We start from the raw sequence: 121,408 nt of genomic DNA on the forward strand, positions 1-121,408 counted from the left end.
AAACTTAAGGCTAGAGAGAAAAAGCTTGCGAGAAAAGGACAATAAAGTCATGAATATGCTTTATGATTAGTTACGTGACTGAAGACTTTGTTTTATAGGTTTTATATTCAGAGAGGCGCGTGAATCGGGCTCTGAAAAATGGTTGCTATGGCGCTCATTAGAAAGGTTTAAGTCACTCTGCAGGCCTTCGAGAAATCTATGCTCGGAGTATCTTTACGTGATCAAATTATAAAATAGAAGATCTGCAAAAAAAGAAACAGTGTAGCTTACATAACTTAACTTTTTTTACATGAGATTAGTTCGCGCTTAATGGCATGATTCACGCTTTATGATAAGCAACGATGGTGGATGCAAGATGTAGGTAAGTTAGAGCTCGATTGTCCAGAAATCATCCCTATTTACTTCTACCTTGAAGGTAGTCAAGTTGTCATCGTTCATAAGAAACGTGGATAAAAAATATTTCGTGCTTGATTGAAGGTCACTTAAGGATACCATCGACACGGCATCTAGCGGGTGCCTACGAAATAAATATGTCTAACATTTTATCGTCTTTTTCTATGGTACCTATAAGAGAAAATGGGTAAACATAATATTTACAATGTGAGCGTGTTAAGCCGTACAGGGTAAGGCGTTATATCCTGGACTGTATTAAGCAAAGGTTCTGGAATGTGGCGACCTCGCACTGGATAGAGCATTCTTTTCGGATAGGCGATATGAAACGAACCCCAGGGTACTGTGTAGGGCAGGAAAACTGTAGTATTTAGAAACCGCTAAAAAGTCGCCAATTGTACATTACTGGAGATAACGTATACCATTCCAGGATATTTTTCGGAATAACGAAAATAAAGAAAAAACCTGACGCTGGGTAGCTATATAATAGAAGCGACCGTCAGCATCACTGAACTCTTACGGCAAATAAAATTCTGGAATCCATAGATCAACGGTAAAATGGCGGACTGAAATCCGCAAGGTCATAAGTTCGAACTTCACCGACGGGACTATGTACTTTACAGTCCACTTTAGAATAAATGATCTACCGATTATGTTTACGCTATAATTTAAGTAAAATTGATATTCTGGTTTGGTTCGCTTATGTTACCAAGGGACGACACGACAACGTCACGACCACTACAGCGACGGCGACTTTATTAGTTAGGTACTCGCGACTAAATCAAACGTATGAAGTACACGTACTTACGTACCCATAGCTATACAAAAATGTACGATAACTCACGCACTAAGTATCTATATATCTAAATCTTTAATTTATAGTGAATCTAAATCTTTAATTATATCTATTCAAAGCTTCGTAAAGTTAGACAATTATAACTACACTTACCATAAGAAGACGATAAACTATCCGTTCACATACTTAGTTTGAAATCATTAACGATACCAATTAAATAGATAGATAACTTTACCAATCACAACACTTTTCAAACCGTTAAATGTTTAAAAGTTCACTAATATACTATTTATTGTAGATGTTCACATAATGGGTCTATTAAAAACGTAATTTAATTACTTAACACTTTATACAACTACACTTTTTTTTGAAATCTAATCCAGTGCGGTTTAAAGTCTAGTTTTAGTTAATTCTAGATTTGAATTTCCCTCATGGCGGGAGAGGAGCGCGAGGCGGCACTCTCCCTCTGTCCGCTCCGAGCACTTTATCGCACTGAATGGTTGCAAAATCTGGTCTAGTGCTGTCGGAACGTTATCGATGTTTATTATTGTCTGCGAGATCTTCATTACGAGCTAGGACGCGCGCAATTCTAAGTAACTCACTTGTATTACACACGGGGCAAATTAAAGATAAATTTAGAACGAAATCACAGTCAATGGCTCAATGTACAAACCAACATTTAGGGCAGCCATTAATAAAGTTTCAACACTCTAAAGTTGCCAGCCTCTATTAGGAGTTGGCGCTAGAAGTAAACGAAAAATTCACGATAAACAAAACCAAACAAAGACCGCCAAAATATTTCATGATTTTTTCTTTACCTACCCAGACTTAATTGAGTGTATCAGGGTTTGCGTATACGTAATAAAGGAAAATCCATCTAATTTATCCCTCTTCTTTTATTTTAGATGTTTAAACTACAAAATCAAATATCTATATCTCTCTCTTTTCAAACTTTTGAGTTTTACATTCACAGGTGAACAAAAGTCTTACAATCAATCAAAAGCCTACTACAGGTGGACTTGAGACATCTCTTCACGGGAGGGTTTGCTCATAATCACCGCTGTGCAGGCGGTATTTGAAAATATTAATCATGAAGCAAAATAAGGATGAAATTTTAAGGCCTAGAAAAACCTTAAACACAACTTTACATGGCAATTGGCATCGTTAATGTGATACAACACGATATTGTTTCTTGCTGTACATAACCTTTTACCTGTAATACCTGTGTATTTAAATGTCGTCAGCAATCCTAAAAAATTTCCAAATCCATATCGAAATTGTCTTTTATATGTCGGTTATAAAAGAGTTGCAAAAGAGTTTTTTTATGTATGATAATTACAGAATATCGACAACTGCCTACGGGTTACCTTCTTACTTATCCACATCTCACTTGCAGAGAGGACGGCACTGGTTTCGTTGGCACATGCGCACATCGTGTTTTTCTTGATTCGAAACTTGAACGTCTTAACGTCTAGCCGAGCCTAATAAATCTAGCGAAGGGGGACTATTTGCGTTCTTCTTAACTGTTTTGTTAAGGAAAACACAGTAGTAATAGCTCCTGGTCGGCTAGTTCGTGTCTCATATCTATCATGACACTCATTTTCAACCAACTTGCACAAAAGGTTCTCAAATCTCAAATGGCTGCGCTAGGATTCCGAACCGTATAACGGGCATTACGGAGTCAATCTTCAACTTCAACTTTTCTGTTTTTGAAATATTTTAATATTTAGAAACATAATTGAAAATATGTAGGACTTGAAATATTCTAAAAGAATAGGAGCTGATTTTTTCAGGCAGAGGAGACGCGCACTTTTTTCTTAAGGGGCAAAAACTAGTTCAAAACCACAACTGAGTTTGGATTTTTAAATTTCTAATAATATGTTGGGATTGGCAGCAGAATCTCTTCCGGGGATTCTGACACCCCCTGCCCCGCCATTGCCATAAAAGCTGACCAGAGAAATAGCGGAGCTGCCGGAGCCTAGGGACTGATGTTCATGTTTTATTTCCCATAAAGTTATGCCAATACGCTTGGCATAACTTTATGGGTTCGTGATCTCAGTGCCAGTCGTTTCGAACCGATAACGCTGCTTCCCGTCATCCGTCAGTTTATTTTAGAAGTCGGTCTATCAGTCGGTCACCAGAGCCTAATTGGTAGATTGGTGGGTGCACGAGCAGGTGACATTGTTAATTTGGGAGGCCGACTCGTACTACCCTCCCCATAGGAAATATAGGTACGCGCACTAACTATCAAAACTAAAACTAAAAACACCCATCACGGACACGTGTGCTAGACTCATACGTGGATACCTACTTCAGCCATCTTCACATCACACACATCTTCTTTAACATTAAGATTGCATTGGCGGTTTCTTAGCCGAATAGTTTTCTCTATAATAATAGGTATACATATATCTCTATTCCAACATCCTTTCCATTTTGTCGATTCTCAACAAGGTAGATATTTCAATATCTACCTTGGATAGATAGGTACTTATTTAAATAGATCCTTCCGAATATTATATACATGGGTAGGTACTTCCCTTATCGAATAGATACAGAGTACTTGCGTGCCTCTTGGAAAGTTTTAATGTATTTCCAACTCTTACCGATTTAAATAACCTCGATCCTACTGGGTGTATCTACCTTCTCTTTGTATTATGTTCGAGGATGCCCGGAACTGTTTGGAGTTTTTGTTTCCCAGGTAAACGGAGGCCTAGCAAAGACCTATACTGCTGTCTGCTATGTACCCATAAAACCCGGTCATACCTATAGGCGAACTAATCGAAGACCTACAGTGCGCTTGTAGTAAGAAGCAATAGGACTTTGGAGGGTTTCGTGATACGCTGGAAATAATAGATCTCGCCAAGTAGTAGTAAAGCGTGACAGAGTTCGTCCGTTTGCCGTCCGTGGTCTTCATCATTAGTTTTACTGACCAAATTGTCCATATATTTCAAGAGTTTCTTCAATTTCAGGATCCCTTCTACAAATTTTTACCTGATGAAAACTGGGCCACATGTGAAGTATACCATTTCAAACCGAAAAATAACTTTTCAAAACGGTTTATATTTAAACCGCTTGAAATGACAGAGTTCTGAGCTAAAAAAATTGAGAACCTCTTCCTTTTTCGTGAGTCGGTTAAAAAAAAGCACCGTTAAAAAAATGTGCCTGACAATTCGTGCATTGTAAAAGTGGTGATTCTTCACGATTTAAAAAACCGATGTGCCCCTTTTTTTTGGATTGTGTGCAGCTGATTAACCCTAATGATTTTAACAGGGTAACGCGGGCTTGTTGGCGAGCCTCGGAATGGGGCTCTGCCAGGAAGAGTTTGAACCCTAGGGCTCGTAGTAGCGAAGGGATCGTCACCCTGAGGGCGCCTCATGTGAGGCCGAACCTGGGCTCAGGCGTCGATTGGAGTGAAAGGGTTACGGACGGTGATTAGTCCGCACGCTTCCGAGAACGCGGTGTGAATCCACGTCCGGATGACGTCAGAAGTCGGGGACCTCATCTTCGCCGGTGAAGACGCTGTGCAGAGGTTGATTGCGTGATCTGATAGGGAGCATTTTCAGTAGTAATCTGATCGTCAGGGTCGTATAGATGTGCCCCGCGGCTACAGATAGATACCTCAACTTATTAGTTATAATCGTACTGAAAGTGTACGTACAATATACAAACCGATATTGGATAGAAGCAGGCGTTAGGTACTTTGCAGAATTTCATGATACATTATGAAAATTAAGCTTAATTCGATATATTCCGCGAGAAGTAGGAGAATCTGTGTGGCGTAGAACTCAAATCAAATTTTACGCGAAACGTGTGTAGGGTACATTGCCAAATATCTGTTTGGTGTGAGAAATTATAAATTATACCACACAGATTCTCCTGCTTATCGCGGAGTAAGAGCAAATTAAGCTTAATTTTCATAGAAAACCTATGATGATACACACAGATGAGATGAGAGAATACTTCAACATATTTAAGCGACTGAGGTGTGGGAGAATAATATATGTTCTTGGAGCTTTAATACAAAATTAAAATATCTTCTATATACAGAATTCGACCGGTTTCAGTTTTATTATGAGTATAGATTGGGGTTCCTATCAAGAAATTGTTAATACCAGTTTGTAAATTGGCGATTCATGCGCGTGAATCGGGCTGTCAGTCCCGCGAGTAATCTCTTCTGAGTCGTTGTCGGAACTGCCGTTTCATCGTACTATTAGAATGAGAAAATAGAGAGTGCACCTATGCACTCACTTTTGCAGTATCAAATCTCTGAAGAATGACCACAGTGGCCGAAATTTGGTAGGGGTAGGTACAGCGTTATTGTTGAATTGTTTTAAACGACCAAACTTACATTCCTCAGGAGCGCTGAATATAATGCGAAAAATTTAACTCATGGAAAAACAAACAAACACTTACGTAGTATTTCTTCGGAATAAAAAGTAGGTAGGTACCGATCTTATGTCACACAATCAATAGCCTATAACAGTCCACAGCTGGACTTAAGGGCAGTGCCGGTTTAACCACGTAGCAAGAGTAGCAATTGTTATTATTTAAACACACTCATCTCTGACTGAGTGGTATGGTATTTGTTTGATGCCATAAAAAACGTGATCGTAACCTGGTAGTATCAGACAGACAGACGGACAGACTGGCAGACGGGCAGAAGGGCAGACGGGCAGAAGGGCAGACGGGCAGACAGACAAACGCGTGATCGCAGTAGATGATAGTACTTAGTAGTAACTAGCACAGAGGACGCAGCTGCCCATTCTTATCCCTTAGGGAAAAGGAAGGGATGCTGACAAATGTATTCCGATCTGCCGTCACCACATGCCCTGTCACTCCCGCAGGGTGATTATGAAGTAATCTCACGACATGCGTAAATCTCGCCATCTTTGCTGTCTAGTCACTTTTGTAATTTTTTTGCTAGACATACGTTTAACCGCATTGATCGCGAGACAAAAAAAACAGGTCAATCATTTGCACTGATTTTGAAATAAGAAATAAACATAATTTCGCATTACACATATCAAGAAATTATATCTGCAGCAGTCGACTTACGACCTACGCTTTGTTTTTCTTCAATAACAGTTTATTGTGTAGGAAGATGAGTATCTAGGTATCTAAGTAGATTAAGTGTGCAGTTCTGAGAATACCTTCATATCAATAAACCCACTCACATTTAGCTACTTTGATTCGATCCAAATGAAATATCTTGATGAATATAAACTAACTGCTGCAATATATTATTATCTAGTACTGTTAGCAATTAAATTATCACTTGCTTTAACGGTGAAGGAAAACATCGTGAGGAAACCAGATTGCCTGTGAGTCCTCCATAATGTTCTTAAAGGTGTGCGGAGTCCACCAATCCGTACTGGGTCAGTGGGGTGGACTACAGCGTTTACCTCTTCTATTTGTAAAAGACACGTGCCCTGTAGTGGGCCGATAATGGGTTGATATTAACTTGATGATTAGTGTGGCTCCCTAAGTTAGTCCTCATAAGGTAACTATTGTGTTATTAACATCATATCACTATAATCAACCCATAACCGGCCACGGGCCACGGGTCTCCTCTCAGGGTGAAAAGAGTTTAGGCCGCAATCACGCTGGTCAAGTGCAGATTGGTGGAATTCACAAACCTTTGAAAACTAAAAATCCTTCAACTTCAGGGCACTGCAGGACAACTAAAAGGCTGTGTAGACTCTTTAAATGTCATGAACGACGCAGTTAATTTCTGGGTGGGTCAAAAAAAAATTATAAAACATAGAGAATGGGAGGCGATATTCCTTTGCCGCCAAAGCTAGTTATATTTAATTAATTAAAATAAAAATGCACAATAACTCTGAAAATAACAGGTACAAGCGAAAGATCGAACGGCCGGTAGGTATCGACTGAGAGTTGGCAAGTAGGCTATATCCGCTCTTCTGATTTATTAGGTTTTTTTTTAGAATAAAGCTATCTAAAGGCATATATAATAGCTTTAATGTCCAAAAATATAACAGCACAAATAATGGGTGATTGAAATAAAACAATTGATAAATGACATACGAAAACTTTATTTTCATTATTACATATACAAAACATCTAAGTATTAATAAACTTAAACGAACTAGTTACCGCTCCATCCCAGTCAGACATCATTAACTTAATTATATAATTTCCATTTAATACCGTTTATTATAACTATAGTTCAGACTTACTTTGAAGTTAAACCAACCATACAACGGGAATATAAAAGGTGGAAATAGTTTATACAAAACCTAGTTCACATAAACTGACCTAACGTCGGTCAGTTTATGTGAACTAGGTTTTGTGTAACACAACAGAACGTAAAATGTTTTTTACTACAAACCGTTTTAAAAGTAATTTGCGATTAATTAGGATCCTTTTAGATTCAGTTGCAGCCAACCTAACATAACTTGTCTATGATTCTTGCCATAAGGTGTGGTAATGTGTGTTTGTATTATCATATTTTTAATTTTTTATATGGAATTAAGGTTGTTAAAAAAAACAGTTTATATTTTGTACATCTGTCAAGTGACATTTTACCTTAATATTACGCACCGTCAAATCGGTGTCGTAACTTTAGATAGCGCCTACCGTCGTTACATCTAAGACTTGGTGAAACGTTCTTTCTCTACGCATCGCCCAAATCATTGGGCATCCGATTTAAGTGTTTCCTAGGTTCAGTGAAAGCGTTTTAACTTCTACCTATTTAAGGCTTTTATGTCTTTATATTTAACGTTTACATCAGCTATGTATATCCAACGCTGGCGCATCTTTTTTGATCCAGTTTTATTACAATATTAGGTAAATTATAATGAATAGACAACTACCGTTGTTAAATTATCGTTTATTAAGCTTAGAAGACCGGTTGGCAACCAGTTAGAAAAACTACAGAATACGGTACCTATAATTTAGTCGTAATGATTACTGGTTGTGTCAAGTGATTATATCTTTTTCCTCCTCTTTTCAGGCGTGGTTTGGAAGAGAGCTTCGTCGGCCCGGATCAAACGGTTCACGGCGCGGCTCAACGATACATCTGCGAACAAAAAAATTGACTCACATAGCAACTATGCGTGGTATAAAGATAATCAAGTACCAAAATAATTGAACAGTTTTTTCGTGTTTCGTGTTTGAAAACTGTAAGGCCAAGGCAATGAAGGTTGGACGGCTAAAAAGAAAATGCAATTTTAGGCACTGTAGGTTTTGTTTTTTTGTTTATTTTTAGCGGAAACTTGATAAGTTTTTTTGCTTTATTGTCACAAAATATAGCAAATTTCAAAAATCAATAGATAGTGTCTGGCTTAATTTATATTTACACTTAATGCCGCAAGTGGTCAACAAACAAAGTCTGATCAACTACATGTTAGTTGATCAGACTTTGTTTGAGTCAGCCATTCTTCTTAAGTTCAATTTGTCGGCCGATTGGCGCAGTGAGCAGTGACCCTAATTTCTGAGTCTAAAGGCCGTGTGTTCGATTCCCACAACTGGATAACGTTTGTGTGATGAACATAAATGTTTTACAGTGCCCGGCTGTTAATCTGTATATTATAAGTAAGTATGTTTGCTATTCATAAATTATTCATCAGATATCTTAGTATCCATAAAACAAACTGGAACCTGGTTGGTGGAACTGGTTGCCTGGAAAAGATCGCTACTAAGCGATAAGGCCTCCTTTTGTAACCTACTTTTTAAGATTTCCTCTTGATGTGTCCTTTGTTTTTCTTTTCTTTTTGTGGTATACGAATAAAGTATATAAATAAAAAAAATAATAAACAAGCTACGCTTACTTTGGGGCTACACAGCGTGTGTATTAAAACAAAAAATATATACATACATATATTAAAAATTCAAAAAAATATTTATTAAAAATTCTACCTACCGGGAGTGGTGTTAGCTAGACGTCTCATACGCCTAGTGTTTCTGTCCTGGTCGCGGATTTTCTTTTCCATCTCAGCATTGGTAAGGGTCTCCAGGTGTGGGGCCCACTGCTCGGCATCAGACGGCTGACGGTATGGGGTCTGAAAATGAAAACAACAACTGTAAGACCCTATACTAACATTTTTATTACTGAGTTAAACATTAACAACTAAATAACTTACCTTATTAAAAAAAAATTAACTGTATAGATAAACATATTTGTTGTTCTTAAATCTTAATGTTCACATTTGATTAGTAGTTGATTAAAATATTTATAAACAAAAATAACATGGAATAATCCCAATAAAAACCAATATATCTTTAGCTGAAACACTCCTTTTTCATTTATTAGACTATACAGATGTCAACTGCACAGATCTGAATGAGGAGTTACTAAACAAGCTCGAGTGCAAAATGTGTGCATCAGATTTATACTTGGCCTAAGGAAATTTGACTATATCAGTAAACACCATACTCGTGGCTTCCTATTAGACTAAATTGTAAGTTCCGTCCTCTCTATTTACTATTGTATGAAATATGAAAGACAAATGTGTGCATCAGATTTATACTTGGCCTAAGGAAATTTGACTATATCAGTAAACACCATACTCGTGGCTTCCTATTAGACTAAATTGTAAGTTCCGTCCTCTCTATTTACTATTGTATGAAATATGAAAGACCGCTTCACCTTTTTTGGCGATTTGGATTGCAACATAACATTGCAGTCTTGTTCAGATCATAAGCTTCTATGTTTCCAAAGTCATTTAGAGAAAATGCTGTGCTGTTTTGCAATGCTCTTAAGATTGCTAAATATTTTAAAAAAGAATATATATATACATATATACGTTAATTAATGGCTGCCAGAAAAATAAATTCTGGTAGCCATTAATTAACGTATATATAATATATATGTACATATATATTATTCATGAGCGTATTCATATACACTAGCTGAACCCAGCGCCATCTGTCGAGCTAATTTGTGAATCTAAACCATCCAGGATACCGCCCAAACGCATACCGAAAAATTCATTCAAATCGGTCCAGCCGTTTAGGAGGAGTATAGTGACATACACACGCACACAAGAAATATATATATAAAGATATTAAACCTACTGTATACAAAAAAACATATAAAAAGTAGGTTTAATATGTTTATTTCAGTTAATTTTATATGTATATTGCGCCGATTATCTAGAATCCTATCCACATAGAATAACCTATGTACTAAATAAAACCGCCTTTGAAACCACTGCAGTGATGCCCCTGTGAATTGCCAAACTAATTCATTAGCAAAGGTAACTAATTGTCTCTAAACTGTTTAGTACTTATCCAATTCTGATAATGCAGTATTTTATATGGTAACTAAAAGTGGCGGTGCGTAGCAATTATATTTTATCAAACTAAAATACCTCAACAACCGGCAGAGGTGCTTCACTGAATGCATAAGTGCGCTGGTGCCAGCTCAGTTGTCCTCTCACACTATAAGCAATGCCTGTGACAAACTCTCCACCGAGACCTAGCTCAGCACAAAGTCTCATAGCAAACTGTTCCGGGTTGTTCTCTTTTTCTGCCATGTCCCATTCAACCTGCAATTGAAAAAATACATTATTTGATAGAAATAGGCGTCCATATTCCCTACTAATATTATAAATGTAAGTTTGTTTGTTACGCTTTCACGCTAAAACTACTTAACCAATCCTCATGAAAATTTGTACACATATTCTTAGAAGTGTTAGAAGTAATATAGGATTCTTTTTATCCCGACAATAACCTCGGTTCCTTTGGGAGAGGGGAAGGAGTGTTTGACGATTTTACACCATCACTCCGACAAATTATAACCAATTTAAATAATTATTTTTGTACCATAGGGGTTATAATATGTGTTTAATTTTGCCCAAACTGTGGTTGGAGATAGAGGACAGAACTCCTCAGTGGACAGCAGCAAACCCCTCATATAAGGCTTAGCAATACTGAATACTTGAAATTTTGTTTGATCTACAACTAAATTTAATGCCACATCAAAAACAAAATCAAACGCAGACGAAGTCGCGGGCAACAGCTAGTATAATATAATAATCTATATAAATAAAAGAAAGTTACACCATTTAAAACTCAAGAACAGCTGAAATTTTTATGATATTTGATTTTTTGCATTTCTCTTAGACCGGAATAGGATAATAACTGTTAAAATATAACATTTAAAAAAAAAAAGATCCGTGGTACGAATTTTAGTTTATCAGCCAGTTTAAAATTATAATCAATAAATTAGCTGTAATCTACAACAACCAACGTTAATAGAGTGAGGTCCATGGAACCTCACCTAATAACCAAATAAATGCGAAAATGTCTTGTAGGCAAATTAAATAATTTAAAAAGTTATAGATTTCAGCAGTCACGTAGTATGAAAACTGATATGAAGCGATATCAGTTTACATACAAGCTAACCAGAATATTGTCTAGTAAACATAGCAATAAAAATAATAAAAAAAAACAATGTAATAATCACCTGATCAACAAGAGATGTATTGCCAACATGTACATTCAACTTGATGATGACCCTCTGATCAGCCTGCTCCTCCAAGATGGCTGGTGGTTCACTGGGGTAACCTTCAATTTGCTGACGTATAGAAGTTGCTATAGCTGGTATGAAAGTGCTTGTATTTAGTTCAAGGTCATCACATAATACTTCGGCAAATTGCTCTGGTGTTATAATTGACTCTGAAATAGAAAGTAAATCTTTTATTAGTGTTTTTACATACACTTGGAGGTAATATCAATTTTATAAATTTAAAATGCATATAAAAAATTTCGGAACCGACAGGATTTAAACCTGCGACTCTCTGGCAATTGCGGCCTGAGCGCTTTCTCCAACTAAGCCACGGCTCTCCTACCGTCGAAATTAGTATATTTCTTTCACATCAGTCTTATAGCGACTGTAGCGTGAATGAGACACATTTGAAACAAGAGATGACACATTGCATTTTTATAATTTTTATTTGTTTTTACCTACACTTGGAGGAATTTTAAATTTTATACATTTAAAATGCATATAAAAAAATTCTGAAATATGCATATAAAAGAATCCTGTCGATTCCGAAAATTTTTATATGCATTTTAAATTTATAAAAAGTAAATCTTATTGACAGACTGTAACCAACTACCAGTTAGCTAAAAATTCAAAAATGGATAATTTAGATGCAAAATGCACCAGATTTCACTTGTGCATTGATTTTATTCTTCAATTAAAACATAAATATAAAGTTTGTTCATGTTAACTGTTTAATTTGCTAAATATAATTGACAAAATAATTTTATGCAATCTATTTACCATTCTTGTTCCATGTAAATGTATCTCTTAGTTTCTGACCCTCAATCTCCATATCTAATCTAATTGGAACGAGTATCTGTTTTTGTGATGCATTTTCAAGCATTGCTGTCATATCTGTATCGTCAAAGCAAAGAGGAAAAGTCCTCACCTAAAATGAAATGATTACATTAAAGTTTTTTAGAGTATAAATAATGCATAATTATGTCATAATGCAAATTTATATGTCTTCCCTAGTGGGTTAGTAGTGCTCGCGAAGAAAGACAGTATGAAGGTTCTTAAACTTACTGATGATGAATTCTGAACTAAAGTCAGTTGTAAACTTAGAAACCTTATTTAAATATTTATTTATAAGACCACTTCTAGATTACTATTAAACGTTACGTTAATTAAACTAGTACTATTAAACATGAAGTTCCAAAAAAAAAGTACTGAATGATTTGAATTGATGACGAATTGAATGAATGATGATTCAGTTATTTTAATAGGTGTTTACAAAACTTTGATTGCTAAAATCTACACCAGTTTTAGTAGTATGTAAATGAGTGTATGTTTTTGTATTTGTAATCTTTATGAATTCATACTACTGAACAATTTAGTAATAATTTGGCACCCATTAATTGCTTACTAGCTCTTGTAGGTGCTGCTTATACAATGGGAAAATTTCTTAATCCCAAAAAAATCGGGAATATATTGAAGTTGTGAGCATACACTGCCAATTTTTATAAAGTTAAAGTGAACCTTTTTATTATGGACCCTCGTCCTGCTAATAGGGGTGGCCTGTGGAACCGCATCTAAGTGGGATGAGTTTGGCATAACAGGCATCCATGATGGATTATGTGGCTTCTTGCTCTTGCCTTCTCTTGGAGTTGCCATCTCTTGACTGACAGATATAGCTTTGTATCTGGAAACATGCAGATTAAACCATTAGTAGCTATTTGCAACAAGCTAGCAGTGGTTAGCATTATGAACATAATTATTCAAACTCACAAAATTTACATATTACTATTAATATTATTGCACAACTCGTCAGTAATATTTCAAAAAAGTTATAGCTTCCAATGTTGATAAACTTATATTGAATAGTATCTGAAACATACTTCTCATCATTTCCTTCAATAATATCCTCTACTTCAGAAGCCTTCAGCAAAGACACAGAGCTGGTTAGAACATGGGGGCCCAGCCCATTGTCCACTAATCTTTTTCTCTCTTCATTAGTTAGAGTCCTCCTGGCCATGCCAGGATACTTCTTGTAGAGCGACCCACGGAACAGCCGCAGGTAATTACCAACCTTAATATCAACAGCTTGGTCAGTAAAAAGTATAAGTGGTAGTTACGTAACCAATGATTTAGAAGTAGAGTGGGGTGGCTTAGTTAAGTCAAAGTCAAAGTCAAAAATATTTTTATTCAAGTAGGCCCATAGGTGGCACTTTTGATGCGTACATAACAATTACACGGTAGTGAGATGATGGCGATAACCACATTCGTAAACTTAAAACTAAAGCTAAGAGGGTTCCAAACGCGTCCTAGTCTTAGAAGAAGCCCACAACAAACTTAGGTGGGAGTTTTTTTTTTGTTATCACCATCTCACAATGTCATTTTAAATTATTAGAAGAGCATCCTGGTTAGAGCAATAATTTACACCCAAGATTTTTTATCGATTATGTAGTCCTTTATACTATAATAGGACTTTTCTATAAGCTTACGTTTAATACAAACTTTGAACTTTTTAAGAGACATCTCCAAGATGTCAATTGGTAGTTTATTGTAAATTTTATGCAATTTGCTTTAAACGAATTATGAATTTTATGTAACCTAGTACATTCTTGTAAGTTTATTCTTACTTTTAATGTTAAAATTATTGCAGTCACATTTTTTCTTAAATTTAGAAATGTTTTTATGAACGTACATTAAATTTTCAAATATGTACTGACTATACACTGTCATTATTTTAAAATCCTTAAATTTATCCCTCAATGACTCTCTCGGACCCATTTTGTAGATCGAACGAACAGCCCTCTTCTGCAGCACGAAAATAGTGCTTAGTTGTAGTTAGGGTCATCATGAATGAATGAATACACTTTTATTGTACACCAAAGAAAAAAAAGTAGTTACAGAGATATAAATACATATCAAGAGAGTACAATTTGGTGGCCTTATCGCTACATAGCGATTTCTTCCAGGCAACCAATGGTGTAAAAGGAAAAAACATACAAAAGAGGTAGGTGCTGCAATAAATAATATTTACAAATATATAAATAAAATATATATAATATATATATATATATAACTATAATATATATATATATATATATATATATATATATATATATATATATATATATAACTATAATATATATATATATATATATAAATATATAACATATAAAATATACAAATAAAATATATAACATACATCCTCAATTTATATGAAATACATAGATAATTAAAATTACACACTTAAAATGATCCGCTTCAGCGATTATCATCATCATTATTATCCTATTAACGGCCCACTATGGGGCACAGGTCTCCTCTCAAAATAAGAAGGGTTTAGGCTGTAGTTCACCACACTGGCCAAGTGTGGATTGATAGTCTTCACATACCTTTATAAATAATTAAATAAATACATTACAACAACGCACACATCGCCATCTAGCCCCAAAGTAAGCATAGCTTGTGTTATGGGTACTAAGATGACTGTGAATATTTTTATAAATAATATACATGAATACTTAGAATATACATATAAACACCCAGACACTGAAAAACATTTATGCTCATCACACAAACATTTTCCCAAACATTTTCCAGTTGTGGGAATTGAACCCACAGCCTGGGACTCAACTGCGCCAATCTGCAGTCATCAACCTTTGAATAAATTATGAAGAACTCTTAGATCTGCAAGTTTCCTCACAATGTATTCATTCCCAATTAAGGCAAGTGATATATAATTTGGTTGGAGTGAAAAAAATAAATTGCAAAAGCTCAAATTCACATAATTATACCTAGTGATAATCATCATAATAGTTATTCAAACCCATGTTATCCATAGACAAACAAGGCATGATGATAACAAGTATCAATTATTAAAATAAATTACCAATGCTCCCAGATTAAGTATTTTATATAAGGAAATTTGCAGCATGAAACTTAGAAGCTATTCAGTATTCAGGGAAAAGAGAAAGTTAAGAAAGAGAAAACTTGAGCACATAACAAATTAACCATATCTAAATGCAAAGGATTCATCCAGAAGACAGAAGAAAATAAAGAGTAAATAAGAATGCTGCGCAAGTGCAGCTCTACATCAGGAAGCCTCATCAAATAAGTAGTGATAGCCTAGGAAGCGGTGATCGCCTAGTGAGTAAGGCTGGAGTTCCCCAGCACGCGCCACTGACTTTTCGGAGTTATGTGCGTTTTTAATGTAAGCAATTTAAACTATTGTCAGGAAACCTGCATGCCTAAGAGTTCTCCACAACGTTCTCAAGGGTGTGTGAAGTCAGCCAATCCGCACTTGGCCAGTGTGGTAGACTAAGGCCTAAACCCTTCCCTTCTGAGAGGAGAACCGTGCCCTGTAGTGGCCGATAATGGGTTGAGGATGATAAATGCGAAAAGAGATTAACGCTTCAACACTTGCCCTCTGGCCTTATATATTATAGTCCAAAGGGAAAACACTGAAAGTTTAGTTTACTTACCTCAGATCCAACACAGTAGAATTCACCACCCTCTTCAATTTGAAAACTTATCGGCTTATCGCCGTAAGTTCTTAGAGCCATTTTAGCGGTTAAATATCTTCAAGTTACACAAAATATAGACGCTAATTGCGCCGTGGTGAATTTAGCACCTTTTTATTTCAATTTAAGTTGTTGGTCAAATTAATCGGTACAGCATTGTTTAGACACTTATTGAGCTTTATCATAACATAAACCTTTCTCAATAAGATTATGACTATGCCAAATAGAAATATTAACAGTGTGGTATCCACATTTCAGAAGACGATTTAAATTTTCCATGAAAATAAGAACGAATTTACGAACACGGTACAGCGTCCAACGATACAACGACGTTTATACTTTTTAATTCGTTCAAAATAAATATGGCCATAACACAGACTAGAAGAAAATTAATCCAACTAATCAATGATAATATAAACACTGCATAGGGAATCAGACAACTTTTCAGTTTGAAAATTCTTAATAGGGCTTCAATATAACCAAAAAAAAATATTTTAAATTTTTAGTCTTGATAAATCTTTAAAATTACCACGTAAAAGGTATACCTTTAGAGGTATGAGTATTGAGACAAACCGCGAGAAGTCATTTGTGTGTGAATATATCGATCTAGTGAACAGATCAAATAAATATTGGAAATGGATCAAAAATCATATGGGTATGATTAGTACCGCATTATATAAATACTTGTTACTCCATATAAAATATTAATTATTGTAGCACGAAATAAGAAAAAATGGTTGAACTTGGCGAGGCGAAATAGCGAAGGATTGTCTGTAAATTCTCTGATTTACTTTGATGGAGATCATTTAGTTTTTAATTACCTTTCAACTCTTTTCCAGTTTTATTTAGATAAAAATAAAGTGGTAAGAACTCCATAAGTAATGTTCGCTTACACAAAGAAAAATATGATTATTCTAAAGTTTTATTTGTTGAAATTATAAATAAATATTATTGCACTAAAATATTAATTGTTCAAGTGGTTCATGTTACGAACTTTCTATTTATAAACATTTCAGATTTTTTTTTTAAATAAGTGTCCGGTTGTGTTTTCCATGAAGGTCAATGACTTCACGCGTCAAGTTAAGATGAATGCTTCTAGCTTGCATAGCCTAAGTAGTACTACTATTAGAGATTGATATAAAGAAACAATCAATATATAATTGTCTTTGTACTCTTGGGCTTCCCTAGGCTCATCACCATCACACATCACCATTCTGTAATCTGTAAATGAACGACAGAACATAGACATACTCATAACCATTGCCTATTCTATGGAGGGTAGAGGTAAGGAGAGTCATCTTATATGGGAGAAAAGTTGAAAAAGTGTCCAGTTGTATGCGCTAAATAACAGTTCAAAAATCCTCCACAATGGCGCTGGTGGATGCACAGGGTATGGTATGAATGTAGCAATCGTAGATGAATTGAAGTATGCCGAGTTAAAAAATTTAATGTCATTATCGACTAAAGTAGTTAATTATTGAGAATTTCAACAACTTACGTTGTACAAAATATTGTGGTAAATATAACCTTACTTCCTTGTTTATTTTTCAAGCCTACTCTAACAATATTTGGTTTGGCGCTTCTTTTAAGAGTTACCTTAATGCAAATGTGGCGCCATCCTAATTTAATACATTTTTACGACAATTTTTCATATACACAGATGATCCTCCTTACCTCTACCCTCCATAGCCTATTCGTAAAATCAAAGTTGAAGTCTTATAGGTATACAGTATGCTATGCTTTGACTTTCATTCTTAATACATTTGCATTCATTCCCATTCAGTCGATGGTAATTATTCAGATAGGCTGCTTGTCGCGTGCCGTAGTCGTTGATTATACGACAAGTGCGTAAAATTTACCATGTCTTCAAGATCAGGCAACTTTAAAAACCCCTTTTCTAGACCATGGATGACGGAAACTGGGGCAGCGGCCGCGGCAGGTGGCCCAGGATCAATAGGTTTGAAAGGAGTGGTTGCCGGCGGTATTACTGGTGGCATTGAAATTTGTATTACATTCCCAACCGAATACGTGAAAACACAACTTCAATTGGATGAAAAAGGTCAGTGTAACAATATTTGGATCCAACTTTCATTCATAAGCTGATAAATAAATAAGTTTAAAAAGAATAATAAATTTAAGTCCATGGCGATATTAAATTTATTTACCCATTTGTTTGACACGCTTGTTTGTTCAGAATAAACTCTCATGAGGATATTATATTTTCCAATTAGAATCATGTTTCACGAGTATAGTCTTCGAGGTCGAATTTGAAACGCTTACTGCCTGCTTATTAATTACATGTTGGTACCTATTTTAAGAATTGTTTAGTTAAATTTGATTTCCTTGTTCGATATTTCAATACGTAAGTGGAATGAGGTTAACCTATTTTAGCTATCAGTTTAAATTTATTATCTATGTTTAATTCCTATGTCTGTTTTGTATATGCCTTCAGCTGTGGCACACTCAATTCAAAATGTTTGTTTTAATGATTTGCAATGCTTCATTCACATACATATGTATGCCCAATTCTGCTTAAATTGTTGTCTGTCACCAAATGTTTGTCACAATGAGCAAGTCTTCAAATTCTTGTAAAGCTCAAGCATTTCTTATTGTAAACCTGTATAATAATTCAAATTGGAAACATCTGTCAAACCATGGACTTTGTACTTTGTTACTGATTTTTTAAATGTTTTAACTTAATACCTCATACCTCAGTAGATATGACTACATACATTTTAAAGAAAGCAACATAGTACTGACAAATTGGATGTAAAGTTAAAGTATTGCTTCTACTTTGCTGCTGAAAACTAGTCTATGCTTTCTTGAATCAAAATCACTCAACATTGAGATTGTAATTAATTAGATATTGAAAACAACGATAAATACAAGAACAAACATAAATTTTACAAAGTTTGTTGCAAACAATTTTGCTCAATGTCCCATAAAATGAAAGGGTTGATGTTTTGCTAACAACACCTAACCATCCAAGCACTGACGTAATATTCATATTATGTCAGTCATCCAAATATTAATTACCATGTGAATGTATAAAATCATGTGCAGAATTCACTATTCAGTATCAGCCTATCAGCAGGTCAGTACATTTGACTACCAGTGTGAAGCTACACTTGCAGCTAGCCTCAATGACAGCATAAAGTTTCAATTGAACTATACCTAATCTAAAAAAATCTGGTCCTTTTCAATCAGCTCTATTGTATGCTATGTTGTTAATAACATTCATTAGTAAGCACTTGTGAAACAAACTGGAATGGTATTAATCAATGAAATGACTACAATTAGATTCTCATTACAATAATTTATATTAAATAGGACTTTTAGGCTGTAAGAATAACATTTATTATTACTAAGTGACACCTATTTTTGTTATAAAAATTATATTTTTATAAACATTAGATTTTGGGGATATGAGACTAGAATATGACTAAACTGCAATATAACCGGAACTATTTTGCAGTTTAGTCATATTACTTATAAGCATTTTAGTTCACTTACACAACAATCCATGCCTACCATAACCATTGTATGTGTAACCCCATTTTTTTCACTATGAGATTATATTTTTCTCACTCGCTTGTTTCTCCTTTAGTGGGGTTAGTTCCCATCATAAAAGTCTCAGTTTAATAGCCTTTAAAACTACTAGCTATTTTGTAAGCAGGTTTATAAGTAAGAAATTTTTTGTCTGTGTGTAAGTTAAGTATTTTGAAGTTGATCATCCAATTTATAATACCCTGCATTAAAATACAAACAATAGTTATATTTTAGTTTGTATCCAGTAATAACTAAGCCGGTTATTTAAAAAGATTCTTTATCATGTATTACCATTAAACTCACTTGATAAAATTTATAAATCTACCTAAGTAATTATCCACTATGTGCAAAGTAAACACTTCTGTTATCACATATCTACCTACAATATTAAAAATGTTTACATGCCAACAGTGTCACAAAAATATTGCATCATAGCCATTGAGTTACCTGTACCTGTGCACAGTGTAACATAGCATCATGGTTTTTCACCAATAGATAAGCTTTTCACCAATTTTTTTTAACAGTGCACTGCTGGACCAAATGTCACTGACTGACTGACTGGCCGACCGACCGACCGACCGACTTATCCACCGACCGTCCGTCCGTCCGTCCGACCGACCGACCGACCGACCGACTGACGTTACTTGACGTGACATGACGTGACATAACGTGACTCACTGACTGACTGCCTCACTGACTGACTGACTGACTGACTGACTGACTGACTGACTGAGTCTTTAGACTCGGACGATATTTTAATAAAATCATTTCATATAATATGTCAAGGTCATCTTGAACGATCAATACAAGTTTAGTCGTATTTTAATTCTCGTCCAAATTATTATAATAAAATCGCCACTTAAGAAATTTAGCCACGATGTTCCAAATCATTTAGGTAATATAATTTAAGCGAAGGACTAAATAAACCATAATGAAAATTCTGCGTTTTGTTGGAAGTTCTACGGAACCCTCGGTACGGGAGACCGATTCACACTAGCTGATTTTCTTTTGGATTAAGACCCCTGTATAAAGTCCATATTATTACGATATGGAGTTCATTGAACTAAGATTAACTAATACTCTTGACCTAGAATGTAGGCAACTAATCGCTTACATACAAATATAAAACAAACTTCCTACTTAGGAATATAGATATGTAGGTACTTTATTTAACCTTTTTACTGAAAATTAAGTTTCTAAGATCCAATAAGAGCAGCGTGAAGAGTCAAACTTTTCCACCTCCCCCGTATGTGAAGAGACCTGTCCCAGCTGTGGACTTAAATATGCCGAGGATCATCATTATGAACTATGTAATATACATAGACAAACTATTAACGTCTTTTACTGAAAGGCCTCTTAAAATACATACATAAGTAGTAGGCATCGTATGCACAGGGTGTTTTGCCAAGGCATAAAGTAGGAAGAATGGAAAAATCCTCTATAATACGAATTATATAAAAAAAAAAACTAAGTTAGGCAGTGCCTTTGTGTTTTGTCGCATAAATGAAGAGCACACCACTGTTCGTCGGTATAAAATGATGATAATTATTGTAGTATCCATATCTACTTGTACTACCTATAGCATTGTGAACTAGGCCGTAGTTGCGCCACGACGTGAAGGTGTAAAAATGTCCCCTGTGCTGCTAAGGAACGCGACGGTGACTCGTCTGTTGGTTACTATCACTATCGTATCTTTATAGCTTGCTAACGCACTGAATCAGCGGTAAAGATCTAAACTCTAAATTGCACTCTCCTAAGAAACTGGCGATAATGATGGCATACATGGGTCACTAATGTGTCTGACATTGTTTGGACTAATCGCCACTTTTCTGATTCGGTCTCGTAGACACGTTGCTATTTTCACCGCCTGCTTAATATCCCTGGTAAATATAAACCACTTGGTTATCAAAGGGTTAGTTTTATGAACTACTACTACTACTATTGTAGTTACCTACGTTATGTTTGATTTCAGGTGGCACAAAAAAGTATTCGGGAATCTGGGACTGCGTAAGAACTACCGTCAAAGGACATGGTGTTTTGGGCTTATACAGAGGGCTAAGCGTATTGCTTTACGGGTCGATACCAAAATCCGCTGTTAGGTAAGTCGCTGGATGCCATACAACAATTATGTTATGGCATATTAATATAAAATAGAAAGTGTGTGGGTATGTTCCGTATAGGCTCCGAAACGGCAGGACCGATTTCAATGAAACTTTTAGGGAATCTCCGGATCTCTCTCCGGTAAAGTTTGGTGACGATCGGAGCAATCCTATTTTTGAACTGTCAAACTGTCAAATACAGCTTTTATTTACTATGATGATAGTCTATTGTTGGGTGTACATGGGTGTAGATAATGATCTTCACCCGCTCGAGAAGAGAATAGAAGCGAATGAATACGGAGAGAAATAAATGATTTAATATATTATGAGACTTAAATAAAAAAATTTAATGATGTAAGTTTATTGTTTAAATAAAATAAAGCAAAATCTAGACCGGCGAAGCGGGCTGGGTACGCTAGTGGCATATAAACTCAGGGCCGCATTTTTTGAGCGGTCGCACTTTATTTAGTATGCCAAAAAATTTTACACTCAAACTGTTGTGTTAGTGTTAAACTCTCTTTTTACCTGGACGAATTATTGACCTATAATAATAGCATTAGACAGGCTGTTGTCATTTTGTTTTTGTCCCCAATTCGGCGCTGCGTTTAGTGGCACGTATGTCGTGCCGCGGCCGAAGCCTCCCACTAGACTAGGCCATTCCCAAATTGTCTCTGCCGCAACCCTCACCGCCGCGACAGGGAGTTCAAAAAGGCTATCTTCGCGTTTGCATTTTTTTTTACTGGGGTATAAATATCAGTAAGTCGGCCAGTGTATTCCATCTTGATTTCATGACTATCATGAGGTTAACATTCACAAACATCGATTAGAGTTCAGCTAGTGGCGGTTATACTGATAAGGATTCAATGACATTGCGGACGATCGTTGGCCCAGATAATAAGAATACACTTTCGTGTATCTGAAAAGAGATGGCAATAATTCAAATAGGCATCGTACTGAGGAAACTAGCTATAGACATAAGTACGAGTATATAGCTTTATGAATCTAGCAACAACAAAAAAAATGGTTTTACACATTAGTATGACCAAAAAATATAGTTAATAAGTTACTAGTCACTGGTACTAGTTTTGCTGGGAGGGAAGATCATGTTTTTTAATATCTTTAAAATTAACTCGAAACGTGACATTATTCTTCACACGAAATATAATATGTTTATTTTATATTTCAAGTTCAATAAATTCAATTTAATTTTGAAATCTACACAGCTATCTACAGTAGTTAGTTATTTGCGGCAAAGTATTCAATTATATGAAAGGAATAATATCAAAATAAGTACTCGGTAAACAATACGTAACTATTTTATCTGTTTCCACTTTCGTGTTCTGGCGATTGGTATCCCGAATGCGATAAACGTCGGTATACCGATGATACGATAAACTATAAATACGTAACGAAAAACAACATCTTTGCATCTATAATAAAATATAATCGCTTCAGCATACAGAGTGGTTAAGAAACTATAAAAAGATCCTCGTTTAACTACAGAACCCTAAAATCAAACTTTATGTACAGGTTTTAATTGAATTTCGCACATTTCCCTAATCTTTTCGAAGAGTTTGTACCCATATATTTTTTGTCTCTGTTTCTACGAGAACGGGAATTATTTTCAGACTATGCCATAGCGTAGTACAGCGAGGTACCTACCTACTGCTAGTATTGTTTATTACGAGGTTATGAGGTGCTCGGAATAATATATTCATAAAAAAATATCATCATTAAGTAAAGGTGTATTATAAACTTTTCGCTATGAAGTCACTTTAATGACTCGACATAATATTTAATCACTAATGAGGACTAAAATAAATTATAATATTGCATTACGAAGGAAATAGTAAAATTCTTATAATATAGAAAAAGAGTGTTGCTTTATTCTTGACCTAAAAACATTAACATTTTTGTTAAGCGTGAAGGTTTAAGTGTTATTTATATCATAGTAAAATACGAATCGCTATATTTCTTTCTCATCGAGAACTATAGTGTGTTACATTTAGTGTCCCGTGGAATTTTCCGTAGTTATACAATTTCAAACAATCATAAGAGTAATTTGACCCCCTACTTTATATCTATGGCTTCGTAAGTTCGTACGTCTCGTGACTCGTAGGTATTCTTCCCTGCAAGGCTTATGTTTTTTTTTTATTGTGACGTGTTAACGCCTGAATAATATGCTTTCATCTGAAGATCAGTAACTATGCAGTTTGTAAGGAAGCCGTGCTGACCTGGAAGAGGCATGCCTCTTTATTAAACCGCGATACATCTTAACGGTTTCAAAGCGTCGTCGTACGAAACGCTAATGACCTTCACACATCATAATGTATAAGGAATAGAAATGAGCGATTTATGGAATGTTTGATTAAGTGTTTTTTTAAAGTGACGCGTCGACAAAGAGTGTAAGCGTTACACTTCTGACTAAAGAACTATGTCCAGTAGTGGACGTCCATTGGTAGAGATAATGACGATGATGCCGAACGAACCACTCTTCCTCTATATCCATTGCATCTCTCGACCATATTTCGATTTTTGTTGTATAGACTGAGTTGAAATACAATCAAAGTCCAGATTGTATCACATGTACTATTTATATAGCTACACCAGAGTAAGGAAAATGTAATTTTACCGCATTCGCCTTATTCCACCACTACCTACATAAACTACAAAACTTTAGTGAACGATGTTATTTTTGGCGCCGGCTAGTGACTATACTAAGAAAAGGAAAATTCCATATAAAATGTTTATTACCTACCGTGAACATTCGGCTAAACCTTTTTTTATACCTAATCAAAGAATGACTCTATCTCTACTTATAACATAAATGCAAAAGTTTGATGTGCTTTTACATTTAAACAGTGAACCTATTGTTCCGCAATTCGGTTTATTTATACATGCTGGAGATAGATATATTTTTTTTTTGTCAAAGAAACCGTTCCGTTCTGTTTATGATTGGCTCAGCAGCTTAACCAAGCTAAACCACCCTGGAACTCCGCAGAAAAAGTAACAACTGTCTTTAAAATGTATGGCGACCAAGATACAGACAGCCAGACGGAAAAACAAAACAAAACAAAACTAAAGTTTTGGCTTCAGTGTCGATTATAGAGGGCCCTCTAAAACCATTTTCACAAAACAGCCGCGGACGATTTGACAGGTATAGATAGACTAGAAGTTTGGTACGTCCATGCATAGGATACTTTTTAGTCCTTGAAAACTGTTCCCCGGGATTTGCAAATACCCATATGAACCGGCGGTTATTGTATTAATAGTTCAAAAACCAAACACTATACAATGACAATTTGTCTGATGTAAGGTATTATTTTCCATTCCAGATTTGGTGTATTCGAACAAGCAAAGCTATACATGATAACAGACAATGGTACACTAACGAACACTGGTAAACTGGCATGCGGTTTGGCAGCGGGAGTGGCTGAAGCGGTGTTCGCCGTGACGCCAATGGAAACCGTGAAGGTCAAGTTTATCAACGACATGCGTATGGAGAAACCTCGGTTTAAAGGGTTTTTCCATGGAGTAAGAACGATCGTTAGAGAAGAAGGTGAGAATTTGACTTCACAGAGAACATTATTGAAAACTCGCAGGCATCTTTCTTTACGATATTTTCCTTCATCGTTGAAGCAAGTAATGTTTTACATTAAAGTTAGAACGAACAAAACTAATCATCGGCCCCTTGGAAAGGAATGCTGAAACTCTTAACGTAATGTAAAATTCTTTAAATATAAGAACTCATTAAGACAGATGATATTATTATAAATACATTAACAACATTCTACATAAATTTATCCTCCTAAAATAATAAATGTGAGAGTGGATGTTTGTTACTCAATCACACAAAAACGGCTGAACGGATTTGGATGAAATTTGACATGCATGTCATGGAAAAGAACCCACATACCTTTTATTCTGATTCCTTAAGTACTTCCTGAAGGAAAATTGAAAATTCTTTACGAGCTAAGCCGCGGGTAGACAGTTTTGATATATCCGCGAAAACTTTAATCCACGCAAACGAAGTCGCGGCTATCAACTAGTATATCATATTTTACAAATCTACAGAACACAATGAAACTTGTAATTTCATATAATTGTATCAAAAGTAGATACGGAACTCTTTATTTATTTATTTATTATTTATGTACCATAAATTGAAAGCTTATCTCTATAAGAAATCTCTTCCAGCTACCCCAGGATGTGAATAAGATGATTTAATTGTGGTATAGGTCAAATAAAGGTACAATATATATACCCTTACATTAACTTGTCGTTTGTTCTGTCCGATCACCATGTTTATTTTGTCATGAGAAGTCTTAAAATGTGCGTTACTAAGATCAAGACATCGCAGACTAAACGAGTGTTGCCTCATCAATAGACAGATACGACCGTGCGACCTACATATTAAGTATTATTTAATTTCAGGCATCGGGGGAGTGTACAAGGGCGTAACTGCAACTATCATGAAGCAAGGCAGCAACCAAGCAATAAGGTTCTTTGTGGTAGAATCACTTCGGGATTGGTACAAAGGTGGCGACAGGGACAAGCCGGTGCCGAAGTACATCGTCGGATTGTTTGGTGGTGTTGCCGGTATGTTTTTATTTAACCTTGACTTCAATATATAACTGAGTTCATGAATATATGCACGTTATTATTTTGTTTCATGGATACTAATTGTAAAATTTTCAAATTTAAAAAAGGATTATATCTTTTGTGAGTTCTTTATTTTGATGATACTTGGTATGCGTTATATTTGTTTTCCACTTCTGGTCCGTTCCTAGAGGAAGTTATATATCGATGCTCAATTTAATCAACATCGATTGTGTATCTGATTGTTAACGCCCGAAGTCAATAATTCAATCTAATCTAAAATCTTTCTTTAAATAGTTGGTTAGAAGAGTGGAAAAAAGATTAATTCAATCAGCCATATGAAGAAATAGAATGAATGTGACTCTATTTGAATCAGATTTTAATTTCAGACGAAAGAGATTAAAATTAAAAAAAATATCGTTGTGACCTCTTACCTGGATAGAAAGTATTCTGTCTTTTCATCTACCTAAACACGAATAATAACAAAAATTAATCTAACATCTGACGTACCTAAATTGAAGCAACGTCTAAAACCGATATTTTTTTACGTTTGTTACTTAAGAAAATTTGTTTATTCCTTAGGTGCGGCCTCAGTCTTCGGCAACACACCAATAGACGTAGTCAAAACCCGTATGCAAGGTTTAGAAGCTGCCAAATACAAAAGCACTTGGGACTGCTTTATTAAGACCTGGAAACACGAAGGTCCTCTCGCTTTCTACAAAGGTACCGTACCACGGCTCAGCAGAGTAGTATTCGATGTTGCTATAACGTTCACTATTTACGATAGTATTATGGACGTATTTAACTACGTTTGGAAGTAAATTAGTGTTGCCGTGCCGCCTTTGTAAAAAAAAAAAACTACCATAGTGGTATAAAAAATGGAAATATATTATACCAGTTTTATAGTAAGAGTCGATCACTTTTTTACTGCCATACTTATTGACAACTGTATAATTGTAAACGCTTATGTTTTTTACTAGGAATACTATTCCGATTATATACAAGTACCATGAAGTTTTTCAGTGTTGCCATAGTTTTGTTAGGAATACTACCAGATAGATGTAAAAACTAGCGGTTTTATATATTTGTACTATTTTTTATAGCAGGCAATTGCATACCACTCATTGTCTACCACTACCTAATGCTATCTATCACTTGTAAAAAAAATAACACATCAATTGTAACAATACTTTTAAGTGGTCAACGGAAACTATTAGCTATATAAGTAAGCAAATTAAGCTTAATATCCTAAAGTTTTATCAAACTTTAAAGATAATATTTCGATTAATTAATAATCGAAGGTCTAACCTATAGTAGAGTGATATAAGTTCTTAATCTTTATGACATTTTGTTTTGTCATATTTCTGTATGGAGGAGGTCCTAGGAAGGTTCTTGTTAGGCTTACTTGTAGTCGAGTTTCTACGTGATGCCCTTGTAAGTATTGCTATCATATGAATTTCTACTATAATGGGAGAATTTAAAAAAAGGTATTTGTTAATAAGATGTTGGGCACCAATGGGTGAATTCAAGTTAAAATAGTTTTTAGAAAATGTTATGTACAAATACATGGGTGATAGTTAAAAATTCACATCATAGATATATTTTTATAGCACTTACATAGTATGTATGCTTATCTTTTTTTGTTATTATACTTAAAAGTTTTACATTTCTTATTTTAAGTATATTTATTGAGTTTTTGAATGGTTTACTTTTTTATAGCAGGGTCTGTGATTTTTTCTACAATTTTTATTCCATTTCAGATAGCATTTAATGTGTCGTTTACGTTTTGTTTTGATTCCGGAAATTCCATATTTTATTTTTATATATGCTAACTATAAACACGGTAAATGTTGACATGCATGATATAAATCTATCTTTATAAAAACATATTTTTTTATTATTTTTGTAACATTCTTTGTGTTATTTTATTTAAGTGATAATTTATTTACAAGTGAAGAATCTACAAAAAATTTTTGCGCTTTTTTATTAAGTCAGTATCTCTTTTGTAAATCATTTCACTAAAGTATATTTATTAAAAATTCATATTTATTCTTTTGTTGTAAGTTATAAACAGCAGCCTCGAAGTAATTAAGTCTTTTTGTTGTTTTAAGTTATCACCAAAAACTATAATTCTTATATTTAGTTTACACGTTAATGGCTTTTATTAATAAATTTGGCATAACGTAGGAATTGTTACCTCGTTAATTCACGTTTCACATTTAAAAGTTGTTGTCAGTTGAAATGGGCCAAAAAATTGCATAATAACTATTCCGACTTTATGCCATGTTTTATTAACTAACTAGGGCCTATAGGTATAGTACACATATATTTGTATACTATTTTAAGTTCTTTTTTTAATTCAATGACAAACTCTGACGAAATATTTAATGCAATAAACTAAATTGGAGTAATTGCTTAAATGATAAGCTGTTGTGCCGTGCTTGAAAGATCTTTGATCATTCCGAATAATATATTGTTCACTTTTGTGTTTCGTTTATGTTTCAATAATTTATTATAAAGATTTATTTAAATGTTTTTGGTTAAATAAATTTAGAATTCAAATTGTGTTTTATTAAATACTTACATACCTAAGTTTACGTACTTACTACTAATTCAGGGTAAAAAATATCTAAAAGCTCTCGGCCTGTAGTTGTTTACATTAAAACTTTTGTTCTACGCCTTTTTTAACTCTTTACTTTGAGATATATTCAATATTGAATATTCTTTTCTGCTAACGCATCGGTTGAAGAGTCACTACAAACAGACTGACTTTCAAAAGTGCTTATAAAATAGGCCTACTCGTAAATGATTATTGAATTTACATAGATTTTCTACTTGTTACTGTTCTGTATTGTAGCATCGGCAACAGAGCTCGAACGACGTGAATGTCTCTTGGTCACTTGTTAAAAATATACATATACGTGAATGTGTAAAATATTGTACAAGATAACTGTATATTGTTGGTGTCCTTGATAAATATATATAAATATAAACCAAGACAGGCCGAGAGCTTTGTTGCAGATTTTTTTCCGGTCATTACTTAGCATATCGTCGCGTAGCAAACAATCCTCTAAAGAAAAATTAGCATAGTTGTAGGAGATAGAATAAACAGCTCTCGCAGAATTTTATACAAAAATCGCATGATAAACCTGTATTTAATTGGTTTAACTTTATTATTAGATTTTTGCATAACATAGTAAGAGTTTTTATTTCTGTCCTGAAAATGTTTGTATATAAGTTGTACAGTATTGTCTACGATACTATTAATGTTGTACGACGAGATTATTTATGTTGTGCATAAAAAGATAAAAACAATATTATTTTATAACTTTTTAATATAACAAAGATATTATAAAAAAAACATTTACATAATATTTCACTATTCAATAGTATAATTTGTGATTGGGACTTCCTGAAGCGAACCAGCTTTCTGAAGCGAGTCTTTTTAATAACGGAGCTTACGTACTGAGCTTTACAGTTTTGGAATGTTCTACATAAACAATTATTGCACTTTAAGATAAAAAAGGAGGCCACAAGTGGAATAGCAATATGCCGAGGACAATGAGAAACATAAAACTATTGTAAAAAAACAATTAATATGGGTAATATTCATATTTCTCAAAACCCTTCCCCGGCACGCAGCGATGGTTCAAATTGTAATTGTCCACGATGTCTATTTCTTCGTCTGTCAAGTGAAATTCAAAGACATTCAAGTTCTCTTCAATTCGCGACTTCGTGAATGACTTCGGTATTACGGGAATCCCACGCTGGATCTAAAGAAATAATTAAAAACAAACATATTTCCATATCTACACAATACGTTCAATCGAACATATTGTGTAGATATGGCCTAGCTAGAAGCCCCTTGGGGGTTGTCAGCTAAAATATCCTGAATAAAATGTGACTCCGTTGAAATAAAAAAAATAGGTAGGCGCGTTTAGTAAATACATTTAGAGATGTATGTTATTATTCATTGTTCTTAGTTAGGTTCTTAGGTATTTAAAGAGAGAATATTAGCACCATCATATAGATAGTTACTCTTCGTTCACCATGGCACCGTCTGTGCTTTGTAACCACAAGTATAATAAAATTTCAGGATAATTTACCAAGTATCTCAAAGCTATCTGCGCTCGAGTTTTTCCATATTTCGTAGCAATTCCTCCTAATTTTGGATCTGTTTTTATGACGTCTATCCCGGCAAATTCTGGCCTGGCTTCCGATATAAGGCCCAATGGCGTATATGCCACAGGCAATACCGACAGCTGCTTGCAAAGATTTACCAGCTGATGCTGGGTTAGAGTTGGGTTTATCTGAAAATAAGTATTTGTAGATAAATAAAGAATATATTAACTTAGTTGCGTTAGTGCAAATCGGTAATTCCCCTGGTAAAGTACCTACTACCTATCGTTGAGGTTGAGGGGTAGGTGACCGAATTTAGTCATTCCCTCTAAAGTCTATATACTTTTATAAGAGTATGGATGTATGATGCTTATGAAAGAGATGTTGAAACTGAGTTGTAACTTAAGACCTCATCTTTTACTAATTGGCTCCAGCACGGCTAGCATCGGTAGGAGACATTTTTCGTCCCCGAGGAAAGGACAATTTTGTCACTTTTAAGTTTAACAAATTTTCCGAATTTTACTAATTCTCCGTGGCGCACGTGCTGAAATAATATCCAAATAATAAGTGTAGTAATAAACGGGGATAAAATTCTCCTATTCCCTGTTGCCGCGCCTTGACCAATGAACACGTAAATTAACAGGTGCGTTGGCAGGTCAATTATTCATACCTCAAATTGGTTGACAGCAGGTTTGATAACAGCCTTATTATGTACTTCTTGAATTTGTTTCTCATTAAAATTGGAAACTCCAATGGATTTCGCAAGGCCTAATTTAACGGCCTCCTCCATCCCTTTCCACGTTTCCAAATAGCTTATTGCCGTGTCTACGCCATTAGCCTGTATAATTTAAATTAGAAGTTTTGAGGTTTTTTTTTTCTTCATAATATAAGAAATAAACACATTATATTTTGCTATTTTCGTTGATTTACATACATTTACTGAAACGGGCCAATGTACTAAATACAAGTCAATGTAATCCAATTTCATTTTCCTTAGCGATTCCTTCAGAGTTTTGACTACAACATCTTGGGCATGGCAGTCGTTCCAAAGCTGAAATAGTTATATTATCTAAAAACGTTTTTATAAACGAGCTTTAAGCGAGGTTAAACTCCCCGAATCCAGTTTAATTAAAGCACAGATTTTATGTTCACCTCCAACCACAAACCATGAGATTATTCCATATAGTCCTATATCATCTGTATACCCTGTGCATACCCTCTATGCACGCAACTGCTATATTGAAAGTCGGGAGTTTTTAAAATTTTGTTTTAAAAAAAAAAGCCTTGTCATACATATAGGAGAGGATATTGTCATAAATATTTTGTAATATATGTGCATGTTTATTCCATGGTAGCCCCACAGGGCAACAAATGGGTGCGATGTTGAGTACGGGCTCCCCTTCTTCACGAAACGCCTAGCCAGCCGGATTTGCTTGCGCGCCGCTACACTCTAGGAGTATAAAATAGGTTGGCTCACAATATACTAAGTAATTACTGTATTATGTGCTCCAATTGTATACCAAATTTTAGCTCAGTCGTGTGCAAGCAAGTGTTTGGATAAGGAAAATGGATAAGCTACTTTAGAACCCAAAAGACAGAAAAATTAAGTACAATATACATGTACCTACTCTAAAAAGCAACATAAAATAAAGCTTTGAAAAACAGATATTCAAATCTTAGATTAAAATTTTGTAGTGTTTGTCAAAATTAAATTTACCGTTTACCTTATTAGTTATGAATAAATCTTCCCTTTTAACTACTCCTTCATTTATTTTGTTTGCTATTCCTTCGCCGACTTCTTCCTCATTTTTGTACGCTGCAGCTGTATCTATATGCCTGTAACCTAGCTCAATAGCCCATTCCACAGCTTGCCGGAACTGTCCGGGTTGTGACTTACGCTTAAACATTAATAAATTGATTAAAAGAAAATGGTAATACTTATTTCCATAAATTTTAGGGTCCCTTCGAATTAAAGTGTAATATGTTCACACTCGTTTTCTTGACAGTTAGGTAGGGTCTGAAATTCGCCACAGGGATAGCTTGCATTCATGTAAACTTCGATTACGGAATAAAAAAAGGCTCGATAGAAGCTGATCCGATCTGTGGCAGTGTTATCGAATTACAGGATTTTTCCAGCTCGCTAGTCATATAATCAAACTATTACAAATATTTAAAAGTTGATATACAGTATCTATACTTACCGCATAGGTGCCAAGTCCCACCATTGGCATTTCTTGGCCATTGTTAAGTGTAACGTTCTTTACTTTCATGTTAATTGGAGATGTATCTAAAAAGAAAACATAAGCTAATGTTTAAAAAAAATATTAGCCTACTTGGCAGTGATCTTAAAGCTGCCGGATTTTCGGTGTTTCTGCCAAAATGAAGAAATTGAATCTACAACTTTTAAGGAATAACAACCCTAGGAAGGTAATAAGTTTTTACATTATACTGGTTTATAAATCTACAAAATAGGCACCAAGAATTCTATCAATTTTGAATTTTGGATCACCTACTTAGTACTGGTAGTTTTGTAAAAAATATTAAGTACCGGCAAATAATTTCTGAATTCTTTGTAACGAAGTACTAAAAAACTGTTAGAGTTAATTATATGATAAACTTAAGTATTTTGGTAGGTGTAAGTAGGTACTTGGTGATTACTTACCCGACACTGTTCATTCAGAACTTCAAATGCTATACAGAGAGCGCCTTATTTTATGCGGTAATCTGCTAAGTACTTCAATAACTACTTACAGCTTTGGGTGTTTATGTGTTTCGTTATCATTAATTATTACTTATCAAATGAACGCATTCGCTATTAACACATAATTTAATGAAATTGTGTGGCTGATTCAAAAGTTAAGAATTGGCTAAGTGCGAATTAGGTTCGCTCCCAGGGTTCCGTAGGCACCTTGAAGGAAACGCTCTATTTCAGTTCAAAGTATTTATAGTTAGTTGGTAAGGCATAAATTTTGAATTTGAATTTTGAATTTTTGACTTTTTAACACAAAAACAAAGTTCTGGTGGCAGTTAATTAAGGTACTCTGCTCTTACCATCTGAGAAACAACACATTTAATAACAGGATACAGGTGAAAAAGGCTGCCATACACTTGCCGACAATTTATTAATAACGCCGAACCGAACAAACGACACACATGAAAGAGGGCATAACGCTTTATTCTTACGTGATATTTTATGCCAAAATAAACTAATTCCTTTAAAGCCGGCAACGTATCGGTGACTCCTCTGGTGCTGCAGATTTTCATGGGCGGCGGTGATCACTTAATATCAGTGACCCACTTGCTCGTTTGCTCACTATTATTTTTTTTTAATACCAGTGGTAAGTAACTTTGTTCCCAGAATAGATAGGTAACCTACCTAACTTCTGTTTGGGTTAGTACCTAAGTTTTTAAGCACATATTTTGACGTAGGATGAGGTACACGTACCAACAGCGGATTTCTAAACTTTCAACAAAAAGTTAGTTTGTGTCATCATTTTAGGGAGCCGAAGCACCTCAAGCAAATTAATGTGTAAGATATTCGATGCATTCCTTTCAATTCAATATCTTCATCTGTTTTGGTGATACGATGACGAAAACACACAAAACGAATAGTAAGGAAACGTATGGCTTCGGAGGATATTTATTCAAATTCAAATTCAAATAATTTATTTGCTTAAAACATTACAAAATATTATACATGTTTAGTCGCAGTCTACGACGTGCAAATCTTAATTTACTATAACATCACCACTCAATTGCAAATACCTATATCAAAAATATTTAGAGGTAAACAAAAGGACTAGTTTTGGACTTTTATGTGTGGTCATTTACACTGATTTAAGATTAAAATCTTGAAGTCAAAATCAGAGCTCCACATATATATAGCTAACATATAAATCAATTTGGTCAAACACTTAACTCTAGACTCTAGTGCGGTCAATATGTGTACAAAAATGTATATTCCGACTGTTTCTTTAAGGTTACCTTACTTAATTAATTAATACTATATAGGTTTGACTTACTATGTAAACCCCTTCGCCAAAATAAAGTTTTATCATTAACACAATACAGTGCAGAATCGTTACAAAACTGATAGTACGTAGATACTTAGTAACATAAATTTATAGCTAATAAAATTACTACTAGGTATTAACATATAATTTTTATGTGCTACCACACCTTCCCGACTACTTTTACGACTGAATTTTTTAAATCACTTACTTGCTCATATGCACAACATAGTATTTCAAGTCTAGAGGTCCTGTATTTAAGGTTGTAGCCGCGGTGTGCTGTGTGCTAATTTGACATTTAGGTTGCCATCTCAACCTCTTAGTAGATATTTTATACCATGCACTCAGTGCATGTATGCAGTACAGGCGGACACGGCAAAAGGAAGTGACTGGAGAGCGCGACTTACTACCAGTATGCCACTCCATTCTACATTCCTTAGGCTTAAAAAGTATTTATAAGTTAAAATTTTATACAAGTAATTACAATGCCCATTATTATTATTAAGTAAGTATTCTCTAGATAGCTGAATCACTAGTGCTAAAGAACATTACTATTAAGTTGTATACGCCGGTCCCAAGTTCTTTAATTATATAGAATTAAATACGAACGAAGAATCATTGGTCGATTTTGCTTGATGTGTTTCGATATGTGTAAGGAAAACTGACAGTATTCAGTTGGACGGCCAGTTGAATACTGCTGTACCGTAAACGCAATCCCCAACAAGCTACGTGTACACTTAGTTTTACAAGAGATATGGCAACATTTTGTGACCTGTGACAGTCAAATGACAATTGACAAATAAAAACATTCAATCTCATTTACAATGCATACGTTGTATGTTTTATTTATTTTTACACCTGTGTGGTGACTGGTGCTCATCATCTGGTGTCACCGAACGTGTTTGGAAATTGTATCACCAGCCAGCCATCCACCATCACCATGTCAGCACACGAAACGATGACAGATGATGCCTCGATTTCAGTTCTAAAATTTCTTAAAGAGAATATTCCAAAGAGCAACCATGGCAATATAAAAAGTGAATTAAAAACTGTTTTTTTATTCTCTAAGAAAAGAAGTAAAGGCCAGAAGATAAAGAAGAAAAAAAGAAAGTCTCGAATTCTGACGCGGAAAGAGAAGAAAGCTCTTGGTTTTTATGTTATTCCGAGAAACAGTGTTATGTATAATGAAGTGGTGCCTTTAAATGAAATCTGGTCTGATTATATCAGTGAAATGCTAGAGTTGGAAAAACTAACTCCAGACAGTGCTAGCAAGAGTTGGGAACAGTTTACACAAACAATATATAAATCTGATTTTCATGGCAGCATGTTACAGGTTGTGCGTTCAAAATGTCCAAGCTACGTTGGAAAGAAAGGTATCTGCATAATGGACACAAAAAACACCTTTAAAATTGTATCATTAGACAATAAAGTGACTACAATACCTAAAAAAGACAGTGTCTTTGAAATTTGTGTAAAGGCAACCAAAATAGTTATCTTTGGTAAACATTTGTGTGTGAGACCTGCTGAAAGGTCTACAAAGAAAGTGAAGAGCTATTTACACCCTGATCTATGAATAAAATGTTTAGTATGCATAATGTGACCATTTATTTCTTCCATCAAAACTGGACATCTGAATAATTATTTATAAAAATAAAACAATTTGTTATTTGAATGAACACTTTTATTCAATTGTTGAATGAACACTTTTATGCAATTGTTTTGTACTTGATAGCGGAACAAATTAGTTTCTAATGATTGTAAGATAGTACAATGAACACACCATTTGTATTAGTTTTAACTCTAAGAAATCACAATGGCTATCAACACTATACTGATTTTTAACTTGTCACTAATTAATTAGTGAAAAACTTATCAACTGCAACCACTATGTAAAAAAGTACTTAATTTAAAGGACCTAAATGCTGCATATCCTTATAATTTCACATAGTATTGTAGTAAAAATGTGTAAAAAGGACTAGATTATTAAGCAATTAGTTACTAGACATAGGACATAGTAAGTTCAAAATCCACAGGCTCCAGCCACTTGTTTATAGCAGCTCCCAGCAACTCGTTAAAACTATTTTTTCTCTAATGGTATTGGGTTAGTCAGTATGAACTGAATAAGGCAAGAGAAATAACACACCATTTTATTACTTCCTGATTCTACATTTATAGTCAGTATTGTTTGCCTGTTTAGTGTGTAGGTACACCAAAAACCAATCAGCGAAGACATACATACCCCAAGCAATCTAGCCTTCCAATATAATGCAAATTAGGAGTATGGGTTGAATGTAACTGCCATCTTCTTACAGGTAAGCCTGGTACCAACTTAGACTGCGTCACTCATTACTACGTGAAATTGCGATCAAGTTACTTATAACTTAAATTCAAATTTTATTACAGCAAGATAAATGTCCAGGAAAATATAACATCTGCTTTCAAAAAACAATTGCTGAACGCTAGAAATTTTCACTACATTATTTCACCATACGGTCAACCATTTTATTTATGGTTAATTTTATTAAACCCTCTGATATGTATGCTTTAGTGCAACACATAATTCTATCATATCCTGTAGGGATACATTTCAGGTGTTTCGAAAATTTGTGGAATAAAAAAATTATAATAATGAATTTTTTTATTTAAATCAGACATACACACTAGATTATATTTCTTGGTGTTTTGCAGCTACTGCTCATGACATGACAAAAATAAAAACGATTTGCTTAGACAACTAAGGTACAAAATATATGAATATTAATAGTACAACTTAGATACATGCAATGTTATCTGTACCATAAAATAGGTCATACCAACTAATTTGACAACCTCAAACTGATAAGAAGAAACATAGTGGTGTATAATAGTCAAGATAAGAAATGCATCCAGAAGAAGCAAATGCAGCTGTAAATGCTGTTGTTTTGTAGTAGAACAATTTGAAATTGCTACAAATAATAAAAAAAAATATTTTAGCTCAACAATAATGAAGTATTAATAAAATTTTAATAAATAAAGATCTTTACAATGTTTATTTAAGGAGTACACCGCTCCAAGAACCGCGGGTACAGACACACTTCACGGATATGGTATCTGTCAAGGAGCCAGCACAGGAACCTTTCCAGGCCGAGTCCATATCCGCCGTGAGGCACTGAACCAAATTTTCGTTGATCTGTATACCAGTAGTATGGAGTTGGGTCAATTTCTTCACGTTTGTATCCTGTAAATAATAAACTCATTAAAATGTTTACTGTATTAATGTATAATTTTTATGGGGTGTAATGTGCCAAAAAATGTGGAAATTCATTATTTAGAATATCAGAATACCAAAGGAATAAATAAAGTTTATTTAAATATCAGAAATAAAATATTTCTACATAATTAAGTAATTGGACATAATAAACATAATTAAATTTGGAATACAATTAGACATTCTTTAAAATAATTGTTTTATAATATAACCTAAAAAATAATCTTTTAATTAAGGAATAAATAAAATATTAGGTGCCAGAATCTCAGATTTTCAAACCCATAGGATATTAGGTTGCTGTGAATATCTTTGAGGAATATAATGTTGCAATAGCAACATTTTTATACTCTGAAGAATATTAATGAGAATGCCAATATTAAACTTACAACTTTGCTTCAACACATCATTGAATGCAAGATTAACGGCAAACGAAACCATGTTTCAAATACACAGCCACAGGGCAGCGGTTAATAAAGTTTAGTGGGCACTAGAAGAAAATTGGATACACAAATCCAGAACAAAAAGACATCAACACAAGAATAACTAGCATATCCTTTGAGTACAGCATAACCTGACCTTCTAAAAGTTCTTCATGGTCCCATATCCTCATGGATCCACCCACTATTTCTCCGACTCCCGGCATCAGTACATCCACAGACTCTGTAAGGCGCCGGTCCTCAGGACACCTCGGCATGTAAAATGACTTGATCTCTGCAGGAAACTTGCACAGCAGAATTGGCACCCCGATTGCGTCCGTCATCTTACGCTCGGGACCTTCAGGAATATCCTGAAAAGAAGCTTTTATATTGAATATACAACACGCAGAATTGGACATATCAGAATAGGAAGCTTTGGCGGCTTTGGTTGACACAAGTATCAACAGAAGATCCTACATCGCGCCATCGAAGGTTTCACATGTATACATAAATATAATATAAATATACAATGTGTAAATAAAAACCGAAATAATACTTCACAGGCTTTGGCACTCACTTTCACTTATCTGTGACATTGAAATAATGCAAATAGTTTTTGAGTTAACCACTGCCATAGTTTTTACTGTGAGAAATCAGATACAAGCCAAATAACATCACATGCAAAATTAAAATCAAGTGACTTCTGTCACTTAATTAGGTACACAACTTTAGAAAACCGTTTTGAAGTACTCTAATCATACTCTCAATGCTCGGGAACCATAAAAAATTTGAGAGAATTGTTTCCAGTTAGTATCACCCATTAAGTAAATTCTCTTTTAGCTATAGTTACTTTATGTTCCGCAGAATAGTAACCTAATAAATAATAATATATTGAATAAGCTCAAAAATAAAAGATTATATTATATAATAAAGTACTGTCCCAGTATTTTTACTTAATAAATAACGATTCAAAAGACTTAATTCGTAAATCAAAACTTACGTCTCCAAATTCATAGAAAGTTCCGTCATCTTTAGTGATGTTGTTCTCTCGCAAATACTCAATGGCCTCAATATAGGTCATGCGCTTAAATGGTTTCTGTGGTCGCTGTAATAAAAATGTTTCAATGTTATAACAAAGTGCATCCGTAAATATTACCTGAATAGCTTTATTAACGCCTTTATACATAAAACAATTTCTTAAAATACTTGCAGCTTTCTTTTAAAAGTGTTACCTTAAAGTTGGGGTTCAGTTCATACACAAGCTGGCCTTCAGCAGATGCTAAGACTCTGTCAACTACATCCACTACCATGTCCTCGATCCTTTCCAACAAATCCTCGAATGTGATAAAAGCAAATTCGCCTTCCACGTGGCTGTATCTGTTAATGTAGAAAATACCCACTTTGTCATATTTTATTTTGCAAAAAGGATGTCTGTACTAAAATAAAACGGTTTAAAAATGTGGGCAATTGGATGCAGAAATTAAGGTTACGAAGGCTTGGATTATTATACATTCGATCGATAACAACAAAACCTACAAGAACAAAGAATGCTTTTTATAGTTCCCTTAATATATATTACTTCATAAATCCTTATCCAATCACCAACACTAATTATAACATATTTTTCACTTTTCTTAATTTCTCAAAATTAAGATATTAATGGTGCCCACACAATACCTGCACACAAATCTCCCTTTTTACAATGTTTCATTGCCTTTTCCTCAGAAAAGGTAAGGAAATTAAAATTAAAGATTTACCTGAATGTGTGCAGGGAGCACACATTAAAGTTATGTTAAACTCGATATGTATCACCAAAAGCTAATAAAATAATCGAATAATCTAGCTGGTGACTAGGACTTAAAATAAGAAACAACTCACTCTGCAAGATGTCTCCTTGTTCGGGACTGCTCGGCGCGGTAGGACTGTGCGATGCAGTAGACATCTCCGAGCGCTGCCAGACATGTCTCGAGGTACAACTGAGAACTCTGGGTCAAGTATGCTTGTTCTCTGTTGAAAATTGAACCTTTATTTGAATTAACTATTCTTGATTTGAGGAATAAATATTACGTTTTGACAGCTTTTATATTGTATAAACTGTCAAATTTATTCTGTAGATCAGTAATTTACAGTTACTATTAAAATGTAACAGTAACTATATTTTGATTCTCGTCGTTGGTTGAATGTAGGTCATTGTTATTGTATCCAAAAAAAAACTTATTTTAATTTGTTTTTAATTATTAGATGCAAGCAGGCGTTTACTTTGCGGAATTCCATGAATCATGATATACCTACTACTATGAAAATTGAAAATAGTTTTCTATACTCAGCGAAAAACAGGAGAATCTGTGTGGTGTATAATTTATAATTTCTTCAATCTTTATTCTCCACACCAAACAGATCTTCGGCAATGTATTCTATACGCACGTTGCGCTCCGACACCGAAGCATTTCCAGAAGTGTGTTTTTATAAAGAATTTTTCAGTTTCCATTAATAATAAACGCGTTTTCGCGAGAGAAATTCAAACTTACTTTTTATCTTACTATGGAAAAATATACTATACCTGCAATTTCCTATCTAAGTTAGGTTTAATTATAAGTAAAATCTTACCCAAAGTAGTCAAACTTGAAGAGAGTTGATCCACCTTCGCACTGTGTCTGGACAAGTGTCGGCGGTTGGACTTCCGTGTAGTGGCGAGATGCGAAATGATCGCGGAATGCTTGAGTGACAACCGCACGCATCCTCAAAACTTTCGTTGTGTTCTCGCCACGAATCATTATGTGCCTGAAATACGTGAACAATTTGTATTTCTGAAAATCAGTTCCCAAAGTTATTTTCTAACCCACAATTTACAAATCATTAACGACATCAGTGGAAACAAGCGGGCCCAGGACCGTGAATTTTGGAACTCCCTACAAAAGACCCATGTGTCCAGCAGTGGACTTCAATCGGTCGAAGTGATGATGATGATGAACGACATCAGTTAACGATTAACTACTAAACGAGACTGCTAAGCTATCTGAAGAACCTGTAAAGCCAAGTGTGTCTATTTGTTACCTATCTATGTTTGGCACAACCGCTGCACGCGATCTTGATGCAATTCAGCAAAAAGATAGAAATCATGAAAAACAAATATTACCATTATATAGATACAGCTAACGAAAAAAACATGGAAGAATAACTAACTATAACTACTTGATTGCCGACTGGCGCAGTGGGCAGCCCGCAGCGACCCTGCTTTCTGAGTCCATGGCCGTGGGTTCGATTCCAGTGTTTTTCAGTGTCTGGGTGTTTATCTGTATATTATAAGTATTTATGTATATTATTCATAAAAATATTCATCAGTCATCTTAGTACTCATAACACAAGCTACGCTTACTTTGGGACTAGATGGCGATGTGTGTATTGTCGTAGTGTATTTATATTTATTAATTAATGCTCAAAAATAGCCCCTAACGAAAACAGTCTCGGTGGGAGAGGCTAAACAGATCTTGACATTTTGCATAGAAATAGCTTGCGACCTAAAGACGAAAAAAAATATTTTTTCCGTAGGAAACACGATATTTTTAAAAAAACAAACATTTCTTGGGCAAAATTTGTGCACATCTAGTACTTTACAATGTTACATTTCAAATCTTACCTGTTATCTAATTGGACGTCAGGAAGAGCGTCCTCGTTCAGAATGGCGTCAGCACCACCAGGTGGGGCCAATCCAACAAGTTCCCAATAATCTACGGTCAGCTCATGACCTCCTGGTGCCTTTGTGTTGAAAATAGGAAGGCAACTTGATTAGTTTACATACTCCTTAAAAATAAGGTTTAATTTTTACATTTAATGGTGGTTCATAACTTACGATTTTTCCTTCGGGCACAACTTCAAGTTTTCCATACAAAACCACTGAAGATTCTGTAGAAAGAACTAGAGCATTGTATGTTTGGCAGAGTACGCCGTGCAGAACACATTGGAGATAGCCTGTACCATCTCGTAATGTTAGGAAGGCTAGAGCTTTGCCTTGACGCCGCAACCTATGTACCCAACCACGTACGCATATTCTCTCGCCGCGATTTTCAGCAGCTTAAATATAGGAAAGCAAAGAAAGTTGAAATTGAGCTAGTGCCAACATAATAAGCAAAAAATTTATGTATTATAACAGTATTGTGTCAGGCTCGAATGCCTGCCCTTTCCTTACATTATCCAATTTGACTATCAAATTGGATAATGTAAGGAAAATTTCCATTTGCTTTTGTGACAAGTGTTTTTTTTTTTAAATGCAAATATTAAATGAAATAATGAAAGTGACTGATGCATTTTCATAAAACCCAATGAAAATGGGTCATTACCTGCAAATATTTTTATAGTCTTGGCTTTGGGTAAAGTGGGATCTTGTTCCAAGACTATCTTTTTTGCCTCATCCAAGTTTTGTACTCTCTTTTCATCTTTCACTTCTTCTGCCTTAGCTTTGTCCGCAGCTTTGTAGCTCTCCCTCAGCCAGATTTTTTGAATCTTCTTTAACTGTGATTTAGCAGCTGTGTCATATGTTTTTAGATCATCTTTAGAGTCAACATATATAGTCGGAAATGGTTCTTTTCCTGCATGCCGCATAGCTTGCAAAATAGTTTTAAATGGTTTTTCCATTGAACCATCTCCAGTCTCATCACTCCCATTTTTTTCAGATGTGTACAGCTCCTCTAAAGACAATATATAGATTTAATACATTAGTGTATGTGCCAAATATAATAATAGTACGTGCATTTTTTTTAGTTGTAACAATTGTTTAAATATTGCATAGAACTTGAGTTATAGCAGCAGATGTTACTTTGCAAATGTTTAAATTATAAAATGTCTGGTAATCATACTTTTCTAGGGGGTTAAGACATTCATTGCTTAGGTTCGTGGAGATCAAGAAAATTGGGGCAACGAAAAAGCAGATGAGCTAAGAATGGGCGGAAAAATCTAATTTTATGGACCTGACCTTGTTTACCCATTCCATGCAACATTACAAAAAGAGTGATAGAAAGCATCACAGAAAGAGAATCAAACACAAGGTGAAACAATTTGATGCAAAACAGGCATAGAAAATTGAAATTGTTTTTGAAGCATTCACCAAGAAGACCAAACAACTTATGACATAGAGCAGAACTAATATAGGACTGGTAGCAGGCCTAACCACAGTACATTGCCTGTTAAATAGACACCCATCAATAATGAAAATTGTAGAAGATCCATTCTTTCCAGAGTGTGGTGAGGTGGAAACCAGCTTTCACTTTATAGCTGAGTGCCCCATGTACGCACGGTAAAATGGGAACTAAAAGGTACAGATAGAATAAGTGAAGAAGACCTAGCAAACCTCGCCATAGGAGATACTGTTAGGTTCACCAAAGGGACTGGTAAAATCCATAGGCACAAAGGGGATGCTTTTGGGACACCAGCAAAACCTGTCTCAAACATGGGGATTAGGTCTACTCATTAAATATAATGGTTGCTTGATAATTGGTGAAATTTAGACTTTTATTTTTACTTTTAAAAACAATACCACAAATTATAAAAACTTTTCAAAAAAAGGTTATTGTTCCTTGTACTTAAATTATAGTAATTTAGTGCAATATATTTTAATATGTTAACTTATCGTTGGTTATTATTAATTATAACAATAAGGAAGGATTCACAAACACACATAATTACCTATTGAACAAAATCATTGATTATATAAAAATGCAAAAATTCAAGCCATTGGCGAGCCCTTTAATAAGGCAGAAACAGTAATTTCAAGACAGCTGCGATAATAGTACGCAAGCGTATTGCGGATTGCGTCAAGTATAAGTTCCCCTAAATTTACCACACAACTTTACTTAAATGTAACTGAATAATTATCTTCATTGTGCACACATATCATTTGATGACGTTACGTTTTCATCCTAAAGCTAATTTTCATAAAAATCATGTAAATTAATAAAGTATCCAAAAGACTATAGGTTAGTAAAAATTGTATACTCACCAATCGATAGTTTTTCGATGTCTGGCATTGTTAATTATAAATCAAATTATGATGAATACAAAAAATTACGCAAAACTTGATAGTTAAAATAATTTCGAGAGAAAAACGAGACAATTAGAGAGAAAAGACACGCCAACACTCAAGTTGACACGGACACGGGACAGCTCACAGCTGTAAATTTTGACATAACTACAAATGTCATTGATTTCATGCCATTTTGACACATGACATTAAATGGGTGCTGCCAAATTAAGTTTATCATTTCCTCAAAATGTAATTCCCCAAATTTGTATCTAATAATAATCAATTTAAAAAAGGCGGAAGTTCTCAACCCGATTCGTTTTTTTTTCTCTATTTATGTGCTCCTATTTTTTTTACTAGACATTCGTCTACCTCGAGATTTAATTTTAAGTGATTCTTTAAAATCATCATTAACGACATTTTTAAAAAGTCCCTTTATAATTGCATAAGTGCGCATACCTTAGTTGTTTTTTGGAGTCAATAAAAGACCTAAAAAATCTACCATCCGAATTATTCAGTACGGGCAGCTTGCCAAGTATAAAATGTGTTTTTTACTTGATTATCTGCACCCTGCATGATATACATTGAGTAAACGTAGTATTATAGTTCTTAGGTGCTTTGTTCAGTCGTATTTTATAAATGTATTTATTAGGTGTACTCACTATAAATTCGGCGATATTTTTTATTTAGGTCTCCCAGGGTATGCTGTGTGTTTCCCTGAACAGATGCTACGCAGTAAAACCAAATGTATAGAATGTAAAATTCGTTTTTCATAATAAAATAGGTATATATTACACAAATCAATTTATTTCACAACAGTACATTGGTATATCAAGAATATAATAATAGACATTGATTTAACTTCATTTTTCTTGACTTTCACTTTCTTTTTCCTTAAGTCTGTCTCCACAGTCAACCTGACTTTCCCAGTCGCAAAGCTTCGAGTCTGTATTAAAAAGAAGGGGTTCGGGACATGTTATGTCTACTGGTAGTCCACGAGCACACATGTACAAGTGGTTGCAATATTCATGTGCAACGAGCAACCCGTCAGATCCTTCGCGAGCACAAACAGAAACAGCATCGTCATCATCATTGGTCTCCGGGGTAGGCGTTACCAACTTTCGATTTCCACAGTCCACCTGGTTTGGCCAATCACATACACTTTCGTTCAAATTAAACATAAGTGTCTCTGGACATTTAAACTCGTATGGCTCTCCATTGCTACATTTATAAAATTTATTGCAATCGTCGTGAGGCAAAATTTTAAAAATCATGGTATCTTTGGGACATCCCTTTGCATTCAATTCCATTTCGTCTTCGCCCAAAGCCATGGAGAGGAAGCTTAGCAGAATAATACTTGCAACTGAAAATAATTGATATGTGTAATTATTTAAAGTAATGAAAAGGTAATAGAAAAAGCCGTTATAATCGACCCCGCAAATCCCTTTTCATGCCCTGGGATCGATCTATAAACGTAAAGATAAAATGCTTTGCCCTCGATAATTGCTGGCCCAAAAGATCATGTCACATGTTTGTCAGGAACGATTTCAAATTGTATTTTCATTACTAAAAATTCCGTTGACCTTCAAACTTAGTTTTTACAAAACTACCTAAACAGGTATTTTTGTAAAACTAAGGAATGCATCCGGAAATCAATCATCTTATTAACCCATTTCTGGGCACGGGTTCCCACTACAGAGCACGGGTCTCCTTCCACAATGAGAAGGGTGTCCACCACGCTGGCCCAGTGCGGATTGGTGGACTCCATATTCCTTTGAGAACATTATCGAGAACCCGCTCACGATGTTTTCATTCACCGTTAAAGCAAGTGATATTTTAAATACTTAAAACGCCGATAACTTAGAAAAGTTAGAGGTGAGTGCATGGATCCGAACTCAGCAGCCCGAAAGTGAAGATGATGTTGATTTATTAGAAAAGTATTAAAACCTGCTGGTTAACTTATGTGAGATACGGAATAAAGAATCTAACTCCACTATCAGTGCTTCAGGTGTTCGAGTAGGATAGACTTAATAAAGGCAAATGGTATGAAATGATCAATCATTCTGCAAAGCGAGATATAACTTGTCTGTAGGTGGGCAGAACCAATGAGAATACAAACACTAGGCATTACTTGTAAATGAATGATACATAATATAATATAATAAGAACAATAAATTTACGTGACGAGGACACCACTGTAGTCTCATGTACTAAACCTAAGCAAATTATGATTGATTACTTTACCTTTTATCATTTTGATCACTTTCACTTGTTCCTTGGTACTTAATGGCACAAATAAAAAATTGCACGTTATTTATACTATAAATTGATCATGTATCAGTTTGTTAAATAATATCTATACAAGTCAATAGATAAAATTACATGAAAATTTGTATTAAATAGATACTTATTTAAAAATGTTGAACTAATTATTTGATAAAATAACATGGTGTTTCCATCTAAGTACAAGTACATTTTGATATATAAATAAAAATGGAAGTTTCTGTCTGTCTTTGTTGAAAACAAGGTCTCTTCTTTTTCTTTAAAGTATTGACACGCGTTTAAATATTTTCACGGTGTCTGTCTTTTTGTCTGGGTTAAAAATCCGAACGGCTAACTTATTAAAGAAAACTTCTTGAGGCGCGTTGTGGAAACGTTTGTGCGTATTTTTATATCACAAACAGATAGATACTTTAGGTAGGCCGTAGGTTGATGTTATATAATATATTAAATCATTCTATTGTACCTAGTAGATATAACGGTGTAATTCAATGGTCTATATTACAGGCGCCGCGTCGGGATAAATCCTGGGTGAATTAAGGGTGAGCGCCCCTAAACTCGTCTTTACACTCAGGATTATATAAGTATAACACCCCCGCCACGCCCAAAAATAACAAACACTTGCATAGTTATAATATTAAGGATAGTTACAGATCTAAATATATTTAGGTTATGTACCGATACATAAATTCGTATCTCTCGGTAAAATCGATGTTCGCTTGTCATTTTCAATACTAACTGCTAGAACAACATAATAATATGTATAATTCAAACCTTGCCTTAATCTAAAATTTAGATCAATATTTTATATTTACAGTACCGTTGTTTGCCGTATAATTAATGCATATCTGATGAATTAATGCTACTGGGCGGGACCATTTCTGTTTTTTGAATGTGGAGTGCTAGTTTGTGTATTGCAGCCGGTTCGAACCCGGGTCACAACCCGAGTTCGAACCGGCTAAATGCCGGGGAACCGGGAAAATGGATACGGACAATGGATACGGACCCTTTTCGAAACGAGTTCGAAAAGGGTCCGTATCCATTGGCGTCTTGTGAGCAGTGGCGTCGTAGATTGGCGTGCATAGGGGATTTAGGGGAGAGGGTAGGCATAAAGCAGGAAGATCGCATAAAGTGGAAAGATTCTCCTTCTTTTCAAGTTGTATGAAATTTTTAGGGTAGGCAGTGCATCTGTGCGTATATGAAGTGCACGCCACTGATTGTGAGTTCTGGACATCCTATTTAATCGGAGGAATCCTACATATGAAAAACCTATCTTTCTTATTCCGTCCGGAAACTGTGGTAACACTAAATATTTTAAATTATTTTTATTGAAAGACTTTAGAACTCCACGCTGCTCCAACACAACTTAATGAGCATTAACGACTATTATAACAAGGTCGTGAAAATAACCGGCACCGACGGCTTTACATGCTCTCCGGGCTTTACGTTGACTCCAAATTTCGGACTCCAGGCCGGTACTAATAATTCCCTAACAAGTAATAGAAAAGCACAATACCTAAAGAGTTTTTGTCCAACCCGGGATTCGTACCCAGCAACTCTTGATGCATGCTAACCACTAGACCAACGAGACTTTTCGATTTTCCATTAGTCTCTTTGATAATAATTTATTAAAAGAGCGCAGTCTCGTAACTTACTTAGGAAAGTAAACATCGATATTTTATTTTTTCGTTTGTTGGGCATGTAATTATTTACTAATACAATTCTGTTCACTACATAATTACATAAAATGTATGTGTACCTTCGTCATTTTGGTCATTTGTTAGTTATTACCAATATAGAGTTCTGGCAGGTTGTTTATATAGCCTAGGTATAGGATATAACACTATTCACTGTAAGATTGTCTTTGTAAGTACAGACTTCGAGTCACATTATTTTGCACGATCATCATCTTCATCATATCAAACCATTACCTCTACAGGACATGGCTCTCCTCCCAAAGAGAAAGCGTTAAGGCCGGAGTCCACACTGTCCACACCCCTGGCCCAGGCAGATTGTTAAACTTTATATGCCTTTGAGATCGTTATCGTAAATGTAAGGTTTCCTCACGATGTTTTAATAAGCAAAGTGATATTTAAATTGCTTAAATAAAAAAAAAACACATAACTCCGAAAAGTTAGAGGTCGGGGATCGAACTAGGTTCCCCCGAAAAGGAGGTCGAAGCTAATAAACTGTCAAGATAAATATTTTATACTGCTCATGTTGAAAAGAGATAGTGTCAATTTGGTTTAGTGTCATCATCATCATCATATCAACTCATTACCGGCCCACTACGCTAGAATAGTGCGGATTGGTGGACTGCACATGCGTTTGAGAGCATTACGGAGAACTCTCAGGCATGCAGGTTTCCTCACGATGTTGTCCTTCACCGTTAAAGCAATTCATACTCACTTTAAAACACATATATAACATAAGAAAGTTAGAGTTGCGTCCTGGGATTTGAACTCGGCCCCCCGAAAGTGAAGCCGAAGTCCTAACCACTTGGCTATAACCGCTTCCAGTTCGAGTTTAGTTTATATTTAAATAGTTATTTAAATAGGTATTTATTTAAATAGAAAATGGCGATCAACAAGGAGACGTGGGTGGTAGACAAGGCACTGGCAGTGGTGTTGTGGGTGACGCGGCTGTATGGGATGGTACCACTACGCTTCCGGTCCACAGCTACCACTACGGTCGTATACATTTCTCGTCCAATCTACTACCTTGGAATTTTCGTAATAAGTATTATCAGTCAGTATTCCCGGAACGAATTGTTCTAGTTAAGCACTATTTACGCGGAGTATCAGCTATTAGTATACCAAATTGCACTTAAATCCTTTCATACAAATATGAAACAAAAATCTATTTTGATTTCTCCATCGATATATTTTAAGCTTCCAATGATTACTACTTAAATTAGTGTACATACTTTAATTACTCGTAATTTAATCATTGCTATTAGATTATTATTAGGTAAATAGCGTAGTTAAGCCTTGGTAATGGTGACCAAATAATATAAAATAAGCTAGACCTATAAAGGCTAGGCTAGGCTACGCCAATCGAGAGGACTGTCGAAGCCACAGTACTAGCCACAGCCAAGCAACCAGTGCCGCCATCATTGTGGAGTGTTGGAGAATGTGGGGATAGGACTTGGAATAATACTTTTTTTCTCTTTTTACATTTGACATATAATCGAGCAGAGTTTCCCCCTACAACTACTTGATACAGAATGAATGCTTGAGAAGGTAATACTTCTTCTATTATACGGCTCAGGTACCGTTTACAATGTTGACAACAAAACGAACCAATAATAATATTTTACGATATTAGTTTCCGGTAAGTTATTTCACAAAATATACTTATTGTTATTTTTCTATTTGGAAAACATTAAATATTTAGATAAGTATTATTACGAATTATATAAAGCAAAATAGTGCTATTAAAGCAATTCTATATTAATGAATCTTGTAGTGACGTCACAACATGTTTATTGAGTAGCGTAGGTAGCCAGGTGATCAACCGCTAACAGGAGCATACCCTATTGGCTATTGGGGTCGGCCGTCCTAAAACTAGTCCATCCCTACCGCCGGTCTTGCAGCATTTTTAGCGTTAGACTTTTGCCCTCATCTCTAGACATTACTAGTTGTGTCATGTGGTTTTATTTGTACGTATTATGTAATCACAAGTGAACACAGAAATGTACATGTTACGCTTGTCAACGGGTGTCACACTATTTTGCTAAATTGTTGAAAATGGCGCCAAGAAACGCTTACGGTGGTAAGTTCACATCCAAAGACGCCACGACGACCATATTATAGTAAAGCTCAGCACTAAGACACAGTAGCTGTAGTAGAACTTTTCAGTTTTCAGTAGTAGCTTTCCGTGGCAGAGCTCGTCCGGGGAAGTATCTTCTAGAGCCATGCTTATTTCTAACCGAAAGCAGCATCTTAATCGCGCAAGAATCATCAAAGTTGCCGGCACATGAGGCTTAACACCTACTCAGGGTGTGCTCAGGAGCTATTCGATTTGGTCAAACAATCTCCTTTCTACCATCGAACTGCGAGGTACCGAAATAATCTGCACCGTTACGTTATTGAAATACCATCAACACATACACACGTACAGCACGTTTTGCTTCTTCCTTTCTGATCCGCACCGCAAAGGCCTGGAATGCCCTCCCATCTTTCGTCTTCCCCGATACCTACAATCTGGGTACCTTCAAATCAAGAGTGAATAGGCATCTTCTAGGCAAGCGCGCTTCATCTTAGGCTGCATCATCACTTACCATCAGGTGTGATTGCAGTCAAGCACTTGTCTATATATTTAAAAAAAAAATACTACTCATCAGATTGATGGACACGGGGTGGCACTTTGCAGGACGTGTCCCTCGTATTCCCTGCGATGTGTTGCTCTGTTTATAGGCTATGGGTTTCCACTTACCATCAAGAAGAAGAAGAAAAAGAAACAGTAAGGAGTAAACAGCACACAATGTAGACATGCAAAGGCAGCGTTATTGCTGCAAGCAATCTCTTACAGGCAACCTTTGTAGATATGACTTACAGCAACAGAACGGGATAGTGCCAAGAGATAGATAGACATAAATACCAAAATGTAAAGATACAAATACATATATAATTTAAATATACATAATATATATAAATATATAGCAAACATAATATATATAAGTAGATTTTAACACACAGTTAAAAAAAAAAAGAATATAAAGAATCTACTTCAAATTCCATCACTCAAAGAGAGGTAGTAGGTAGGACGATCAAGGTATTGTAGTAGTAGTCCTTCAGACGACTCTTAAATATCGGATTTCAGCAGGCAGATTGTTCCAGAGCATAATTGTTTAATCCATCAAGGGGGATATCTGCTTGATCTAGTAATTATTACTAAAAAAAACGTGCCAATGGAGAATGTACCAGAGAAGCATGAAGTAGTAGAGAGCAACTTTAAAAGAACCTCGCAGTAGCCTTTAAGACATGAAGAAAATGAATAAAATGTGAGTTTTATTCTGTTACAGATTTGATTGTCGTAGTAGATATGTTATTCGTGCCTGTTACTCAAAAGGCTGCTGAAAACATCGATCCGAAAAGTTCGAATACCAATCGCTTATTGGGCATTATTGATATATTTATCACTGTATTTGCATCATGGCATGGCACCTATTGTAGTATGGTGAAAATGAAGAAATATTTACAATGCACGACGGAAATCAATAAGGTACTCTCAAATTAGCAAGTTTTTGTGTTTTCACGCTGCAGTTCTTTCTGTTATTCGTACTTTGGATAGTGACTCTTTGTTATGCCCACCTGGCCCCATTTACGTAGCAAATGTCGATCAATCAATACTAGACAAAGTATTACTTACAAATTCATACTCAAAATGTGTCCATACTCACATAACATTTCCATCACCATCAAAACCAATTCTCCTACAGTAAGTTATACCACTCGACTTTTTTAATACTTAAACTTCAAGACATAACGTTTTATGCTAAAACTTTCTGATGCCGTTTGTTTGTTAATTGTATCTAAGTAAAAATTACTCATTTGTTTTTGTGTTAAAAAATCTTTCGATCCATGGAACCTGGGTCAGTCGATACGTAAGAACGGCAACTTTAACCCGCATCATCACTGATACTAAGTACTTACTAGCAGTTCATCCATACAAACTTCTGATAACTAAATTTTTCCAATTCGAACTTTCTTTCGTTATTCCACATAATATATCCCACCCAACCGCGTCACGTCGCCATTTTTCTATTGTTCCAGTTACAGGAACAAAAGAGTTACCAATATTTTCAATGTATATAAAATTATTAGGGCATCATAATAATATCACAGCCACTACGAATAGCCTATAACAGTCCACTGCTGGACAAAAGGCCTCTTCCAACGGGAGGGTTTGCCCATAAGCACCACGTTGCGAGCTGGGCAGACGGGTCGGTGATCGCAAGAGATGGTGGTAGTACGACACCCGCAGGAAGAGCTGGGGTGGTGACAACTGTATTCTGATTCGCCGTTACCACAGGGCAAATAATATTCAAAAACAATACAACGCCCTACGAGTTCAGTATAGTGATGGTTTCAGACTGCCGTTGGGTTTACCCCGTTATTGTAGTGCATCAGAAATGTTCGCGAGAGCTCATACTGATGACTTTTTTGCCATCAGAAGAAAACGAATAGCATCCTTGATGAAAAGAACGTGGGTAAGCAGTAACGGCATTCTGAAAGCATTAATAAATCGATACGACTCTCCGATTTATAAGTTGTATATTAAACTCCACGAAGGGCCTGGTCGCAGAAATTTTAAATTTTAACTTTTTGAATATTGCATATTAATACTTAATGTAAGTTTTTTTGATTTAGTTTGTTTTTTAATTATTCTGTTATGTTATAGTGTAGATGGGTCATAGATACCAAATAAATAATAATAATAATTACGTATATTCATAGTGTATATTCCAGCTTTATTTTATTGTGTTCCTTTATTTTTCAGATAAAAAAAAGCCTCAATTATAGCTATACCTCAGGACCAAAATCATGGCAGGCCACTTTTCTGATAACCATAATAATATTTTATTTGTGGATTTTGCCACTGCTAGATTTTTGGGAACGTGATGAAGGTATGATTAAGCATAATAATATACTAATTCATGCTTACTCAGTAATTTCGTCTCAATTATTTATAAAAGGCTAGTTTGAAATGCTATGACGATGGGGTAATAAAGTATTCATGATAATAGAAACAGTCTGGAATGCCCTTCAAGCTTCCATTTTCCCCAGTACCTACCTACAATGTGAGTACCTTCAAATCAAGAGTGAATAGGCAATCGCGCTAACTCATAGACAGCACCATAACTTACCATCAGGTGTAAATTCAGTCAAGCGCTCGTCTACGTAACATACAACGGACTATATAAAATAGGGGATAATTTATAGTGAATGAACTGTAGGTTCTTTTTTACGGTTCATAGAGAACAAATGGGGTCACAGTTTGTATTCTAACAATAATTCACACTCATGTTTAGACATATGCGTGTTATAAAGTCAGAAGTCTATAATAAAATTAAACCATTTGTGTGTGCCTGACAAACCATTTGTGTAGGACATAAGGATAGAAGTTATAAATTATACCGTACAGATTCTATATCTTTTCGTGGAGCATAGAAAATTAATCTAGATTTTAATTGATAATTTAATATCATGGAATACGTCAAGGTAACGCCAATATTTAAGACAGAAATTTTTTATCGGTTTAGGGTACTTTTATATGAAGTCTGAAATGTATATAACTTGGAGTTATAATCAATTCTCTAACTTGAGTATTTAGTGATACTTATATTATGTGATGTTAATATTTTTTTATTATTTAAACAAAAAGTTATGTTTCAGTGTTTTTCTTAGATATCAAGTGCGCACAATTGATCCTTTTCGGCTCTCTGGTAATGGTGGCATTACACTTCGTTCTTGTCTCGCTGCTTGTCAACACCTCATTTGAACTGATTAACAAATACCTTGCGGATATAAAGTCTCAAATAAACTGTCAATGTTAGTTATTTTTTTATACTAAATACACATATTAAAGGAGAGAGGGATTTAGAGATAATACCTTAAATTGAAAATTTTCAAAATCCTTAAACTTTCGATTAAGTGTACGTTATTCTACTAGTACTACAAGCATTTGCTATCCATATTGGAGGCGGCGGCACATTTTTAACAAAAGATACGCAATCAAAATCGGTTCATCCTTTCGAGAAATACGTTGCCACAACGCACACAAAGACACGTCAAACTTATAACACCCCGTCGTTTCCGCGCCGGGGTTCAAATGGATGTTGGTGGGCTTCAAGCTTTAACGCTTACTGACACATATAGGTGATATCGACCGAAACCGTGTATGTCTACACTCTTACCACTATGCTGTATACTCTTGCGGTGCTCTAATTAGTCACCAAGGCAGAATCTGATGAGGAATCCTCAAGATTTATAGCCAGTGTGTTAGTTGAACTATCTCAAACCAAATGATCCAGGTGTTTTGGTGAGTCTTGAGGGTAAATAAAGTCGGTCAATTTTTTTTTCAAAGCTTGTTTATCCATTAGCAGCACTCAATGAAATCTCGAGCCCATTGTCAAGAGATGCAATCAGCTATTCATATATTCCAATAACTTCTATCAGCAAGACCATTGACCTACTGGGTAAAGTTAAGCAAGGTAAGGGAGATTGTTATATACCTGCTGTATTTGATTGATATGTTGCCAGAAACGTTTTTATCTACGTTTTTATTTATGGTGCAGGGTGCGCCAGCCTCGCCACTTTTAATTGACTCTCCATACAAAATTACTCGATCAGCTGATCAGTAGTTTTGTATGTAAGTTGTTTTTTTTACCTTGACATAACTTTTTCATAGACATGTTAACACTTCGTCCTATTTCATTTTGATCGCGCGATTAATGTTAGGGCGATATTATTCTGTATGTTGTTGATATAAGGCACGGAACTGAACACAAATGTATGAGAAATTAAGGAATTGCGATCTCCTTTTAAAGGGATCATGCACACACACATTATTGAGTAGTAAAAAAACTTCATCATTTGTTTGTTCTACCATATTTACTCATCCGGGAATCGAAACTAGACGTCCAGATGTTAAGGCGTGTATTTGCACTACATCATCTTTTCTACTAGCAATTTTCTTTTTACATAATATTCCTAATCCGCAGAAAGTTCTGTTAATTATAATATTACTATGTTGCTACGTTATGTTATTTTTTATTGACTAGCGAGATGTGAAAACTATTGTTTTCATTATATGAATTATCGTCATTATCCCTATTTTAGATATATAAACTTTTCCGCTGTTTTTCGCTACACTTAGAATTCTGGTGACCATCCATTTACTTTAGGATCTATCCCTTCAACCATTACTTGAGACATTTCATGTTAAAACAATCTACTATTTATTTTTCGTGTTACTTTCCGAGATAAAAGTGTATCTTATTTGCATCTCGAGGATGCAACCTAAATAAATAAATAAATATACTACGACAATACACACATCGCCACCTAGCCCCAAAGTAAGCGTAGCTTGTGTTATGGGTACTAAGATGACTGATCGATATTTTTATGAATTATATATACATAAATACTTAGAAAATACATATAAACACCCAGACACTGAAAAACACTTAATGCTCATCACACAAACATTTTCCAGTTGTGGGAATCGAACCCACGGCCTTGGACTCAGAAAGCAGGGTCGCTGCCCACTGCGCCAGTCGGCCGTCATATGTGTGTGCATCAGAAAAATCTTTTCAACTATTTAGCCGTGCATAAATTACAATTATACAGACACTCTTTCGCATTTATGTACCTATTATTAATATAATTATTGTGTGTAGCAGTTAGACTTTACTATAATAAATAGCGTTTTTTTCTGCTGCAGATGTTAAAATGACACCGAGGATGAAATTGGCTATAGAAATCCGTAAACTATCAAGCAGTTTCGTTCGGACATGTGAAGTGTTGCGGGAACTTAACGATATAGAAAACTTCTTCCTACTCGTCCACATTATTATCGTCTCTATGACTTTAGTAGTAACTATAAATAATCTTGCACAAGTTCTGTGCTGTACTACAGGTAACGGTAAGTGACCATTGATAATGTGAGCAGTGTATAACTATTATCGGCCCACTACTGTGCCCGGGTCCTACCACAATGAAAATGGGGTTAACGCCGTAGTCCACCACGCTGACCAAGTGCGGATTGGTGGACTCCACACACCTTTGAGATCATTGCGCGGAACTCTCAGGCATGCAGGTTTCCTCACAATGTTTTTCTTCACCATTGAAGCAAGTGATATTTTAATTGCTTAAATCGCACATAACTTATTAAAGAAAGTGCTGGGATTTCAACTTAGCCCCCTGAAAGTAAAGTCGAAGGCCTAGCCCAAGTGGGTAGGACTTCGACTTCACTTTCGGGCCGTAGGGCCGATGTAACCATTAAGACTTTTTTATTACCTATAAAAAAATTAACATCTTATTCTTACGGCTTTCTTTTTTTTTTTTGACGGCCGATCGGCGCAGTGGGCAGCGACCCTGCTTTCTGAGACGAAGGTCGTGGGTTCGATTCCCACAACTGGAAAATGTTTCTGTGATGAACTTCAGTGTCTGGGTATTTGTCTGTATTTTATAAGTATTTATGTATATTATTCATAAAATTATTCATCAGTCATTATTGTCGTAGTATATTTATTTATTTATTTATTATCTACTTATTTTTCCGTGTATATAAAATGGGAAGAAGAAGAAAAGAAATAGATATAATACCTACCTGTTTAACATACTAATAAAGCAATACATTTTAATCTATGTATGTTTATATAACACAGAAATTGCTTCTACTATGTGTTAAGTATAGACTTTGAAACCATCCAACCGATGTGCGCTATTTCATTTGATAAATAATAGCACGAATATAAGTAATTTTACCCCACTAAAAACATTGCATACACCATATTCGGTCGATACATGAAGTAGATTTTCTAATTTTCCCATTCAAAATGAATCCTGAATTTTGAAAACAAAATGTAGGTATTTTTTGTTTTAGCTTAATAGTATAGTAATTTTTTATAGGAGTGGAAACGTAAAGTCTCTACTTTGGTAAAACTGATTTGGCATTTTTGAAATACGTTTTGGGTGAGGCACATTTAGTACTTATAATAAAGGTCGGTGGGGTGAAGGAGTCTTGTTTCTTATTCGTCACCATAGATATACTCTAATTCTGTTATTTATTTCTTATGTACGTCGTCGGGTCGGGTACAATTACACACCCGAGTTTTATGAAATAACATTTAGATTAATACTTAAGTTTATATTTGATTTGGCTTTAGATCTCAAATACGCAATACTTAAACAGTGTGTCTGGTTTGTGTGCCACATCTTTAGAATTATTGTGATCGTGGAACCCTGCCATCGTATCAGCGAAGAGGTAAACAATTTATTTTTATTACCTTTATGGTACACATAAACTAAACTAAATGAAATTGAGCGAAGTGCGAAGTGTGCGACGCACACAGGCGCCAAGACAATAGGGGCCGGGCGTCGCCACCGAAATTATTTTTGTTACACTTACACACCATCATTTTCTTTGTAGTGGAGTATCAATAAGTAAGTAGGTACAACAAATGCCTTTTTAATAACAAATTACAAAACATAGTTATATAATGCTTATTGTACAAGTCTCCCAAGATAATATTCACGTGCGGTGCGAACATTCAACAGTAATTATTCACAATAGCGAACTCCCAAAGAAATTTATGTAGATTTGTTTTTAAATTCCTTGATATTTTCTTCATAAGGTTCAATTTTAAATAAAATTTGCTGTCTGGAAATAACGATAAATCGTTTTGAAGTTGTTAACGCAATGTATGTATCCTTTTTGGTTTTAGAGGTTTTATTTTTCGCAGTATTTGGGAAACGGAAGCGAAGGAAAATATTATCTAAGTATATATAACAGAAGAGCATTTATAACGGTCAAAATAAACAAATAATAAATAATAAAAAAGTTGTAACATGAAGATTCGTGAAAAAGAAGGCGCTTCATAGGTTTCGCGGCCCTGCTCGCTGTAGAGAAGGATACCCACCTTTAGACCTGCCAATTTAGTTTAGTTTAGTGGACAACAGAATTGGCACCAATGTTTACGAAACTATAATTCCAAAATGTATTACAGTTCTCGAAAACCAAGATGCTGGTGGCACAGATGATGTGTGAGGTGACTTGTGAGGCTGATCCACTGTTCGAAGCGACAGATGATTTCTTTAACCAATTGCTTCTCAACGATGTGTCCTTCACTGTGATGGGAATTTGCTCACTTAAGAGATCCACAATATTCACGGTAAATGGTCCCGAGTGGTTGGAATGTTAATGTTAGGATTACTTTCACCACTGGTATATTATCCCCAGGGGTCTACAGGCCTGCAGTGCTAGCATGGGCAGTGTCTCCCCAAAAGGATAAAAAATAAAATTACCTTCTCCCACCGCTTTAAAAACTTTTAGAGCACTGGCGCACAAGTGAATATAATATCCAAATAATATATGGGTAATAATAAACGGCGGTAAACTTCTCCTATTCCATGTTCCCGTGCTTTAGCAAGTGGACACTATAATTATATCATATATAATATATATCATGTATATAATCGGGGGATATAATTTTTGTCTCATTGCCTGTGCTAGCCCTATTAGTATCTTATACCCAGGTATAATAGACCTGTAGTCCCTGTAAAAGGCTAACATGGATATTAATTTAAATAATAAGTTTGAACATTATTCAGGTTCTATTGTCAAGAATATACAATCACAGATTGTAGAAGTATTTTCTTTGGCAATAGAAATTCTTCTTCTTCTTTTGCTTATTTTGGCAATAGAACTTCACTGTGTCCCAAGGCTGACACATTTTCACAATGTTGATAATTTGCTTGCTTTTTTAATTTGATAAATATAACTTTTCAGACGACCTTGTACCCATATGTGCAATAGCATAGGTTAGATACTCGTAATTATATTGGTTTACTCCGTCAGCGTTTTTGCTTTGAAGTATGAAACGTGGGTATCCTCTAGTGGCGTGCACTTCACATCACATGTACAAAAGCACTGCCTACCCTAAAACTTATATATAACTCGTATAAAAGGTGGATTTTTTCCGTTTTATGCAATTTTCTTGGTGTATGCATACCCTGTTAAGAAACCCAGTGCACGCCACGGGTATCCTCTCCTGTTTTATAACAATCGATATATAACAACCAAATTCTAATTCTGTCGATCCAGAAATAAAGAAAAAGCAGTAAACACACTTGCAATTATAATATTGGCAAGAAGTTAGCGAACGGAAACAAGTATGAACAATCTAACAATCACAATTTGTATTGCAGATCATTGGTGGTGCTATTACTCTTTACATATTGATTTTGGAACTTTAATGCGATGCTATACAACAGTATAAATTTTTGCACCACAACTGGTTCTGAATTCAAATTCAAATGAATGCGGATGATGTAATCTGTAACTACGCTTTAGGTTTAATAAGTTTTCCTAAATATAATGCAAGAGCGTTTATCATATGTTATTTTGTAACTTGATCGATTCATTAACATCGGGATCAGGGCGAGTTTTTTCAATAAACAATTTAATTGTGGAATCAACTATTTATTTATTTAATCAAAACTTCCATATGACGTTACTATAATTAAATATAGTGAAAATTAACTATTTATTGAAAACGTCAAGGTGAAATAAGTCTACTGCTGATCTGATGACCGAAGATGCTCTTGAAGCTATATTTGAATTGGACCCCGATGATGAGGAACGGTCGTGCTGAACAGGCTTCTCCGTCTCCCAGAAACTTAAAGCAAACGTCAATTCTGCCCAAAAAGCCTCTGAAGGTGTCATCTGCAAAGTAATTAAAAATTTACCGACTCAACCTTTATTATCTACTTCGTCCGCCTTGCTCCTACTATTATCCAATGCTAAATACTAGCTGTATGCCCGTCTTCTTTTTAGAAGCTTCCTTTACACAAAATTTCGAGAGGATCTGCCGCGCATTAATAAAAACGTTATTTGAACATCCAACGCCCTCCAGGATCTATGTTCTTTTTGTCAAGATTGGCACAGCAGATGAGCCTAACATTAGTAAACATTTGTACACTATCAATGTCAATGTCAGGGAGATTGGTACATGTTTTCTTATGTTAATTTCAGTATTAACTATTTTGGTTCTGTCTTTATATCAAATTGTTTAAAACAGAAATTCACATAAGAAATAAATGTACCAATCTCTATGACCCGACTATTACACTGATATTCTCTTTATTTGAATTCTATGACAACTAATCTAAAAAATAGACAGGTCTAAAAGTAGTCCTGTCCTTTTCACACTTTTAACTTAATTTTGATTAGCTTGTTCAGCGTAAGAACCACCATTATCAACATAGAATAATTTCTAAAGCTCACAAATGGTTAGGTACTAGAAGTAAAGTGGCCTGAACAAAAACAGAAATTTACTAACCTTTTGTTCAACAGCTACATCTCTGACATGCCAAAGAAACTCTAGACCACCCATAGCTGCCGCCATACCACATCCTATTCCTAATACAACAAACACACCACCCACATTATCAACTCCTAATTCAGCGGCACTGGCTCCTTCTTCAGTAGCTTCTTCTGTCTAAAAAAACACATAATATGACGTATTGCCTTTGCATATATAAAAAATAGTATTTACTTAAAATTATAAAATAGTTACTAATCGTACTATAAATATAATTATACGTGGAACCTACTAGAAACAGACATAAACTTATATTATAGCATTGTATGTAATAATCGCTGCAAAAATGAACCTAAATCTATTCTGGGCATGGTTTATAGTAGGATTCTAAAGGAAGTTCTAGACCTGCCTTAACTTACAATCAAGTAATATTTAAATGCACATTATGTATGTTTTCCTATTCCAAACCAATTGGAGACTGTCTACAAACGGACCTAACGTTAAATAATAACCAGATGTCAAAAAACAATTACATTTTAAAATACTTACAACACATGCTTCATCTTCTGGTACTTTCCACCAGCGATTTTTAAGTTCAACTAATTTTCCACTTTCAGCTAATTTTAATACAGCATTGTCAACTGCTGTGCGATATGAGGAAGCTAGAAGTAAATGACAATTAGTTCTTCATTTTTTAATGAACTTGGATAAGACACAGTTTTAAATCTGTTTTGTATGACGGCACCAATTCGGTGAAACCTGGACGACTCGGATAAGTTTTCCCTCCTCCCTCATTAAATGAGGTGGAATTTAATAAAAAAATATCATGAAAACGACTGGCACTGTCTTTTTGGTGCAGGTACACCTTATGACATAAGGCACTATAAATATAAAGTATAGTACTTACAAAACGGCATAGCAATTCCAAATCCTTTGGAGTCAAGTAGCCCGCCGACTTGCATCAAGTCGCAATGTCTTTCCAGTTGATATTCGATTGCAGTTGACTCCATTAGGAATGCATAAGATCTTTTACCCTTTAAGACTCTTTCAAGTCCCTCATCATTATTCTTAACAAAGACTGATGGTCGGGCAGACTCCATTGCAGCCCACATTTTTTGGAAGGTAGAGACATTTGAACGCTGAAAATCAAAGAATGTTAAGGTAATCATCTAGCAAAGCTATAGCCTAGAACTGCATATTCTTGTTTGTCTGTAGTAACACAAAATTGTAATAGTTTTATCTGTTTATTGTTTATTTTTGTTTATGCTGACAAAAAATCTTTCATATAAAGCTAAGATATTTATACGCCGAAAAACTATTTATGAATGATTATGTTTAGATACCTAATATTTTACGTACAATACAGCCAAGAAATATTTCTAGATTATTATTTCACGCGTATTAACTAGGAGCTACACTCATAAAATTGATTTAATACGCACCCTAAAAAACGACGACGTTGCACCCCCTTTTAATGTCCCATATTTAATCTTGGTCTGACTGGCTAGATCGTCTACGCTCTTAATGGAATCGTCCATAGCAGCATTGGTAAGAAAAGCGGCAAGATTGGCAGTGTAAGATGAACACATAATGAGAGCGAAGAACCACCACATTCCACATACCCATCTTGTAGAATAGCCCCTGTAGTGAAAATAGTGTTAGGTAAGTTTATTACAAGCGAGGCCCTGACTCTGCTTTACATTCCTATCTAATCTGTCAATAACTGTCTAATACCTACTACTAAATTTTTAAGTCACAAATCGCCATATTTTTGTGACATAAAAAGTAGTCCTTGTATGAAGAAGGAGTCACTAAAGTGTAGGTATGTCAAATCAAGAACAGTTTTAAGAGTGCAGCTGAGACTTTAATTTAAGAACCCTGCTATTTTTTTATAAATAGCAATGAAAAATGCGATATTTAAGGTCAATCATAAATTATTAGACAAAAACTTATTATTATTCATTTACTTCGGCAAAATATCCGATCCTTGTGTCATAATCGACCCCATAGTCAACCAGCAACAATTTTTGATATGCCAAATATTTTCTAGTTCTTCTGGAGATTTGTCACATGGATGAGGATTCTCCCAATCACTTGGTGCAAGCCTGCAAGATAAAAGTTAAAAATAGTTCTACATTTGCTAGAATGAAAAGGAACCGAAAAAAGATGGATGTTTATTAGTCATTTTTTATATGGAAATGGTGTTTTACAAGATATTCATATTTCATCATCTTAGGCTTTACATAAAAGTTATTAAAGAAACGTTACCTAGCTAAAATATGTAAGAAAAGCGAAACCATCAAGTACGCGGCAGCCATGTAAATCCAAACATCTACCGAAAATGGTTTCAGAAAAGAAAAGAGTTCCGGTTCCGGTGGTGTAGGTTTTGAATATAGAATGCTGATGCCCAGCGTCATAAACGGAGTCGTAAAGTCTACGGCGGCTCTTCGTTCGTAGGTTATTGTCAAATCACAAATAGCCAGGTCTGCTTTCTGCAAAATTATGAATAAGTTTACTAAAAATTTTATCTGATAGAGCCGAATGATAAAGATACAAAAAGTAAAATATCGTTTAAAAAAAACTACATGACTTTTAAATAAACGACATACCCTTTCTATAAGATGACCTACTAGACCATCCCATTTCTTAGTTTCTTTATTATAAGAACCATACAAATTTCCTGGTACAATTTCGAACTCGTAATTGAGATGCAGCGTTTCTTTTAAAACTTCATGTATAAGATCTTTTGAGTATCCCTCATAACGATCATTACCAACTAGCACTTCCCCATCTTTAGGCGTTTTTTCAACAAGATATGGTGCTCCTATGCGAGATACAACTCTAAAAGTTTTGTTCTGCCATTTTTCCGCTAAAAGATCAGATACTTCGCCAGGGGTTCTTGCATATTTGAAACCTTCTTCGGCATTCCATTGAGCAATCCTATTAAAACCACTGTTGGAGAGTTCCATAATTTCAACGTTGAAATTTGTCCTTTCTCCGGTAGTGTTGTCGACTTTTATTTGTCCAGTTATGCCCGTTATTGGATTCTAGATTAACAAGGAGATCAAAATATATTTTCGGAATTAAAAAATAGAAACAAAGTTAAATATTTAAGAGTTACCTGACGTGGTAGGAGCGACAGGAGTTAAGTTAAAAAGTCCAGTACTTAATACAACTATTTATCCAAGATCAGGTAACGCTTTTTCTTTATTTTGCCACCGAATAAATTTTATTGCAATTAGACTAACGAGCATTTTTAGAATTTACGCTTCACAATTGCGGACACTTACCGTCAGCAAGTGGTTAATAAATTCTTCACCAATCTCCCATGGCGTATCAGAACCGCATTCAATCGATTGAGGCTCTATTTTGAATTCATCTGGTGCACTTTCCACTGCATCGGTAATTAATCTTGCTGCATCACTTGCTAAAGCTGCTTCAACCTTGAAACATAGTTTATTTTCTTTTGGGAAGGGCCACAAAAAAATACGTATGTACGTAAGTCAAACAAATGAAGTAAACTTAATCAAAGTTGCAAAAAAATTACAAGTAACAGTTCGTGAAGTTATACAAATTACACTTACAGTTATTTCGTGCGTTTGATGAGGAATTTTTATATCAGGTGTCGTTCTAGCCTTCCAATCTGCGAGATAGGATCGTGTCCTTGAATCGGAATGGTCGAATATCCTCAGACATGTGACATTCGACAATCCATATCTAAGCTCTTGCAGATCCAAAGTATGCGCATCCAAAGATATGAGAACGTAGCTCTAATAAAAAAATGATGTTATTGGATCTTCAACGTTTATGTATAAAGCAGAAAATCAAATAGTTAAGGGTTTTCGGCCCGCCATTATGGGCACATGAGTTACCGCCTTTTAATGAATATTATTTACACCCAATGTATATTGACAAGGTTTATTGAAAGCGCACCGCACCACTTTCATCTTTCACAAGAAGGTATAATTATAGTTAAAATGATGGTTTAAAAAAAAGTGCAACTGACAGTTTCTTGCCGGCTTCTTTTCCGTAGAATCTACCTTCCAAAACAGGTGTGTAGTCAATACAAACAGATAGACTTGACGTTTCATAAATGCTTATATTATTAGACCTACTTAAAATAAATTATTTTTGCATTTGAATGTTAACAATTTTTTAAATAAAATTTTAAATTATGAAATTAAGCAACAAATTATTAATATCTCACCATATAATCCTCAAAAAATTTAACTTCAAAAGCTTGTCGCAAGTAATGAAGGACTCTTTCCGATGGACAATCTATGATCACTCTGGATTCACCATACGCCTTCAATGCTTTAAGCAACTGACGATTATCTTCACCGCGCTTCAATCTACGCGCCACCCATTTGTGACTGGGATCAGCGTGTTTCAAGATTTCTTGTAACCTTATGAGTCCTGAAAAAAATACATTTTAGTCTCCTTGCGACATACTGTATCAATTATTCACAAATTGCCTACCTTTGCCTGCATCAAGGTTGTTATTTCCGTGCCTAATATTCGTGCTACGAGTAGCTTATGGAATATATTCACTCGAAAATTTAAGTACCTGAATCTTACCATGATCATCATCATAGAGCAGCGTATATCTGTCCCAATCGTTGTCTTTTATAAACAAGGCAACAGCCTTTGATAGAGCGACTGCTTCTGGATACAAGTTTATACCAGGAGGCGACGGACGCTCTAGTCCACGAACGTAAGGTGGTCGCCACACCGCCTAGAATGTAAAATCGATTGTATATTATACAATTAGTCCGTAGGTAGGTATTTGCTAATGTTTGCATAAAATAACTGATAGAATTCCATTTAAAAAAGGAAACACACTTACTTGAATATGTGGCACTCTCGCAGCCCGACATCGCGCTTCTACAGCCGAAGTTGAAACACTATCTATTGGTCCGTATATTGCTATCACACCGATCGCCAGCAGCTCGCATGCTACAAAGAATTTAGAAGAAGTAGATATTTGAATATATACTTAATTACTTAGTATGAGACGTTATACAATTTAATATTTACAAAATACCTACCGCCAATTAGGATTTTAGAAAGATTTTTATCTTTCTTTGGCTGAATCTAGTCAAAGCCTGACCAGGAAATTAAAAAACCTCGCCATATTGCATATTAAAGTAGAACTATTTTTGTCAACCTTACACTTACCAGCTTTTGAAGCTGCGAAACTATCTCCATATGGAACATATACAATTTTCATAGCAAAATTATAGTGTTCACTCTCCATTGACGCCCTTGCGAGTGCAGAAGCGAAGGCAACTTCAGTTACAGTATTTTGTGGTAATATCACACCTGAAAATCACAACGATTTTCTCAAAGTTTCAGCAAAACAAGTAATTACGGCTCCAGCTGGATACGAAGCAATAGCAAAGTTTGTGTTGGCAAGAAGAGCTAATAATTGCCGTGTTACATTTTCCAGGAAACGGAAATAAGGTACATATAAAAATTACAAAGGTATAACAAACTGTATGACTCTTTATAATTTTTCAGAATGTTTAAATTAAAAACTATTTTCATTATTAGTGCGACATCAGAAAACTTACCGATGTTAACAGATATTTTAAGCGTTTCAAAGTTTCTAAATGCACATCTCACTGTCCCAAAAATCAATAATGTCGTAAAGAGCATCATATTTATACCTGAAAGATTTATCAATGTGTGTTTTGTACTACTATAAGACAAATCAGGGGTATAGCACCCCCGGTTATTATGAGAAACAAGCTTAATTTGCTATACTCCGCGAACAGCTGCTGCGGAGTATAGCAAATTAAGCTTAATTTTCGTAATATATTACGGATTTTTGCAAAGTAACGCGTGTTACAATATTTAAAAACGGTGCTATGTTACTTTAATTATAGATATAGTTTTAGTCAAGCCATGGCCTGATAAATTATACACAATTGGAAAATAGGCTCTGCATCGGTCGCCTGCCTGTGAAATTTAGCCAATATGAAATTACCTAATTCCTTATATTAAATTAAAAAGTTATGAACAACGCCTGTGATATTATTTCATCAACATCACCAACTTATTACTGACTTACTACAGAGCACGGGTCGGCATCGCAGAATGAGAACGATATAGGCCGCAGTGCCAGGTTTCCTCACGATGTTTTCCGTCACCATTTAATCAATTAAAATTAAAATTGAATAAATTTAAACTTTCCTTAACTCACCTTCCATTTTCAAAATATACACTCACAGCAAAATTTCGCTAGATATAAAAATAAGGTTATCACTGTTTTGCTGTTAAAGTATGTTACAATTATCACTTCAGTCAGCTATATTTTAATACTTTGCAACTATAGCAGGTGCTAGATTTGTGATCAGATAGAGACTGGGTCAACTACTAGCGATCGTGGCCAAACCGTCTACACTGCTTGACGTGTGCATTACCGATGCCAAAAACTATTTAACACTTATAAATAATATACTAGAAATAAATACATTGAATTTAGATAGATAATCGTAGTGAAATTTATACTCAATCCAGTATTTATACAACGTTTTTTTCTTTATATATTGTTTCGTATTTGTCACAATCATGATCTTAATGGGTTCATGGCCTTGCTAGCATTTGGCAATAATCCAGGCCAAGAGATCGTAGCTCGTCTTATTAGCGACAGGTACGCTATCAGTAGATACCTTGTTTTATGTAGGTGTTTTTAGTCTCAAATAAAACATTTATTATATTCTCTATCATTTATTGATTTTCATTTTTTTTTTACTCTTAATAATGCTTGAAAAAAAAACACTTAAAAATATATAAGAAAAAACATTAACACAATGCCCAAGCAACCGGTGTGCGGTCCGGGCTTCAGAGTGAGGTACCTCCTCACAATACGCACCGTTTCAAGGACTACTGCCTTCTGTATCCGAACCTTGATCCAACAACCAAGCGAAAGCTCCTATTGTTATTATTAGGATTTTGTAAAAGCGATACCATCTTACTACGTTATATTTATACTTACGGGACCAACCCCAATGCATTTGTTTATTAATCATCAATGCAGTGTTAAACACTTTATAGAGGTTCTCATTTATTTTACTTACTAGTGGGTATATCAAATAGTTTATTAATAATGTTTTTAAAACAAAACTAGCTGACCCGCGCAACTTCTATTATAATCGGTTATAATCGGTTTTAATATCTTAAAAAACCAAGAACCTAATTGCAGCACCACCTACCGGGTCCAGTTTTTTTCGTATTATATTTATTTATTTGAACAACCGTCGTAACTTCTAAACAATAGGTCGAATCAATTATAAAACTATTTATTTCGATAAGTATTAATGTCATGGTGGGAATTCACTTTTCAAATCCTCAACAATGGCTATCCAAAAAACCACGTCAATCTAAAACTCCGTAGCGCGGATTTTGAAAGACAAATGCAGAAAAAAAAGGCGATGCCATCCTGTAGGAGCTGTTTGCTTTTCCGGGATAAAGATAAGCCTATGAGCTATTCCAGACTATATTGTATGTCTCTGCCAAATTTCCTCCAAATCGGTTCATTCGTTGTGGCGTTAAAGCGTAACAAACATCCATTCATACATCCATTCTCACAAACTTTCGCATATATAATGTTAGTTAGATGGTACGCATGTATTCGATCGTTGTCCCATTTGCCTTGCGACTCGCTGCTATCTGTAAAGAGTTATGTCCTTTATCTCCAACAATATTTATCAGATCTTCATTAAAATTACACAATACACGCTTTATATTATACACTCAAACAAAAAAAGAGTTATTAAAATTGGTTCAAATTTAACGGAGCTATGAAGTAAAATTGATAAAAAAACTCATTTCCCGGGAGAAGCTTATTGTTTATCGGGATAAAAAGTAGCCTATATGTTGACCATAAATATCAGATACCACTATACCAAATTTTATTTAAATCCGTTCAGTAGTTTTCACGTGATGCCCGGACAGAACGACAGACGGACAGACGAAAATTAAATAATAATATATTTTTGGACTCAGTATCGATTATAAAGCATCCCCCGGTCAAAATTTTCAAAATATATTAAATGTACACAAATCTTCCAGTTACAGTTTTATTATAAGTAGGTACAGATTATATTTATTAATTTTAATAAACTAAGTATAACATATACCTTATTATAATTATTTGTTGTTTACTGATTTTTTTCATCCAGGATGGATCGTGATAACGACTAAAGTCTGGTGGTATGATTTTCCATTTATTTATTTCTAAGTTCTGGTTTGATTTAAAGATATATCGCAAGATATAGTAGATTTTTGGCACTGGCATATTTTATGTATGTTTGTATTTTTTCTACACAATTCAATCATTGGAATTTATGTTTATTTCTGAACTAGGTACACAATAATTATATAATAATTATAATTATCTTTAATTATTGAACTAATGAAAAATTCTTAAAACTAACTTAAAACTATTGAATTTATTGAACCCAATATATCTAATACTCCTCATTCATCCTGCGACTTAAGGTTTCAGCTATGCTAACACAAAATATTCTATAGTTATAAAAATAAATGCTCTCCTTTCTTTAAATTTTATTTGGCACTAAGAATTATATTACTATTGAGAATACATTATTGCTATGGGTGCTACTATTTCTGCTTTTTTAAGGTAACCATTCTGCATCGTGATCTAAGTTACGAATGGGATTTGAAGGCGATTCAGTGAGGTCCTCCTTACTGCTAGCAACTTTATGGTACACCTTCTTGCCTGTGTCCACTACATACTCAACGCCGTCAGCTGAAATTTTTAATTGATTTTTATTAAAAGTTCCGACACAAGTATTTATACGACGATCAAATTTTATACTAGACCTACCAATAGCTCCGCCAGTTTTTCTGACCGCTTCACCGATATTATGTGCGGAGAAAGTATTGGGATCGATGTTGATGTTAACACCCTCTGTGGTGCCGTTGGGATGCTTCGGACATTCGTTTTGTGATATAATGGAGAGGTCGTAAGGGTCTACTCCAAAAGAAGATAGTTTTGTACGCATCTGGAATTTGAGAGATTTTCTTTAATCGTACTGAACTGTTAAATAAAATTACAACAAAATTTATTGCGAATTGTCTTACCTTGTCGACGTACATCTTATCTAGCTCCTTGGTTCTGGATAGAATAGTAGCAGAGCGACGATGGGCAAAGGTAACTTTTTGACAGGTGAACACAGCAGCGTATGTATTGTAATCAGTCGCCATAATTGTGTAGCTTGCTGACCCAGCAACACCTGAAAATTTCGATAGGGAACATATGAAGAAGCACCAATAATAATTGTTTTAAAGTTTAAAAACGCCATAGTTAAAGCTACTTGAAGAATGCCTACTGCTGGAAATACATATTTTGTATCGGTTTCCTAATTCAACGTGCTTCTAGCGATCCCTGTCACAATTATTTGGTCTACCAACGCTACTTTTTTCCGGTGCAGATACCAATGCTACTTACTTAGCGGAAATCGTACTTTCATCCGGGCTGGTATCGCTGGATCAGGAACTGTTAAAACCCCAGTATATCTGTCAACAATATGCATAGATATTTCGTTATTAAAGTACCCTTAATTTTTCATATATCTAGATATTTTTGAAGTTATGTTTATTATGTTCATTTCTTTAATCATGTAGAATTTTTTTTTGGGATATTTTATATAACTAATAATACTAATTATACTAATAATGCGTAATAATAAACTTTCAATGTATTAAATACCTTTTTTCTATTGTTAGTGTCCTTTTTTCTACAAACTTAGAATAAGGCGAATGATAAAATTTTTGAAAAGATTTTTATCTTGTTACGCCAAAGAAGTTTAACTTCAACGAACACACACGGTTTTTTTTTATTTTGGACTTTATAAAAAGCAGCTTAAAATCTAGTTGCAACTCAATTTTTCTTCGTCTAGACTCTAGATGGTCCCAATTGTATTTTTGGAAAGAGGAGATAAGTTCCCAGTGAACAATAGCAGTTCTCAATGGGAAAAATAATTTATAATCAAATTAAGGCTCTTAAAGTTGAAAGCAGAAAAATGCTGTGCCAACCCGACAAAGCGTGTTTTAAGGGCAGGTAGATGAAGATGAATTTCAATTCACCAGGACCACCTTCACAAACATTTTCAGGATCTGAGAGTTCCGAAAGGGTCCATTTGAAGGTTACGTAGGTTTACCTATAGTCATGTTGTAAAGGTGTTAGTCCCAATATAAAGTGTTGCGATACTTGTTGCAGTTCATAAACACCGGGCTCGTCAGTTCTGGTGAAATTATACGTAATGCAGTGGGATGCTGTAGAAGTCTTTTGTATGACGTACCAAACTCCCAACATCTGAAATAACAGTAACAAAAACTCAATATGTATTGGCACCTACTTATTAATAGAATATTTTGTTTACGCTAAAGTTTAGAATATGAGTGTTGAATATGAATTTACTGTTATCTGAGTCAATGACACAGGTCAAGCTCTTTGTTTTTGTTTCTTTGTTGACTAATTTTACTTGAATACATCGGTCGTAATACAATTACTGATCGATTAAATGATAATATTTGTTTTTCAAACTTTTAAGTATCTTAATTATATTATGTAATAACGTCCTCGCTTTAAATCATGGGCCTATTCATGTGGCGCAGCGAATAGAGGTCTCAGATTCGATTCCAAGGTCAGTTTCATCATAATCATATTAACTGATGGGCGTCGATCAGCTCCATGCGATTCGTTCTATGTCGACTTCATTGCACTGCACTGGGATTGAATTTTTCAGTCAAGCGCTGATTTGAAATTAAATATCACCTGATGTGATTTTAAAGATTTACTTAAACCATGTATCCTATAGTCTCTGAATAATATTAAAATTGAAGTGAATGTAAATTTCAAATGTCAAAGAACATGGGTCATTGTTAATATAAGTAAGTCGTAGATAGAGAAAGACGTACACAGCCCATATCAGTTTGTTAATAAACTTTGACCTGATACCTACCTAGATGCACAATTATCTACTTGGAGGATTTGATATTTATAGAAAAGTGACTAAAGATTCAATTTTTACATATTTCATGGTCAACAGTTTTAATTAGTTAAATGAATTTATATTCATATTACTATTTAATGTTCAAAACGAAGTATATGATTTCAACTTTAAGTTATAACAATAGGCACTTAAAGTTTTAAGCTTATAAAATAATTCGTACCTAAGTACTGGGATAAATATTTTTAAGTGTGGAGTTTTAAAGATGATTTCGAAGCGATAAAAACAAAAAATCGTAAACCTTACCTGGTTCATATCGAATCCCGGCATAGGCTCTACTATGGGACACGCTCCTAAATGATATGTATGTGAAAAAGCACTCCCGCATACTGCTAATAGCACCAAAATCGACAGATGGGACATATTGAATGCTCAATGAGATAAATACAAAGAAATCACAGCGTCCGGCCACCACGCCACTAAATGAACGACTAACTAGTTAGACGACTTGGAGACAATTTTATGTAATTTGAACTTCCTCGCTCCTCCGAAGCTACCAGTAATATTTTAAGTGAGTAATCGGTTTCTGTGAATTGACTCTTCAGCATAAACAATTCAAAGAAACAGACTATCACTATTGAACTCTAACAAAATGTATGGAAATTAGTCCTTCGGAATAACAGGCATATTTTATTATTTATAAACATGGTAATACGTAAGTAATTTAAAATATACTTTGATTTTACGTGTTTTTATTTTGCAACTTGCAAATAGCTTCAAAATTGATAACAGTAAGTACTACTTACATATTCTGACTTCTTATATTATAAACGTAATACTTTTTACATTTTGTAGCGTTGTATTAGACCCTTGTATCTCATAATGAATCAAAGTTGATACAATAATAGTTGTCTCTAACAATATCATTCTTCCGGTCTCTATATTATGTTTATATACCGATGATTAGCATACAATTCGTACACCACCATTTAAGGTGGTAATATTCGGTAACCATTAAAATACTAACCGTTGCCCGCGACTTCGTCAGCGTAGATGCAATTTGTATAATTATACCTGCATAATTTATACCCTTGATAAACACCATAGAGGTATCAGGTAGTTAATTAGTTTTTCAGTCAAATAATTATTTTTTGATTTTACTGATAGGTTAATGCGGCGAGAGTGAATCTGATCATCATGTCAGCCATATTTAAAATGATCAAAGATGATCTTTTGCATAAACGTGCCGTGGGCAGTACACGATGAACAAAATCACTTACTCACACGAAATCCTCTATTTGCTTAAAAATATTTTATTGCATTTCTACATACTTGAAGAGGCGATGGTGGTATGTAAGAAAGCAGGTGCTGGGAGAAATGTCTACTTATTACTATCTTTGTTAGATTTCATTTGGGTGAAATTTCATTTTGTCCGTCCGCCTGTCAATCTCAATATTTAACTTGGCTAGTTTTTAACAGCAAAACTTAATTTTTAGAATAGTAAAATATACTCTAATATACAACGTGTAAATGAAAACTGAATTAATACTTCACATGCTTTAGAGGTACATTATGTACTGTGTCTAAGGCTTATCTGTGAAACCGAAAACCTTACAGTTTTTGATTTAACCACTGCCATAGTTTAACATTACATGCGAAATTAAAGTAGCGTAGATATGATGCGTGTGTCGGACTGTTATCTTCAATGGGATTGTCATAAGTAAACATTTAGAATGTTTTGAATTCGTTTTTATGGAAAAATAAATACGCTTCGTTTTATTTAATATTTTTACAGGGCGATTTCTTATGAAATATACTTATTCATACATCAAATTTAATTCGTAATTACGTTACACGTTGTTTATAGTATTATATAACATACAGACGATAATAAGACTAACGCGTCCTAAGTAATCTGTTTTTTTTTAAATAATTCTTTAGTCCAAATTTAAAAAGTTATATTTTTAAATAGCAAACATTGCTGTTGCAGAAAAAAGAAAATATTGTTTTTTGAATTTCAATCTTTAGAATATGTTATGTTCTTATTAATTAATATATTAAGATAATAAAAGATTATCTTCAGAACGTACGAGTTAAGGTTTAGGTCTTTAATCAACGTCTCGATTCTTTTGTCGGCGAAGCTATTCTTCATATGGAACTTGTCTTGAAATGTTTACCTAAATTATGTTTGCGATAGGCACTTTTTATCAGTAGATCTACAGCAGAGACGAATGAAAATACTGTGAGTCATATGGTAATGAATGAAACACAACGCTGCAAGAGGTACAAAGATTACTACGTGAACCGTGACTCATCCAAGGCTGCATACTGTATTAGTAACATAAATACTTTAAAAAATCATTTCTTCTTTATTCAATAGCTACAACGAATGTAAATTAATAATTAGATATTGTTAGGTCATTCCGAAATTCAGGCGATCTTTCGTACGTTTCCCGATACTTAGTAGGTAAATAAACTTATTTTATACTAGCCCGCCAACCCGCGTTCGAGAAGCGTGGCTGGTCTGTGCCATATAATTCTCGCCCTTGTGGGAGTGGAGTCCCGTGCCCTGCAGTAGTAGCAGAGACGAGAAATGAAGTTTTTAGAGTTTGGCGATCGTCTATTCTTCCGCCTGACATAAAACAAAATATGCTGTTCTGTTGCTTTTCGGTTTTTTTTTATCTTTAGTTTCCTAGTGGAATCAATAAAATATATTTGCTCTCATATTCCCTAACAGTGGATATAGCTACTATGCTCTTTATTTCTTTGGATGAACGCAAATATTTTTTTTCAAAAGAGAGTCGAGAAACTAGTAATCTTGAAATCACATTAAAAACTCTTTTTCTCGTTGCAATTTGCATTTTAAGACTTACACTACATTAGTTTCAATCACGCCTGATGGAATCAGAAAGCAATAAATCACTGATGTAGTCAAAACTACTTTATTTATTTTCTACAAGGAATAAGTCTATAGGCTGTTAATCGGTTTTTAACAAAATAGACTTCAGTAGTGTGCTCTGGATCCTTAAAATCTTGTTCATCTGTAGTTATTCTATCAGACATCAGATCGAGTCGTTGTAATCTGGGAAGCTGGTGTCATCCCTATGTTGTAGATGTTCATTAACTATCCACGTATCTCGTATCCTCTAAGATGTGGAACGCCATCCCGGTCCTGTTTGTTTCCCCCATGTTATCGAAGCAGAATGGAATAACTTAAGTACCTTAAAATCAAGAGTGTATAAGCATATCTAGGCATTTCTCCAACGAACTTTGCTTACTATTAGGCTTGATGTCGTCAAAAAGCAAGTCTATAATTTACATGAAACAAAAATTATGATGCTTTATTGGCGGTAACCCACCTGTTGGTAAGCAGAAAACGACCACCTATAAACAAAGCACATTTCGTGGGACATGCAAGGAACACGTCCAGAGAAGTAGGCGTAGCGTAGGCGTAGCGCTCCGACAACCGCGTCCTTCTTCAGGCCGGAACACAGCAATGCTGCTTGGTGGAAGAAATTAGCATGGCTGTAGTATTCCCCACTAAATACTTTGGCGTAGGTAACAAAAACGTGGATTGAAACGTTCGTGCCGTCAAATTCACTGAATGTCAGTCATGTGCAGTAAAAGGCATGTAAGAACAAAAAATAACATGTGCCCATTTACTAAATAAGAGTAAAATTATGACCGTATTGATCCGCCTGAATTCATGATTTTTGTTAAAAAAAGAAAATCTGGCTCCAATAAATTCCTTAATTTACAATGTCTTATCGAATAAACATAAGATGCAAAGGACATTAAATTATCAAAACCAGTTAGGTCATATAATACAGTGTTATCTTGAGGTACCTATACTAATAAACCGGTAGGGCACAACATTGATTATTTATTCTCACCGTAACTATATATTTCTCTGACTGAGATCCATTTATACGGATTTAAGTGCATTACTTACACGGAAGGCGACAATTTTTAAAAGGTTATTTATTAGGTAAGCTTCATATTTATGAACATAAAAGAATGAATACTTTTACTATTAAAAGCGCTGATAGCCCAGTCGTGATATTTCTGGGGATCGAGTTTTATCCCAAATCTTTTACTTTTTGGAGTGCGCTTTTCGATGTGCGTGCTAGAACGGTACACGAAGGAAACCTGCATGCCTGACAGTTTTCATAATGTTCTCAAAGACGTATCATGTAACTTTACCAATCCGCACTTGGCCAGCGTAGTGGACTACGGCCTAAATCCGTAGGATCATGCGTAGGATCTTATGTCGGGGTGGTCCGAAGTCACGCCTTGCTACGAAACTAGCATGTCCGCGGTAGTTTCAAAAGTCGCGCCTATAACAGAGAAACTAACCGAGAGCTATCTTAGATGGTATGTGATGGTCAAGTGATGCGAAAAGACGAGGAATATGTTGTGAAGGAAGCATTGCAAGTACCCCAAAAAAAAAAAAAAAGAGGTAGAGGACTCCCTCTGGTTACGTTGGACTAGCTAAGATAGAGCTAGGAAGTAGAAAAAGACAGGTAAGCAACACGCAAAATTATTATCGGGAGGGGCTTGACCCAAATAAATAGAAAAACTACACGTGCGTATAAAACATCGTGTGACGTAACTTTTCACTTTGCTCAGTTTGACGTCAGTAATAGTAAAACATACACACAGAAAATATTTTAGATATGCTATTTTAAACTAGTAGTAGTATTAACGAAAACATACTTGTAAATGGTTCGACAGTTGTCTACGCAGCGTCCATCGATAAGAACACTCCCACTCACCTCAGAAGTGAAATCAGTTGTTAAAACTTTCAATATTAATACAGTTAGAGAGTTTGAGCAAAGTGGTTCTGTTGATAGTGGAATAAAGTGTCTGTTATACAAAGTGAGAGTGATTTAAAAAATCTCTTACATAATTAAGTAATTAGTGTTGGAGGTTTCCTGTTTATTTCATACACTCGATTATTTTGTTTTAGTATAAGAGGTAAGAGATTTCACGGTTTCACTTTTTAAGTTCTCATTTACTTTTACGAAACGTTTTTGATTTTACTACCTACATTAATGGACCACTTGACATAAGTAGGTGTGTGTGAGTATGTGTGTGTGTGTGTCACTTAATCCCGGAATGTGTATTTTCACTTTGGCCTTTACCTATATACATGGGAGTCTGAGAGGCTATGATAAGATGTGGCCAGAAAACATAGGGACAGACAGAATTAGGTGGGCTTGGAAATATCTCGCTCTCAATAAACAATTAAAAAGATTTGGGTTCTCTCCCCATTATCGTGCACGTCGGATTTATTGAACCCATTTTCATTAGCATATAGGTAGCTACTTATCTTCAAATATTATAAGTTTTATCTTAACTTTAAATAAACCTTAATGTTTATACATTTATGCGGCCAAAAAACAATCACCCAACGAGACTGAGTCTACATTTTCTGGAGCAGGTTACAATTGTAAGGGTCGTGATAATATAAGCTTTCCAAGGACTTAGGTGCCCTTTCGTAAGATGGACTATAATCTGAAATTAGAATTAAATTACAAATAATCTACGCTTAATAACTTAGCAGTATGGAACTAGCCACGGCCGAAGCCTGCATGGCCAGACCTTAACCAATGTAACCCTATCCAAAAACAGCCCGACCATTCTATAAAATAGTCACAAAGACATAGAGAATCGTAAATTCACATTGGGGGTCAATACCCAATGGTCATTGGGAGAGAATTTAGAAAGCGTGTAAACATTAGATAATAATCACATTACTTGATTTGTTTGTTGTTTGACCAGTCTTGTGTCTAGAGGATTTCGGGGCAAAAATCACGAAAGCATTTTTTGATAACTGGGGTTATCGTTCTCGAATGAGGCTCTTCATCGGTATATGGGGAATTCGCACCCTGCAAAATGACCTCGGCGGCCACCCTCGGGCTAAATTCACTTAAAGGAATAATGTTGATGGCGATGTGACCTCCTAAGCATGAATGCATTCCTTGTGCGACACCTGCTAGTTTTGACCCGAGAGAAAATACTTTCCCGACTTCATGTACCACGCTGTAAGGTGCGGCAACTAGTGTCACATCACAGAGCCATCACTCTGGCCGCTCACGACCGTGACATCCCTTTAACAACTGGAGCTAGTAATCTCATCTCTCGAGCATCTCTCCATCACGGCATTATAAGGTTCGACTCAACTTCGAGCTCGCTCGAAGGTTTCTTGACAATAAACTCAAAACTCGGGGACCCACTTATTAGTACCACCGGTGTTTTCTCTCTTATATATCCAATGGAGTGCCAAGCTATGTAGTCAAAAACCCCGGGGCAGAAATTTAATTGGGGCAATGTTACTGATGACTGATGAAGAACTGATGGCTAATAGTCAGATGATAATAATGAAATATTTTAACGGTGTACTACAAATTTTTGTGATTTCAGTTTGAGCCGTTCGTCAGCCAATTGTGCAAAAAATATATATATTGTTGATAGTAGTTGATAGTAGTTTAATTTTTGTGCCTTTTTGGAGTACATAGAGACTTTTGGACCGTGGGCACCAGGGGCTCGAGCTCTTTTTGAAGAATTATCAACGAGTGATATCGAGTCTAACGGTGATCCTACGGCTGGCAGTTGCAGTGGCAGCAACTTTGGCCAAAGAATTCGTTTGGCCATTCAAAGAGGCAATGTTACCAGTATCTTAGGTACTCCACTGAGACGGTTTCGAATAGTTTATTGTAGATAAACAATTTATATACCTATTATAATTTAAAGTTTCCCTAACGTCGCGTTTAACGACGTGGAGCCTGAAGGGACCCCTTAGTTTGCCCCAAGGCAACTTCCCACATTGCCAGGGTAGTTACGCCACTGCCCTTATCGAGTGTTAGACTTAAGTAGTAGTCACGGAATAAATAAATTTTGCAAATTTATTTTTAATTTCTTCAACAGATATGGAGCGTTGGTCCAACAAGGTAGCGGTAGTTACAGGAGCTAGTTCCGGTATCGGGGCAGCCCTAAGCATTCGACTAGCGGAAAATGGGATGACAGTTGTGGGTCTTGCCCGCAGGGCGCATCTCATTGATGTAAGTTCTTCTGTACCAAAAACTTGTACAACTTAGTCCGCGTTTATTTTGGGTTCTTCAAAAGGAATAATTTCACCGGGGGTAAATGCGCAAGTTACCAGTTCCAGGATGCAATTTATTATGCATTTTTTTTAATCCCAGGTTACTCTTAACAGCAGCAATTCCAGCAGCATTTCTAGGCACCGCAGATTTCCTAACGTCGGGCTACAAAAAATCCAATACCTAATCATTCATGACCTTCCCGGGTAATCGAACCCACGAACATGATCCGTAGTTATCATGCTTACTACTAGACCAGCGAGGCAGTTTGATACATAGGTACATTGATTACGATTTATGTAAATATAACTTTGTTTCATTTAATAAGAACGGACGGAATAGATCAACACAAGAATGTGATAAGTACCTACTATAAACAAAGCATTTGAACTGCGTCCTGTTTGAAGGAATTTACTATTAAATGGCGTAGTTGCAATATTTGTATGGAAGTATTAAATACTAGCTGTTACCCTCAAATTGCTCCGCGTATTCTACCAGCATGCTCTATCATCATTATTGACCCCTTACCAGCATACCAATATAAGGCACGGGTCTCATCTCTCTCAGAATGAGAAGCATTAAAGTGAACTCTAAGACATTCCGATTTCAACACAATGTTTGAGATTTCCTTTAGCGCTGAAACCACTTAATAGTCAATTTCTTCTTCGTTCGAAACCTCCCACTGCACTAGACCAGAAAAAAATCCAGAAATTGTTAATTTCCAAGTGACCTCCCATTTATAAAACAGATCAAACGACTGCGCCAGGAGTTAGCAAAGGTACATAATAGTTAAACTCTTCTTCAACTATACCTCTGTTTCAACTGTACACAGAACCAAATAAAATCTTTTTATAATATTACACAGGAGCTAAATTCGGAAGTAACAGGAACGGGCAAAATTCACTCTCGACAATGTGACCTATCCAAAGTTGAAGAAATAAAGGCAGCTTTCGAATGGGTGGAGAATAAATTCGGCGGTACAGATGTCCTGGTGAACAATGCTGGAATATTTAAAGGGGGGAAGATAACGGGTAATATTTTTTTTATTTTATATTTTTTCCCGGTTTAGTTCATTCTTATGGAGATCGTACGAAACCCGCGGGAAGAGGAGAGTTAGTGACAACTGTATTCCGATCTGCCGTCACCAAACGGACCCTCTTCCCACGGGGTCGTACAAGACGTAGGCAATATTATCACGGGGAAAGTGCAGCAGCGTCCTCTGCGCTACTACTATCATCAGTACCATCTACCCCTATGATCCCCACCCCGTCTGCCCAGCGTGGTTACTCCTGGTTAACCTTTCCTTTGGGAGTTTTAGTCAAGCACTGTTATAAGCTTTTAATGACGATGATCTATGACCTACTTAATTCTTCTTCTTTTTCCATTACAACTTCCCGAAGAGAAAAAGTAACAATCACTTTTAGTAAAGGAATAGTAGGTTTCCTCTTACACTTCTCAAAAAAAAAAAAAACACGGTAGACACCGATTTATATAAACCTTCTTTATATTTTTTGTTTGAAATACGTTAAGTTAAAAAGTTTTACAACTTACTATGTTATTCGAGAGTAAATAGCTTTATTCCCATAATCATTTGATAAGAAATTGAAACTTTATTTATCGTTACATTCTATTATTTCAGATGCAACTGATGGTAAGCTGAGCGATGAGCACATACTGCTTACAATGGATGTCAACTACAAAGGATTAGTCATGTGCACTAGGGAAGCAGTGGGTTCGATGAGGAAGCGTAATTTTAATGGTCACATTATAAATATTAACAGGTAAGTTCTGTGTAATATAAAAAAAAAAAAGTTAAATTAAATAAAGCAAATATTAAATTAATTTTATTGGTGGCAAGTATAGATAAATATTGCATTTAAGTAAGAAATATTTTTTTTTAACAAAACAGTATTTATATTTTGAATTTACTATTAATTAGAAGAAATTACTAAATTTTTTAATGGCACCTTTTTATCACGATTCTGGTTAAGTATATTGTTTAGTATTTTTTTGTTAGGTTTTATTTATTTTTCCCTCGGAAAAATGTGTTCTTTCTGAGCAATCCCGGATAATTAATTTTAATTACTTACGAAAAACAAAAAGAAAGAAGTATAAACTTTTAACTATTGGGCCCTTGACAATCATACCTCGAACAGCTAAACTAAAATAAAATCATCTCAACTTTTTTACGTTACTGACGTCCCATTGTTTCAGTGTGGCCGGTCATTACATACCCTTCCACTCAGATTTTAATATATATTCGAGCACAAAGCACGCAGTCACTGCTTTCTCCGCTGCTCTGCTCAACGAGATGGCCGACGCTAAGAGAAAAATTAAAGTAACGGTAATAAGGTTTTTTTTATTTAAATAAGTAAGTACTTACTAGAGTCACAGATTTCGTCAGCGTCCATTACTTCAACATCATCATCCGCAGCCAATTAACGAACGCAAATTGTTTGGGCAACGGGGCCCTATACCATAGGAGAGACGGATTTTTAGAACATAAACCCACCACGCTGCTCTAATGCGGGTTTTTGGGCTTTAACGATTATTATCTCAAATTAGAGATAAGTAATAGCCGATAGGGCTTAACGTTTTCTCCAAGGCACGGGGGTTGACACCGTCCATTTCTCTAACACCGGGCTGGTACTGAAATAGCGGGTGGTTCTACAATAGAAAAAACACATTACCTTACATTTTTTGACCCGACCCGGGAATCGAACCCAGTATCTCGTGATCCACTAGACCAACTGTGTGTGTAACTAGCATGTAGGAATGGAAAAGTCTGCCTACCTGGACAAAAAATTACGGGGTATTATAAGTTGTGTGCGTGAGTGTGTGTGTCTGTGGCATCGTAACGGCCGCACGGATGAACCGATTTTAATTTGTTTTTTTGTTTGAAAGATGAATTAATTAGTCGAGAGTGTTCTCCCTACCTATGTTTGATGAAAATCAGTCCAAGATGGCCGCTGCCACAAAATGGCAGATTATATTATTTTCACAACTCCCTCAATAATCAATATGGGTATTAATTAAAAGAAAGGGCTCGATACATGATACACTAGGATAAATTTAAAATCCAAGCTGGCTGCCACCTCAAAGTGGCGAACTTATTTATTTGCTGACTGATTTTTTAATTTTAACTTTATTTAATTAAATAATCTCTTTGAAATGTGATTTCAGAGCATTTCACCCGGACTCGTGCGCACTGAAATGACTATCACTCACGATCCTGAACAGCCAATTTTAGAGCCTGGCGACATAGCTGATGCTATTCTATACGTCATTTCAACACCTCCAAATGTAAACGTAAGTACCTACTGAACTGTCATAATTTGCGTCGTTTCTTTTGATAAAACAGGATTTATTCTTGTCGGAAAACTTTATATTTGTATATTCTTGTCTATATGCGAGTGCGTCATGCGGAAACTACTGAAAGGATTTCGATGCAATGGTTTAGTTTGTATATTCCATAAATATCTTCTTGATATTTTTTACACGATTAAATAGTAAGACTCCTTCGGGATAGGCATTTACTCTGCAAATCTAAACCGATTCTGTATTTTTTTTTTGCTTCATTAGAAAGGTTTTATTATCAACTAAAAGCAATCTCACTGAATGACAAAAAGGATAAAACAATTGTTAAAAATTAAAATTAAAAACCCTTGATTACAGATCAGCGAGCTCGAAATCCTATCTGCAGCGGAGAAAAAATTATAAATTAAAAATAGGCGTCTTTCTATTTCTTTATTATCAAGCCACTTTTAATTAACCGGATGAAGCGGAGAAGACAGAAGATGCCGATGTCGACGAGGCAAGGCCTAGGATAGAAGTTCCGAATTGAAATAATGCTCGTAGGATGTCCATATTCAGAGTCCAAAAAGGTGATGGCCCTTCCTCTTCAGATGATTTTTGTTCACTCTGTAAAATGGAAATATATTTCTTTAAACACAGACAGTATTTTTTGTTTTACTTAAAACACAAAGATACGAGTACCTTTTATGCAATTCGAAAATTATAAATAATATTATTAATTTAAATATTTGTAGGTATTATAATTGAGGAATAAAGTTCCGCTGGTAACACTATTTCGAAGCAGGAAAACATTTGGTCGACAGGGAATAAAACAAATAATGATATTAATACAAATACTACCAGCAACTCAAGCTATTTTATTAAGATGTTTATGACGTTTTGCGTCGGAATTATAATCCTTATTTTTAGGACGTCAAGGTTAATCATATAAACTGTTATTTTCAAATAATACTGCATAAGCGATGGTAGTATTCCCAAGATAGATAGAATCTATCTAACCGTTGCATTGGATTTTAAGCATTTATTTAAGAAAATAAAATTCAATGGGTAGCTTTATTGGGTTTGATTTCATATTTTAAAATATTTATAATAGTTTTGTTTATAATTCTACATCCTCCAGTACAATAAGTCTGGTATGTTCTCCAAATTTCGCCTCATGGGATGGGATCCTGAACTGCTTTTTGACATGTCTCCTAGAAGACCCATGAGGAAGCTCATGAAAAATCCAGCTGAATCTTTAGTTTCCATATTATTTTCGTCTGAATCCGCATCAGGATCACCGCCCTGAAAGTTTACATGTTTTATACTTACATATTATTTTCGAATCTTACTAGGCGTTGCATTATTTATATTGATATCGATCCATACTTTATATTATCTAAAAATCTCTTGAACAATCATAATCTATTCATATAGCTATTTTAAATCGTGAACATTACAATACAAAACTGTTAAATTCATTACTTAGTTACATGTACTTACGGCACTCGTGCCTTTTACTAATTTGCTCAAGAATTTTCCAAAAAAGGCACCGTTGTTGTTCTGAAAAATATATAATAATATAATTTCATTCATATAAAAAAGGAGTATAAAAAATATAAAAATACTTACCGCACCACCACCAGTAATTGTATCTAATGATGTTAAAAGATAGCTTGCTAATATCTCTCCCGGATTTTCCTCACCTTCAGACTGCAAGATATATTATTTCGATTAGGTACTATATTTTTTTTTATTTGGAATGTATTCATTTATTAATGAACCAACGAAAAATATATTACTAAATTTGCATCGTTGATAAATATATTTTAAGATTTCCCTTGTTCAGTAAATAAATGTAATTGCTTAGTAACTTTAGTAGGATGAGATGTTTTAAACATATTAAAAAAAACATACCAATAATCCAACAAAAAGACCAATTCCAGATGCAATCAGCGCGTTAAGATCAATACCATCACCCTGAAAAGAAAATTGAACCGCATACAGTACGTTGTTTATACAATAAACTATTCAATTCAATAGATTTCTAATATACTTACGCTCAGATTTGCAATAATTCCGCTTACTGTTGCGAGTAATGACCCTAAATCAGATTGTCCGTCCTCCTAAAACATTTTCAAACTTATTACTGCTGTAAGATGGGTCAATTGAAAATCTGGAAGTGCATTTGAGAAAACAATTGTTTTAAAGTCGATTTTGCACCTCTGAAGACATGGTACAAATTGTCAGTTTCTAGCGGTGTAACTATCTCTTCTCTTCCTGCGGGTCTCGTACGAGGCGACTAGGGAATGTAACGGAGAACACCAACCTGTCTGCCTAGCGTGGTGATTATTGGCAAACACGGGAGCGTTGGGAAAGGCTTTTAGGTCATTACTGGACTGGTATAGGCTAGATATTGATGGTTGATAATCTCATATAATAAGAACACGGCTGGCTTCTGTTGACTGCAGCATTCGTATGCCACCTGTAACTGATCATTGTGTGGAAACCAAGGTAGGTGCAGCGAAGTTTCGAATAAGAAATAACTAAATATTAATATAACGTTAAAATCACTATTATAAAACTTACGCCACCACTTAGACCTGCAAGAAGACCCAAAAGTCCACCACCCTCACCATCTCCTCCTCCAGGTGGTTCGTCGTAATCATCGTCGTCATCATTGTCCTCATCGATTTCAACAGAATTTTCATTCGATTTGTTTGTATCCTCTTCGTTTTCTAAACTTTCTCCAGTTGAATTATCTTCATTTGATTCATTTGAATCACTTTCGATTTCAATGTTATTTTTATTATCTTGTCGTAAAAAAGGAGGTGGCTTTAAGTCAGCTAAATAATCTGTAGTAATTTCATTATTAAAAATTGCTTCTCTTCGAATTATAATCTTAGGTTTATTGAGTCTAACGATTTCTCTCAAAAACTTCTGATTTGCTTTCTAAAAAAAAAATCATTCAGCTTGCATTACTTAAAGATCAAAATAGATTAAAGAATTAAATTCAATTTTATTTTAAACAATATGTGCTAAAGTGTTAAGAACGAGTATATAAAGTAGAAGTGACTTACCTTTAGTGATATTGAATAGGTGCACCGACCTAGAAAGTTTGCAAGTGCAAATAGATAGGTTTCACGCAAAGGGCAATACACACTGTTCAAGGCCTTATTAATAAAAGTAAGCGTGCAGAACAGGAAACTCCGCTCTTGTCGCTCAAGATTTTTACCAACTTGTAAAAAGGTGGCGGCGAGAACGTGTTTTAACAAAAAACAAAACCTCCTATATTATTAATTTATTTACGGTGCGTGTCTTGCTCAAACTATTAAATTTTTTTGTATACTTATTTTAAATGTGCATGATCTTTTTCGGGTTTAAGAGTAAAATGTTTAGCAGTGCAAAAATAGTAAGTATAACGATATTTTAAGAGCTAACGATAGAAACACACCAAAACACGATGCAAGTTTTAGTTTTCAATTAGTTTAATTAATTAGTCAGTAGGTACAATTTTCTTCTTAGTATCTCACGTGTTTGCTTTACTTCTCTGTAAAGCAGACACTTATGATACTAACAGGAAAATTGTTATCAGGCTCACGTTTTGCAACAGATTGTTAACGTCGACCTGTATATTAAAATATTATAACGATATTATAATATTTAAAAAAACATTCTTGAGTGTCAAATGGATCTCACAGAAGGATATTTGAAGAACGTGTGAGTAAAATTTGTAAATAATATTATAACATAGGTTAACATTAATGACACAATTCAATAGAAGTGCATTTAAAGAAAAGTAAAATGAATGATTGAATAAAACTTACATTGGAACTGCTTGATCCTGGAAGAAAAGCAGTTACTAAATTTAACAGGCTGAACAAATTGCTACCACCGCCGCCCGATGTATCGTTTTCTGGGTATGAGGGGAAGCTGTCTTCATTATCAAAGTCGTCTTTATCGTCTGTACTAGTTACGGAAGAATCGGTATTCTGAAATCATTGAAATTGGTCATTAATAATTTGAATACAAATGATCGTTGTTGGAAATTATAATCGTTTCTCCAAATACAGAATAAGTTGTAATTTAAGTCCTTTTCATCTAGACTTGTGTAGAAAAAAAAATGAAGTGGAATAACAAAAATTGAATCAGTTGGTAACGCGATCACAATCCAAAAAGTCAAACACGTATATGATACAGTCGTGATTATTTATTGTAGTACTGCATATTATATGCGTTTACGTGTCACGAGCATGTCAAGGTCAACGTCGACTTGAACCCAAAAGTTCTACCCGTACCCAAAATCGCTCAACGCGGCTCAAGATGTTGGTACATCAGATTAAAGTAGGTATCTACGTTGTGTACGTAGTGCGTGTCCTTTAGGCTTTGTAGGAATATTAGAAGTCGGTTTATAATCCGAAGTTAACTGGAACTAAAAACAAGTATTTTTTTTTAGCTGACGCAGATCTGATCTGATCAGTCCCAGTGACAGTTGTTTAAAACTTAATTATGAGTAAGTAGGATTATTTAAAAATAAGAAGCTGTCGCACACGAATTTGTTTAAGTTTTTTTATGTATCTTAATCACCCGTGTAGATATAGATACCCGAATAGATAGCTTATCTATGTGTCAAATGTCGTCATGGTTTCCGGGATAAGTCTCATTTCTCCGTCTCTAGGCTTAATGCCTATCTCTGTGCCAAATTTCATCAAGCTTCGTGCGGAAGTTCGGTTTCATACCTAGGTTATAATAAATTATATAGGTAATTTTTTGTACCAACCAAGTAGGTAGATAATTGTAATGTTACAAAAAATTACAATTATCTACCTACTTGGTTTTATAAAACTGTTTAAAGCAGGTAAGTTTGAACACAGAAAATAAATTCTGTGGTAAGATCTTATTTCGAATCCTCTCAAATTTCAATCAAATTATACTATTATAGCTGTTGCCCGAGACTTCTATTTACGGGACTAATTACCTACGTGAATATATATTTTCGGCTTTGGAAACTATTGATGATAAATGTTATCCCATACATGAATACCTACCTACCCAGTGACATTTACGGAAAGGTTTAAAACTGTGTTACCGTTACTCTCATAAAGAGAAAGTTATATAATTACGATCTACCTTATATGGAATTTTATAATTTTATGAAGCAAGGGCTCATGTAAAACTTCTTTGCGTATCAAAGGACGCCTCGATCAATTGCATCTGGTATAATGTTCATTGATTATTTTTTCAATATAACATTATTCATTTCGCATAAAATAGTGGTACCTAAGACCAACCAAACCAAAAAGTTTGTTTACGTTTACATCATCGGCCTACATTTTATTCGAATTCGTAGATTTTCTATCAAAAAATAAACTTAGTATAGAATGAGATGAAAGGCTGTTGCGACTGACTTGAATTACTTTACCACCCGCGGGGCGGCAATGAAGGTTTTTCCACCCGCAGTTTATAAACAACGCAAATTTTCCGAACATGAGATATCAAAAATAACTTACTGTTGAATCTGAAGAATCTGTTGACTGTCTTTTTATTCTAAAACCACTTGTTGGAAGACAAAAGGCATTGACTATCAAGGAAAAAGCCAATAGAACACCAATGTTGCTCCTCCGACCCATGACTATTACTGGCACCTACAATATATCAATTACATAATAAAAACACTGTTGCGGGAAATATATAACATTGTAATTCAACATTAATTACCTAATTACCACTTAGGAATGTGAATTGGCATTTGCTTAATTTGATTTGTTCCATAAAATCGTTAGGTAATTTATTACTTTAAGTTCTTTAAAAGTTAAAATTATTATATCCTAAGTTACTTTACTGCAACTTTATGCAAGGTCTTACTCTATCAAATATTATACGATTATTGGTCTAGCGTTAACCACAAGGAGTATCTTATAACGACGGTGGGTTTCCGTCCCGTAGGTAAATTTATACAGAAGGTTCCAAAACCATATTTTTTTGAATAACCTTCCTACTTATTAGAATTAAAGTCTGTAAGGAGAACTATTTCCTTTCTATGACGTAAAACGCTTTGAGACGTATTTTATTTAAAACCGAGTATGCAGCGGTGATAGCCTAGTGGGAGCTCGATTTCACTTTCGGGGGGCCGAGTTTGAATCCCAGCGCGCACCTCTAACTTTTCTAAGTTATGTGCGTTTTAAGCAGTTAAAATATCACTTGCTTCAATGGTGAAAGAAAACATCGTGAGGATATCATATCATATCATACATAATGTTCCAAAAGTGTGTGGACCATTCCGCACTGGGCCACCGTGGTGGACTACGAAGTTAACACCTCACTGTGGAAGGAGACCCGTGCCCTGTAGTGGGCCAGTAATGGGTTGATATGATGATGCAGATTTTTACTCCCGAACATCAGAAACAAAGGACTATCATACAAGCGACAACACCCGTTTCTCTTTCTTAGCGGATACCCAAACCTTTATGTCCGTAAATATAACAAACATAGGACTCTCATTCCTTCGTTTAGCCTAAATAAGAAATAAAAAGTAATCTACAAAGCTAAGTTAAGCCGTATTTGATCCTATGTCTGCCTCTGAAAATCGTCCCAAAAACATCGGTAGAGAATGCCCAGATGTGATTTATGTGCCTTTATTTAAAAGATAATCGGTAAAAAGAACACTGCCTGTATAAGTGGGTGTGTCTAACGAAGGTCCCCGATACTTCGGAGGTTACAGTTACGCCACTCGACTTGAGTAACCGACTTGTCGCTTTCCGTCCAACAAATTAACTAGCTATCATGTCCGGGGCATCCCGTCGTATTAACAGTTTCCTATGTTTGTAATACAACTTAGACACATTTAGCAGCATGATAGGTCCAAGTTGAATATTCCATCTCTGTCTTATACGAAACAGGGTTGTACGCGGAAGAACAATATTAATTAAGATGATGGTAACATATACCATACAAACATGCTTTAAATTGCATACTTTTAATAAACTGTAGTGGGAATCCTTTGGGAAAGGTCTACATATACAAATTTGAGAGAGATCTAATGCGAATCACTTGAACTAACAAATCAACACCATTAGTAACAAATAGTGATCACTGTTTCTTACTTACGTTTGGTTTGGTAGAGATTGAGACTGTCAAGACATTTAATAATCGGGTATTACAGGTCAGGCATATGGATATTTTTTAATTGGATACCACGTTCTTCACCGAGGGATGTGTAAAAAAAGGAATGCCAGCTTATTTTACCCAGGAAAATAATGATGATGAAAGTAAATTAAACTTACAAAGGACATCTGTACCTAAATCAAGAAAAAGATACGCGCAATTCATTAGATATTAACTCGATTTTGGATCGTTATTCTCAATACAATTATATCGTGATAATTATTTATTGAGCGTGTGACATAGCCTATAACTTACCTACCTACTTCCTGTTATACTACATATACCTTAAATGTTTTTTATGACTTCATTACAGAATGGAAAAATGTTTCCTGACTTGCAAAAAGTCACATTACCTTCTGTTTAGAAGTTCACAACACTCCACAATTTTTTTTATTTCACATTAAGACTCCCAATCTATGAAGATTAACTGTCACTTTATACTATTTAACAGAAACTATTAATTAATTAAGTGAAATATGTATCACAGTACATGAACCAACAAACTATAGCACGAAAGTAAATCGAGTTGAGGTGTTCTTGTGTACGCTGCTCAAGGTCCGAAGTGGTTTTAATTATAGCGAAATGTTATGAATTTTTTTTGCTTGCGTAATAAACAAGTGAATTTAATTTGTTTTCTTCATTTTAGTGCCACTATTTTAGAATTTCATTTACGGATATTTCTATTTATTTTCCATAATAAATGTATATATATTTATTCTTTAAAATATTTGTTTTATAAATATAACCTAAAATAAACTATTTAAAACTAAATAAAATCTAAAACGTCTTCGAAACCGCAGCGAGGCACAGTTCCTAAGATGCTGGATAATAAGTTAGCAGTTATCTGTGAATTATTTATTTGTGGCAGAGACCATCTTGGACCAATCTTATTCAAACATAGCGAAGAACATTTCCGACTAATTCCGACCTTTTAAACAAAAAAAAAAACAAAATCAAAATCGGTTCATCCGTTCGGGAAATACGATGCCATAGACTGACACAGACTCAACACACCGTCCGTTTTGAATCGGGACTTTAAAATAATAAGTAGATAAGGAAGTGCCCTTTTTGAGGATATAGGATAAGTCTGAAACTCAGTTTTCGGAAAATTACAATAATCCGCCTTTTTATTCGAACGGCAGTATGCACAGATAACAAGCTGCACAAGATTATAGAGTGTGAAAATCATGCATTTCAATGCAATAAAGACCGCTTTATTGAATTCGGGCATCATGGAACCCAATTGCTTGACATCAATCAATGGGCTTCCATTAGGTATCGGTTGACATGCTCCGATGATGATGATGATGTTTATGGTCCGATAGGGAAGTTTATATATATATATGGATCACGATGTCCTGGATTCCATTCACAGGTCAATCCATTAATTTTTAGGTTGGTATTTGCTTGCGTGACAAAGTGCTCCCTCACCCTCATTTTTAGAAAAGAGAAGGCATGTGCCCGGCCTTGCTTTTTAGTGGGTGCATATCCCACTTAAATAATCGACGGCCGGTTATATTTAAGACGGCCGATTGGCGCAGTTTGCAGCGACCCTGTTTTCTGAGTCCAAGGCTGTGGGTTCGATTACGACAACTGGAAAATGTTTGTGTGATGAACATGAAAGTATTTTAGTGTACGTGCTTACCTGTGTATTATAAGTATTTATTTTTATTATTCATAAAAATATTCATCAGGCGCCGTATTACCCATAACATTAGTATTGTCCTAGTATATTTAATTACTTATTTGTTATTTGTTTAAAACCACTCTGTTTCCGGAACCACCGGAATGGAATGAGCCGGACATTTACCCTGTATCAAAAAGGCCAGGAATATCAATATTTAAAAAGTAGGCTTCTTAAAAATTTAAACAATCATTTCATTCCCTCAGTTATAAAGACTAAGAGTGAATAAAAAATTAGTGTAAAAATTCAACGTCCACTGTGGCGTTTGTACATACGTTTATAAACGTGGGTATCTACAATGTAAAAAATTTACATTGTGAATACCCACGTTTACTATTTTTTAATAATAATGTAGAGAATGTTAATATTTATTCAGGTCTGATTAACTTCGGTCGAAGGCCAGCAGCAATACAGTCCGTCCCATTGGTCATTAATGATGAGTCTTCAGTAGGTACCTACTGCCTACCATTCGTTGACGACCTAGGTAAGTGTTTCTTAAATAATTACAGATCTGGTTAAAAGGGAGTTACGGTGGCTACCGTGACTCCCTTTTACTATTATTTACCTGACTTAATACACAAACGGTAGCCACCGTGCCTCCCTTATCTGACCTAACCCTGATCCGGGAAAAAACAATGGCGAACTCTTAACAAATTATTGTTAAGTTTTTTTTCTTACGTCAACTAATGAAATATGATAATAAATATATAAATGCAACGCATTATATGAATTCCTAAACATTTTCTTCTTATGGTTTATCTTTAAATAAGGTCAGGAAATAAAGATATTGTGGTTTGTTATTAAGTTGTTAACGTAGTGTTCGTACGTTTGTTTCTCTTTGGTTTCAAAGATTTTAAATTTTTGTTAATAATATTCGTTAGGCTAGTCAATTGAGTTCTCAATAAAAACCTGTGGAAGAGGGTTATGCAGTCAGTCAGTGTACAAAATGGTCAGTCTTAAGTCTGTGTAAAAGATCAACAAACCAAACCCGCCGACGACCCACCGAAATGGCGGCGGCTATGTTGTACGTACCTACGGTACGGCAAATTGGAAAATTAGTTCAGCGTGAGCGGAACAACTTCCGAAATAAACAAAGAAAACACTAACTGGAATACATGAGAGGGCGCTATTTGCCGGCAAAGCCGACGGCACTAAGCCATTATTATTTACACACTTTATTTGTACACTATAAAATGTTAAAGAAATAAATAGGAAAATTATCGCTTTTGTATTCTATACTTTTTGAGTTTCTTCAAAAGTACAATTCCTAAAATGGCAGCAATTTATTTCAGACAAGAGCTTAGGTGACAGCACGGCAGGTTTGGTATGTAATACTTATGTAAGTAACTTCTTAATTTATTGCAGGGCATTATGGAAAAACCGGAGAACGGACGATGGCGTGTCGATGGTTACCTAAAACTATTATTGAGAATAACACAATACGCTGGCTTGGCGCCTATTCGCTTCGAATCTACTCACCTGGGCACATTTGTCCGACTCTCCAAAGCGCACTATTACTATGGGCTTTTCGTGGTTACTTTAATTAGTCAGTTTACAATACGTTATATATTAGCTCTTTTAAAAAATTTATTTTGACGCGTTTTTAAAAATGATAATTTAGAAAAAAGAACCACTTACACAAGATTGGGAATTGACGACTTTCGTGGCACAGCGGAGAGCGCTGTGGTTTTATGTTTGACGTGACGTCGAGTACGATCCCCGGCAGGGCAAATTTGTGATTTATAATTTCTAAATCTTCTCTGGTATGCTCTGGTGGGACGTTGTTTGCCATGGTGGTTTCGCGTGGCTAGCTGGCATCCATTCATTCATTGAGCGTTCCGGTACGATGTCGCGTAGAATCCAATTAGGGGTTTGTTTTCACTAAATTGGTAACGAAACCATGAAATGAGCATTAAGTAGGATCCTCAAGCGAGCTGATTATTAATAAATAAATAAATAAATAAATATACTACGACAATACACATCACCATCTAGCCCCAAAGTAAGCGTAGCTTGTGTTATGGGTACTAAGATAGCTGTTGAATATCTTTATGAATATAATACATATAAATACTCATAATATACAGATAAATACCCAGACCCTGAAAAACAATTAATAAGAACTGATGTTTTCAGATTTATTGATTTTCCTATTATGTGTTCCGTTTGACGTCCGAAGTCCATTTAGGAGAGTACATCGTCTTCTTACCCTCGGTTTTTCGCTAGTTTGCGCTACTTCCGTCACGTGTCATGGCCATCAGCGCCACCCACGGCCTAATCTGGAACTAACTTAACAGCACAGAGCAAGCCGCTATACTTTTGTCATTGTTGCGTCGTTTTTCCATACCGCGCGTGTATCGCTAGATTTTATAATTGGAAAACTTAGTAACCGACCCCATTTCATTGAAGTTTAGTAGTTAACTTTCAAGATAAAAGTAGAAAGTTACTGAAATTTTTAATTTAATTATTTAATTTATTTAGTTTTTTTTTTTTCCGTTACGTGAGGTTGTTCATGTTCGTTATTTGAAGATGGACAATAGTGAAATAACCGCGTCAGAGGGTAACCACGCGGATGATTTTAGTGATCGTGATTCAACTCGGTTACAAAAAAGTGATAAATCGCAAGTGTCGTCTAGAACGTCGAAGTCATCTTCGAGTTCGAGTGCTACTGAAGATGAACCGCCGTCGAAAAGACGGCGCAGGAATCGCTCTCATAAGACATTGCGAGATATTGATCAAAGGTTTGAAGTATTATCGCATCAGCTGGTGAGTCACATTAATAATATGTTTTGCGCGAATTACGCTGTAATGCAACCAAATTCTGGCTCGCCGGTGGTGCCTGCATCAGGACCAATAAAGCCAATAGATGACCCGTTTTTGCGTCCGTCAGTAGATTTAAATGACATTGCAGAACTTAACGTGTCAATTAAGGAACCGTCTATACCTAAAGCGAACCCTGACCGCGTCGCAAGGTTAACTTCTATGCAAAGATTTGACTCGGATTTGACAGGTGCAGAAGAAATATGCAGCTTTTCCAGCGTTCACAGAGCTGAAGGTAAACGAGGAACTACGGCATTTAGAGGATCCTTTTGCACCACTTAGATGGTATCAGATGGAGCGTAGTTTTGCGGCGTTGTCAAACGTTTTTTTAGCCCAAAATGAGTTTGTAAATGTAGCATTACGTAATTTAATTGACTGGTCGGCAAAACCGGATGCTCAACTTACATCATCTACTATTTACGATAAGTTAAAGGAATTATTTGGCAGTGATTCTAATTACAAATCTATTTCTCATGACATATTACAAATGATTTGCGGGAAATGTGCAGATGTATTAGAACTACGGCGGAAAGAGCGGCTTAAAAGCTTAAATGGCATCTTTCCAATATTTTCGCGAAGATATTGGAAAAATACCACCCTCATCTGAATATATGTTCAGCCCTCAGAGTTTGTCTGGTTACATTCAGAAGATAGGCGGTATTGATAAAATTGAGAAAGATTCGGCGCCTGGCACTAAATTTGCTGGACGTTCCAAATCCCCTGTGCGTTCAAAGTCACCAGTCGCTTCTACGTCCCGTGAAAAGCCATTTCGGTCTCAACAAAATAAACCTAAACAGGGAAAAAATAAGAAGAAAAGTTTCGACGATCGAAGGAAAAGAGGGGGGCGCAGAGACGAATCTAACAAAGGTAGACGTAAATGATTCGAAATTTCAGGGGGGTTGTCTGATGTTTTATCGGGAAGTGTGGGCCCGGTTAAATCCACCCAAAGTGATTCTCAAATTAATTTTTGCCGCCCGCATTCCTTTCACACAGACACCACCTCGTATTTTCCCGACGTCGAGCGTCATGGAAAAATTTCGAACACCTCTCTCTTCGGTGATGTCTGTAGAAATTCAAGCCATGATTCAGAGTCATATTCTCGAACCTGCCCCTTTAACCCCATCCTTCATATCCCCGCTTTTCATTGTTACAAAAAGCAGGGGAAAGAATCGGGTTATATTCAATCTAAAGGCGCTAAATCGATTTATGCAACCGAAAAGTTTCCACCTTTTTCATCATCATCAAATACCCAAATTCCTACAAGCAGGGGACTGGATGGTCAAACTCGACTTAAGTCAAGCGTATTATCATCTGAGAATTTCTCAAAAACATCGCTGCTTTTTACGCATAAGTTACGGAGGTCAGTTGCTCCAAATGACATGCCTCCCCTTTGGTTTGGCCGCAGCACCAAAGATGTTTGCATCAGTCACGAACTGGACGGCCGAAGTGTTACGCAGCAAGGGCCTGCGCCTGATCCTATATCTGGACGATTACTTGATAGTGCATCAGGACAAAAATACTTTAAAATCGCAGGTCCAGTTAGCAATAGAATTCCTTGGAATATCAATATGGAAAAATCCGTACTAACCCCAACAAGACGAATGGATTTCCTGGGAATTTTTTGGGACACACAGGCCAATACCAAGAGCTTGCCCCCAGACAAAGTTTCCAGAATCCGTCAGTGCCTATTGTCTCGCTTAGCAACCGGCAGTTGGACCCTCAAGCAGGCGCAACGCCTCTTAGGGTTTCTCAACTTTGCGACCTTCATCACCCTCCGGGGAAGATTGCATTGCCGTACGTTGCAGCGCCACAGCAAGAGTCTTCAGAAAAATTCCCGTCCGATAATGTTCACGAACGAGGTACGAAGCGAGCTAAAATGGTGGTTACAAAATGTAAGCCAAAAGTCCTTTCTTCACTCCAGGTGGTCCCCAGTCAATTACCTGGTCACAGACGCATCGGATGTTCAATGGGGGGCCATAGTGAACGACAAAAAACTAAAAGGCCTTTGGAAACCAAATCAACGAAAGTGGCACTGCAACCTAAAAGAAATGTATGCAGTAATAGCCGCAATATCAAGGGAAGAAAAAGGTCTCAGGAACTCAACGGTAATTTTACAAAGCGACAACAAAACAGTAGTATCGTATATAAAAAACGAAGGGGGAACGAAGTCACAGACTCTTCTGAAATTAACAAAACAGCTACTGGCATTGACGGACAGCTTGAATGTGGTACTAGTCCCTCACCATCTTCCAGGGCTGTACAACACGGAAGCCGATCATCTCTCTCGAAACCGAGGCGGCTCCGAATGGCATCTGCTGAGCGAGGCGACCAACAAAATATTCACTCAGTGGGGAATTCCAGACGTAGACCTGTTTGCCTCACAAGAGGCTCACGTGGTGTCCAACTATGTTACTCTAGACTTGTCAGACTCGAGCGCTTGCTATCGGAACGCGTTCAGCAGATGCTGGACTTACGACCTAGCATGGGTTTTTTCCACCACCGGCGCTGCTCCCACGTGTGTTACACCACCTCAACTCAGCGCAAGGAAAGTTTATAATAATAGCACCGAGGTGGGAAAAACCCTTTTGGCGTCCAGATCTGAAGACCCGCGCCCTAGCGCGTCCTATGAAAATCAGAAACCTGGAAACGTCATTGGTGGACACGAGGACAGGACGCCATCCTGCCAAAGTACACAACCTACAGCTGGAAGCCTGGATCATTTCGGCTGGGACTCGCTAACACACAATTGGTCAACGGAGGAAATACAACTTTTGTCAACGTGTTGGAGAGCATCTACACTCAAAACATATACTCCCATATGGAATAAATGGATAATTGGTGTAATCAAAATCACTTAAACTCTAATCGTCCGGTACCTGCAGATGTAGCCCGATATTTAGCAAAGCTTTTTCTTAAGGACCAGTTAGCATACCGAACTATTCTGGTTCATAAATCAGTTATAGCATCAATTTGTGAAACAATATCAGATATTAAGATTTCTTCTAACCATTTGGTTAAGCATATTTTAAAAGCTGTATCACTAGCCAGGCCAATCCCACCAAACTTGCCAATATGGGAAGCAAGAGTAGTAATTCAGTTTTAAAAAAATAAAAATCCTAATTTAAAAAGTCTACGCGTACAGCCACTATTTTGTTGTTAGCTTCGGGTCGCAGATTGCACGATTTGACCCTCTTACATTGTGACTCTAAGCGGTTAGAGGACGATGGAAAGTCTATAACCTTGCATCCTGTATTTGGCTCGAAGACTGATTCAGCGTCATATCAACAATCAAGTTGGACGTTACTCGCTTCACCAGATAGAAATATATGCCCCTTATTTTGGTTACGGGCTTTGATAGATTTGTCTAGGAACGTTAGAGGCTCCTTGACAAATTTGTTTATAACCACAAAGGACCCACGTAAACCAGCTAGTACTGTCGTTATAGGTGGATGGATAAGACGAATTTTATCCGAAGCTGGAATAAAGGCTACACCTGGTAGTTGTAGGTCGGCAGTTGCATCTCTCAACTGTTTAGAAAAGTATCCTGTTAATGATATTTTAGCTAAGGCCAATTGGCGCCATGAAGATACCTTTAGAAAGTATTATCTCAGAGAAGTGAGAGTTATGGATCATAACAAAGATATAGAATCAGAGAAGTCACTTTCTGAATTATTTGCTGTGACTAGTAGCTTTGGGAGTTTATAAGCAGAAAACTTGTAACTGATTTAGCAAAGTTAATTATTTGGCACTTATTGCATACAAATTATTGATTTTTTTTTTTTTTTTTTTTTCTCTATCTTTTGATGATTATACAATACAATTATTGATCACATTGTTGCATTTTACTCAGCAAGCCACCAGGAGATAACAAACAGATCTCTCATAAATGGACTTCTGACGTCAAACGGAACACATAATATAAAAATTTTACCAGTAAATAAAATTTGTATTATGTTTCCTAGACGTCCGAAGTCCAAATAATTTCTTCCTGGTGTACCCTCATCATTATCATTATGAGCCGAACAATGACAAAAGTATGGCGGCTTGCTCTGTGCTGTTAAGTTAGTTCCAGATTAGGGCGTGGGTGGCGCTGATGGCCATGACACGTGACGGAAGTAGCGCAAACTAGCGAAAAACGAGGGTAAGAAGACGATGTACTCTCCTAAATGGACTTCGGACGTCTAGGAAACATAATACAAATATTATTTACAGGTAAAATTTTTATATTATTGTATATGATTGCATATATAAGAAAAAGAAATGGCGAAGATGTTACCGATATTATATCTTTACATTTATTGAACTGCCTTCTATCAGTTCCACCTCTATTGTTCGCTGCGATGCACGCTCTAAACAGGATCGAAACATTTTTAGACTGCCTAATAAAAATTACAAAGGTAAATAAAATAATACGACTTGTTTATCCTGTTTGTCCGTTTACGTGTTGTTATAAGCCTAGTCTTTCCCTCATGCCTAGCTCTGGGCAGAGCCCACCTATCGAAAAGCTCGCATTCTTTTCTCGATTAGTAGACTTCACACGGCTTTGAGAGCGTTATAGAGAACTCTTAGTCATGATGTTTTTCTCACGATGTTTTCCGTTACCGTTAATGCACGTGTCATTTTTATTGTTACATTAAAAACGCATTTAACTCCGATATGCTTATATATATGACCCCCGAAAGGGAGTCGAAGGTAACGAAAATTAACCTTAATTTGCTATAATAATCCGCGAAAAGTAGGAGAATCTGTATCATGTATGGTACCTACTCATTTATAATTTCTCAGGAGATGTTAACTTGACAATGAATAATTTTTAAGATCTGTATGGTTTCGAGTATAAAGATTGAAGAAATTATTAATTACACCATACAGATTCTCATGCTTTTCGCGGAGTATAACAAATAAAGCACAAATAATTCTCATTATATATCATTGAATTCCGCAAAGTGAAGCATGCTTATATCCAAGTTTAGAGCTAATTGGGAGCCGAAGGCCTAACGCTTCTTTTATTTAGCCAACCTAACTTTATTGTACTGGAAAATAGTAATGTATTGTACACTTAAGTCTATTAAAGATGTTAGCTTCAGCTAATGATTCATCATTATTTAACAGCCAATTGGCGCAGTAGGTAGCCCTGCTTTTTGAGTCCAAGGCTGTGGGTTCGATTCCACAACTGGAAAATGTTCGTGTGATGAACATGAAGGTTTTTCAGTGTCTGGGCGTTTATCTGTATATTGTGTGTACCTATTAGTGTCGTAGTATATATATTTTATTTTATTTTATTAATTTTCAGATACCCATAGTTGATGCGAATGATGTTTCAGCACCTAAATATCTGGTGCCGATAGTGCTTCTTTGCAGTACATTAATTCTAACGACAGCCGTCCTGTTTAAAGAAAACATCTGTACGTATCTACCTACTCAGCTACTACTACACGATACTACACGACAACTTACCAGTATGGTAACTGGATATGGAAACTTACCATACTGGTTCACTCTACTTAAACAAACCTATTTCACATGAATTGTCACTATGATATTTTGTTTTTTGATGATGATGATGAACTCAACCTTAAAAAAAGGAGGTTCTCAATTCGACTGTATGTTTTATATATATATATATATATATATATAACATTAAATTACATTTATGTTTTTTTTTGTTTGGTACATTATAACTCAGAGATGGTCCCGTTTTAATTTGGTGAAGATTTGTTGAAGGGATCCAAAAGAACTCTTCTATCCAAAATAAATATTAAAGACACACCTATAGCAATTTGGCAACTTTTGAGAAATAAATGTATTCTACAACATTTTTAAATCTGTGCCAAGTAAAATGTAGAAAATTACTTGTAATTTTTTAATTCGTTTTGGATTATTAGTATATTCTTATTTATTCTGCTTACCAATAGTGTAGAATTAATAATATGAAAATTAACCTTAATTTGCTATAGGTACGTCGCAAAAAGTAGGAGAATCTGTATGGTGCAATTAATAATTTCTGCAAACTTTATACTCAACACAACACAGACCTTCGCCAATGTAGGAACCTACTCTTAACGCACGTTCCGCTCCGACACCAGAGCAGAAAAATGTTGAAAATGTTGACCAATGAATAACTTTTAAATTTTTAACATTTTTATAATACCTATCATGGAATTCTCTGAATAATCTATATCTATATCTTATAAGTATTTAAGTAGGTACATTATTCATTCATCGGCTATCTTAGTACCTCTAACGCAAGCTACGCTTACTTTGGGACTAGATGGCTATGTGTGTTTTGTCGTAGTATACTTTTCTTTTTTTTTTTTAATTCAGCAAATTAACGCCTGCTTCTATCCAATAGTGTAGATATTAGATATTACTCAAATAATTTCAAGACATCTTATACCTTATATAGTATTATATATTCATATTTTTTTGGTTTATTTTTATACGATAATAATTACAGAAAATACAAATACCTACTAATATACAAACAAATATGACCTAAGTAGTAGTAACTAACAATAATCTCTATTTACCAAAAATATAACAAGTCCTGTACACTTATGGGCTAGGTTTGAGTATCTCAAAGGAGAAGAAAACGACTGTTTGAAGAAGGTACGTACTAATATTCATATATTTTTTTAGATGGTATACTCTTTGCCGCATGCAAAACAGTTATATTTAGCGAGCTACTCTTGTTGGAACTGCAATTTTCTTATATAGCAGAGTTAATCAACACCAGATTTCAGGATGTAAATAGACGCCTCAAAGAGATTGTGTGTCAAATGCAACAAGAAGGTACATTGCTAGTTATAACGTATTTAAAAACATAGTTTTCCTAACCGATTTCAATCAAGTCAAGCCAGTCAATTTTCAGAGAGATGTTCATTATTTCAAGTTGACCGACTAATATGGTGCTGTCAGTTTAAGTATGACAAACCTGTCACTGCTGGAAGTACCGATTGGGCGGACAAATTTATTAAAAGAGGCACCAATGACGCGCGTCCTCCGTATCCTGAATGTCATATCACATCAATGTGATTTATATTGTTGCGCTCTGAGTGAATCCACAAGGATCGTAGTGTGGGTTATTCGTTACGGGAAAAAGATAATTAAATAGCATAAGATATAATATTTTTCTTTAAAAAGCTACACTATCGCTGCTATACTAAGTGTTAGAATGAGAATATATAAATAAATAAATAAAACACCTGCACAACTATTTTGACGTTGTGCCACTTTAATATGTAAGGCGAATGTTTTTTTTAATGCTTAATAGGATGATCCGTTTCTTCCAATACACTGCGCTAAAAAACGATTTTATTAAATTAACCTATTGCTGTTGTGGTGACGACAGATTAGAATACAGTTTTCACCACTCCCCCTTATCCCGCCGGTATCGTATGAGGCGACTGACGGAATACAACGGAAAACGGACAGCAGCGTCCTCTTTGTTACTACTACCATCTACGATACCTGTCTGCCCAACGTTGGACGTGTTGATTATGGGCAAACCCTCCCGTTGGGAGAGGTCTTTATTCCAGCAGTGGCTATGATTATGACGTGAACCTATGATTTTTTTACAGACAACATGGTCCCATACCGTAGATTGCAGGTGGCTCATAAGATCCACAAAATAAACAATTCGTTTACAACAACGACCAATGTGGCTAAAGAATTAAACGACACAGAAAATAGCTTACTGTTCCTTCACATCGTTGCCTTCATCGTGCAATTCATTATATCTGCTACAAACTTACTTGAAACCTCTTACCTAAGGCAAAAGATAACAGGTTTTCTATCTTATTTATCTTCATAAATATTTTAGTATATCTGTATTTAGTGTTTACCTATCACTGACTTTAAACAGGCGAATGTTTCGACATACTTCGACTGAGTACGAGGAATGATATACTGGCGATGTTTAGGTCTATTTATATCTTTATTCATAAGACACACCAGCAATTAACTGTAACTACATTCATAAGAAAATTAAATTATGTGTTTGAACAACAAGTTCGAATCGCAGCACGCACCTCTAACTTTTCTAAGTTATGTGCCTTCAAAGCAATCAAATATCACTCACTTCAATGGTGAAGGAACATGCCTGAGTTCTAGAACCACAGGCCACCAATGTGCCACTGGGCCATCTTTGTGGCCTAAACCCTTCTTATCATAGTGGGAGTAGGAAACTCCCACAATGATGATGAATTTAATTTTTACCTATTGTTAATTGATTGATTTAAGAGGTACACTCTTTTAGTTCTAATGACAATACTTAATTATTTATTTAAATATATAATAATTTAACTTTACGTTTTTCTTTCAGTTTCAAGTCCAAGTAGTAACAGTAGAATCATATATTTCTCTTGCTGGATTTCGTATGAAATCGTAAAAGGTTTAGTTCTAATAGAGCCTTCTCATGAACATCAAGAACAAGTAAGTATCCACCTAATATATATTATACCTAACTAACGTCTGCGTTTGATTTTGTTTTTTGATGTGGCATTCAATTTAGTTGTAGTTCTAAAAAAAATTAAGTATTAAGTATCGCTAAGCCTTAAACAAGGGGTTTGCTGCTGTCCGCTGAGGAGTTCTGTCCTATATCTCCAACCACATTCATCAGACACATAAAGTTTGGGCAAAATTAAACACACATACCTCTTTGTACAAAAATAATTATTTAAATCGAATCTCCCAAAGGAACCGAGTTTAATGTCGGGATAAAAAGTATCCTATATTACTTCTTACACTTCCAAGAATAGGTGTACAATGTTTCATGAGGATCGGTTAGGTAGTTTTTGCGTGAAAGCGTAACAAACAAACTTACATTGACATTTATAATATTAGTAGGGATAGGGATAGGGATTATGTAAACAGTAGATTGTGCTACAAGGGCCTAAATCGATCCTCGACTATAAGATCAACCCTCGCCTTTGCTCGGGTGATAGCCATGTCGGATAAGATAGGTTTCATGCCCGAGTTACACACTCTGCTTTTCACTTCGATTGCCAGGAAAGTGCGAGGTCTTAGGTTCGGTTCCTCGGTCAGGTCGAAAGTCAATATTTAAGTGAACGAAAAAATGGGGTGAAATGGGATAGTGAAGAACTGCTCTATTTCGATTTTAAAGAAATTAATTATTCGCTAACTTATATAATACGCGCCACCCTTTTTTATTTAAAATGAATGCACAATTATAATTAATAATTCATAAAAAAAGATTTTACCTATCTCTTACAAAAAATTTTAACATTAAAAACACGCGCCTATAACAGTCCTAACAAATAAAAGAATAATTAAAAGAAATAGATGCTTACTTACTAAGAATAATTAAAACGAATAGCTGCTTATAAATAAATATATTAATGTGTTGTAATATAGGTGATTAAAGTTTCTACTGATATTTTTGTCACTAAGTCTACAAACCTGAAATTTACAAAATAGGTTTCTATATTGAGCTATATAATAGATACAGTAAAGAAAATATTTTATTCAAATCTACCCCTAAATATGTAAAACAGGGGTTGGAATTTTGTTTGAAAGTCCTATGCTTTAGAAAGTAGACACCAAAATTCGCATTTAGCATAATCATTTTAAATAAATAGGCTAAGTCTTAGGTATGCACGTTCTGTCGTACAAAAGACCAGACGTTTGTAAAGCTAAAACCGGCTCAATAGAAGAAGGAAAAGAGAGGGATCACAAAAGGTGGTGAAGGGCTAGGACTGCAGCAACTTTATAATGGTAGGAATTGGATCTGGTGGATACGACAATATTATAGTTGCTAAACTACGTTAGATGTTAAACTTTAGTAGGGCATTGAAATAATTTGTCGAACAGACTTAGCTCTGCAACATACGCGGTTAAAAAGATACGTCGTATGACAGATATAGAAAATGCCAGTCTCGGTTTCAGTTACTTTCACAGCTTTATGTCCTACGGCATATTATTATGGGGTAATGCTGCTGATATTGAATCAAATAACAAAAAAGACCAAAAAAAACTTATTTATAATCCACTCATTACTTGACGCTACATTTTAGAGATCAGATACAAAGTCAAAGGTCGATACACCCATAATGCCTAAGTTTTAAATAAAGCACCCAATACGCAAACCGACTCTACCTAGTACCTTACATAAATGGCAATGTTTATTTCTTAATAGATGAAACTGACAAGAATTCTGGTGGCTGAAATTATGACACATGTGACCTCTGAAAGCGATTTGATTCTGGATGCAATTACTAACTTTTATAAACATTTGCTGCTTAACAATTTTGCATACTCAACCATGGGCGTTTTCAATCTCGAAAGATCACTTATATGCAAGGTAAATACAATTTAATAAAATACCTATCGTTTGTATTGGTTTGGTAGTCCCTGACGCAAAAACGATAAGTTTTACGTGTGTGTGTGTGTGTGTGTGTGTGTCGGTCTGTAGCATCGTAGCCGATCTGCCGAACCTTTACACCAGACCAGCCAAGAGAAAACTCATTCATTGAAGATTGGCGCACTTCACACGTCTTTGTTAATATTATAGAGAATTCTCAGGCATTCTGGTTTCTTCGCGATGTTTTCCTTCACCACTAAAGCAATCGAAAATCATAAGTTCATAAGTTGTGTACACTGTTCCTTGGGTGAGACTCGTGAGAGAGGTGGTTGAGAATATAATCCTCAACGAGTCAGTGTAACACGTTGGGTACTTACCGAATCGTCTATTTTAGTTTTATACATATAGTATTAAGTAACCAGGTATAGATAGATAGATAGATAACTACTTATTTAAGGTTACATAGAATATAATACAGCAAAGTACATTAATTTCAGATCGTTGGCGTTGTTATAGCAGTTATAGTTTTGTTCATATAGGTAACTATCAAAACAGATAAGAATCAAGAGTGAAATCTGCTTTTCCAAGGAAAATTCTATATTAAAAATAAATCTATTGCACAATTAATACATAGTTTCTACTGTGATACAATTCATGTCATGGGATCTGTATCAGCTAACCACATATTAATGAGGACTACCGTTTTACTTGCTGGCGGGACACGCACGGGACATTTCTATTCAAGCGTCTAATGAGCAATGACTGAAACCTTGTTGATATGATTTCTATGATTGAAACTAATTTATGGAAATATACCAAGCATGCACGGGTAGGTAACGTGGACGGACGCAGGCCGGCGCATCGCGGCTAGTCTTAATTTGTTAACATCGAGAATGTAAACAAAACTTAGGTTCTGAAGAAATTATAATCGGTATTTTATTTACCTTCTATTCATTACAATATTTAGTTTTAAAACGCACACAAGTGTATTATTTTTATTTTAAGCCATATCGTTGTTATTTTTTTTATTTCAAGTAGGCCTACATATAATTCCAATTAGATAACTCAATAATAATTACAAAGTAACATTTGCAATAAATATAAGCCGTCTATAACTGTTCACTTATGGGCATGGTACCCAAAATGCAGGCGCTATTGACCCTTTGTATCTACTTAATCTTTGATATGCAATAAATTAGCACTTGCTTTAACGATGAAGGAAAACATCGTGAAGAAACCTGCATACTTGAGAGACGAGAGTTCTCTATAATGTTCTCAAAGGCGTTCGAAGTCCACAATCAGCACTTCGCAAGCTCGACTATGGCCTTAACACTTTTCACTTTGGGAGACCCGTGCCATATAGTGGTCCGGTAATGTGTTAATATGATTTAAGAAGTGGTACCCTAAATTTCACGTTTTTGTGGTTTGTAAAAATAAAAACATCAAAAATTGAAAATTGTATATTTTATTAAGATAAGTGTATGTTAATAGAAAAATCTCCGCCACACACTCCGCTTAACAAGGCTAGGTAATATTGAAATTATCATCTATACAACTACTTACGTTTTATAACCATCCAATAACTAAACCGATACTCTGACACTCATAGGAACATTTGCACCTTATACTAAATAGCTTTTATTTATTTCTTACTAGCGATCCCCAGCGACTTCGTCCGTGTACGAGTGGAAAGAAACCAGTGCACCCACCGGCTTCTCCCACCAGTGGGTGCAAGGTGAATTCTTATTTACCCGTACACCCACTGCGTTGCGAGAGGATTAAATGCAAAAATATATTGATACGTCGTATTGCTAAATACATACGAAATTCAACTTTAAGGGCCGCCATTCATTGTGATTTTTTGGGCCGTTTTAAAGTCGCAAAGTGGAGTGCTATGAATATGGCTCACTAAATGCAAGTGCGGTCAGCGATCCGAAAGCTTTAGGTGCTCTTCGATGCACGGGGATTGTCACCGCCAATTTTCTAACTCCGGGTTTAATTTAATACCTCAATACCTAACAATTTTTAGCTGGCCCGGAATTCGATCCCAGGCCCTCGTCATCCGTAGTCAAACACGATAACCACTTAACCAACGAGGCAGTTATGAGCTGTTAAACATAGCGCTATGACCCTTAGGAGCCAAGCCAACAAAAGCACGGGCGGGCGATGCGACGCAGTGGGTCGGGATATATTGTGTATGGGAAAAATTCACTAATCAGGAGTGGTACACAAACAAAGTCGTGGAACAACTAGTTATAACAAAGCTTTTACTTAACGAGTGACGAACATAGCACGTTCCACGTTCAGAGGGATGAATATAGTGGATTCTCTCATATAAACTAGCTGAACTCGGTAATGCATCCACATGCCTTTATTTGAGATTGATTCCTGTTCTCGATGGAACATGGTATGAGTATACAAACACTCTTAGTGTCTGTATAATCCTCAACAGACAATAACACGGATTACTCTATCTATTGGTTTCATACATTTAGTAAGAAACAAACAGGACATGCGGAGTTTATCTAGATAATCATAAAACAATAAAAAACCACGGTATATACATATCTGTAAATAACTGACAACTTATACACATTTTACTCTTTAGCTATATTCATTCCTCTGAGGCTCACGTCACGAATGAGTCGACAGGGCAGCTCTGCCAAACTTTTCATATTTAATCAATCATGTACATACAGCATTTAAATACGAGATTTTGTATTATAATAAAAAAAAAATAACATGAATAACTTCGAGAATTGCATAAGATATATCACTATGATATTTTAGCTACTAGTATTATTATTGAACAAAGTTCAAAGACATGTTATACCCAGCGACCGAAAAAATCATAGAAGCCAACTACTGCTCAAAAATAGCCTCAAGAAAACATAGCCTCAGTGGGAGTGGCTTATAAAGTATGCCCCGAATGCGTTTAGTTCGCTAGTCACAATGCTGACAGATAAACTGCCCGCCAATCACGGCTGGTACTGTGCTGCATGACATACAGTAGAACCAATCATGTATTTTGCTATTCTAATCGTGATGCGTGCGCATATAGACTGATGGATACCCATTTCGAATGACAATTTGTTAGAGCGACTCCTATGTTTTTCGTTCTCTGATTATACCACATATTATATAAAAAATATCTGGTCAAAGATGGTCTGGCAAATAAATAAGCTCAATTCTGCGTTGTTGAGGAAAAATGCGACTTTTGGATCTTTTGCGAAAAACAGAATTCCAGCAAACTAAGTTTCAGCAAAATGTGCGAATGTCACCTTTTTAAGATACCACGGCAGAAAAATTGTCTTTTTTGTTAAATATACAACTATAACGGTGCCAATTCTCTTGAACACAAATCTATGAACTGCCCTTGCCCTTTCTAAAAGAAACATGAAAAGGACAGCATTATTTTTGAAACAGTCAATTTAGTTCAGTATTCAGATTTATGTACAGCAGGCACTATTATTAGCAAAACTAAGAATGCAGTAATAATAGTAATTATTTGTGCATCATTATTTATAAATCTAAGTAAATGAAATTGACAGGTCAAAACTCTAAACGTAGTGGCTGTTGATTTTAGACCTTTACTTCTTTTAGACCAGTCAATTTAGTTTAGAGTTTTGTGTAAAACAGAATTGGCACCATGTTAGTATTTTCATGATTCTTTTTTAATTTCATCTCTCAAAGTAATTTTTTCGTTGAAAAATATCCAAACACTTAACAAAACGATCACTAATCAAAAAGGCACCTTTTAAAGAAATTCTAAAATCTATTAAGAGTCGTAATTGCTGACCTTGCAACTATATTTAAAATTAAGATTTATTTAATGCTAGCAAGTATAAGACTTGCGGTACTTATATTCCCACAAACTTAACTGGCCAAGTATCAGCAGCACATGTGAAATGTCTGTCTGTGTAAATACTTAAAGAATCATTTTTTTTTCAACAATTTGGTATTGATATTGTAAGAATGAAGTTTATTGCTAGGGACTTAAAGATCATAATTGCGCGTTACAACATAAAGACAAGATTTCTTACACACCTTACGAACGTACTTCTCATATACTCAAAAAAAGTTTTTAAACAATTACTTCTCATAAATTAGCCCTTACAACTAGATTTCATCCAGTTCGATAACTGTCAGTTTTGAATTTTTTTTAACTTGTGACGTCATTGCAGTCACTTGACCCGAAAGCGTAATCGCGGCATTTTTATTCATTTGAATTTTACTCAAAATACAAAGAAATGTAACGAAATAAACATACCATAGTTATGCATATATGTAGTTAGCTTTAAAATAGCATTTTGGTTAATGTGAGACACTTAAAACTTTTTCTAAAATGTGGGCATGACAAAAAGTCTTTTAACTACTAAGAAAGAAGACATTTCAATCTGTTGGCGTTAGTTCCGATATTGGCTGCTTGGCCAGATAAGTTTTTGATACTATAATTATTGTAAGTAAACACATTTTCATAGTATATGTGATGAGAAGCGGGCTTATTGCTTTAAGATTTTTGGACATTAATGAATTTTGACCTAAGAGTTACGACATCTCATACACTGCTGAGAGCGGTATTATTTCACTCGGCTGCTGTCTTAATCCCGCATAAATAAACCCAATTTTAGCTAAGAATAGCGTATCAAGTCCATCCTTAAGCATATAATGACTGATACTTGAGTGCCTGTACTAATATCAATATCGATTTATTAATACGAGCCCTAAGGTCATGTTAAGGCGATTTACCAACATTACAGTTTTGTTAGACGTTTTGGACTATTGTATCAAAAAGAGCATAATCCTGCAATTAGTACTGCACTCGAAGTAGCTATTACAATAATTATGTGTTCGATGAATGGCATGTGAGTGACCGTGTATTAACAATAAACAATCCGTACTTACTAATGTTTTAAAAGCGAAAGTTGCTTGTTTGCAATCAACTTGATTTTTCGCATAGAATTAGTTCCTGCAAAAATATTTAATTCCCAAGAGTGTTTTACAGGACCATTCGTATTTTTACAGTAGTCGTACTCGACTAGTACGTATATAGTCTTTCCTTCTCTTCCTAACAAAGCAACCATACCAAACAAATACTCATCGCTGGTAACACCGCGGTGCACAGTAAGTTTTACAATAAAAAAAAAACATTGGTAGCTACAAAAAGCAACCACAATGTACCGTAGGTGCCTATTTAAGTTATGTTTGCTTATCGCTCGGTTGCCGTTAGTTATTTTACAATTAGAATCATGCTGCAAACAAACTTCTTTTACATTTTGTTGCACATTATTTTATTACTTAAAAAAATAATGATATCATTGATCGACCTTCTACATGCGAGTCATAATTGTAATAGCATACTTGTGGCCCTAGTTTTCGATATACAAACATTTGACGTTGGTTCGAACTACTAGAAACTATCTTTTACATAATAAATAATACTTTTTCGAGACCACCACGTTGGTTTTAAAGCCGACTAAATTCTATACCTTATGATAGAAGCCTTAGGAATAACCAATAGGATTTAGATCACAACTTATCTAGCCGATTTTTAAACACAATTTTCCATAAACTAAAACACAGGTTGAAGATAGTTTCGGAGTCCAGCTCAAATCATATAAATAACTAATACATATAATAGTTTATACCCACTGATAAGATAATTTCGGGTGATTAATGAAAGAATAGGGAAGGAAAGAATCATCATCATAACTCTTAATTCCATTGGCTTTACCAATAAATGTGGAATAATGTCGGAAAAGGTATTGAATGTCTTGTCACGCTCTGATATTTGAAAGGTGCTATCAGTTGAAGTGTCACAAAACACTGCATAATTATTCCGACGTTATACGACGCTTATTTTTAAGACGCTGGAGTAAGAAGATACCTCGGATTAATTAGTTTGGGGTGCCGTCAGATAATCCTTGTCCATCAACAACTCTATGTGTACGTACGCTTCGTATACGATTTACACGCTTGTAGTCACCATAGAGTATCGAAACACTAAAAACATAAAAAAAATGGACCCAATATTATACGTTTTAGTCGCAAATTCTGTGTTTTAAACGTATTTTATTTTACTAAGAGCGCTTACTTTAGAAGTATCAACGAATTTTGAGTTTTAAAAGAAGACGCATTCATTATATTTTACTCAGACCTTAAAGAAGCACATTTGTTCGCAAACAACAATTTGGTGAGTAGGTACGTAATAACTAATTCATTAAATTGCGCTCGTAAACTAATGTTATCATATAAAAACATTTGCGTGCTCGTAATCGTATGCAAGGAATGCTGACAACACGTTGTCTACGTGAGCATTCCATTCTGCAACTATTCTAATCTGATTGATGATGTACAAGGATTAGTTGAAAACTTTTTGGAAACGTTACTCAGAGTAATATGAAGTTATCCACCTCCTTAGTTTCAAACTTTACACTACTACAACCAGCGCTCCGTCAGGTAAAATAATTAAAAATACAAGTCATTCAGAATTTGAAATGCCAAGCCGCGGAACATTGGTCTACCTATTAAACAAAGAAAATATAAAGAGCGAAGTGTAAACCACTTTATAGCCAATTAAAAATCAAATATCAGTAGGTAGATTCTTTTTAGACAAATTTGTTCCGTTAGGCTGCTTTTCGGCCAGAGATGCGTTAAGCTGCGGGGCCAAGGATCTGTATAATATCCACCAATAAGTGTTTATTGGAAACACGATCCACGCAGCAATTTTTTTCCTATATACTTGTTAATATATAGCCCTAGAAACGGTCACATTATCTCATAGCCTAGATTTTACCTCGCTTACTTACTGTTTAGCTGCCTAACACAACTCTAGTGGAAAAACAGTCTATACTATAAAATATATAACAGTTAGATCTTAGTGCTGGTCAAAATACCAGGATCCCATGAGCGTCTTCAGCCTTCATACTACAACGTAAGTCTGGCGATCATGAGCTCTCCCTCCATAATGTATGCCACAAAAGATATTGTATAGTGCTACGTTCTTTATATGAATAACGAACGTAACACAATACAAATAAAGCCAGCAGAAAATCAGTAGCTGACGAATTTTACTATGTATCATTTGTTGGTTTATATCCAAAAACATTTTGTGGAAAAAGAGACTGTCACCAAAATTTTGGGTTAAACAGTCTGGATGCATTTACAAAAAAAAAATTCTGACGCTGTATTTATTAGTTGGTTATATTATAAAATCCGTTCACATTGGACCAAGGAACGCCAAAAACCCTTCTTTACCGTTCTTCGGCTCGATGTGTACCGCAACAGTACTCAAATATATTTGTTTGGCTCGTCAACTCATTCTACATTCCAAAGCACATACCTGATATACACTAAGTTATTGCGACCGCTTCTGTAGAACTTTTAAGTCTTAAGGCCCAATTTGCCAAATCAAAATGGCTTTACAATCACATGTTATACATTACACTTATTCGACTACTAACCAGTAGCCTTGTACAAGATTTGCTCGCTCGCAGTCGAGGAGTCGTTTTCGTGTATGGAATATTTGAACGGAGTAAGATGGATCTTATTTGCATTAACAACAGTTAGAGTTCAAATTTGCCTAAAATTCTTAATGAAAAATCAGAAGTTGTTTGATCACCGGATTTGTCGTTCTATGAGTGTCATTAGTACTACTACTACTTACTTTGACGATAATTCTTAAAAAACACTCCTCGGTCGCGAGCAAATCTTGTTAAGGCTACAGCTCACTTTTATCTTGTCTTATTATCAATAATTTTGACGAACTTAGTTACCTTTGTTTACAAATATTACCAAGCAACTCAATTAAACATAAAATATGTATAAGAAAATATTGTAAAGACCAGAGATATAGCCCTGCAAATAAAAATGCTTTTCATATTTACATGATAAAATTATTTTCTATAGTATTATGTACTTTTCATATTTATATTTAATGTGCTTACACAATTAACCATATTGTGCACATAAAAGTGTCAAATAAAATTTGGGGAGATATTTTTTGAAAAAAGATTGCTTCAATATTTATTAACACATAAACCATTTTGATAAATTTAATAGGAAAATATTACTGTGTTCCATAATTATAAAAAACATCACATAAAATAATCTTTATAAATCCATTCTGATTTCAAATTCAAGTTCTGAATAAACAATATATTTTATTGCCAGTTACTTATTTACCTATTAGATATTACATATATTTTAGATTTTTCTTTACAACTTATGATTAAAATTAATAAGTAAATTGCACTTATTATATTTCATTACTTATATTTTACTTAAAATTAACTATTTTTTATCTATAGATCTCTTGAATATTCTTAAATGTAACTTAATACACAATTATCGAATTGATATTCATTTATGTACGTCAATAAAGTGGTTCTTCATTTTGTTTCTAAGCTATTGTGAAATTATGGAAATTATGATAAAATTGTTATTCTGTCATTTAATGTCAGCATTATATAGCTTTTATCACTGAAACAGACTCTGCACTTTTAACTTGGGCAAATATTGTGGTTCTTCTTTAATTATTTTTACCTGTAACATAGAATTTTGTATTAGTTGGATTATAATGTCTTATTAATGTCCCAATGCTTGGGCATTTGACATTTTCTCCACGGAGAAAGGACAACATTAAAATCGTGTCCCACAGTTTAATCCACTCACCGAGGCGCACGGGTCAAAAATAACCAAATAATATATGCAATTATCCTGCAGGAAATAAAAATAATGTGATAGCATAATTAGAAGAGCACAAAAAGCACAAATAAAAAAAAACTTACTTCATCATATTCTTGGTGGTCGCTGATGTCTAAAGGATCTTTTAAAATCTGTAACAAATATTGTTTTTAAATTAAAGCAGCTTAAGAAAAAAAACTTCCATCGACTTTCCAACTTAATATCGAATATTACGAATTTGATATGAATCCAAACTTTACTATGGCGGCATTCGGCATCCTTACAATAGAATTATTAGAAAATTGAAATTTTTGAGGAAATCGTAATAGGGATGCACGCATTACCAAAACTGATGTATACATTTAGGTGAAATTTTCTAAAATATATAATTGCATCGTGAAATATTATTGTTTTTGTATCTGACAAGACGTTTCGTTCGGGATACGTTGATGCGATTTCGAAATCTAATATTTTATTTCGACATTATTTCCGCTAGCCTACAATGTAACACAAAATTGGTTCGATTTTAAGTTCGCATATAAGATTAATCTCAATGCAGATGCGTATGAATAATGTACAAAAACAAATATATGTGTATATGTAATATTAAAAGTTTATATGTGTACATCTTATATCTTTAAACGAGCAATTCTTGTATATATATATAATAGGAATTTTGGAATCGGCTTCAACGATTTTCATGAAATTTAGTATACAGCGGGCGATAAATCGATCTAGCTAGGATTCATTTATATTGGAATCTCAGAATCATTTATATTGGACATAAGGCTATTTTTTTAAGTCGACTCATTCGCGGACGTAGTCGCGCGGGTCCGCCAGTTTATATTTTATATGCGAGTAAAGCAAGTATATATATGTAAGTATGCGCCCTAACTTACCTTGGGCGGTCGGCCGCGTCGCGGCGGATGCTGCTGTGCGTGCGAGTTTGCGAGCACACGCAGCTGGTGCGCGCGTAACAAGTGCTCAGTGTGCGCGCGCGGCGACGACAACCGCACGCCGCACGACGAGAAAACGCACGAAACGCCCCAGTCTGCGTCAACAGATGAGGACTAAGAGTAGGAAAATTAAGCCGTCTCAGTCTCAATACAAGACTGAAGTGTATAGAATCATTTTAATTTTTCGGAAGGATCAGAAAAGCTGATAACCACTGAAAAGCTGATATGAAAAACCCCAGCATTAGCGGCTAGCTTGCAGCTGGAGACATTTTCTCCCCGGTAAAAGGACGAAATTTCATCTTCTCACACAGTTTTATCAACCATCCGAACATTGTTGACGGTCTAGTGGCGCAGTGGGCAGCGACCCTGCTTTCCGAGTCCAAGGCCGTGGGTTCGATTCCCACAACTGGAAATTGTTAGTGTGATGAACATGAATGTTTTTCAGTGTCTGGGTGTTTATCTTTATATTATAAGTATTTATGTATATTATTCATCTTAGTACCCAAAACACAAGCTACGCTTACTTTTTGGCTATTTGGCGATGTGTGCACTGTCGTAGTATTTTTATTGATTTATTATTTACTGTCGCACACGTTGGAATAATATCCAAAAGTGTGAAGACTGCAGATTTCGGCTGCACTTTCGGGGAGCCGAGGCGCCAGGTGACAGGACGTCGATATCCTGCTGTTTTGTCAATAGCCTGCTTAATGTGCCGAGTCTCTAAATGTTTACTTTTTTTTATTCTACTACAAGTTAGCTCTTGACCGCAATCTTACCTGGTGGTAAATGATGGTGCAGTCTAAGATGGTAGCGGGCTAACCTGTTAGGGAGTATGATAGTCACCCCTAATCGGTTTCTACGTGACATTGCACCGGAACACTAAATCGCTTAGCGGCACGTCTTTGTCGGTAGGGTGGTAACTAGCCACAGCTAAAGCCTCCCCCCACCAGACCAGACCTGTTCAAAGTTCAGAGATTATAAATACCCAAATTGACCCTGCTGGGAATCGAATGCAGGACCTCCTATTTAAATTCACAGCGCTCACCGTTGAGGAGGTCGTCAAACTTACTATGCTCTTCGGGTTGCGGCTTCTCTTTGACCGTATGCTGAGCCACGTGCTCTTGCAAGTGTTTTTCACTGGGAAGCGTCGCGGAACACAACTTGCACGAGTACTTTTGCACACTCCGTACTGGACTCTTGATATGGTGCGCCTCTCGTCTGATAAACGTTTGAATAATTTATACAGTAGTCTCTTAACTTCTCGGCTAACCTAAAGTAAACCAAAAGGTAAAGGTTGCCTGGCAGAGATAGCTATTATATACTTTGTATAATATAAGGCCACCTTTTGTATTCTACTTCTTTCTATATGTTTCTGTTTTTACTATATTTTGTATATGTTAATGTTTTGGTATACAAATAAAGTGTTTAATAATAGATAATAAACTTTCGCGTTTTAAACATGTCTGAAAACATGTCTGATTAGTTGGTATAAAAAAAAAATATGCTTCTTTTGGATTTAATATTTTTACAGGGTGATTCCTTACGTTATATCCTAATGCCCACTAAAACAGTATTTCGTAATACGGTTACGCGTTGTATATATACAGGCGGTAGTTTTAAATCCGCTACCAAATCGTGAACAATATTTTGTTATACGAGTCGTGGCCTAGTTCACAACTGCGCTACGTACGCATTCTATTTGAAGAATCCTTTTCCTCATTAACAAGCGTTGCATAGCGTCGAAACAATTTAGTGTCTTCTCGCGTTCTGACATTTAAATGCTGCCGTCAGGTACAGTGTGACAAAACACCTATTCCGACTAAGTTATATTATAACTATTCCGTTAAGTAGTTAGCTTAGCATAAAGAAATCCTTGTTTAGTAAAATAATTATTAAATAAGAGTTATCCTTCCTATTAGAAGGTAAGATTAAGCTAGTCAGTAATCACCTGTGCATATACATATGGTTTCTCTGAGTGAAGCGTTCACCACAGACAGTACAGTCGTAATTAGGCTCCATAGGTCGTCCGCTTATATGCCTTTTACGATGCTGGTTAAGATTCGTCACCTGGAAACAATTTGATTTATTTTTTTGTGTGGCTCTTAATATTAAAAAAACAGATAAGTGCGAAAAAGTTGCGGGCAACAGCTTGCTTAGGTGAATTCCTGTAATAACTGTCCAACCCCATTTTTCTCACCAGCAGCACCTCAGCACCATATTGATGGATTCTTATCTAAGTAAGTTACATACTAATTTGTACTGATTCTAAATTAAATTTTGTCTTCCTTTCAAAAGGCAAGAATTTAAAAAATGAAATAAAAATTTGAATCAGGAAAAACATGCGAAAGAAGCAACATAGCTTGTAAAAATGTAAATAAAGATTCCGTAACGTGGAAAGGAGCTATAATATTCTAATGTTTATTTTCATTTGTTAGTTAGGTAGCTGATTTTTTTATCGCACACAGCGGGTTCTTTATGGTGGAATATGAAACACCGGGTGATGGATCGAGTTTTTCCATTAGGCGAAACAGGCCAACTTAAGAAACGTACAGTGGGTACGTTTCTTAGTTGGCCTGTATCGCTGGACATCCGCTGGCGGAGTGGGGATTGTTTGCGAAAGCGTAACCGTGGTTCTGGAAGCATGGGGCACATAGCTCGGAGAACCGATGGACGTTGGGTCCAAAGGTGCTGGAATGGCGACCCCGCACCGGAAAACGCAGCGTTGGTCGGCTCCCAACGAGGTGGACAGACTTTACATCTTTGTGTCCAAAATCCCTTAGTGTCTGAATACCAACCTATTATATATTTTGACCTACGACGTCAATCGGTTGAAATGATAATAGTGATGTTATACCTATGATACCTATGATAGATAAACCTGGAGTAGATTTATTTAAAGTGTTAATAGTTTAGTATACAGTACTCCTCTCACCTTTGTTTTGGTTTTTTAAACGGGGAATTTTTTTTCCTATCTCCGGATAAAATTTTGTTAAAAAGAAAAATGTTGCTGCTAACCCCATACATAGACAACCAAGTTCATCCCTCGGGAACAGTCCCTTGTTCTAATCCAGAAGGAGCAAATATCATATGGCTCATTTAACAGCTATCTCGGTGCGTCAAGATTGTTGCAGTGGTCAGAGGTGAAACAAAAATAGGGAACAAACAAACAGACACACTTTCGCATTTATAAAATTTGTATACAAAATCAATCAATAGTAAAAATCTACTAGAATCTCACCTGTGCATAGGCTTTATCACAACCAGGCTCAGGACATACGAAAGGCCTCTCACCAGTATGGAGACGTACATGATTATTTAAGTTTGTGACCTGAAAGCCAGAACATACACAATAATTAACGGAATAAAATTTTAAAAAACAATTAAAAGATTTGCTCGCTCGTAATCGAGGACTTGTTTTCGCATATCAACGCTGTACCGTACATTTTACATAGTAAAATGGGCCGTATTTTACATGTATTAGAGTCGTTTTTCGCAAATCCTCTATGGTTCAGGCCGTTAGACTTTGGAACGCCCTGCCCTTAGAAATTCATGAGGCGCAATCGATCGGTACCTTTAAGAAACAAGTGAAGGATCACTATTTGTCTGAATCGGCCAGGAATTGATGGGAATGATGACTATCTAAATGTTTCTGTTTTGTTTTGTTTTTAATTTAATTCTCTTTTCTTTTTGTATTTATTTTTTTGGTATACTATATATTTTTGTTTATTTAATATGTACCATGATATTTGTTTATTTTTAAATTTTTGTATTTATATCATAACATCATAAATATATATGTATATATATATGTTGTACCACCTAACAAGCTTCTATAGTATTTTATTCTACGTCTTTGGTTGCCTGCAAGAGATACCTTAACGCTCTATTATATTTGTTTTTTTTGAATTTTCTGTGTGCATATAATATATATAATATAAGTGTATTCATTAATTCAAATGTTCCGCAAAAAGCCCTAGCTAAAGAATTCCAGGCAAATTTTAGCTTTATAGTCATTTATAAGATCCATTTTACTTATCTGCTCCTCGATTGCGAGCTAGCAAATCTTGTACTAAGGCTACAGATAGATATTTCGTTACCTGGGTAAAAGCTTTTCCACACTCTTGACATTTGTATGGTCGCTCATTGGTGTGAATCCGAAGATGCGCTCGCAAGTTATTGGATTGTGAAAAGGCTGTAAACAAAATTGTTCACTGTACATACTTATTTATAAAAAAAAGTCGTAGCAGCATGGCTAACTGGACTGCCTTTATTTTTATTCCAGTACAAGTTAGTCCTTGACTGCAATCTTACCTGGAGGTTAGTCTAAGATAGTAACGGGCTAAACTATTATATGGTAGGGCAGTTATACCCATACTCCTAAGTCCTAATCAGTTTCTATGCGACAGTGTAATGTTAAATTTCTAGTCACGTCTTTGTAGACCCTACCTACATAGACGTGGCGCAAAGCGATTTTCCACCAGACTCTGGTCTGGACCAGAGAAAATTCAGAAATTATAAACCTGGGATCTCACACATGAAACCGCAGGGCTGCGCGGAGGGCGGCTTGCAGGAGAGAAATATTTCTACCCCGATTATGAAATTAATAAATATACTTCTCCGCCTGTTAGTATTCCCACAAACTGGTGAGGATGAAAGGCTATAGTAGGACTTCTACAACCACACATTATTACATTTAAATATTGAGGCCGTCAATATTTAAATGTAATAATTAAATTATCATTTCTAATATAAATAACTGAATACCTTTATTGCAGTAGGTGCACACAAAGCGTCTCTCGGCACGGTGGTTGCGCATATGATTCTGCAACTGCATGCTCTTGTTAAAATATTTGTTGCAGATTTCACAGTACAGCCCAGACTCAGACTCCTGTAAGTCCTGTTAAAAACATTCTATAAGAATTGTTCAGGGTAATTTTGGTATAATCAGTTGTCATACAACTAAATATCAACAGAGTATTTGACTGTATTAAAAATATTATTACATAAGTTAAAGTCATCACAAATTTTGATTGTGTGTTAATGCTAATATTAAAAAGGACTATATTAATATGGACTTTTTTTTTTAACTGGTAATGTCATTGCAGACACGTGGCCTTTTATTTAAAATAGCATTATTCTTAATTTGAGATGATAAAAAAAGCAGTTAAATACTTTACTGTCTCAATCTTAACAGTAATGGAAAATCATTCCTCACATCCACTGTTATATACCATATATGCCAACTCCTCCATATTATTACTATCTTTTCTTGGCCTTTAAGTTCTGTAGAATTATAAAATAATATAACTTAAACTTTCCTCCAGAATTAAATACTTTTTTTAAATTAATTCCAAATTATTCTATTCATAAAAGAATTCATAACCATTATCATTATCTAATAAATATCTGTGCACTTTAGGGCATGGGTCTCCTCTAAGAATGGCCAGATTGTAGCTGTAGTCCAACATGCTGGCAAAGTGCAGAAGATATTTTAAATGTCTATCAATACAAAAGTAGCAGGTATGAGCCAGGGGTTGAACTTGGACACTGCAAATGGGTAGCCAGTACCACTAGCCTATCACTGCTTTATTTCAATGCCCTGATAGGGTATCTTGTAATCTCTCATGTACTAATGGCATAAAATTAATTAATAAATAGAATATTCTCTTACTTCATCTTTAAATGAAGACTGCAACTGTTCATCTGAATCTTCTTGATTGTTGTCACCTATTGTAACTTCGGGAACTAGGGGTTGACATTTGAAACAAGCATAGACCCCATCCTTTCCAGTCTCAAATAGTTGCTGGGGGAAGAAAATGCCACGTAATAATTAAGATAGATGTTAACAGTTAATTATTTTATAAGTTTGATACATATTAGGGTTAAGGCAAATTTTAAAGGTGAGCTATAGTATTGATAACACCATGTTAGGTTCAGCATATTTCAATATATTTATCAGTACTCAACATATGCAACTGCAATTAATTTTTATGCTGACTATTACAGCCTCACTTCACCTCTCAGGTCACAAGTAAATCAGGAAAAACAGCAGTTACAAAATATTATAAGATTTATTACAAGAACTTCCATAATCATGAGGTTTGAGATGATTTTCTTAGAATGAATGTGGGTATGTTTAAGGATGTTGTTGCGGTAGAGTGCAAGTGTCTTATTCCACTATGCCTTGGCAAAGAGAATTGGTACAAGCCTATAGTAATTAGTAACTCAGATTGTGTGGTGGTATGCAAGAGGAAAGAGTTGCATGGCAGATTCTATAAGGCCCGATTGGGACCAGATGTAGATCAAATTACATATATTTTCAATGTTCCTACTGATAATGTTTATAGAATGTTTACAAAACATAAAAACATTTTACAACTTTTGTTACAATTAGTGACAAATAATTGAATGTTCAGAAAGTGTTTTGATGTAGAAGAACAATAAGAAGGCATAACTTTAAAATAATTTTCTTTTGTAATATTTATAGGCCCCAATAATTATTTCGAAAAATTGCCTTATTTATTATCATGTTTTATTTTTTAAATACATTATAAGTAACTTTAATTAAAACTCCTAGTCTAATTAGAAAAAGCGAAGAAAAAAAAATTAAAAATAAGAATAACATGTTTTTAGTGGAATTCAGGACTAATAAGCCGGTATCCTATCATTATTTAATCTTGAAAACCCATAAAACGCCGTACCAATATAAAGTAGGTATTACGATGAGATATCGAAAACAGAAAGCTAGCATTCGAATTGGTAGAGGCGAGCAGAAAAAAACAAACACAAATGTTTTTTATACGGCGCAGAGCCAGACAGTAAAAAAAAACAGACCGACCGTCGAGGGAAGAAAAAAAAATAACGCGGGCAGGTTTCGAATGCAGGTTTTTTTATTACAACTGCAGGAAGGTGCTACATACTTTAACAATGTAGTGAATTGCAACTCATAATTGTCTAAATCAAGGAATTTCTAAGCTTCAACATCGTAAATTTCAACATATAGCGTTATTTTTATAACAATCTTACTAAAGAAAACAAAAAAATATTGACCGTATAACACAAAACAACGATATAAATCAACACGCAATGGTACTTACGTCTGCAGAATTCAAGCAGATTCCACATTTATCCATTGTTTAAGAACAGCTTTTCAATTTTTAAATAAAAACAACAGTATTTCTGTAATTATCCAGTATTTTCCTCATTATACGACAGCTCGTCAGTGAAAGACGACAGACAGGTAGAAGCGGGGTGGGGCAGGGGCACATTAAGACACACAGACAATTAAGTTGCCAATTTTTAAAGAAATAGCAGTGAACATACAAACGCTGCATAGCGCGTTAGAAAATGTGTGAATAAAATATTATGGCGGAACATAAACTAAAGTAAACTTTTCATAATATTTTGCGATAATTTACACCAATAAAAATCTGAAAGTTGTACATTTCACAATCACTTTTGGTATAGATAAATATCTATACCAAAAGTTCAAATAATACCAATCTGCATTTGCATCGGATTTGGAATTTGATTTTTAATTTGAAATGAATTTGAATTGGATTGCAATCAAAGGAATCGTTTTTAACTGTGGAAATACTTAAATAAACGAATCGAGGAGTTGTTTTTATTGACACTTTGATCTTGTATTTCGGCAAATTATGGAGGGTAGAGTCATCTGTGTATATGAAAAAGTGTCGTCAAAATGTATTAAATGAGGATGGCGCCAACAAGGAAGTATGGAGATACAAGGAAGTAAGGTTATATTTACCACAATATTTTGTACAACGTAAGTTGTTAATTCTCAATAATTAACTACTTTAGTCGATAATGACATTAAATTTTT

At 35.2% G+C, this 121,408-nt stretch overlaps 13 protein-coding genes across 18 annotated transcripts; 5 read left to right on the forward strand and 8 right to left on the reverse strand.

Annotated features, from left to right (window-relative positions):
- Nucleotides 1–8,018: 8,018 nt before the first annotated feature.
- Nucleotides 8,019–16,497, reverse strand: LOC120628286 (SWI/SNF-related matrix-associated actin-dependent regulator of chromatin subfamily B member 1-A). Its single transcript, XM_039896584.1, has 8 exons — nt 16,133–16,497; nt 13,538–13,728; nt 13,179–13,341; nt 12,441–12,588; nt 11,619–11,830; nt 10,522–10,698; nt 9,072–9,210; nt 8,019–8,228 (listed from the first exon to the last, which is right to left on the reverse strand). The coding sequence occupies exons 1-8, from the start codon at nt 16,211–16,213 to the stop codon at nt 8,137–8,139; spliced, it is 1,203 nt and encodes a 400-aa protein (XP_039752518.1). The 5' UTR covers nt 16,214–16,497; the 3' UTR covers nt 8,019–8,136.
- Nucleotides 16,498–17,938: 1,441 nt separating this feature from the next.
- LOC120628280 (putative tricarboxylate transport protein, mitochondrial) lies at nt 17,939–28,974 on the forward strand. Its single transcript, XM_039896575.1, has 5 exons — nt 17,939–18,230; nt 21,693–21,819; nt 25,155–25,378; nt 26,254–26,418; nt 27,001–28,974. The coding sequence occupies exons 1-5, from the start codon at nt 18,032–18,034 to the stop codon at nt 27,237–27,239; spliced, it is 954 nt and encodes a 317-aa protein (XP_039752509.1). The 5' UTR covers nt 17,939–18,031; the 3' UTR covers nt 27,240–28,974.
- A 798-nt stretch (nt 28,975–29,772) lies between these two features.
- Nucleotides 29,773–34,850, reverse strand: LOC120628308 (aldo-keto reductase AKR2E4-like). 3 transcript variants are annotated; one of them, XM_039896618.1, is made up of 8 exons: nt 34,560–34,671; nt 33,200–33,445; nt 32,739–32,824; nt 32,262–32,435; nt 31,472–31,588; nt 31,208–31,375; nt 30,525–30,728; nt 29,773–30,191 (listed from the first exon to the last, which is right to left on the reverse strand). In XM_039896618.1, exons 3-8 carry the CDS (start codon nt 32,805–32,807, stop codon nt 30,012–30,014), a joined length of 912 nt encoding a protein of 303 aa, XP_039752552.1. In that variant the 5' UTR covers nt 32,808–32,824; nt 33,200–33,445; nt 34,560–34,671; the 3' UTR covers nt 29,773–30,011. The 3 variants fall into 3 exon arrangements, with proteins under 3 accessions (XP_039752552.1, XP_039752553.1, XP_039752551.1); XM_039896619.1 differs by lacking the exons at nt 33,200–33,445; nt 34,560–34,671 and adding an exon at nt 34,759–34,850; XM_039896617.1 differs by lacking the exon at nt 33,200–33,445 and having other exon boundaries at nt 29,774–30,191; nt 34,560–34,692.
- Nucleotides 34,851–35,331: 481 nt separating this feature from the next.
- LOC120628022 (ribonuclease P protein subunit p29) lies at nt 35,332–36,219 on the forward strand. The gene has a single exon (XM_039896206.1). It carries the CDS (start codon nt 35,488–35,490, stop codon nt 36,118–36,120), a length of 633 nt encoding a protein of 210 aa, XP_039752140.1. The 5' UTR covers nt 35,332–35,487; the 3' UTR covers nt 36,121–36,219.
- Nucleotides 36,220–37,170: 951 nt separating this feature from the next.
- On the reverse strand, nt 37,171–44,377 carry LOC120628021 (asparagine--tRNA ligase, cytoplasmic). Its single transcript, XM_039896204.1, has 10 exons — nt 44,203–44,377; nt 42,548–42,895; nt 42,061–42,281; nt 41,848–41,966; nt 40,818–40,991; nt 40,089–40,217; nt 39,443–39,587; nt 39,211–39,315; nt 38,371–38,581; nt 37,171–37,764 (listed from the first exon to the last, which is right to left on the reverse strand). Exons 1-10 carry the CDS (start codon nt 44,228–44,230, stop codon nt 37,580–37,582), a joined length of 1,665 nt encoding a protein of 554 aa, XP_039752138.1. The 5' UTR covers nt 44,231–44,377; the 3' UTR covers nt 37,171–37,579.
- Nucleotides 44,378–45,086: 709 nt separating this feature from the next.
- On the reverse strand, nt 45,087–45,554 carry LOC120627915 (protein obstructor-E-like). Its single transcript, XM_039896041.1, has one exon. It carries the CDS (start codon nt 45,552–45,554, stop codon nt 45,087–45,089), a length of 468 nt encoding a protein of 155 aa, XP_039751975.1.
- Nucleotides 45,555–49,079: 3,525 nt separating this feature from the next.
- On the forward strand, nt 49,080–59,489 carry LOC120627916. The gene is made up of 6 exons (XM_039896042.1): nt 49,080–49,157; nt 54,595–54,721; nt 55,954–56,154; nt 57,401–57,498; nt 58,241–58,405; nt 59,442–59,489. Exons 1-6 carry the CDS (start codon nt 49,080–49,082, stop codon nt 59,487–59,489), a joined length of 717 nt encoding a protein of 238 aa, XP_039751976.1.
- A 262-nt stretch (nt 59,490–59,751) lies between these two features.
- Nucleotides 59,752–66,984, reverse strand: LOC120627987 (glutamate receptor ionotropic, kainate 2-like). 2 transcript variants are annotated; one of them, XM_039896144.1, is made up of 16 exons: nt 66,762–66,984; nt 66,130–66,225; nt 65,735–65,878; nt 65,403–65,512; nt 65,135–65,291; nt 64,764–64,972; nt 64,141–64,326; nt 63,847–63,999; nt 63,166–63,603; nt 62,825–63,048; nt 62,524–62,661; nt 61,999–62,197; nt 61,464–61,695; nt 61,106–61,218; nt 60,575–60,733; nt 59,752–59,958 (listed from the first exon to the last, which is right to left on the reverse strand). In XM_039896144.1, the coding sequence occupies exons 1-16, from the start codon at nt 66,766–66,768 to the stop codon at nt 59,776–59,778; spliced, it is 2,748 nt and encodes a 915-aa protein (XP_039752078.1). In that variant the 5' UTR covers nt 66,769–66,984; the 3' UTR covers nt 59,752–59,775. The 2 variants fall into 2 exon arrangements, with proteins under 2 accessions (XP_039752078.1, XP_039752079.1); XM_039896145.1 differs by lacking the exon at nt 63,166–63,603.
- A 2,125-nt stretch (nt 66,985–69,109) lies between these two features.
- On the reverse strand, nt 69,110–72,046 carry LOC120627988 (apolipoprotein D-like). The gene is made up of 6 exons (XM_039896146.1): nt 71,845–72,046; nt 70,747–70,901; nt 70,035–70,102; nt 69,668–69,819; nt 69,411–69,588; nt 69,110–69,332 (listed from the first exon to the last, which is right to left on the reverse strand). The coding sequence occupies exons 1-6, from the start codon at nt 71,959–71,961 to the stop codon at nt 69,199–69,201; spliced, it is 804 nt and encodes a 267-aa protein (XP_039752080.1). The 5' UTR covers nt 71,962–72,046; the 3' UTR covers nt 69,110–69,198.
- Nucleotides 72,047–76,277: 4,231 nt separating this feature from the next.
- Nucleotides 76,278–82,491, forward strand: LOC120628116 (farnesol dehydrogenase-like). The gene is made up of 7 exons (XM_039896339.1): nt 76,278–76,515; nt 78,469–78,602; nt 79,507–79,672; nt 80,281–80,422; nt 80,856–80,985; nt 81,825–81,950; nt 82,317–82,491. The coding sequence occupies exons 2-7, from the start codon at nt 78,471–78,473 to the stop codon at nt 82,359–82,361; spliced, it is 741 nt and encodes a 246-aa protein (XP_039752273.1). The 5' UTR covers nt 76,278–76,515; nt 78,469–78,470; the 3' UTR covers nt 82,362–82,491.
- A 572-nt stretch (nt 82,492–83,063) lies between these two features.
- On the reverse strand, nt 83,064–92,494 carry LOC120627918. Its single transcript, XM_039896043.1, has 9 exons — nt 92,422–92,494; nt 87,446–87,580; nt 85,763–85,927; nt 84,525–84,872; nt 83,996–84,061; nt 83,853–83,915; nt 83,568–83,648; nt 83,439–83,498; nt 83,064–83,240 (listed from the first exon to the last, which is right to left on the reverse strand). The coding sequence occupies exons 2-9, from the start codon at nt 87,563–87,565 to the stop codon at nt 83,064–83,066; spliced, it is 1,080 nt and encodes a 359-aa protein (XP_039751977.1). The 5' UTR covers nt 87,566–87,580; nt 92,422–92,494.
- Nucleotides 92,495–97,874: 5,380 nt separating this feature from the next.
- LOC120628284 lies at nt 97,875–104,875 on the forward strand. Of its 2 annotated transcripts, XM_039896581.1 has the most exons (7): nt 97,875–98,000; nt 98,897–99,008; nt 100,243–100,395; nt 101,184–101,390; nt 101,927–102,036; nt 103,760–103,924; nt 104,422–104,875. In XM_039896581.1, exons 1-7 carry the CDS (start codon nt 97,944–97,946, stop codon nt 104,461–104,463), a joined length of 846 nt encoding a protein of 281 aa, XP_039752515.1. In that variant the 5' UTR covers nt 97,875–97,943; the 3' UTR covers nt 104,464–104,875. The 2 variants fall into 2 exon arrangements, with proteins under 2 accessions (XP_039752515.1, XP_039752516.1); XM_039896582.1 differs by lacking the exon at nt 100,243–100,395.
- Nucleotides 104,876–112,200: 7,325 nt separating this feature from the next.
- LOC120628104 (zinc finger protein 675-like) lies at nt 112,201–120,811 on the reverse strand. 2 transcript variants are annotated; one of them, XM_039896324.1, is made up of 10 exons: nt 120,663–120,811; nt 119,237–119,368; nt 118,330–118,393; nt 117,663–117,757; nt 116,804–116,893; nt 115,514–115,632; nt 114,635–114,783; nt 113,509–113,660; nt 112,714–112,761; nt 112,201–112,468 (listed from the first exon to the last, which is right to left on the reverse strand). In XM_039896324.1, the coding sequence occupies exons 1-10, from the start codon at nt 120,696–120,698 to the stop codon at nt 112,403–112,405; spliced, it is 951 nt and encodes a 316-aa protein (XP_039752258.1). In that variant the 5' UTR covers nt 120,699–120,811; the 3' UTR covers nt 112,201–112,402. The 2 variants fall into 2 exon arrangements, with proteins under 2 accessions (XP_039752258.1, XP_039752257.1); XM_039896323.1 differs by having other exon boundaries at nt 118,330–118,462.
- Between the last annotated feature and the right edge of the window lie 597 nt (nt 120,812–121,408).

The sequence above is a fragment of the Pararge aegeria genome, chromosome 12 (assembly GCF_905163445.1).
Source record: "Pararge aegeria chromosome 12, ilParAegt1.1, whole genome shotgun sequence".
NCBI classification, from domain to species: domain Eukaryota; kingdom Metazoa; phylum Arthropoda; class Insecta; order Lepidoptera; family Nymphalidae; genus Pararge; species Pararge aegeria.

What these genes read in the sequence shown, in the direction of transcription:
- LOC120627987 (XM_039896144.1), bottom strand. An exon ending in CGAGAGTGCCACATATTCAA is followed by an intron (nt 65,292 to 65,402) that starts GTAAGTGTGTTT and finishes TTTACATTCTAG; the next exon opens with GCGGTGTGGCGACCACCTTA. An exon ending in ATCAAACGCACGAAATAACT is followed by an intron (nt 64,000 to 64,140) that starts GTAAGTGTAATT and finishes CTATGTTTCAAG; the next exon opens with GTTGAAGCAGCTTTAGCAAG.
- LOC120628284 (XM_039896581.1), top strand. Translation starts at nt 97,944, where the DNA reads ATGCACGCTCTAAACAGGATCGAAACATTTTTAGACTGCCTAATAAAA. An exon ending in CCTGTTTAAAGAAAACATCT is followed by an intron (nt 99,009 to 100,242) that starts GTACGTATCTAC and finishes ATATTTTTTTAG; the next exon opens with ATGGTATACTCTTTGCCGCA. An exon ending in CCTAAGGCAAAAGATAACAG is followed by an intron (nt 101,391 to 101,926) that starts GTTTTCTATCTT and finishes TTTTTCTTTCAG; the next exon opens with TTTCAAGTCCAAGTAGTAAC.
- LOC120628286 (XM_039896584.1), bottom strand. Translation starts at nt 16,213, where the DNA reads ATGGCTCTAAGAACTTACGGCGATAAGCCGATAAGTTTTCAAATTGAA. An exon ending in TCTACTGTGTTGGATCTGAG is followed by an intron (nt 13,729 to 16,132) that starts GTAAGTAAACTA and finishes GTTGATATTAAG; the next exon opens with GTTGGTAATTACCTGCGGCT. An exon ending in ATTTACATGGAACAAGAATG is followed by an intron (nt 11,831 to 12,440) that starts GTAAATAGATTG and finishes TTTCTATTTCAG; the next exon opens with AGTCAATTATAACACCAGAG.
- LOC120627915 (XM_039896041.1), bottom strand. Translation starts at nt 45,554, where the DNA reads ATGGCTTTGGGCGAAGACGAAATGGAATTGAATGCAAAGGGATGTCCC.
- LOC120628116 (XM_039896339.1), top strand. Translation starts at nt 78,471, where the DNA reads ATGGAGCGTTGGTCCAACAAGGTAGCGGTAGTTACAGGAGCTAGTTCC. An exon ending in TAAAGGGGGGAAGATAACGG is followed by an intron (nt 79,673 to 80,280) that starts GTAATATTTTTT and finishes CTATTATTTCAG; the next exon opens with ATGCAACTGATGGTAAGCTG. An exon ending in CAACACCTCCAAATGTAAAC is followed by an intron (nt 81,951 to 82,316) that starts GTAAGTACCTAC and finishes CCTTGATTACAG; the next exon opens with ATCAGCGAGCTCGAAATCCT.
- LOC120628021 (XM_039896204.1), bottom strand. Translation starts at nt 44,230, where the DNA reads ATGCCAGACATCGAAAAACTATCGATTG. An exon ending in CATCGAAAAACTATCGATTG is followed by an intron (nt 42,896 to 44,202) that starts GTGAGTATACAA and finishes TATTGTCTTTAG; the next exon opens with AGGAGCTGTACACATCTGAA. An exon ending in GACTATAAAAATATTTGCAG is followed by an intron (nt 42,282 to 42,547) that starts GTAATGACCCAT and finishes CCTATATTTAAG; the next exon opens with CTGCTGAAAATCGCGGCGAG.
- LOC120627916 (XM_039896042.1), top strand. Translation starts at nt 49,080, where the DNA reads ATGGCGATCAACAAGGAGACGTGGGTGGTAGACAAGGCACTGGCAGTG. An exon ending in TGACGCGGCTGTATGGGATG is followed by an intron (nt 49,158 to 54,594) that starts GTACCACTACGC and finishes TTTTTTTCAAAG; the next exon opens with CTTGTTTATCCATTAGCAGC. An exon ending in GTGCTGTACTACAGGTAACG is followed by an intron (nt 56,155 to 57,400) that starts GTAAGTGACCAT and finishes ATTTGGCTTTAG; the next exon opens with ATCTCAAATACGCAATACTT.
- LOC120627918 (XM_039896043.1), bottom strand. Translation starts at nt 87,565, where the DNA reads ATGGGTCGGAGGAGCAACATTGGTGTTCTATTGGCTTTTTCCTTGATA. An exon ending in CAGGATCAAGCAGTTCCAAT is followed by an intron (nt 84,873 to 85,762) that starts GTAAGTTTTATT and finishes GCAAATCAGAAG; the next exon opens with TTTTTGAGAGAAATCGTTAG. An exon ending in TAGTAAAAGGCACGAGTGCC is followed by an intron (nt 83,241 to 83,438) that starts GTAAGTACATGT and finishes GTAAACTTTCAG; the next exon opens with GGCGGTGATCCTGATGCGGA.
- LOC120627988 (XM_039896146.1), bottom strand. Translation starts at nt 71,961, where the DNA reads ATGTCCCATCTGTCGATTTTGGTGCTATTAGCAGTATGCGGGAGTGCT. An exon ending in GAAAGTACGATTTCCGCTAA is followed by an intron (nt 69,820 to 70,034) that starts GTAAGTAGCATT and finishes CGAAATTTTCAG; the next exon opens with GTGTTGCTGGGTCAGCAAGC. An exon ending in ATAAGATGTACGTCGACAAG is followed by an intron (nt 69,589 to 69,667) that starts GTAAGACAATTC and finishes CTCAAATTCCAG; the next exon opens with ATGCGTACAAAACTATCTTC.
- LOC120628104 (XM_039896323.1), bottom strand. Translation starts at nt 120,698, where the DNA reads ATGGATAAATGTGGAATCTGCTTGAATTCTGCAGAC. An exon ending in TCTGCTTGAATTCTGCAGAC is followed by an intron (nt 119,369 to 120,662) that starts GTAAGTACCATT and finishes TTCTTCCCCCAG; the next exon opens with CAACTATTTGAGACTGGAAA. An exon ending in GACGCGGCCGACCGCCCAAG is followed by an intron (nt 112,762 to 113,508) that starts GTAAGTTAGGGC and finishes TATTTGTTACAG; the next exon opens with ATTTTAAAAGATCCTTTAGA.
- LOC120628022 (XM_039896206.1), top strand. Translation starts at nt 35,488, where the DNA reads ATGTCAGCACACGAAACGATGACAGATGATGCCTCGATTTCAGTTCTA.
- LOC120628308 (XM_039896619.1), bottom strand. Translation starts at nt 32,807, where the DNA reads ATGAAAGTAAAGAACGTTACACTTAACAATGGCCAAGAAATGCCAATG. An exon ending in ATTTATTCATAACTAATAAG is followed by an intron (nt 31,589 to 32,261) that starts GTAAACGGTAAA and finishes TAACTATTTCAG; the next exon opens with CTTTGGAACGACTGCCATGC. An exon ending in AGATAGCTTTGAGATACTTG is followed by an intron (nt 30,192 to 30,524) that starts GTAAATTATCCT and finishes TTATTTCTTTAG; the next exon opens with ATCCAGCGTGGGATTCCCGT.
- LOC120628280 (XM_039896575.1), top strand. Translation starts at nt 18,032, where the DNA reads ATGTCTTCAAGATCAGGCAACTTTAAAAACCCCTTTTCTAGACCATGG. An exon ending in ACTTCAATTGGATGAAAAAG is followed by an intron (nt 18,231 to 21,692) that starts GTCAGTGTAACA and finishes GTTTGATTTCAG; the next exon opens with GTGGCACAAAAAAGTATTCG. An exon ending in AACGATCGTTAGAGAAGAAG is followed by an intron (nt 25,379 to 26,253) that starts GTGAGAATTTGA and finishes ATTTAATTTCAG; the next exon opens with GCATCGGGGGAGTGTACAAG.